The 121,896-nt window shown below is 40.8% G+C and overlaps 3 protein-coding genes and 1 non-coding gene across 6 annotated transcripts; 3 read left to right on the top strand and 1 right to left on the bottom strand.

Annotated features, from left to right (window-relative positions):
* The first annotated feature begins 5,370 nt into the window (after window positions 1-5,370).
* LOC127582842 (interferon alpha-21-like) lies at window positions 5,371-7,391 on the top strand. The gene is made up of 4 exons (XM_052038408.1): window positions 5,371-5,496; window positions 6,528-6,611; window positions 6,952-7,191; window positions 7,299-7,391. Exons 1-4 carry the CDS (start codon window positions 5,371-5,373, stop codon window positions 7,389-7,391), a joined length of 543 nt encoding a protein of 180 aa, XP_051894368.1.
* Window positions 7,392-13,179: 5,788 nt separating this feature from the next.
* On the bottom strand, window positions 13,180-14,834 carry LOC127582843 (interferon alpha-F-like). The gene is made up of 4 exons (XM_052038409.1): window positions 14,709-14,834; window positions 13,973-14,056; window positions 13,380-13,619; window positions 13,180-13,272 (listed from the first exon to the last, which is right to left on the bottom strand). The coding sequence occupies exons 1-4, from the start codon at window positions 14,832-14,834 to the stop codon at window positions 13,180-13,182; spliced, it is 543 nt and encodes a 180-aa protein (XP_051894369.1).
* Window positions 14,835-29,866: 15,032 nt separating this feature from the next.
* Window positions 29,867-29,969, top strand: LOC127583154 (U6 spliceosomal RNA). Its single transcript, XR_007958220.1, has one exon. It is a non-coding gene; the product is annotated as a U6 spliceosomal RNA (small nuclear RNA).
* Window positions 29,970-65,075: 35,106 nt separating this feature from the next.
* Window positions 65,076-119,278, top strand: plekhm1 (pleckstrin homology domain containing, family M (with RUN domain) member 1). Of its 3 annotated transcripts, none has more exons than XM_052038582.1 (12): window positions 65,076-65,255; window positions 79,697-79,776; window positions 82,302-82,546; window positions 85,380-86,027; window positions 94,121-94,643; window positions 96,465-96,690; window positions 99,419-100,345; window positions 108,692-108,837; window positions 109,475-109,668; window positions 111,945-112,008; window positions 113,303-113,460; window positions 117,669-119,276. In XM_052038582.1, the coding sequence occupies exons 2-12, from the start codon at window positions 79,723-79,725 to the stop codon at window positions 117,775-117,777; spliced, it is 3,294 nt and encodes a 1,097-aa protein (XP_051894542.1). In that variant the 5' UTR covers window positions 65,076-65,255; window positions 79,697-79,722; the 3' UTR covers window positions 117,778-119,276. The 3 variants fall into 3 exon arrangements, with proteins under 3 accessions (XP_051894542.1, XP_051894543.1, XP_051894544.1); XM_052038583.1 differs by having other exon boundaries at window positions 65,122-65,255; window positions 82,302-82,348; window positions 117,669-119,278; XM_052038584.1 differs by lacking the exon at window positions 99,419-100,345 and having other exon boundaries at window positions 65,122-65,255; window positions 117,669-119,277.
* Window positions 119,279-121,896: the final 2,618 nt, after the last annotated feature.

Below are 121,896 nucleotides of genomic sequence, written 5' to 3' on the forward strand. Positions count from 1 at the left end.
GGCTCAAGTGAAATAATATTTTTCCTTAAGTAGGAGGGAAAAGCAGTTGACAGTACACCAGATGTGGTCTCACTAGTGCCTTGTACAGCTGCAGTAAGACTTGCCTACTTTTATACTCCAACCCCCTTGAAATAAGGGACAACATTCCATTAACCTTCCCTAGTACCTACTGTCCTTGTGTGCTACCTTTCTGTGTTCATGCACAAGGATGCTAAAATCTTTTGACACTGCTGCTTTCTGCAGTTCTTATGAAATGCTCTAGTCTTTCGTTCCTCCAACCAAAATGAACAACTTTATATTTTCTAACTTCACATTCCATTAGCCAACCTTTTCCCCATTCACTTAATTAATCAAAATCCCTCTGTAAAATGTTTGCATCTTCCTTGTGACTTGCCTTTCCAGCTATTTTTGTGTTGATTGCAAATTTGGCTACTGTAGATTTGCTTCCTTCCTTCATGTCACTAATATATATTGTAAACACTGTGGTCTAAGTGGAGATCCATGTGAAACTCCACTGGTCACAAGTTGCCAAACTGAAAATGTCCCCTTATCCCTAACCAATCTTCCACCAATACCAATACTGTAAGCAGTTTTGGGCCCCATATCTAAGAAGGATGTGCTGGCATTGGAGAAGGTCCAGAGGAGGTTTACAAGAATGATCCTGGGAATGAAAGGGTTAATGTATGAGGAGCATTTGATGGCTCTGGGCCTGTACTCACTGGAGTTTAGAAGGATGACAGGGGATCTCACTGAAACCTACCAAATGTTGAAAGGCCTGGATAGTGTGGACATGGAGAGGATGTTTCCAGTAGTGGGAGAGTATAGGCAGAGGGCACAGACTCAGAATAGAAGAACGTCCCCTTAGAAAAGAGATGAGGAGGAATTTCTTTAGCCAGAGGGTGGTGAATCTGTGGAATTCATTGCCACAGACGGCTGTGGAAGCCAAGTCATTGGTTGTATTTAAAGGGGAGGTTAATAGGTTCTTGATTAGCAAGGGTGTCAAAAATTACGGGGAGGAGAATGGGGTTGAGAGGGAAAAATAAATCAGCCATGATCGAATGGCGGAGCAGGCATAAAGGGCTGAAAGGCCTCATTCTGTTCATGGTCTTATATCATCTTCAACATCATGGGCTCTTATTTGTGATATAACTTTTCATAAGACACCAAGTTGAATGCTTTCTAGAAGTCCAAATACAATATATTCTACTGTTTTCCCTCAATTCACTCTGGCTAAGACTTCCTCAAAAAAGATCTAATACATTTATTATACATGACTTTTCCTTCATTGTGCCATCCTGGCTTTGCATGATTAGATTACAATTTTCCAAATGTGCTGTATGACAATTGCATCACATATCAGAGATACACTATCACAATAATTACCATTATTCAAACTCTTAATTGGAAAGATTAGGTACAAGCACTCACAGCTTGCACAGTCTACTATTAGCAAGACATAAGGTGGTCATTCTCAGACTTGAGGCTGTCCTTTGTTCTCAGAGACCTGGGCTCAGGGTTCCTCCTTGCGAGTGTTGGACCTTGGTCCTTGTGTGTTCCCAGGTTCTCACGCTGTTCCTAGTTTTGGTAAGTAGCTAAACCCTATTTCCAGGAACCATCTCCTTCCTATTCCCTCTGTTCTCTTCCAATAAGACTGTTCGTTCCAGTCCATGTTCAACACATTTTGACCACCTTTGTCCCATTGCTTTATATCCCTCACATAACTGGCTAAGCTCCACTGAGGCAGCAAAAACTATTGCCATTTAGGATTACAAGACAATCAAGAAGTAAAGGAAGCCAGGTATAGACACAGCTGTTGAAGGATGAGGAAGAGTAACACACAAAATAAATCTGAAATGAAAACAGAAACTGCTGGAAATGCTCAGAACATCAATCATCATCATGGAGAGAAATGTGGTTTATGGTTTCAGGAATAGTTTTCAAAACCATTGTTCTTTAACTTCCTGTTCATATCAAAATGCATTTAAGTAATTTTCATTTTAATTCAGAGAAACAATGCACACACACACACACACACACACACACACACACACACACACACACACACACACACACACACACACAAACACACACACACAGATATATATATATATGAATTTTAACACATAGAGAAATAAAACATGAAATCGAAAAATATTACAGCACAGAAGCCGGTCATTGAGCTTGACATGCCTTTGAAAATGGTTTGCAGTACAGTGTAATTCCTCTCCCCAGGATTTCTCCATTAAATAGATTCCCATGAATTAGTTCTCTTCAAAGACATGTCTGTCTACAGGTTCCCATACTTCACAAAATTATAGAATCATAGAAAAATATAGGAGAGAAGGAGAACATTCCATTCATCATATTCATAATGGCTGAATCTCATTTCCCAGATCTTGGTCATAACCTTTTATATAAGAACATAAGGATCATAAGAAAGTAGGAGCAGGAGGTGGCCACTCATCCACTCACGTCTGCCCCACCATTCAATATGATCATATGATCATGGATTCAGGAATCATCTCCTCTTCTGTACCAGTTCCACATTGCCCTCAATTCCCTGATCTTTCAAAATAATCTACCTTCTCTTTAAGTTCACCCAGTGATATAACTTCCACAGCCCTCTGGAGTAGAAAATTCCGGAGATTCACCACCCTCCGTGAAAAGAAGTCCATACACATCTCACTGACAGCCCACTAATCTTATAATTGTGCACCCCCATGTCAGATTCTCCCACTGTAGAAACATCTTCACATCCACCCTGTCATGTCACCGAAGGATTTTATCTGTTTCAATAAGGCCACCCCTCATTCTTCTAAACTTCAAAGAATATAGATCTAATTTCTTTAGCTGCTCATGATAGGACAACCCTCTCATCCCAGGAGTTAACCTCGTGAATCCCTTTTGTAATGCCTCCAACAATATATTCTTTATTAAATAAGAGGACCAATACTGTCTACAGTATTCCAGGTGCAGCCTCACCAACACTCAGTACAATTGTAACAAAACTTCCCTATTTCTAAACGCCATCCCTCTTGTTATAAAGGCCAATATGTTAGTTGCTTTCCTAACTACTTTCTGTCCGTGCCTGCTAAGTTTTTGCGATTCATGCACAAGAGTACCTAAATACCTTTATACTTTGTTCATCTGCAGTCTTCCTCCATTTAGATAATAGTTTGACTTTGGGTTCATTTTACTGAAGAGCATGACCTCACCCTTTTCCATATTAAGCTCGATTTGTCAAGTTTTGGCCCACTCACTTAAGCTATCTATATCCCATTGCAGAGTCCTAATATCCTAATCATAACATTGTAAGTTATCGGTCTTCAACTTCATATCCAAGTAATTTTTAAAAGTGATGAGAATTACTGCATCTTTTAGTCTTCGAGGCATTGAGTTACTGACCCTTATGGTACTCCTCAACTCCTCTCCAATCTTTCCATCGTTACTTTAAATATATGGTTATTAATGTCTCTGTTATGGGAAAGAAGTCTTTCCTATCAACTGCATCAAGACTCCTCATAATTTTATAAGCTACAGTCAAATTTCTCCTCACTTTCCTAGTATCAAGGAAAACAACTCACAGAGTTATCCAAACTTTTCTTTATAGCTAACATTCTGGAGTCCTAGCATCACCCAGTTAATTACCTCCACTCCAGCTCTAATACATCTTTCTTGCAATGTAGAGATCAGAAATGTACACAGTACACGCGAAGTGATACATTATGGGAAGTTAAACTCGGGCAGGACTTACACAGTAAATGACAGGGCCCTGGGGACTGCTGTAGAACAGAAAGACTTCGGGTACAAGTGCATATTTCCCTGAATGTGGTGACACAGGGAGACAAAGAGGTGAAGAAGGTGCATGACATGCTTGCCTTCACTGAGTGCAACAGTCGGGACATCATGTTACAGCTGTATAGGACATTGGTGAGACTGTAGCTGGAATACTGAGGGCAGTTCTGGTGGCCATACCATGGGAAGGATGCGATTAAGCTAGACCAGGTACGGAAAAGATTCACAAGGATGTTGCCGGGACTGGAGGGCTTGAGTTATGAGGAGAGACAGGATAGGCTGGGACTGTTTTCCCTGGGGTAAAGGAGGCTGATGGGTGACCTTATGGAGGTTTATAAAATCATGAGCGGCATAGATAAGGTGGATGGATGCAATCTTTTCCCAGGGTACAGGAGTCAAAAACTAGAGGGCATCGGTTTATTGTGAGAGGGGAAAAATTTAAAGAGGACCAGAGAGGCAAGTTTTTCACACAAATGGTGATGAGAATATGGAAGGAGCTGCTAGAGGAGGTGGCGAGAGGTGGGTACTATTACAATATTTAAAAGACATTCAGACAGGTACATGGATAGGAAAACATTAGAGGGATCTGGGCCAAATGCAGGCAAATGGGACTAGCACAGGAACCACCTTGGTCAGCATGGACAAGTTGGGCCGAAGGGCCTGTGTTAATGCTGGTTAACTCCATGGCTATGACTCTACTGAGTCTGTGGTCTGATTAATAACTTAAGCAATTCCAGAACACTCTTGCCGCCTTTGTATTCCGTGGAACCAATAGCAACAGCTGCTGGAGGACCATGAACTTGGTGAAAGAAACGCTCTGGTCCACGGGAAACTCACTGAACTTCCTGTGTAAGGTGTGCCCAGCGCTGAATGCTGCAATCTAGCACCCACGAAGATCCAGGACTCTGCCCAGACTGATGTGCTGAAGTTGGGTACAACGACTCCATGGGGAGGGCCACAGTGTAAGACCCCAAGTGATTGCAGCCAATTGTGTGTTTGTAACGATGTATAGAACCAGTGCAAACACATTCCACCCAGCGAGGTCTCTGGACTGCAAGGTGATTATGGATTTTTTGTTGCCTTAGAGAGATGATACCTTAATAGTGTCAGAATACCAGAAGGAATTTCCTTCTGATTACAGCGCCAAGGTTTCCCACAAGAAAATAATTCATCATTTAAAGACGTTAAAAATACATAAAATGGAATTTTACCAATTGTTTTGTGAATCCCACCTTCCGAGGAACACCCCACTTGCTGAATGTCGGAAATATCTTTCTGGTTAGAGGCAATTTGCTCCTTGAGTGAAGCAGAAAGTGAAAGCTTTCATCTGTGGTCATCTTGGAACGAAATTAAAGATTCTCTCAAATTATTGCGGTCAGAAGCAATTGGATTTGTTTTTGGAACGTCAAAGGAATATCCTGATGTGCACCTTAAAATGGGTACATCACCTCGAGGAGGGACAATCGTTTCAGTCCAAGGGCAAAGCAGTTCAGGAGGATATTGTATTCCGACCTGACGCCCGATCCCGCCGCTGCCTAGGTTTCAGACCGCTGCCTTTCCCTGCACCGCTTGAACATGGTTTTACCGAACGCCTGGAGACGCTGCATTTTGCTCGTTTTGCTGCCGGGGATCCTGGCCCAGGGCTGCCGAGTTCAGCAGGAAGGTATTAATCAAGACGCTCAAAGAGTGCTGAATGAAATGGTGAGTGTATATGGAAATACCGGTGTGTATAAACTGAAGCACTGGTTTCCCTGTTAATCTTGTCGTTACTTTGCCGAGATTGAACGAGGTTTATTACAAAATTGCAATAACTGTTATGAAATATTTCCTTGATCGAATTCACATTGTAGGACTGAAGTTACCAAAGTATGAAACTAAACCGTGTAACGCTGTTGGAAAGAGAGACCGCTGGGAACACTCAGCAGGTCGGGCAGCATCTGAGGCGAGAGAAAATGAGTTAAGGTTGCAGTTCGAAGGCCTCTTCACAGAGCCGAGAAAAAGTTTGCAAATGAAGCGGGTTTTACGTTGCACAGAAAGGGGGTGGGGGCAAGCGATCAAAGGGGTGGAGGGCGCGGGCAGGAGCGACGATAGGGGTGAAGCCAGCTCAGGAAAGGGAGCAAAGGAGTGTCGGGAGGAGATGTAGATGGGAGGAGAAGAATAAAGTCTGAAACACAGAGAGAGGAAACACACAGTAGGCGAGTCCTGGTAATTGGAGAGACGGGTTGAATTCGATTTCGAGTCCTGAAGGCTCTGATGTACTGAGGGGGTGAATGAGCTTCGTGGGAACGGTGGAAGAGAACGAGAGGAGTGCAGTCAGAGCGGGAGGGAGGAGAGGGAAGAACGCCTCAGTTTACTTGGTGTCACCGTTGTCCACTGAACTGAAGTTTCAGGAGAGCGGTCACTCCCAACCGTGTTTCCTTTCTCCGGTGCAGGGGAGACCACACCGTGTGTACACGATGCAGAACACTAAACTGGTAAAAGTCCAATGCTGCTTCAGGCGCAATGAGAGTTTGGGTCTCTGGATGCCGGGAGTTGGGGGGGGGGGGGTGGTGGGGAGGGGGGGAGCGGGGGAGAGGGAGAAGGAGGGAAAGGACAGGTCCAATTTAAATCCTCCGTTAAATAAGTTGGTGCCAAAAAAGTCGTACAATGACAATCAATGTTTTAAAGAGGAAACATTCCTGAGAGTGTCAGCCATGTGTTCGAGCCGGATTTGACGCTCTGTCCTGTTGCAGGGAGGACCACTTACCCGGCAGTGCTCACTTGAAAAGCCGTCACTGGGAGCCAAGACACTGAACTTGTCCAAGCTCGTGGAAAGGGTGAGTGTGCACATTGTCAAATGGTTCTGCGGATGCTCTCAGCAGCAATAACTGTTCGGGAGACGTATCTGAAACTCATTTTAAAAGCGAATGTATTTTTTTCTTATAACGAACATCCCATTCACAAAGACAAAACTGTTGTTGGGATATCAGCGAAATTCAAAGTATGAGTTATCCCACGAGGAATGCGGTAAGAGCCGTTAGTTGCCAACGGCGACGAGCAGACAATGTTTAAAGACAACTTTTGCAAATGCGCATAACCTATTGATAACTATCAGATGTCGAGTAAACTGCAATATTTAACAATTTCCGCCCTATTGTCACTGTGTATTCCGTGCAGGGCCAGGAAAGGATCAGTGTTGTGTATCAGACGGTGCGTCAGATCAGCAAGATCTACAGCATGAACCTCGGCTCCGTCACATGGCCCCAGGACAAGTTGGAAAGCCTCAGGGTTCTCCTGGACGGGCAGCTCAGAGAGCTGCAAACATGTGGGCGGAAACCCGGCTCGGGGTCCCGGCCAAGGAAGAGCGCCGCAATTAAAAAATACTTCAGGGAACTCAGCAAGTTTCTTAAACGGAAGGTGGGAACGTTGACATTTTATTACCCAATAACTCAGGTGGAATTATTTCACCCAATCGAAATCTATTCATTCTCTGATGCATGTTCTTGAACATTTCTCTTTTTCAGGGATTCAGTGCCTGCGCCTGGGAAATAACCCGCGCTGAGACCAGGGCGTATTTTCAACAGTTCCCTCGCATAATGGCAGAAATCAGCGAGTGAAACTGAAGATGCTACAAATATATATTTAAAGAGATTTATGATTATTTATTTACAGTCGTTTAGATCAAAAGCAAATATATTTTATTACATTAATATTAATATGCCAAAATTATTTATTTTGATATGAGGATATTTACTGGAAGTCTTGAGCTTGTTATGTAGAGAATAAATGTCATTGTATAATTTGAGAGAATATTTATTTAAAACAGCTTTGTTCGAAATTGAAGCAGGGCAATAAATATTTTGCATTTGGACAACGTTTGAAACTGTCATTTTTAAAGAAAAATCCGCCTCTTGTGTCCGTTTGTGAGTGGTGAAATAAACAGTTTCCTGGCAGCTGAAGTTTTATCCCAAAGTGGGATTTTCTGAAATGCCGTCCTAATTACTTCCTCCGCTCCCTGAAACATCTACCTAACACCGCTTTGGTTTTTTTTGTGGTTACCTGAGCTAAAATCGCCCTTGTCAAATTGTGTTTGATGACGTTCCTGTTTAGGACCTGGATACTTGACCACTTTAACCATGCTGTATAAAAACATGTCTTTATTACAATGCATTTTTGTAAATGAGAATGAGCAGAGGTCCTGTGAATAAAGTCATACAATATTAAAGAGGGTGCAGTAGCAGATAGACCCGGGTTCGCAGAGGCGCCGTGAGATCTGTTGATCAAGCTGTTTCAAAAAAAACCCTACAAGATCCCGAGTCTTAAGAATGGGGAAATGGAGCTGATTTTCTTCAGGCAATTAAAGCCCCAGCTGGTGTCTGAGTGGACAAGATGTCATCAAAAGGTTAGATGGTTTAACCCAAGTTTTACACAAGGCAATAGGGTAACGGAGTTGCAGCTGCGCTGGGCTTGACTTCTGGAGCCTGCAACCTGCCTGTTCTCTCTCCATCAGGATGCTGCGCCGCGGACAGAGGAACGAGCATGACACGGCAGCTGGCTCAACCCACATGGTAACCAAAGAATGTGCTGACTGCAACATCGACGCTCCCAGCACCGTATGTGGCTTTATATGCGCTTTGTTCTTTTGCAAAAAAAAGAGCAGGATCTGTTTGACAGAAACCAGTTTATTCCCAAGAATTTCAAGCACTAGTTGGTTATGTGCGTCTGGAGATTATTGGGTACCTTCGAATGCGCGTTGAGCATCGAACCAACAAATATTTTGTTTGAAGGCCGCTGGCAGATTGGGGAAGATCAGGTTGGTACTGGATCCCAAGAGAAAATTTGTGGAATGCATATGAGATGATATTTTAGAGCAGCTTGTGGTCGAGCCCACTAGGGACAAGGCAGTTGTGGATTTGGTGTTGTGCAATGAACCAGATTTGATATGGGAGCTGAAGGTAAAGGAACCCTTAGGAGGCAGTGATCGTATAGTAGAATTCACCCTGCCATTTGAGGGAGTAGCTAAAATTGGATGTGTCAGTATTACAGTTGAGTAAAGGTAACTACAGAGGCATGAGAGAGGAGCTGGCCAAAGTTGATTGGAAGGGGACCCTGGCAGGGATGATGGCAGAGCAGCAATGGCAGGAGTTTCTGGGAGTAATTCGGAAGATGCAGGAGAAGTTCATCCCAAAGAAGTAGAAGCATTCTAAAGGGAGGATGAGGCAACCGTGGCTGACAAGGGAAGTCAAAGACAACGTAAAAGCAAGAGGGCTTATAGTATTGCAAAAATTAGTGGGAAGCTAGAGAATTGGGAAGCTTTTAAAAACCAACAGAAGGCAGCTAAAAAAGCAATAAGGGGTGAAAAGATGAAATATGAAGGTAAACTCGCCAACAATATGAGAGGATGCCAATTTTTTTCCCAAATATATAAAGAGTAAAAGAATGGCAAGAGTGGATATTGGACCACTGCAAAATGATGCTGGAGAGATAGTAATGGGGAACAAAGGAGTGGCAGACGAACTAAATAAGTATTTTGCACCAGTCTTCTCTGTGGAAGACACCAACATGCTGGAAATTTGAGAGTCAGGGGGCAGAAGTGAGTGTAGTGGCTATTACTAAGGAGAAGCTGCTTGGGAAGCTGAAAGGTCTGAAGGTAGATAAGTCACCTGGACCGGATGGACTACACCTTAGGGTTCTGGAAGAGGTAGCTGGAGAGATTGTGGAGGCATTATTTGTGATCTTTCAAGAATCACTAGAGTCAGGAATGGTTCTGGAGGACTGGAAAATCGCAAATATCACTCCAAAGAAGGGAGGGAGGCAAGACAGGAAATTTTAGGCCAGTCAGCCTGATTTCAGTGGTTGGTCAGATGTTAGAGTCCATTATTAAGGATGAAGTTTCAGGGTACTTGGAAGCACATGATAAAATAGGCCAAATTCAGCATGGTTTCCTTAAGGGGAAATCTTGCCTGACAACAAATCCATTGGAGTTCTTTGAGGAAGTAACAGGCAGGATAGACAAAGGAGAGTCAGTGGATGTTGTTTACTTGGATTTTCAGAAGGCCTTTGACAAGGTGCCACACAAGAAGCTGATAAACAAGGTCGGAGCCCATGGTATTACAGGAAAGGTACTAGCATGGATAGAAGATTGGCTGACTGGCAGAAGGCAAAGAGTTGGAATAAAGGGGGCCTTTTCTCATTTGTTGCCAGTGACTAGTGGTGTTCCACAGGAGACAGTGTTGGGTCCCCTACTTTTCACGTTATATGTTAATGGTCTGGATGATGGAATTGATGTCTTTGTGGCCATGTTTGTGGATGATACAAAGATAGGTGGAGAGGCAGGTAGTGTTGAGGAAGCAGGGAGTCTGCAGAATGATTTGGACAAGTTGGGAGAATGGGCAAAGAAGTGGCAGATGGAATATAGTGTAGGGAAGTGTACGGTCAGGCACTTTGGTAGGAAGAATAAAGGCGGAGACTATTTTCTAAATGGAGAGCAAATTCAGAAATTGGAGGTGCAAAGGGACTTGGGAGTCATAATGCAGGATTCCCAAAAAGGTTAACTTGCAGGTTGAGTTGGTAGTAAGGAAGGTAAATGCAATATTTGCTAACATTTTGAGAGAACGAGAATATAAAAGCAAGGATGTGATACTAAGGCTTTATAAGGCATTGGACAGACCACCTTTGGAGTATTGTGAGCAGTTTTGGGCCCCATATCCAGGGAAGGATGTGCTGACATTGGAGAGGGTCCAGAGGAGGTTTATAAGAATGATCCCAGGAATGAAAGGGTTAATGTATGAGGAGCGTTTCATGGCTCTGGGCTTGTACTCAGGAGAGTTTAGAAGAATGGGCGGGGGGGGGGGGGATCTTATTGAAACCTACCAAATATTGAAATGCCTGGATAGAGTGGACGTGGAGAGGATGTTTCCAGTAGTGGGAGAGTCTCCGACCAGAGGGCACAGCCTCAAAATAGAAGGACATCCCTTTAGGACAGAGATGAGGAGGAATTTCTTTAGCCAGAGGGTGGTGGATCTGTGGAATTTATTGTCACAGACAGCCGTGGAGGCCAAGTCATTGGGTATATTTAAAGCGGCGGTTGATAGGTTCTTGATTATTAAAGGTGTTAAAGGTTAAGGGAAGAAAGCAGGAGAATGGGGTTGAGAGGGAAAACTAAATCAGCCGTAATCGAATGTAGGAGCAGACTTGATGGGCCGAATGGTCTAAATCTGCTCCTATGTCTTGTGGTCTTAAGGTCAATTATTCCAAACCTTTGTAGCTTACTCGCCGTGCATCAGCTAGAATGTTATAGTCAAATCTGGCTACCTCAGCTTAAAAAAAACTATGTCAAAGCTTTGGAGAGAGTGCAGAGGGGTTTTACCAGGATCAAGGAGAAAGATTTACAGACATTTCAATAAAACAGATGCAATCAGCCTTTTCTTTGGGACGTTTAAGGGAAAACTGAATAGAATTGTTCAAAATTATGAAGACTTCCGGCAGAGAATATATCGGGAGATTTATTCTTCTGGCAAATGGAGTAACAACCCAAGGTCGAGGTTTAAAAGACAAAACATGGAAATTAAGAGCGAGAGTGGGTGACATAGCCCTCGCCCCGCTATCAGTTACCATCATGCTGATCCTCAACACCACGTTCTATTCCCTCCCCATACTCTTTGATGCCTATTTTGTCTAGAAGCCTTTCACCTTCATAACTATATTCAGCCACTTGCGGACCAGCACCTTGTCGGGTATCGAACTCTGCAGGTTTACCAAAACCTGGATAATAAAAAATGTCTCATTTCTAAATTATTTGCGCCATATGCTGTGAGTGGTCCATCATTATGACCCCTCCAATCTGGAGAAACATCGTCCCCTGCCCCTACTCTCTCACCCGGTCAGAATTTTGGGTATTATATATACAACGAGTAAATATGGGAGAAAAATCGACAGTTGAACGTACATCGAATAAAAAAACTTCCATAAACATGTACATATTCAAGCGTTTTAAAGGAATTTAAAGGTATTTTGTAGGCAAAACAAATAAGAGCGATGCGAGTTTTTCTCTGGCACAAAGACAGTTATTTAGAGTGCGCTCCCTGAATGAATGGTGGAATTAGATTCTATCGATTTTCTATTTCAAAGATATTTTTAAATCATAAAAATTGCAAATGTATATAGACTGAAAGTGGAAGGTTTGAAATGAACACAGTTGGGAATGAAGTTAAAGATTCCCTCAGAAAAAATTCGGTTGGAAACAAAGCTTTATTTTTCGTAACGTCAAAGGAATAAATTTGGTATCCACCCAAAAATACGAACATCTCTCCGGGAAAGAACAATGGTTGCGTAACCCCGCGCATAACCCGGTTCCTGACACATAGAGACTGTTGTTTCCCCGCCTTCCTTTTCAGAACAGCACAGTGTATATTAAACAATACGTGTTTCTTGGAGCCCCGATGTTGCAATCTGCACTCCCTCTGGCGAGGAAAGAGTTTGAGCCGGCTGTTGTCTCACACTCTCTCGTCTACAGACAGTACAGCCTCCTTCAGGGGAACGAACAGGCAGCTTGGAAGCTGATCTAACGCAAGTTTAACACAAGGCACGTCTTAAAATTCCTTTACCCAGCTGATATCTTGTGTTAAGCGTAGGATAAAGCAACACCTAATCGTCAGATCACATCTTGTCTACAGGAAGAAAAATGAGCCGCACTTCATCATCCTTAAGACTTTCATTTTAAACCGCTCCATCAACAGATCCTATCAACTTCAACAGTGCCTCTATCAACCCAGGAATCTATTTTCCTGTATCCCCTTTAATACTGTATGACTTTAATTACACGATCTTTGCTCATTCTCCTATACAAGACGCATCATAATAAAGACATGATTTTATGGAGCATATTCAATATGATAAAACATATTAGTCCTACACAGCGGCATCCTCAGATACAATTTGACAAGGGAAATGTTAGTTCAGGTAACTAAAAATTCTGTTAAAAATGGCGTTCTGTAGATTTCTTCAGGGAGGGGAGAAAGCGGAAGGTCGGAGATGTTCAAGATTGAATTCCAGAGAATCCCATTTCTTTGGGTGAAACTTCAACGACCACGTCTGCTCATTTCAGCATTTGCAAACCGACAAAAGACACAAAGAGTTTTCTAAAAGTGAAGACAATTTTATACGTGGTCCAAGTGCAAGATGTTTATTATTTCGTTTCAATTTTGAACAGACATCTTTTAAATAAATAGATTCTCCATTTATAAAATATTTATAAAATATCAAAACAAAATAAATATTTTCATTATAATTTAACATAGATAATAAATATTGTATTTCCTTTCATAATACAATAGTATAAAATATTTCTTTTTCAACAAATGAACAGTAAATCTCTTTAAATATTCCTCTGGAAACCCTTCAGTTTCACTCGCTGATTGCTGCCATTATGTGAGGGAACTGTCGAAAATACGCCTGGGTCTCAGCACGGGTTATTTCCCAGGCGCAGGCACTGAATCCCTGAAAAAGAGAAATGTTCAAGGTCATGCATCAAAAAATGAATAGACTTAGATTGGGTGAAATAATTCGACTTGAGTCATTAGGTAATAAAATATCAACGTTCCCACCTTCCGTTCAAGAAACTTGCTGAGTTCTGTGAAGTATTTTTCAATTGCGGAGCTTGTCCTTGGCTGGGACCCCGAGCCCCGTTTCCGCACACATGTTTCCAGCTCTCTGAGCTGCCCGTCCAGGAGAACCCTAAGGTTTTCCACCTTGTCCCGGGGCCAGGTGACGGAGCTCAGGTTCATGCTGTAGATCTCGCTGATATGATGCAACGTTTGATTGACAACACTGATCCTTTCCTGGCCCTGCACGGAATACACAGTGGCAACAGGGCAGAAGGGGTTAAATATTACAGTTAATTCAACATGTAATAGTCATCAAGAGATTATGCACATTTGCAAAGGTTGTCTTTAAAACCTTGTCTGTACGTCGCCGTTGGCAACTAGCGGCTCCTACCGCATTCCTCATACTTTGAATTTCGTAGAAATCCCAGCAACAGTTTTGTGGTTTTGTGAACAGGATCAAAGTAACGTGTTTGTATTTAAAAATATTTACATTCGCTTTTAAGATGTGCTTAAAATACGCACCCCCCCCCCAACATTATTGCTGCTGAGAGGATCCGCAGAGCCAGTTGACAATATGCAAAGTGCACACTCACCATTTTCACCAGCCTGTACAACTTCACTGTCACAACTCCCAGTGACCGTTTTTCAAGTGAGCACTGCTTCGAAAGTGGTCCTCCCTGCAACAAAACAGAATGTCAAATCCGGCCCCGACACGTGGCTGGCACTCTGAGGAATGTTACCTCTGAAAACATTGATTACCATTGAGCAATATTTTGGCTGCAACTTATCTGACTGACGATTTAACTGAATTGAACCCGCCCTTTTAACCTCCTCACACCGGGCCTCGAGACACCCAAACTCACAGCCTCTTCCTGTGCTTTATTCTTCTCCTTCCACCTACACCTCCTCCCGGCACTGCCTGAACTGTCGGCACCACTACCTGTGTCTCTGCTGCCCGCGCCCTGCACCCTCTTCATCGCTCCGCCCTTCCCCCTTTTTTTCCGCAACTTAAAACCTGCTTCAGTGCAAACTTTTCTCAGCTCTGAAGAGAGATCATAGAGCGGAAACATTAACTCAGTTTCTCTGGCCACAGATACTGCCCGACCTGCTGAGCGTTCCCAACGGTCTCTCTTTCCAACAACGCTACACGGTTTAGTTTCATACTTTGGTAACTTCAGTCCTACAATGTGAATTCGATCAAGGAAATATTTCATAACAGTTATTGCAATTTTGTAATAAACCTCGTTCAATCTCGGCAAAGTAACGACAAGATTAACAGGGAAACCAGTGCTTCAGTTTATACACACCAATATTTCCATATACACTCACCATTTCATTCAGCTCTCTTTGAGCGTCTTGATTAATATCTTCCTGCAGATTTCGGCAGCCCTGGGCCAGGATCCCCGGCAACAAAACGAGTAAAATGCAGGGTCTCCAGGCGTTCGGTAAAACCATGTTCAAGCGGTGCAGGGAAAGGCAGCGGTCTGAAATCTGGGCAGCGGCCGGATCGAGCGTCAGGTCGGAATACAATATCCTCCTGAACTGCTTTGCTCTTGGACTGAAACGATTGTCCCTCCTCGAGGTGATGTACCCATTTTAAGGTGCACATCGGGGTATTCCTTTGACGTTCCAAAAACAAATCGAATTGCTTTTGACCGCAGTAACTTGAGGGAGTCTTTAATTTCATTGTAAGATGACTTTCGCTTTCTCTTTAATTCAAGAAGCGAATTGCCTCCGACCAACGAGGATGGAAGATTTGTTTTTCCGATATTCAGCAGAGGGCAGTTAGTTCCCTGTATGTCACATGATGTTCTTCCGATGCTGGGACTCACAAACCCAGTAAATAAAATCCCATTTTATGTATTTTAATATCCTTAATTGTGGAATTATTTTAGTATGCGAAAGCGTGGTACTTCCCGAAGATCAGAATGGGATTTCTCCCGGTGTTCTGGCACTGTCTCATCCCACTGCAAAGCAACAACTAAATTCATCATCTCCCTGCAGTCCGGGGACGGCTCTGGGTGCGGAGCGACGGCATGATTCTCTTCATCGTACGGGTTCACAATTCGCTGCAATCACACCGGAGTGTTCCGAAGTTCGGGCAAATGCCAAATCAATGCAAGTTTTTTTTTCCATCTCCAAATAATCATTTGCAATAATTTAGACCTTAGCCACATAAATGCATCCGCAATTCATTGTTCCCTAATTGCCATAGATAAATGTAACACGGGTGTAGATACATACTTCTCTCCGCGCCCTTCAACACTGTTCCAAGACAAAGAGCAAGTGAGCAAAATATAGAACGTGGGGAAGTCAATAATGGACGGGGAAAAGAAATAAATCAGTCTAGCAAATGCGTTTTCTGAGACGAATGTTTCAAACTATGTCACAAACACAAGTTCTCATATGACTACTGGCGATGATGGAGGTCTATCTTAAACGTGGGCTGGAGCGTTAAATAAAATGGAAAGAAATAGAAGACAGATGAGAAACGGAATGCAAACTCAGTTTAGAATGAAACTAAATTAGTATTTGGTAACGTCAAAGAAACACAGAAAGTGTGCAAGAGAATAGGTCGGCGATTAACTTAAATGGAACAAAGAACTTCAAATAAAAAGGTTCTTCAAATTGAATGATTTGTAAATAACTTGTGTGTGAGGTTTGTGATGAAAAAATGGAGGCAGGTTTCACGCTTGAGGATATTACATTTATCTCCATCGAATGAACAAATCAAATTTACATCAGTGTAGCTGGATTTTTAAATGCATTATCCGCACCTATGTCTTGCACTGAGAGAACAAATGAAAAGTTCGTGAAATATGCACGACTTGGAAACCTAGAAAACAGTGAGCAGGATAACAGGAGATTTCAGCAGGTTGAAGATATGCTGATGAAATGAAGAGACTCAAAGAGCAGATCAAATGTAATGGAGATAAATATGAAGTGAAATAACGTGGAAGGACAAAACCCAAATGATTCGGTCTTGAGGGGATGTGGCGCGAGTGCAGAGGAGGCTCGCCAGCGATGAAGATTTACAGGTATTTCGTTAAAACAGAACCTACTAAGGAAGCTCCAATTGTACTAAATAAAATGGTGATGGTATTTCGAAAGACTGGAATAGCCAAATTACCATTGGGTTTTCAGTTACTTTTGCCATAGCTTTGCCGAGGTTGAATGAGATTTATTACAAAAGCTGCAATAACGAATATGACCTATTTCCCTGATAGAAACTTTCCACTCTTTGGATGTATTTCTCTCCCTAGAGATGCTGCCTGACCTGCTGAGTATTTGCAGCATTATCTGTTTTTATTTCGAATTTCCATCATCAGCAGTTATTTTGATGTCCAGTGACAGTCTCTCCAGTTGCAGGGAGGACCTATTGCACTGCATTACTAAGCTGAAAATTATGTGGAAGCCAAGACACCGAAATTGTTCGTTGAAAGTTGTGACGGTCCCAGGATCAATGACGATATGAGATATATATTCGGCTCATTTAAAAAAAACGAACGTTAATTATTTTAGTTACGAACGCGATACTTTATTAATTTTCATAAGGCTACAAGACTGTTGTTGGGATATCAGAGAACGTCCCAATTCTGCGCAGAATGTATTCACGTTCCTTCTGTTACAACGGCCATTTCTTTGCCTCCACAGTCACTGCTCGGCCGCTGAGTTCTTCCATAAGTTTGTTTAGTTTTGCTCCAGACTCCAGCATTTGCAGTCTCTTGTGTCTCTTTCTGCCATTTTGATTGAAGGAGTTGGTCTGCCAAAGCAAAACCACGAGGGACAAGGCAAGAACGATTAAGACCAACACCAATATTCAGTCAAGGTTTTAAAGACGACGTTTGCAAATGTGCATAATCTATTGATGGCAATTAGATTCGGAAATAATTCTTGACCATTCCCGCCGTTCCAATGGGACCAGATCCGCCCTATTGTCACTCGGTGTATTCTGTGCAGGGGCCAAGAGAGGATCAGTGTTGTCAGTCAAACGTTGCGTCACATCAGCAATATCTACAGCATGAACCTGAGCTCAGTCACATGGCCCCGGGACAAGGTGGAAACATTCAGGGTTCTCCAGAATGGGCAGCTCAGAGAGCTGGAAACATGGGAGAAAAACAGGCTCGGAGTCCCGGCCAAGGAGAAGCGCCGCAATTCAAACATACTGCAGGAAACTTGTTTCTCCAACGCAAGGCGGGACCTTTGACATTTTATTACCTCATGACTGGGGTAGAATTATTTCACTCAGTCGAAATCTACTCATTCTCTGATGCATGTTCCTGAACATTTCTCTTTTTCAGGGATTCAGTGCCTGCGCCTGGGAAATAACCCGCGCTGAGACCAGGGCGTGTTTTCAACAGTTCCCTCGCATAATGGCAGCAATCAGCGAGAGAAACGGAAGACGCTACAAATATGTATGTAAAGAGATTTGTGATCAATTATTCACATATTTTATATTGCATTTTAATATTATATTTTTATCATATTATCTTCATAAGAAAACTGGAACTTTGCTCATGGCAAAGCTGATATTAAGCAGCTTGTACCTGCCCCTCAGTTCAATTATACAAGTTAAAACACTGAGGGAAAACATACAGCCGACTCAAACACTTCCCCTGAAACAATCGAATGCAGGTTCCCGATCGGTTTTCCAGATTTTTTTAAAAATGTGGTTACAAAGATCTTTTAAAAAAAATAAATCTTGGTTATAACTATGAAAGGAGAAGCTTGGTTTATGATGGACAGAATTTCAGGTCTCATCAAATAATGAATTTGACAAGGAAGAACAGGTCAGGGGTTGTGTGATTCACTGCCTGATCCTGCAAACATTTTGAAGTGCGGAGATTGTTGGGAAGCATTGATTTTCCTGGATGAAGGTGACATCAAAAGTACTCTGAAGCTCGATAGTTTGGAAGGCAGAGCAGCCGACTTGATCGGCACCTTAGCCACCATCTTAAACATTCCTCCACCACAAGGCCACAATCGGTGCAGTTGTTCACGTAGGCTAATCTGACAGCATCTTGCAAATCACTATTTCTAACATCAAGGAGGAAAAGTCCTTCAGATGCATGGGAGGACCACCATTTGCATGTTTTCATCCAAGTCGCACACCATCCTGCCCTGAAAATATATCACTGTTCCTTCATTGTTGCTGGGTCTAAATCTTGGCACTCCATACCCAACACGTTGTGGGAGTACTTCCATCAGAAGGAATGCAGCAGCGTCTGGAGGGATGGATGCTGGGGAACAAAATCTGCCCTTTATTTTGCTGGCTCCTGACACCAACTTGCCGTTCCACCACTGTGGTTTAGCACCACTACAGTGGGAGCCAAGCAAGCTTAAGAAATGTGGTGGGAAATGCCACTGACCTCCTGAATGTTACAGTCTGGTACCTGTATCAGTCTAGAAACATCCTGCAGTATTTGCCCAGTGGGTGTGGAGACACACAAGAATCTAGTGCCATATCCTCCTTTGCAAGACCACCTGTATTGATTGTGACCCACAAATTGATAAATTGGTTCATTATTGCCACATGTACCAAGGGACAGTGAAAAAACTTTGTTTTGCATGCCATCCAGACAGATCATTTCAAAACATCAGTATGTTGAGGTAGTACAAGGGAAAACAGTGACAGAATGCATAATATAGTGTTATGGTTACAGAGAAAATGCAGTGCAGGCAGACAATAAGGTGCAAGGCCATAACAAGGTAGATTGTGAGGTCGAGAATCCACCTTAACGGACTAGGGGACTGTTCAATAGTCTTATAACAGCGAGATAGAAGCTGTCAAGTCTGGTGGTACTTGCTTTCAGGCTTTTATATCTTCTGTCCAGTGGGAGGGGGGGGGGGGAGGGAGTTGAAGACAGAATGCTTGGGGTGGGTGGGATTTTTGATTATGTTGGCTGTTTTACGGAGGCAGTGAGAAGTGTAGACAGAGTCCACGAACAAGAGGCTGGTTTCCATGATGTGCTCAGCTGTGTCCACAACTCTTTGCAGTTTCTTGTGGTCACGGGCAGAGCAGTTGCCATACATGTGGATGTGGATGGGATGCCTTCTATGGAGCATCCATAAAAATTGGTGACCGTCAACGGGGACATGCCAAATTTCTTTAGCCTCCAGAGGAAGTATAGGTGCTGGTGTGGTTTCTTAGCCATGGTGTCTACGTGGTTGGACCAGGACAGGCTATTGGTTATGTTCACTCTTAGGAACTTGAAGCAGGGTTAGAAGGATATGAACAAGTGCAGGCAAATGGGTCTAGCTGAGGAATGCACGTTGGTCAGTATGAATGAGTTAGGCTGAAGGACCAACTTCTGTGGTGTAGAACGGTATGACTCTTTGACTATGAATCAATCCCTGACCCATTATTGAACTGACTCACTGTGGCTGTTTTCAGTGGTGGGAAGTTTACTGTCACATAACTTGTGATAACACAACTTTATTTCTGTCCCGCTCAAAAGAGTGTCAATTTTCACACCTGGAGGAAACAGCTGGAACCATCACCTGCTGGGGTCTTCACATGCTGGCCCAGGCAAGTCCTTCCTCCAGGCAATTACCCCACTGACAAGAATGAACAGGTTTCTTTCAGGAACCCCGGGGTTTCCTCCCTCTGCTTGCAATCTTCTCTTCCCTCCATGGCAACTATGGTATGTGTTGCTGGTGTGTGGCTGATGTGAGAATTGTGCCTCTAAGGACTGGCACCCTTCCCAGATACACGTGCCACAAATTGTCAGAGGTGGTGTTAAAATGAGCCTGTTCCCATGAGGAAATACACAGGTCTCCTTTTAGCTCATGATTCTCGGTTCCTAACGGTTTTTGGCTTTGACTGATGGCGAGTTCCAAGTTCTAATTCCCTGCTGAAAGTATTTGTTAATAACTTTCAGTTATGGCTTCTGGTGTTTGACCTGCCACTCATGGAAACATTTTCTCTGCCTCGACACCATTAAATCATTTCATAATTTATTTTGTAAGGTCGCCCCTGGTCTGCATTTTTAAATAGCTCTGGCTTGCTCAATCTTTCTTGATATAAATTACCTGCTGAGTTTTCATTGTTACTAAAGTTATTCCAGTTTTTAATAGTATTCACATCAGACGAATGTTTCACTCAGTCCTTCACTCTTTGTTCCGTGGCAGAAAAGGATGCAGCTGTGTCCTGTTATCCAAATAACTGTCATTAACTCAGACGTGGTTCGTTAATGGTTGAAAGAAGCCAGCCACAATTTCCTGCCTTATTCCACGTTGAACCTACCATTACTGAAATTCTAGCACTGTTTGTTTTTTTACCGTAAGGCCTTCCAGTTTGTTCCATCGTTGTTGGACGCCTTTCCAATTTTCATATTTTGTTAATTATTACCATGGTTTACCGTGGCACCCACACTGCTTTTGTTTAGTAGAAGGCTTGGATTCCCATCTACCCGCCACATGGCCCTCCACTTTGTTTCTCCCTAACGGGGAAGAGGAACCCTGTTTCCACTGATTGACTTTGACCATTAACCTTGCGGAATACTGATGCAGGGTCGTGATCCGAAACATCGACTATCGCTTTGCCCCACAGATGCTGCCCGACCCGCTGAGTTCCTCCAGTAGTTTTTTTACACACCCTTTAGCACTTGGTTCATAGTACTTTCTACTCTTGGCTAATTTAACACTTTCACTTCAATAGAGTGACTCTCATTGAGACGGGCGGACAAACATTAACCCGTTTCTGATTGCTGACGAGGCTTCGTGCATTTCTTCACTTCAAAGCAGACTCATTCGCCAAGACAACCAGAACCTGAGGCCGAAAGCGACGTTGCCTGGAGCGTTTACCGGCATCGGTCAAGCTGCTTTTCTTGCCGATTACTTTCTGTGGGAAATTCCACCCATTTGTAAAGCGAAAGTGGCCAGAAAATCTCCATGTTAATCTGAATCTTACTTTTCAATTTCATAATAGAAACAGCAGAAAATTGACATTGGGCGTGGTCTGTACCTCACACCTCAGTCTTGTGTCTAACTGGCGGGCGTTCTTTGTCAGAAGATCCATTTTAAAAGGTAGGGGTGTGTTCACTCGCTGAGAGACATTACATTGCCTTTGTTGATTGTTAATGATTTTATCCTTCTGCTGTTTCAGACCAACACTTTCTTCTGCTCCTGGTGTTTGGGGATGTTGGATTGTGTTGGTCCTGCTACCCTGGGACCCCAAATTTTGGTTGCTTGAAGTTGCATAATCTACACATTCACAAGAAACGGATTCCCTTCATGCTGAATAAAATAGTGATCTCGATCCACTTCAACGGCAGGGTTTATGTGGGTGGAAAACTTGTTTTAACAGCACTCTCCCGTGCCACAGGGAGGTGGGATCTGATGTGACCATAGTGACAATAGGGCGGACATTCCAACAGCAGGTGTGCTATAGAATTATTTCCAAATCTATTATCAATAGATTATGCATATTTGCAAAAGTCGTCTTTAAAACCTTGACTGAACATTGCTGTTGGCGTTAATAGTTCTTGCCTTGTTCCTCGTTTGGAAACTGGTGCTTTTGCTTTCGCAGGCTAACTCCTTCTATCAAAATGGCAGAAAGAGACACAAGAGACTGCAGATGCTGGAATCTGGAGCAAAGCTAAACAAACTTCTGAAGGAACACCTTTAAAAGACTTCGTACCTAAGTATACACTCAGACCGGTAACTTCACGTTGTAAACTGGCCAGTCTTACAATGTATAAATAATATTGAATCAGATGCAATAACGTGAATAGTATCCAGTTTTCTTGCAAAGTAACTGTGTATACGTTATAAGACAAGGAAAGCATGCTGACTATCAGTGAAATATTGGCGCAAATCAGGAAGATGTTCAGGGAGAATCTGAGCACTACTGTGTTTCGCTGCCTGCCTGAAGCTAATCTGGTGGTTCACCTGGTGGAGCAAATGGTGGATGTAATTGGTTTATTATTGTCACGTGTACCCAGGTACGGTGATAAAACTTTGTTCTGCATGCCATCCATACAGATCATTTCACAACATCAGTGCATCGAGATATTACAATGGAAACACAATAACAGAATGCAGAATATAGTGTTACAGTTACAGCGAAAGTGAAATGCAGGTAGACATTACGTTGCTACGCCATGAATAGCGTGTATCAGGGAACCTGTGGTGAGCAGGGATATTCAAGAACATCGAGGGTTTAAAGAAGATTTTAGGGCTGGTGGTATGAGAATTCAGGTTTGATTGTTTTATCCTGAATGGAGTATTACATCAGGCAACCCACTGAACTGAAGAACTTGTAATTATCTCTGGTTAAGGACGAACGTAAACCATACATGTGGATCTGATATCTCTAGGCACAACTGCATTTATTAACTGTTGCCTGGCCTCCCATATCCTTTTTTTCCTGGACTCTTGAGGTCATCCAGTTCTGGAACCTCCCATCCAACATGACGAGGGGCTAACATTACTAGGACAGAACCAGTTCAAGAACTTGTATTGCAAGGGCAATTAGGGGTGGACAACATTTGCCGACCTTGCCACCATTTCCTGCAAGTTGTAAATGAGTAAAAGCATGCTGCTGCTCTTGTCCCGACTTTGATCCATTTATCCATCAAACCTATGCTTCCTGACTTTCTTTGGCTCCCGGTTAAATTGTGCTTATACTTTAAAATTTCATTGTTTCAACCCTCCCTATGATTGTTACCTTCTCCAGTCCTACAAGTTTCCAAAATATCCACATCCTTCCTATTCTGCCTCCTGCACCAATCGATGGTGGCCCTGGTTTCAACTCTTACAGTCATATACTGGAACTCCCTCTGTGAACCTCTCTGCCTCTTTGTCACTCTTTCCTCTTCTCGATATTTCTTCAACCTGTCCTCTTTGACCAAACTCTTGGTCATCTGTGATAATATCTCAGCATATGGGTTAATTTCAAAATTTGTTTGCCGTTACGATTATGAAACGCCCTGGGACATTTGATTACTTTAAAATATCTTTATAAATATAAGTTGTTTTTATTGCTCTAAGAACTGAAGGTAAAATCTGTAAGACCATTTAAATGATGTTACTATTGCATAATTGAAAGGAGTTCATCATGAAGAGACTTACATCTGCTGGGGGAAATTCATCCCTATACTCCTGAGAGAAAGCCACATTGTTACTTGTCAGTAACGTTTACTTCATTCTGGTTAAGCACATGTATCATCCAGATAATACATTTTGCCATTCTGTCTTTCTGATGTTCAATGGCTGTGTCTGGAAATTATCCTTGTTCTGATTAGATCCTGTATGCAGCAGACCTAGACCATAAAAGAAAACCTTGGGAAATGTAACTGAAATTCACAGGGAGATAATTTTAAACAGATTGTGTTCTAATTACTGGAAGATATTGACTAGTTTATATTCTACTTTAACATTTTCAATATATTTGCTGTTTAGCACATTTATGTTACTCTGAAATTGTGAAATTATCATGCAATAATTGTATTAAATTTATTTATTATGTCACTTTTTTCAATAATGTGCTGAGATTTTGCACAATGAGGACTATAAGCCTAAGGGGAATGTTGTACATATAGTTATATTTTCAATTTGTAATTCATCCAATCATCTCAGGTAAAGGGTAAAAGATTTAGAGGGGATCTGAGGCGGATCTTCTTCACCCAGAGAGTGGCAAGTACCTTGAATACACTGCCTGAGAGAGTGGGGGAAGCAGAGTCACTGACAGGACAAGTGTATAGACAAGTACTTGAATTGCCTGGGCATAGAAGGCTACAGGACAAGTGCTGTAGGTTCGGGTTAATATGAATGGGTGAGCATTGGTCAGTGTGGACATGGTGGGCCGAATGGCCTGTTCCCATGCTGTACATCTCTGAAATTGTCATTTGGTTTGATTACAAAAATAAATATTCAATATACTTAAATGTACTGTATCATCTAGAGTACTATTTTTTTTACTTTATAAGAACATTTCTGTTTGCTATTATTTGTTTATACATGAAACCAAACATGAAACAGAAATATTTTGGTTTTCAAATTAAACTGAAACAATCTACATTTTTCCAAATGCTTATTTTTTCCAATGCCTAATATTTTCAAAAACAGGCTATTTTATTATTACATTGCATTTTACAAGATCTTAACATTTTAAGGCATTGGTTCCTTGTTGGAAGTCAGGGTCCAGGAACTGGGCTCCTTATTTTCAGCAAAAAAAAACCTTCTGAATGGTTTGCAATATATACAAAGGAATAGTGGAGTGATAATTGTAAATGCAAGATTGTAAATTATTTCCTTGGGTTGTATATCTCAGAGGGGAGGAAAGACTCATATGCCTTTCATGAATTTCAAATGTTAAACCCAGGCATTAACTTGATTTATAAGATCAAAAGGTATCATTTGAAATAAAAGCAGATTAATTTACCTAGTTACATGCTCAAAATCTCTGCCTCAACCATAATCAAATTAGCAACCATTTAGAGACATAAGTCATTGAGTCATTAAGCATAGAAACAGGCCATTTGACCCACTATATCCAAGCTGACCAGTAGCTGTTCACCTGTATTGATGCCATCTCCTAGCATGGTCCATGGCCATCAATGCCTAGATGATTCAAATGCCTGTCTCAATCTATTACCCTTTTCACTAAATATATGTCTTCTAGTTTTATTCACTTCTGATAAGAGGAAAATATTCCTGCAGTCTACCATGTCTATACCCCTCATAATTTTATGAACCTCACTCATGTCCTCTCTTAACCTCTTCAGCTCCAGGGAAAATAGATCTAGCCTCTCCAGCCTCTTCTCATAAGTAAAACACTCCACCCCAGGCAACCTCCTGGTGAATCTCTTCTGCACCCTCTCCAGTGCTCTCATATTTGTCTTATAGTGTGGTGACCAGAAATGCACTCAGTACTCCAGCTGAGGTCTGACCAATGTTTTGTAAAGTTGGAGCATAACTGCCTTATTCGTGTATTCACTGTCTTGGTTAATGAAAGCCAGTATCCCACAGGCCTTCTTACCTATGTTATCTACATCTTTGAGGACCTTTGGATCCACACACCAAGGTCCTTCTGTTCCTCAGTACTCCCTAGAACCACTCATGGCATATGTTGTGACTTCATTAGTACTGCCAAAGAGCATGCAGATGCATTTCAAAATATATGAGTTTATGAGAGCAGAGACAGAATTGTGTTGTTATTCCACAGGGAACAATTGAAAAGTAAATTGTTAAAGAAAATGAACAAGTCTGAGGTAGTTCTTGAAGTCTGAACAAGTTCGAGAAGAATGCAAGATTTTGGCTGCATGCTTGAAGGACATCTTGCTGATGTCCAGAAGTGTAAACTCAATTAAAAACATAGGCAAAATATATTGTCCTACAGGGCACACTTCACAGTAAATTAAAAGGAGTAAATAGTCCAGGACAGGTAAATAGGTTACAAAAAGAGGGCAAAGATTAACAGGAGCACATGCTGTTTCAGCAGTCAGTTGTTGTGGGAGTAGTAAGTACTAATAAGAGGAACAATTACTGAAATGAAGTATCCAGTTACAACAGAGAATTCCAGGTTATGCAATGAGTTAGAAGAAACTTGGGAGCCTTGAGAATCTGTCTCCCAACCTGCAGGAGATTTTTGCCTTTCTCAGAAAATATGACCATGCATTCTAGCCTTCTTAAGCTCAAAAGGATGAAGAATTTTAAAATCCTCAGAGTGAAAAGAGAAATGGATCGAGGAGGCCTGACTGAGAGTATAGTAGATGCTGAAACCACCTTGTACTTTGTACAGAGCATTGGAATGAAGAGTATTGATTTTCACCAAGTCCGTGCAGTATCAACCTGACTCCCACAGAGAGCTCAGATGTTTTTTTACAAACTCCACAGCAGCTCGTGGCATACAAGGGGAGTGTGAAAACACCTTTGGTGTCAGAAACTTTAAGGTCCTTTTTTTGAATGGGCTCCATCTCCCTCGCACTGCACATTTCTATCACTAAAAACATGCCCTGGTTCGAAATATTCACCTGCACTAACCCTTCCTCAAAGCAAGTCTATGCCAGTATTCCCAGAGGAATACAGCAGTCACCTAGGCTCTGCTACTCAGACTGAGACCAGGATCATTTAAATGGAAACAATGAAAGTCTGCTGGAATCACACCAGTGAGTACACCAGAATAAGCAGGTGGGCAAACTACTGTGACAAAACATACCCCCCAAAAATAACAGAATATTTATATTTACCAAGATAATGGCTGGAATGTAAATGAAGCAAAAAGTGTAGGTGACATTACAGAATCATGTTTATCTGTTAGATACATGTCAGCAAGAATTGAGCGAAATAGGTTACTGCCACTTCCCAAGTTTCAGTCTCTAGTCTTACGGGTTACTGTTCATTCAGGTATTTGTGAGATTTAGCAAGGGTTTCTGCAACCTCCATGGTGAACTTCACACCCTACTATTTGGGTGACAAACATCTTTTCTCAACTGCCCTCTAATCTACCAAATAACACATCAATGTACCCTAGTTAATGAGCTCTCCACTAATGGGAATGAGTCCTCCTATTTGCTTGTATTGATCTTTCATAAGTTTATACATCTTCGTTATCATTTCCCTTGGTCTCTTTTGTCTGAATGAAAGCAACCCAGTTCCAGTCTGCCTCTCTTCATATCTTCAATTCTCCATCCCTAATAAATCTCCTTTGCACTCCCCCTCTAGTGCTAAGCCATCCTTCCTCTATTGTGGTGACCTGAACTTTACTCAGTAATCTAACTGTGGCCCTAGCCTGAAATCCCAGCCTTATTGCCTTGATCTTACACTGTGTGCTGACTGGCACATTCCAGACTGCAGGGGTACGTGCTGAGGGATGCACAGAAGCTTGGTGCAGCCAATGCTAAGGCTCTGTGTGGAAGGACCAGAGTGTGGGCTCCTTCCATTACTGCACATGGAGGGACTGAAACCCCTCAAACAATGAAAGGGTGTATCATCCCAGGAGGCCACATAAGTGGCAATGGTGCTAGGTTTTATTTTAAAATAAGTAAACACTACTGAATATAATGACCATTAATGTAAACGTTTTACACTATTTTTTTCTTTTGTATATATTTTTATTATGAATAAAATCTATTTTTGAAATTAAAAAATGTATCCATTAGGTGATAAAGGCAAGCATCCTTAACCATATCATCTACATGTCAAGCTACTGTCAGCGAAATGTAGAATCCGATACAAGATCCTTTTGCTCATCTATCGTGCTATTGAGTTTGCTGGCTTTTCATCTGAACCTGGAAGTTTATCCACTAGACTTTAACCAGGTCAAAAGTACACGAGTGAGGAAGAATAGAAGGAACAAACTATGCAGTTGGGTGAAATAAACTGGAGGAGATTCAACTGCATACCTTGGCACGGGCCTGACAACTGGTCTGTCTCCGTGCAGTGAATTCTATGCATTTCCGAGTAATTCCACTAGCGTGCATCCCCTCGGTGGCTTTTCAGAATCTGTTCCTGAATGACACCAATGTTCAAATCATTTCCCATGGCCTTGAGTATCAGTGCGTGGTAGCCCACAAGACCCACTGGCAAAAGCTTTACGGCCATTAACTAAAGCCTATACAGGTTTTACTTAATGCTATATATAGATATATATAGGCATATATACTAACCTAGATTATATTTTTCTAACATTGAAGGCCATTATTAATTTTCATTTCCTCTGACGTTTCCTTTTTGTCTCCAGTCAGCACAGTGACTTTGGCAAACATCCGACCGTTGTTGTTCGTTTTGCTGAACATCCCATTCATAAAATGTAAAATCTATCGATCTGATCGCCAGCTTTGTCGTTTGTACAGAGCGGCTTCATTGCTGGGGTCACCAGTAGACGTTTGTTTCGAGGAATCAAGCTTTGCAAATAAAGTTCAAACCAGACGGGTGAAGCCCTAGGATTCAACCCTGTTTTGTTTTAAGTGACTACCACATGGGTGTACTTGACTGACTCCAGAACCAATGGTTACATCTGGTCAGATTGAGGAGACGGGCGCCCTTTTCAACAAGGAGAAATTCAATGTGTGAATTGATGTTTTCTCGGAGTTTTTTGAAGAGATGCAATGGTTTGCGTCGAGCCTGACACTCAGCAGTCTGCATTTTTGTTTTGGATTTATTGTTACAGAAAGCACAAATTTCTCCGAATAAACGAGTGCAGTTTTTGATTTTGATTCGGACCCGGCAAGTTAATCCCCCAGTTCCAGGCTCCCTAGTTCGTCGGCGCGAATGCAGCCCTGCGGGCTCATTGCGACATCGTTGGTTACACTTCCCAAATTGTTCAATGCGGTGAATTCCTTGCAATTGAAAAGCGAAGGCAGCCAGAAAATCTCCGTGTTGATATGTCACTATTACGATCCAAAAGGCAAGTCGTTTATATTCGGCATGGCCTCTACACTAGACTTGGCCTTACAGACGTCTCTATCAGAAAATCCATTTTAAACAGGTAAGAGTTTGTTCCTTTGACAAGGGCCATTAAATTGTTGATCGACGACGTTGATTGTTACTGATTTTTTATCGCTCTGGCGTTTCAGACCGGCGCTTTCTTGTGCCTTCTTGAACATGGCTCTTTCTCGTCTTTGGGGATGTTGGATTGTGATGGTCCTGTTGCCCGTGACTCCGAGTCTGGGCTGTAAGCTCTATATTCTACACGAACACGAGCAACATATTCGGTGCACACTGGAGAAGATGGAGAGTTTGAAGTGATCTTGATTCATACCGTTTTCAGATTGACAAGCGGGGAATCCCAGGGATCAGTGTCGGGGCCTCAAGTACTGACAGCCTGTATTGATGACTTGGATGAAGGATTCACTTGTAGCCAAATTTTCTGATGGTACAAAGGCAAATGTGAAAACAAGCTATGAGGAGGGCACCAAGTCTGCATGTATGGAGGGATACAGATAGATTATGTGTGTGGGCATGAATATGACAGCTTGTTAGGAAGAAAAGCAGATTAGTGGCCTGAATCCTACTTGAGGCAGCGAGTACTTTGAGTAACCTCAGCGGCAGTTCCATGGTTGCACACTCCTGTTGTGGCCACTTGGCTCCCAGTAACCTTGAGGTCTCATTGTGCTGGTCATCTCATAAGGCTGGAATAGTTTGCAACTGGTAACAAGCCCACAACTGAAGGAGGCTGAGGCACTGACCTAGTGACTGAACCCGAGACAATGAACTGTTCTGATGAAACTTCTGACAGCTCATGTCAGGCTTATCCACCCTGCAGATATGGTAGCAATTTGCACAATGAATTAAAATCAAAAATCAAAATACACTAATCTACCATGAGTTAATTGAAAATAAATATTAATGGTATAATAGCTTGCCCTTCACGCCCCTTTTTAACGTAGCTTGGTGATCCCATTCACCAGTCATGGTCAGTGGAAAGCTAAAGGGCCAAGTACGGTAGATGTGGTGAGTTCCAGGATGGAGTTGGAGCTCAGGTGCTGAAATCCAGCATTATGATGAATAAAGTTTACTTTGGACTAAAAAAAGCTCCAGCATTGCTTTGGCAGCACATGTACTAAAACTGGAACGATACAGAGAAGATTAGCATGGCCCCTGCACAGGGATGACATGCAAATTCGTGAAGCATTCCAGCACCGGATGCTGCTGTACAGATAGAGCTCTGTGATCTGTAGCCTTAAGGAAGAAGACAATGAAGCACTCTGCTTCCAGCAGGCAGCGTGAGGGAAGGGTTCATCACCCTCTTCAACAAAGAGAAGAAAGAGTAGAACAAAATCAGAGATTAGTGACCCATCCCAAAGGTAAATGTGAATGACAAGATTCTGTCCAAGGCCTTTACCAAATGAGCGAAGTCTGCTCTGGGACACGTGGTCCACCCAGATGAGACCTGCACTGTACCTGGCAAGAAAATCTCTGTCAGCTTTGCGCTGCTCAGGAATATGATAGGCGACATGCAGGATGAGGGGTGGACACTTGTGTCTCAGCTTGGACCAGAAGAAGGCCTTTTGACAGAATATCACACATGATGATACATGCTCTCCAAAATGGGCTTTGGGCAGGAAAGCTGTATTTGGATATAACTACAGAGGCATCTGTGTTCTGTGTAAATTAACAGGCAGGAAATGGAAAACTTCCCCTAGTAAGGCAACTTAGAAAACTTCAGGAGTTAGGCAAGACTGCCCTCTGTCTTGTTTGTGCATTGCACTAAGCCTTTTGCTAAATGCATCAGGAAGGATCTCGGTATAAACGGGGTGACAATCCCAGGCAATGGGGACACTCAAGTCCATGCCTCCCTGTACACAGAATCGCAACAATACCGAGGCCATGTTCTTTGGCAAATGGTCCGAATGATCCTCTCTTCCCTTCACCATCAGGTCTAATTAACTGAAGGTGCTGGGAGCCTGAGCCATGGAGTAATACAGCACAGAAACAGACCCTTCAGCCCTGCACATCTCTACTGACCATCAACCACCCATTTACAATAATCCTACGTTAATCCTTTTTTTCATTCTTTCTACATCCTCATCAATTCCTCCCAGATTCTACTGCTCATCTACATGCTAGGGGCAATTTAAGCAGCCAATTAACCTCCCAACCCACAGGTCTTTGGGATGTGGGAGGAAACCAGACCACCTAGAGGAAACCCACATGGTCAGAGGGAGAACATGCAAACTCAACACAGACAGCAGGATTGAACCCTGTCTTTGATGCTGTGAGGCAGTGGCTCTACCAGCTGCACCATTGTGCCTTCCTGGTTCAGAGTAGCAGAGTATGGAGCAAGAATTGGTGAGAGTGAATTGCCAGGGTGAAACAGAAGTTGGGAATGTGGGAGCAGCACTCCCTCCATGGTGGTAAAGAACCTGGTTATCATGCATGAGGTGCTCTTGGTGTTGCTGTACATGGCGCAGGTGTTGTGGTCACCTGAACCATTTTCAATTTCGTCTGAAGATCCAAACTTGATCATGTTCCTGGGGATACACTGTACTAGTTTCCAGAGAATAGGGAAAAAAATCTACCCAATATAGCCCACATCCTGATGGCTGCACTTTTGTGTAGCTGCATCAAATTGTGCATAGAGCCAGAATATGCAAACGCCAAGTGTCACTGCATGCAGAGGTTCTACCTATCCATAGTGTTGCTAAGGCTTTTCTTGTGTGATACATTCCATTCAGTTGAAGCATGCTGCATCACTTCACCCTCTGTGGAAAAGTCCTTTGACCACAGGTTAATCAGGCATTGATCCACAGAGAATGTCCTAAAGGCCCTGCAGGATGATCCTAAGAGAAGGTTCCTTGAACAGACTGTCAAAGTTATTTGGCAGAATATCCCTTCACCAGAATTCTCTGGTGACTGCGGTGGGGATGTGACCATCATTTATGTCCTTGTTGAGGGTGTGTTTGTCAGGTAGTTCTGGAAAGGGATGCAGTGGTCTTTGTTGAGCTTTATCCTGAGTGGTTGTGTAACACAGGACTCTGTGCTTTAGGGATGCACACTGAGGTAAACATCACCTACAGATGGAAGATCATCAATTCACTGAAAACTGCACTTTGGTCTACCTGAAACTTATGGTCTTCCAGTGTAAGGAAGTGTACTGCTGACAGGCACATCCCAAGCTGCAGGAATACATGCTTAGGGATGCATTGAAGGTTGGCACAGCCACTCAGTGGGGCAAGACCACAGTCTAGGGCCCTGCTGCCATAGGACACTGAGTGGCTGGGCCCTGTGTAACAGCCTCTCAAATGTCTCACTGATGCAACATTTAAAGATGAAACATTGGTGGCGTTGAAATGTTGTGTGAATGTATTGAATTGCTTGGTACAGTGAATGAAGATAATGATATGCTGTGATGATATTATTCGATTTTTCTTAAGATTATGCAAATTTTTGGGAAAAAAGTTCTGTGCTGCCTGGCAAGCCCGTAAGTAATGAGGAGGGTGTGTGAGGAGGACACAGCCAGTTTTCACTTATAAACTGCTGGTCAAAATATTATTTGGCCCTCTGCTTAAATGAAGAGAGACTAAAGACCACTGCTTTACCAAGGGAGCTGGGTGTCCATTGTCAGATTATAATGAAATACGGAATATCAACATGCAAGTACAAGTTATAGGAAGGAAAGCTTAATGTTGGCCTTTATTCAAGGGGTTATCATTGAGTCATAGAGTCGTACAGCACAAAGTTGAGTGGCGAATAAGGCGAAGTTTAGTGTTTTATCCTCAGCAATTCCCTGCCCCCTTATCTGTCCGCTCATTCTCATTGGGAATTTACCCCTTCCTGCCTTTAAACCGTCTGCCATTCTCACCATTCTTGTAATTCTGTCCTACCGAGGTCTATGTTGATATTTATTTCTTTTTCTAATATTGATTTTTGCTTTACATCTTATTTTTTTCTATTTTGTTTATTTTCGATCAATTTTCGTATTCCAAATAATTCGATCACTGAGTGTTAAATATAGCCAAAATAATCTGCTCATTAAAAATACAATTTATCAATGTTATCTCTCGTATTGAACCCTGTATACAATGGGTGGAATGCACTCATGTATAGAGTCACTAACTATGGATAAGACTGTTTTCGTTCGTATTACTTCAAGAAACCAAGCATAGCAAACGGATTTCGGATCCCAGGAACAGACACGGTAAATAATCAGCACCGAGACTTGGAGATGTCATTTAAATAAACATGAACGGTTCTACACTAGTTTTTAGTCCAATATAGGATGTGCGTGCGGTTTTAACATATTCGAGGATATCGCTGTATTGATGGAGGTATGTGCATCCGAACATACAATGAATAAATCTGCTACTTTCGGTTATATCATGCTTTAAAACGAACGTTAAGAATTCAGCCATAAAATCATGTATGGCTGTTTTAACAATAAGGAATGTAACATTTTGATTGGTTTAATCTAAACCAAGAATAGAATCAAGTCTTTCTTCTACATGGGTAAGAATAGTAGTCATCCAAACAGTGGGAAATGGCAGAGGTTAGGAACCATGGCTCAGGGCTACAGAACTGTGCAGGGTTTCAAAGCAACACTGTCAGCTCTAAAACATTTAATTGTTTTAATAACTGCCTCCTACCGAAGTGAACAGTTTCTTTAAATATGCGGAGTATTCGGCACTGCGCACTTTGATGTATAATTCAATGCAGAGACAGCGTTGTCAAATGTATTAGGTATCATAGTATTTTGCCCCAATATCATTCTGACAAACTTTAATGAAGACAAAACAGAATTGTGGAAACGTGAACCGTGAAATAAAACTGTCTTGAGCCTTTCCAGCTAACAATTAATAAAAGAGGATAGACATCTGTACATGTTTTGAACGATTTACATTTTTGCATGATTGTAATGCATGTTGTGAAATATATATTGAGAATATTTCGGATTGGAATATGTGTGGCATTCAAATTGAAGGCAAAAACTAGATGTGTAAAACTTTCCAGAATTATTGGAGTAGAAAATGGATTTGATCCCTTCACATAAAATGGGATTCTTGAACCATGGTCCTTTGTAAGTAAACTCAGCTGTGCTTCAGTCTTTCACAATCCATCTTTGTTTTGCGTGTCATGTCTGGCCATTCAATATAGTTGTTTTGCTGTATTTACAGAGTTTTGATATATTTTGCATATTTGGTTAACTGCAAAAATGGCGCAATCTCTTGGACAAATTTCACATATGAAATAAATGCTAGGTTTTGATAAATTCTCTGCTAAACATAAGGAGGCATCACATGGAGTGGTCAGAACAAGCCCTGGCCACAAAAAGAGGAGAAACCAGAACCTTCTAAGTCCTGACCTTGATTTTGGGCTAGAACTAATCAAAGCATTAAAATACTGAATGCTTCTGAGATTCAAAGAAAATCAGAAATATTCATAAACCTTTAAAGTTTAGAAAATAAAGAAACTAAATAAATTTTTAAAAATCCCAAACCACTTGAAAACCAAACACTATTAAACACTTAAATACCTCACCCTATCACTGCAATTTTTGGATTACCAAGGATAGAGTCTGGCCATTTATCTGCTTCTGCTAACCGTATGATTTCCTTTGTTACATTAATGGCCAAACAATCCATTTTGCTTAAATGGAAGGATCCAATACCCCCTACTACTTTTCGATGGTTCTCTCAAACTATATCATTTTTAAATTTGGAAAAAATTAGGAGTGATACTGTTGATCCTTCGCTTAAATTTGAAGATATTTGGAGTCCATTTATTCAATATTTTCACATGATGTAGATCCCCTTTCAATAACTTTCCAACTTGGAGGAACGGACTTGACTCTGCTGAGAAATTTTAGCCCAGTTTTTTTTTCTTTTTTTTGTTGTTTGTTTTTTTAAATTTTTTTTGTTTAGTTTATACTGTTTACAATTTTTCTTATTGATTTGGGTTTTTTAAATTATATAATAAATCTTTTTCTTTCTTTTATATTATATTCATTTACTAAGAGATTGTTGGATCTACAGATCTTCTTTTATATTTTATTTCTCTTTATGATTATCTATGCTACGATTGTTATCCTGATCTCTTTGTATTACATGTATAAATATTGATGCTATATATCAATCTGTATTAATTTGAAAACTAATAAAAAAGATTGAAAAAGAAAGAAACACTTAAATATTTTGAAACACATTCAAAGTCTAAAAAGATCTGTTATCAATCCATTACAAATCTTTAAAAATATTCTGAGAAAGATTTACCTGTTGTGCTCCTTTCTTCAAATCAAGGGGACACAAAAGCAACTTCACCTCCTCCAAACCAGCTCAAGATTCTTCCCTGTGTCCATAACAAAAGTGGAAGAGAGTTTTCACTCCCATTCTGGACTCCAGTAGGAGTTTTCAGTGTCTGAGTTTGTTTTGGCTAAGTGTAAGGGACTAATATGAGGAATTATCAATGACCATATTATGTCTGCATCATTCAACCACTGCAAAAACAGAAAAAGGAAACCAAACAGACTGAATGTCATCCATCAATTCCTACTGCCTTCAGTGAAAATGGAACATTGCCACCCTGAGGAATTGAGGAGAACAACAATTAGGCCACTTGCTCAGGATTAATAAGAGAATCGAGACAATACATTCAACAACTTTCAATGAGAAGACTGCTAAAACCTCCTTGATTGTAGCTTGTCATTGTATTTACATAAACATCAAACAACTCAACTGGACCAGTTAAACACTGTAGCTACAAAAAGGCAGTGTTTCCTGCAGCAAGTGACTCACCCCCTGGTAGTCCAAAGGCTTTCCATCATCTACAAAGCACTTCAAGAGCTTCATCTATTGAGATAGCTGTGAAGTCAACCATTTTAGACCAAAGAAAAATAGATCTGAAATTGTGTAACTACTGTTAACTACTGTTTTGAGGACAAATCATCAAAGTGTCAGGTAAGAAAATATTCCGAAGCCTGCTGTTTATAGCTGGGGGGTTAGAATAAAATGTGGGATGGAATTTTCCATAGCTTTGAAGGACTCTGATAGAAAATTGGACATTTCTTTTAGGAAGTATATGTTGGCCCAGTTTACGAATGGCTTGAAATAAATCAAGTAAAAAAGGATTAAGCAACCCGCAGCTTTCAAATTTTCTCCAAGTATGGATCGTTTGACAAGTACTTTGTTCCTCACTCGTTCAATTCGCCAATGTTTTATTTTACTTTCTATCTAGTCCATCTATCTGTCCATCCATCCATCCATCCATTTATTCCTCCATATTTTGGGATTTGGTGAGAATTTATTGTTCATTCTGAATAAGGCAAGTTCATTCCTCGATAAGATAAGATATCTTTATTAGTCACATGTACATCGAAACACACAGTGAAATCCATCTTTTGCGTAGAGTGTTCTGGGGGCAGCCCACAAGTGTCATGCCAACATAGCATGCCCAAAACTTCCTAACCTGTACGTTTTTTGGAATGTGAGAGCACCTGGAGGAAACCCACGCAGACACGGGGAGAACGTAGAAACTCCTTGCTGACAGTGGCTGGAATTGAACCCAGGTCGCTGGCACTGTAATAGCGTTATGCTGATTGCTGCACTACAGTGCCTGCCTTACACTACTGTGCCTGCCCCTTGAGAAGGTGGCAGTGAGCTATCCTTTTGAACCAGTGGGGCCACAATGAGTCAACCAGAAGGGGTGAATCAGGAATTACACATAGGGTAGGCTAAGTAAGACGAGCAGGTTTCTTCTCCCAAAAAGCATTAGTAAATTTTGTATATTGTTTTACAACAATCTGATAGTTTTTGTGGTCATCATTATTAAGACTAGCTGTTTTATTTTAATTTCAGATTATTAACCAAATTTAAATTCCACAGCTGCAATGGGATTTGAACTGGGCTTTCTAGATTGTTTGTTCAGGCCTATGGGTTACTTGCCTGATAATTTAACCACAGTGCCACCAGTGTCCTTGAGTTTACAACAAGCCCATCAAGATTGCATCCCACAATGCAGGGATGGAAAGTATATGGTCTGTGGACTATATTGGCCTGGGTAAGTGCTTCTTTCTAGCTTGGTTGGAGACACCAACATGACCACAATGAATGGAGCCATAACTGGTACTAGTCATCTACGAGCAAGGTTCAGAGCTTGCTCTTCTGTAGGGTTGTGTTTGGTGTTAGTTAAACTTCAGCAGCAGCCCTGCGCAAACTTGGTGGTCTTCAGGTCTCCGAATTTGGGAAACATAGAACAGTACTGCACAGGAACAGGCCCTTCGGCCCACAATGTCTGCGCCAAACACAATGCCAAATTAAACTAATTCTCTTCTGCCTGTACGTGATCCATATCCCTTCATTCCCTGCACATTCATGTGTCTAAGGGCCTCTTAAGCACCACTATCCTTTCTGCTTCCACCACTCCCACCGCTAGCCCGTTCCAGACACCCACCACTCTCTGTGTAGAAAGCTTGCCCCCCATATCTCTTTTAAACTTTCCCCCCTCTCACCTTAAATGCATGTCCAAAACAGTGGATATTTTAAACTCCATTATAAGATCCTTGTGGGATCAAAACATAGATTTTTTATTGAATCTCCAATTCTGGTACAGCTTTAGAAATTGAAACTGTGCTCTAGAATACGTAAAAGCAGCAGTCATAGTGCACTGTATTTTACACAAGGAGAACTATTGCTTATTTTCAGAAAGCAAAAAAAAATCTGTTAATATGAAATGAAAACAGAAAATGCTGGAGACACTTAGCATATCAGGCAGCATCTGTGGAGAGAGAAATGGAATAAGATCCACTAAATCATAGTTAGGGTACATACACACAGTCTTTTTTCCATGGTTAAGTAATCAAGAACTAGAGGGCATAGGCTTAAGATGAGAATACAGAAATTTAACTTTTTCACCTAGAGGGTGGTCTGTTTATAGAACAAGCTGCCAGAGGAAGTGGTTGAGGCAGGAACATTAATAACATTTAAAAGGCACTTGAACAGGTACATGAATAGGAAAGGTTTAGAGGTATATGGACCAATCACAGGCAAATGGGACTCACTTAGATGGGCATCTTGGTTGGCATGGACCAGTTAGGCCAAAGGGCCTGTTTGACCCTGACTCTATGCCTCTAAATCAGAATTGGAAATGTTAAAAAAGCTCAAGTTTGTTTTAAATTAAAGCAAGGGGAAGGATTGAGAGAACAGGGAAAATGTCTATGATAGTGTGTGGACCAAGTTAACGCAGGTAACGAAAATACTGTTGCTGCTGTCGAAGAAGGGGTGATGAATGCTTTTGCAGTATTTTGGTTTTTATTGAAGTTACCAGTTTCTCGTGTGTGATTAAAATGTAAGATTTCAAGCAATGGCTTTTATACGTGATTCGGGTTTGTCTGTCTGAGCTTCCCCATAAACAGCCGCTGCAACGCAACGGCCAGGTCGCAGGGTTGATCCTGAACCGGATTTGTAGCTCAAAGTGTAGATGAATGACTCAAATAGCACAGCCTGCCAATCCGTTAACCTCGTCTGCAGACTCAGACTAAAACTGTCTACATCCCGTCAACGGCTCCAATAGTCCCGTTAGTCCTGTGGTTCGGGCGTGGGAATCAGGCAAGAGCTCCTCGATATTTCCATATCAGCTTATTCTCGGTACAGTATTGCGGTTGTCAGTTCACATGGACCTTACATTTATGTTATTATTTTGTCGAAAGGGAGTAGGCATCCTTTTGCTGGAACACTTAGGCTGCTGGAAATGGGACAACAGCGTGCCGTAGTGTACACAATCCACTCCCCCCTCCAATAAAGAGAATGGGAACTGGCAGCTCTCAGAATCCCACAGAGGAGGTACCCAGATTCACCAAGTGCCGTCCTCCATTGCATCCAGACGGCGCTGAGGAAGGAGCAGAGGTTCACCACCCTTTGATCATCACGCGTATCAGGTACTTTTATTTTCATGCGAAATTCAATGATTTTTTTTTCAGATGGGGCGACCAACAGCTGTGGAAGTCATAATCTTACTCAGCAGTTGGTTGCTTGATAATTTTGGTATATGTCTGGTTCACGAAACCTAAAATGGTTAGGTTTAACGATCGGGTACTTTCTACTTGTTGCAGAGCACTTCGGTTATTAGTTCATTGCATGAGGTAAGTTCACGGTACTTTTTCTCCTCGATATTATTTGATTGTCCCCCTAGATCTGAAAATGAATGTGGTTTATTTTTTTTTCACTGTTGGGATGTAAATATGTGGCAGTTACAACATGGTTTATTAGGGGACCAATACAATTTCGCAGCATCTTCGCACAACACCGAATTCGTCTCCAGCTGGTGAGATACTTCGGCGATTGTTGATTTGGTAAGTTGGTAGAACGTTGACCTTTTTCCGAAGCGAACATGAACCTTTTATTCACTGTGTTACTTCAGAGTGGCTGTGCTGTGGAAATGGCTTCTCCTTGCTCTCGGCAATTAGTCCTTCTGTTCGTCTTGTTGTGCGTGTCCTGGAGTGACAAGTTCAGGATGGACATGCACCGACGTCTCAACAGCGAAACCTTGCGAAAACTGGATTCAGTTGTGAGTTCCTAAGACAGAATGCAGTCTCGTTTACTCTATCAATGCAGCGTGTCATGGTATTAATGCGGATGCTCTTCCATTTAAGGGGGGCCGCTTCCCAGTTCATTGCAGATCGCAAAGGATGAAAACCAAAGCCCTCGACCTGACGGCTATTGCAGCCAATACAAAGGTAAAGTGGATGTAGGATTATGCATGATGTCATTTAACAGGATTTGGAAGGAAGCTGAATACAATGGTGTATGACTGCATAAGAAATAAGTTTAGTTTTTACATGCCTCGACGTGTCCCTGCTAATTAAACACATTTGAACTTTTTTTCAATGTTGTGAAGTAGGAAATGCAAATGCTGGTTTATTCTGGGCGAGACACTTGGGCAAACTTCTCTGCCCGACTCTTAAATAATAACCTGGTCCAGAGAAAGCAGGTCGTACCGACGTTGAACCTTTTTATCTTGAAAGGTGACAGGTCTGACAGTGGGTCACGAGGCAGGAGAACGGCAACGCGCAAATTTTTGGCTCAGAAGTGAGAATGTTACAATTGAGCCGCAGTTACAAACCTGTAGTACGTTTAATATAGAAAGGAATTGGAAGCCTTACACTGACAGTACACCAGAGGATGAGGTGATAGCTCTCAGCTTGCGGGTTTCCCGACATACTCAGACCGTGAGACCGACTCCCCGAAACATAAAAGTGTGGGTGGCACGCGTTTGCTTCGTGATAGCAGAAAGAGAAGTGAATCAAGGTTCAGGTTCCAAATGAAAGGACAAAGAATTTTCCCGGTCTATATGCAGGTGCAATGTCCCATCACACAGCGATCAGAACAGTTCTTCTTTCCTTGAGCTTGTAGACTATTTTTAAAAATTGTCTTGAAATTAAAGGTATAAATCAGGAAATACCTTTGCACAAAAATACTTTGCTACATTTCACTTAGTGGCTTATTAGCTTCACCATTCCTTGAGGGAGTTCACCTCACCATTCCTTATGGGGTGAACCAAACCTTCTCACTGCTTTCTGTACAAGGAAGTTCCTTTAGAATCTTCTGTTGAATTTCTTGGTGATTATCTTATATTATTCCTTTAGAATTCATTTAGAATTTTCTATTGAATTTCTTGGTGACTATCTATGTTCTGTTAATGATCTCTGTTCAATGACAAGAGGAGAGACTTCCCACAAGTCTCCCTTCACTCTGGCATTACCCTTCATCGTTGCTGTACAGATCGGTACTATGAGTTTGGGAGTAGTGCACACACCCGCTGATGTATAAAATGAGTCTATTTTCTTGGAGTTCGGAAGAATGAGGGGTGACCTTATGTAAACATATGAGATCCGAAGGATCAGAGATATTTCTCTTGTCGTATCCATCTTTTTCCAACCCTCCCTGCAACTCAACACTAACTTATATTTTTTTTCTCCTTCCCAGTTCTGATGAAGGTGTTTGACCCTGAAGAGTTAGCTCCGTTTCGTTTTCCACAGATGCTTCTGAGCGTTCCAGCATTTTCTGGTTTTATTTCAGTTTTCTAGCATTTTTTTTTCATTTTCGTTCACTGAAGTAAAAGAGGATGGAATGAGGGTTGAGGGATGAGGGAAGTTGATCGAGGAAGAGGGCTTGGCAACATTTGTGTGTGTGTGTGTGTGTGGGGGGGTTAGATTGCACCTATGTGTATACATCTGTAGAGTGTGTGTTTATATGTCCATCCATGAGTCCACATACTGTGCATGCTAAGTCTGTGCAGCAAAACCCAGTCTCCAGTCATCTTGGGCCCCATTACCATTGGATCAAGACCTCAATCTGTTGAGTCTGTGTAGTAGGTGGTGTGCATTGCCCCACTCATATTAAAAATAAATTGTGCAGATGGAAGTTTCACTCCTCAGAACTAATGTGGATGCATCCTGGGAACCAAAGAAGTGGGTAAAGTGAGGGTTTTTGTTCATGATCACCCATTTGATCAGGTCTATTCTGAATGAACAGTGGAGGGCACTGGTTGACCAGCAAATGCAGCAGTGTTAAAGTCCTGACATTTCAACCTGTCAGATGATCTGTAGGTCACCAAACGTGATTGCAACTTCAGAGCCAGGTTAGAGTAGCGACCAGCAAAGGCAGTTATTGGGAGAGGGAGGAGGGGTGGGGAGGGTGATGCTTGAGTTCTCTGTGTGACCTTGGTGATGAGGAAATGAACAGACTCTGCACATAATTGTTTCCTCCAATAGACTGTCTGGTCTGGTTGGATAATTGCAGTCAGTCACATGACTATTCTTTTCTGTAGCACTCAACATAACAATCATCCCTGTTTATCTTTCTCTCTCACTCTCTCTCTCTCTCTCACACACACACACACACACACACACACACACACACACACACACACACACAAACACCACTGTAATAGAGTTGGTGTGACCAAAGTCTTAACTGTGTTTTCCCTTGGATGTTAACCAACTGTTTTCTGCTTCACCAGGTTGCCCTTGGACTCTCTTACTTTGTAGTTCTTGGGGCAATTTACAGTGGCCAATTAACCATTTTTGGGATGTGGGAGGAAATTAGAGCACCCAGTGGGAAACTCCACAAGGTCATGGGAAGAATGTGGAATCTCCACACAAACAGTACCCAAGGTCAGGATCAAACCTAGGCTGCTGGAGCAGTACTTTCTGCTGCACCACTGTTCTATTTGTCTCACTTCTGGTGCACACATCTGTCTTGCTTTCCATGCTCTTGCCTTTGAGAACAATTTCTTTTAGAGGTTTGTCAGTAATGTCAGTTGAAAAATCAGGACTAGCAACAGTCTTGTTGGGTCCATTGTCACTTCTTTTTCATCAGATGAGGAACTCCAGCCTCACAGTGCTCATGTAAGGTCATAGATCATTGTCTTTGGCCTTCTCAAAAGATTGAAATTGGACAATTCTAAATCCTTTGTGTTTGCCCTCCTTTCTTGGTAAGTTTGACCCACAGATCCTTATTAATAATCTTTTAAAGGGATTACTTCAAGGCACAAAATGCCAGAATTTGAAGTATATTGTAAGAACATATTGCAAAATCAATTGTAGATTGTAGATAATTGTAGATAAAGAGGCAAGGTCTCCCCTGTTCATTCGAATGAGTTGTTGTATATTCAATGCATATATCAATCCCATAAGTAGCAACTGAAGAAGAAATATCAAGCTCTGTCCTCCTCCATGTTAATGTTAAGTGACTTTTGCTATGAAGTGACTTATGTGTATTTGGCTGAGTTGTGTTGTAATATTGAGAAAGTGAGATGAAGAGTCATGTTCCAGAATATCAGGCAAGATGAACATTAAGTTCAGTTTACCATGCCAGAGCAGCTAAACTCAGCATTCATAGTGCCTTCGAGGAATATTTCCATTTACTACTCCACCCACCTTTATAGAATCTCTGAGAGATGCTTAAATTTGAGGCTATTAATATTAAACTGTGGTTTCAGTTTGTACATCAAACCATGGGGCTGGGTTGAAACAAATTTCACATATCTCCTTAACAGCCAACAAAAAGCTAAACATTTTATCACTTCAGCTTGAGTTAATTTTAAACCATGGTCCTAAAAGCAAAAGAGCAGAATCTTTTCAAAGCAAACTACTTCTTTTATTTAATTCTAATGTTAAATCTGTTTGATGCTCCATTTTTTTGAAAAACAGAAGGTTTATGTTCTAAAGCACTTTCTACAACGTCAGGATGCTCTGAGACACTTTATAGCAAATGAAACATTTTCAAAGTGTAATCATTGTGGTAATAAAATGTAACCAACCACTTGCACAAAGGAAGCTCCCATAAATAGTAGTATAGTAATGATCAGATAGTAAACTTTGGGGTATGTATTGAGGGATAAATATTGACTTGGATACCAGAGATAACATCTTTACACTTCTTCAAAATAGTATCATAGGATCTTTTAGATCCACTTGAGAGAGCAGAGCGGTCCTCAGTGACTTAAATATCAGCCTGGATTTTGTACTTAACTCACTGGAATTAGACTTGAATATTGTACCTTCCAACTGTGCCAGAGGCTAATCCAGAATATAAATTATTCTGTGCCTGGACTTGGAAATTTACATTATGCATCATTGTTATGTTTTTCTGTTTAATGCAAAACATTACCTATTCTCACCATAGCACTTTTAAATGTATTCAGCATATAATCAGTATTGTAAATAAAGAAAAACTGAAGGGAACAGTTCTTCTGCAATTTGTTGAAATATGTGTGTGCAAATCTGCCTGAGTTGTGATGTCTCAGAATTAACACTTGATGTCAGAGTATTGTGAGAGGGAACTGCTTCAGGACAGTGGTGAAAGAAAATGAGGGAAGGAAATATTTTTAACATGGAGAAGAGTAAAGTGCAAAGGTTGGACTTACAGGGAAAATATTGGCAGTTGTACAATGAACTAGTTTACATTTCTCCACATTTGTGCCTCAGAGTTTGGGATTCCAGCAGAAATAGTGAAATCCCAAACCCACTAGCTACTCTTCACCAGCGATATCACAGTGCATGAACAGCAGCAATGGAATGCAGATGTGGCATTACTATAGCATATACACTGGAGAATCAGCTTGCATAACTTGTACTAGGTTATATGAGGCTCGGGAGCAGCAAGTGCAATCTCTCCTGGACAGGGATGAGAAGAAATGTTTTCATCCAGAAGATGGTGAGTCCTTGAAATTGATGATTCAAGGGCACTGTGCAGGTTCAGTTTTTGACTCCATTCAAGACAGAAATCGACAGATTTTTAGGTAATTAGGGAATCAAGGGATATGATATAAATACAGCATAGAAGTGTTGTGGTAAAAGATCAGCCATGATCTTAAGTGGCAGAGCAGACATGAGGGGCCAAATGTCCAACTCCTGCTTCTGTTCTTTGGGCCATAGAGTCATAGGCCAAAGAAACAGGGCCTTTGGCCCATCGTGTCCATGCCATCATTAAGCACACCCAACTATACTAATCTCATATATCAGTACTTGGATTTTTGGTAAACTTTTATCCAGCTTCTCCTTAATGTTTCTATGTTACTTGCCTCAGCTACTCCATGTGGTATTGAGATTCACATTCTCACAATTCCCCATATTGTGCGTTTTATACAGACGGGGGACAGAATTCTGATTGCCTATCAAGTACTGTGCCATATCAGCAACATTTACAGAACAAATGTCAGTTCCATTATCTGGAACGAGAATGAAATGGAATACTTTGAAACAGTTCTACATCAGCAGATTAGAGAACTAGGACATGATCTGAAAATGCGACAGTCAAAAAGGACCAGAAATATAAGAATTTCCAAATACTTTGCAAAAATGAGGAGGTTTTTGAAAAACAAGGTAGGCTGACATTTTTTCATATCTTTGATAAAAGGAATCACCCACTTAAAAAGTAACAAATCCATTAATCCTCTGTCAGTGGCCTATAAATTTTTTGATGTTAAATTTTGTTCTGTTTTCAGGAGTACAGTCAATGTGCCTGGGAACTGATCCGCGTTGAAACCCGAAAAACTATTGAAAATATCTTCAAATTACTGGAATAATTTACTAATGCAAACATTCTCAAAAATCCTTTTATTAATTTCCAAGATATTTAATTGGACAGTACAACTAGATTCACATATTTATTTACATTTTGCGAATCTGACGTGTCAGTGAAAGTGAAAGTGAAAGCAAACTGTTGTGGATGTTATAAAATCAAATTAAAAACTGTAAATACTGGATAGTGGATAATAGATAAGGCAGCATCTTCGGAGACCAGAAATAGAGTTGACATTTCAGGTTCAGGATCCAAAGAAAAGCCATCAAATTGAAACATTAATTTTAATTCTGTCTTCAGAAATGCTGTCTGACCTGCTGAATAGCTTCCAGCATCTTCTGGTTTTATTTATCTGAGAATGAGGTTTAGCATTAGGCATGCACTAATAAATGTTATAATCATTTATTTCTAGATATATTGGACATGTAATTCCATGATCTCAATCTCTAAAACAGTGGGGATGTGCTTGCTGGAAGTGCATTGTGAGAAGTTATGCTTGTATCTGTGATGATCTATCTTTTTATTTTATTCTTAAACAGATTGGAAAACAGGGGCTCCAAGCGAATACTTTTCTGCTGGTAGGAATATAGGGATAATGTGACACAGTGAAAAACTGAAACAGGGGGAGATGGGATGCGTTACCTCAGTGCCCCTACGTGCCTAATTGGTAATGATATTTTGTTGTGTGACCTATTGATGATTATGGAATATTGAGACCCAGCTCTAACAGACATAAATTCAAAAGCTAACATTAAGTTAAAGCACCCACACAATTTTGATGAGGATTGACAGCTTATTCCTAACTAGATAATGGACTTTCACGCAGAGGATACAATCATTGTCATATGTATAATTTTAGGCTGAGAAATTCCTTCCGGTATGAAACACTTTTGTGAGCTACATGAAGGAATTTGACTTGATTGCCAGTTGCAGTTTACCAATTCATATGCTTTGTGAAATTCATTATATTTGTTCGGAATGCTCCATATATGAGAAGTATCCATGCCACAAAACATCCGTACATATGCATTGATGTCAGTATGTGACATTTATTTTGATGTCATCCACTCAAAAATCTTTTGTACATGGGTCAAAGTTGAGTTTATTGTCCTATGCACAAGTACATGTATGCACAGGTGCAATGAATCACAGGCACATAACATTAGAGACACAACATTCACAAGAAAAAACATAAATTAAATATAAATTGTACAAAATTATACAAGAAAGAACATAATTAGAACAAAAAAAAGTCATTCATACAGAAACAGCTAATGCAACTTAACAGAGGCCATGTTAGCCTGGTTGATTGCCATGGGATCCAGTACATGAATCCTGCTTCAGAGCACCCTTACCCATCTTTCTCACCCACCCCAACTTATCTTCAGATGTCCTTCAGTACTGTAATAGTTGGCTTTCACCCAATTCCATCTCCCATCTCTCACAGAGAATTGTGTTCCCAAACTCACAATGCCCTGAGGTAACCCTTGTCCTGATTCCATCCCTTCCTAAAATGAGGCACAATATTTCCTCCCACCCCTTCCCCTCCACTCCATCTTGACCCCTCACTTGATTTTCCAATGCTAACCTCATAATAGCAGCATTAATGAATGAAAGGTTTTTGTGTGTGGTTTGGAACGGAAAGCCCAGGTTATTGTGCATAGCATCTTAGGTCTTGTGAGCAATAGAATATTGCTGCGGGCCTCCATGCATAAAACACAGGCACCTCAATATCTCCACCTCTCCCCATCCTATCCTCTCATCCCATTCATTGCCAGTTCAACATGTGCTTTAAGTACTGCCACAAACATTAGTCCTTAGGCAATAACATGGAAAAGTTTATTGAAACTGTTAATAACTAGGAGTATCTCTCTTAAGCCAAAACTTCTTGCATGTTAGCCAATAATAATGTTGGGTAATGCAAATCTGCTGCTCATTGAGAGTCCTTTCACTGCTATAAGGAGGATTTGTACAAATTCCCATCTCTGTTGTGAAGCTTCATACAATGGTCCTTTTTGTTGGAAAATCTTCACATATTTTCCAAATATTTCTATCACCACATTATTAAAACCAAATAATCAAAATCTAATCTTCATTGACAAAAGGCATGGCTCCTCTACATTGAGCATACATCAATAGAATTACTCATACAGTTCTAGGTTCAGTTCTAAAGCTCTTCCCAAAATGTTTTGAAGACGATTGCAGAATATGAACTTTCTGTAACTTTACCAGCACACTTTGATGAGAATGGATCTGAAAATCAGATGATAAAAAACAAAAAATGTTGGAAATAGTCAACAGGTCGCACAGCATCTGGTAATTGGTAATCGGTTTATTATTGTTAAATGTAACAAGATACAGTGAAAAACCTTGTTTCACGTGTCATTTAGACAGAGCATTCTAAACATAAGTACATCTAGGTAGTACAAAGGGAAAAGCAATAACAGAATGCAGAACATAGTGTTACAGCTACAGAGAAAGTGCAGTGCAGGTAGACAAATAAGGTGCAAGGGCTATGATGAGGTAGACTGAGAGTTCAAGAGTTCGTCTTTATTGTAAAAGAGGGCCATTCAAGAGTCATATAACAGCGGAGCAGAAGCTGTAGTTGTGGTGCATGTTTTCAAGCTTTTGTATTTTCTGCCCGATAGAAGGAGGAGAAGAGGGAATGTCCGGTGTGGGAAGGGTCTTTGATATGTTGGCTGCTTTCCCTGAGGCAGTGAGAAGTGTAGACAGAATCAGTGGAGGGGAGGTTGATTTTCATGATCGACTGGGCTGCATCCACAACTCTCCGCAGTTTCTTGTGGTCTTGGGCAGAGCAGTTGCCATACTAAGCTCTGATGCTGCCGGATAGGATGCTCCCGATGGTGCAGCTATAAAAATTGGTGAGGGTCATCGGGGACATGCCAAATTTCCTCACTCTTCTGAGGAAGTAGAGGTACTGGTGTGCTTTCTTGGCCGTAGTTTCTACATGGTTGGACTGGGACAAGTTATTGGCGGTACTTACGCTGAGGAACTTAAAGCTCTCAACCATCTCCACCTCACCACCATTGATACATACAGGGCCATGTATTCTGCCCCATTTCCTCAAGTCAATGACCAGCTTATTCATTTTGCTGACATTGAGGGAAAGGTTGTTGTCTTGACACCATGTCATTAGGCTCTCTATCTCCTTCCCGTACTCCGTCTTGTCATTATTTGAGATAGTGTCATCTGCAAACTTGAAGATGGAGTTAGAGCAGTATCTGGCCATGCATCTTGAGCGTACAGGAAGTAAAGTAAGGGGCTGAGAACGCAGCCTTTCAGAGCACCAGTATTGAGGATAATTGTGGCGGAGGTAGCTTATGCCTACTGAATGTGATCAGTTGGTCGGGAAGTCAAGGATCAAGACGCAGAGCAAGGTGCTGACTCCTAGGTCTAGGAGTTTGGAGATGAGTTCATTTGGAATCTATGGAGAGAGAGAGAGAGAGAGAGAGACCTTTCGTTAAAACTGATGTAGGTTAACTATATTTTTCTTTCTCCACAGATGCTGCCTAAACCATTGAGTATTTCCAGGATGTTTAATTCTTATTTCAGATTTCTGGCATCTGCAGTAGTTTATTTGAGAATTGGGAAAAGGGGGATGTGTACTTAATTCGCAGGGTTCAGTTTTTGGCAGGCCATTCTAATAAATAATGGTAATTTATTAGATTTCTGAGAATCACGAAGACTTGTGAAACTATGTTCCTGTCAAATGACAATCCATTGTAGGAGCAAGCCTTGGAAAGCTTACTTCCAACAGTTGTACCACTGCCACACTCTCAAATGGAAGAACCTTTAGATGAAATAATCTCATTTAATTTAATAACATTTTAATTATATTTAAACAAAATAATTTAATTATGTGTATAAGCTGTGCATATTTATATTTTAAGTGAGAATTCATACTTATTACAAAACTGAATACTGAGGAATTGCTTTTAAACATTTGCATAATATCTTATTTCAGAAGAATGGATGACCTTGTTGTACTGAAGACACTAAGTTGAATCAATGTACCCCTCCCCTACAAGCCCGTCCTGCAACCACCTCCTTTGAAATATTGGACAATGCTTTCTGTAAAATTGTATTTTCATCTAAGCCGTAAAATGTCAGAAACAAAATAAAGAATAAAGTTTCCTGCATAAATCTTGTGCATATAATGAGTATATTGGTATATTCCAGCATATTTCATGTATATCTAGTGATATGTATATTTCAATGTGTTCTTCTCTTGTATAACCTTCCCTCATTATTGTGAACATTTCTGAATGACATTGTGAAACCTCCTCCCCTGTACATGTTTTTAACAATGGCACAATGCTCTGGTGAATAGACACTGTGCAAAGCCATAAAAAAAAACAAATCCAATTCCTGCTAGGCTGCAGCAGGTAAAAGGATAGAATTGGCTTCTGCAGTGTGAGCAAGGCAGGAGAAATATCTGCAAAAGTTTCTATGGACTGATAATCCTCAGCAAGTGTAACTTGGAGGTTCACACCTGAGCAGGTCCACAACCATGGAATCCAGTGCTTGGAACTGCCTACATTTAGCTCCTTAGATCTTCCTCAGGTCCCCCCTACAACACTGAACCATAGCCTGATCATGACCCTGACCTGTACCTACTCACCCCTTGACACAACACTCAATGTGACTCCAGACCCCATTCGGCATGTCATCATGAACCACCTCCACAAATGCTCAGCCCATTTCCGGAAGTCCCAAGGCACTGTCCCTTCATTGACAATCTGCTACTTTCCTATCTGAATCTTTCTCTAGTGCAGTCTCATGAACTATGACCTACTTGGATTTCTGCAGAAGCTGCACTGTTGTGCTGTGAGTGTTTGAAAGGCAATGTTAAAAGTGCAAGACCTTGCTTTATGTACATGGAGTTTTACCTTTGCAGGTCATCAGTCAGAACATTTTTTTAGCTGCCACTGAAGAGTTTGCTGCACAGCCTATCCTGACCTGAAAGAGGTTCTAGGGCACTGTGCAGAGTTACATGTGTCTGATGGGTCTGATCTTCTCCTTCCAAGTACATTTTTCTTGTGCCTTGTGCTGAGTCGGTAACAAACATCATGGGTGATCACATTTGCAAAGAAAGATGTGCGTTTATGTTATAGCTTTCGTGACCTCATGGTGTCCCAGTATATCTCGGCCAATAAATTGCATATAATCAGTTTTGTGTGGGAGGAAATTCAGCAATCAATTTGTGCACAGCAAGCTGATAAAAGCAGCAATGAATTAAGTGAATTGATAATTAGCCATAGTGATGTTGGTTGATGTATAGACAATAACTTAGATACCAGGAAGAATTTCCCTGCTCCGTTTTGCATTGTCTGATAGGATCTTTCACATCAGAGTGTGGACTGCTAATGTCTCGGTTTACCACCTCATCTGAAAGTACGTCACTCCTTTAGTACTAGACTGAACTGTCATTTGAGGCCACATGGTTGTGTCTTGTGAGTTGGTCACTTCTGGATAAAGAGCAAGGATAAGTATCTGCTGACTATCTTTGTATCCTAGAGCTTGGCACCACATTACCCTTAGCTGTTTACTGCACTCAAGGTTAAAGCCTAAAGGATGTGGCTCACCATCTTCTGACCAGCCTCGGAGAAACTGTGCAGTAACCTCCTGTTAGTGGATACATGGTACAGGGGAGGCTTTAAGTGCTGGGCACCATCATTGGTTGTGACTTTAGCTTTACCTCAAGCTCTGAAATTCCATCCCTACTCTTCTCCAGCTACCTATTCTCCTTTAAGATACTCCAAAAATCTAACAAGCACTTGGTCTTCCTCCATAGCCTGTCAATTTACTCTATCATCTACCCAGTGCCAAGTTTAGTTTGATAGAGTTCCTCTGAAGCATCTTGGGACATTATTACATTAAAAATGCAAAAAAAAGTACAAGTTCTTGTCATTTTTGATGTAAGGAATAACCCTGGGGCATGAGGAAGCTATCCAAGATGAATGTATTCGTACAAGCAGATTAACTAGTGCTGTGGGGTTGGTTTGCATTGATTCATGACTGAGATGGAAGGAACACTTTCCTCTAAAACAAATCAGTCCTCCCATCAGTCTTTAATGTCTTGCCCATAGTCGACTATCAATCAATATTTTACCATTCCATACGAGATATAAGGTCACATCCCAGCAATTAAAGAATTCCAGATCAGAAACTTGTGTCAAGGAATAATTTTCATGTGAGTGCAAAGAACAGAAACATAGTACTCTAACAGCTTATAAGACACCCATGTGCATGATGTCCAACATGCACTCTTCTTCTTCCAGGAGCTCCAAAGTAAAGTAACCATATAACTTAAGCAGAGGTAGGTTTAGGCTGCTCGGATTCTTGTTGTGGTGGCTTGAGAGCTCAAACATAAGTACACGAGTAAATGTGCAGGGGCAGATTCATTCATTAAGACCCATCAAGCTTCAAGACAGCATGAAGGAACGGTGGTGGTGGAATCACGTTTGCTGAAAATGCTTTGATCAGAGTCTCTACTTCCATGGTTGTTGCCATAATCAATCTTCTGCCCTCCTTTTCCCTCCTATGTTCTTCCATGAAGGGATGCAACCATTACACGAGGTAATATCTGGAAAGATAGTATCTGAAAGGATGCAGGGAAAATGTAGTGAAATGAAGTAAGTATCCCATTTGAGATGTAGCATGGGTGCAGTGGCTTGTATGACTTTATATGCTGCAGTTTTTATGATTCACCAATGAGTGTGATGATTATGTTAGCCATAGGTGTTAAGAATGTTAAATGTTAAGTTAATCTATGAAGAGGAATCAGGGTCAACAATTACTTGCTGTGATGTTTCTTCTTGGAGCAGGTCCCATCCCAGCTGCAGAAATTTGAATGATAGACAGTTTCCTTTTCAGTTAAGATGCACTTCTGAGTCATCAGAAAGCCAAGTGTAATTTCTCTTGGCAGTTCCTCACAAGTGCTGTTAAATTCATAACAGAAGGCATGAAAATACTGATTGGTTGCAGCCAAGGTAGGGACGCCTGCACTTTCCCCACAGAAGAGGTTGAAAACAGACATTCAAATTGCGGCCTGGTCTTCTCACTCATCTCCTGAATACACACTGTTGGAACACTATCCACCAGCTATGCTTGAAACTGTGCTTAAGTTTGTTTTGTGTCTGATGACTAATCAGAAAAATGAGATTTCACTATTGCAAATGGTTAACAAAGTGACAATTTGAGTTTTGTAAATACATTGCTCATTTCTAAAATAATAACGTAAATGAAACCAGGTTTCAATGGACAGCATCTTATCTGTAAAATCCCTCATGCTCGATACAGAATCAAGTCATTGCTATTCACCAAAACTTATAGGGTACATAGCAATATTAGTTTCAAGTATTCAAACAAGAAAAGTTAGAAAGTCAGAAATTTCCCCCATTTATGCACAAATATTTCAATATCCAGATTCGTTCATTTTATAAGATCTGTGTATCAATGACAAGGCCATATTTATTGCCCTTTTCAGCAGAGAGCATGGGCACACTAAACCAAATTAGGGAGTATTCAGGAGTCAGTCACAGTGGTGGGATTGTATTCATACCAGGTAAGGATGGCAAAGTTCTTCCCCTGAAGCACGTTAGTGATCCAGATGAGGTTTTACAACAATCCAGAGGTGTTGTGCTCATCATTACAACTGATTAATTCTTTGGTTTTAATTCCAGATTACTAACAGGGACTTCAAATCAAATTGTTAGTGTAGATCTCTGGATTATTTGTCCAATACCACCATTATGTCCTTATATTTAGCTTAATGGTTCTCAAAACTGAGAGGTTTAGTTACTTTACATTGGTGTCTACAAATCTAAGAATTTCAAGTGTTTAGACTCATAGAATGATACCATGCATTATGGCACTTGTCCCAGCATACCCTTTGGTAAACCAAAGTAATTAAACTAACTTCCTTGCTCTTTTCCCATTGTCCTATAAGCTATTTCTCTTTAAGTTTTTTTTTGAAAGAGAATTCTCTTATGCATACTATTATTGAATTTTTCTCATACTCTTTCAGATCGTGCCTTCCAGAAGGCAATAACTTCATGTACAAAATGTTTCCTCATTGGTTCTCCATGTCCTCTGGATATTAACCTCTCAGCTACTGGAAACAGTTCCTCCTTTTTTGTTTCTCTTTATGAGTACTCAAGAAAAGTCAGAGACCTGAAAAATTAATTCTATTCCTCTTTTCACAGTTGCTGCCTGACCTGCTGATTATGTCCAGCATTTTCTATTTTTATTTCAGATATCCAGCATCTGCAGTATTTTGCTTTTGAATTTGTCCTTTATTATGCTGTTAAAAGGATTCATAATTTTGAACACCTCTATCAAATCTCTTCTTAACCTCTCTGCTTTAAGGAGAACTGCAACAGCTCCTTCTCAACCTCCACAAGGTTGAAGCTCTTCAGCTCTAGAACCATTCTAGAAAACTTATGTTTTACTCCACCCAAGACCTTGATGTCTTCCAAAGATGCAACACCCAGAACTGATTATGATATCTTATTTAAAGTTTAGCAAGTATTTCATAAATGTTGACTTGCATTTATTGAGCACCTGTCACTGCATCAAGTACTCTTGAACTGTAATAAAAACAGACAATGCTAGAAACACTCAGCAATTGGAGCAGAATTATAGGGAAGAGAAAAAGAGACAAAAAAAACATTTTTGAGTCAAGAACCTGCTTCTGAACTGGAAAAGTGAGTAAACAAGTTTGTTAAGTTGTGGAGAGGAGGAGGGGTGGAAAGAACGAAGGGAGTGGCTGTAATAGGGTGCAGACAAATGTTGTCAAGGTAACAGTTGCTTTAAAAACTGACAGCTGGAGACAGAATTAATAAAATTTCTCAGACTTCGAAGTTGTTTTCTTCACTGCTATTTGTAACATGTTTGTCTGAAGGAATGTCGAGCAGGTTGTGACTCACATCCGGAATATGGTGGTAGGGTGATGACAGTGAAGAGAGGGACGGTGGGTTGATCTTTGGTTGCCTTTGATTAGACTTCAGTGTGATCTGGAGCTGCCTTGCAGAGTTGGAACCAGCAGACAGGCAACAGCAGTTCCTAGGGAATGCCACTTGGAACTCGGGGTCTATAGACTAAAGAAAGCTTTCCTAACATGTCCAAGGAATCGTGTTTTATAAGGTTTGGGATGTTACATCAAGTGGTGGTGGACAGCTGCAGACTATAGAAAGGAAATCACTTGGCCGCTGGGCCCTGGCTCTGTCTCAATGTGAGGCATGTGGTGTGTGGGGTCAAAGTCAGCAGCTGCAAATGCTTGGAAATTTAAACAAAAAACCAGAGAAAATGTTGGAAATACTCCAATTAATCAGCACTAAGAGGGACAGACAAGTCAAGACAATTTTATTTTCATATGCACACATACGGTGAGGTGCAGGTGCAATGAAAAACTTGCATGCAGCGGCATCACACGCACGTAGGGTGAGACAACACGCAAAACATAAATTATACCAGACAGTGAAGAAAAAAAGATTGTGCAAAACAAGATATTAGAGTAAAATCAAAAATCAGAGATAACGCCATGGTAGTGCAAGAGGTGGTTTGTACTTCTTTTATACATCAGAAGAGCACGTGGCTTGTTTTTGCCAGATTGAATTGACGTTCTTCCACAATGGCACCAGGCAGAATAAACAGCAAAGGAAAAAGGCTGCTGGAGGAACTCAACAGGTAAAGGCAGAGTGAACAATTGTTCGAATTTGTGTGTCTTTCTGGTTCACCATAGATGCAGGCAATTGTACCCACATTACAATCCAACCCACCCCCAAATCTACTAGGAGTACTTGTCAACTGCACGGACTTTCACTCTATCATTATGAAACTGTGTGTAACCGCTGAATGAAATTATTGCAATGATGTTTTCCTCCTGTGGTAGACCATGCTTGCTGAAATGTTCAAACCTGGAAGCACGCTAAGTGGTGAATGCAAAAGGACATGTAGACACCTACTTCAAACTTGCTCCAACATCATGAGAAATTTGACCAAAAACCACCAACAGTCCTCCACTGAAAGTAACATAACCAACTGATGTGTGAACTGACAAGTCATCGGTATGCTGATGACACCCTTCAGATGTTCCAGTCGATTTGGATTCAGTGGACACTAAACAGGATGTCAAGGGGAATAGTTTGCACAATGTTGTGCGTCAGTGTAGTTTGGACCTGCAGGAGGAACAAGGCACACAGCTTTAAATCTCTTTCATATGATTCTGAGGAAGAGGAAGGTGATGAGTGCAGTCTACTAATGATCTTCTGACCCTGCTGTCTGTGATATGATGAAGGCAAGTTTTACTTGGATTGTGCTACTGTGGTAATGTCAGAAGAAAATGCAATGACCCTCCCCTACCCCATTCTCTGCCTTTAATGCTACAGACATGAAACAGGCTGCAAACAACCAACTACTTGCAACTTAAATCATGCAACTTAAGAAGTGAATGTTCATCTAGCTATATAGAATGGATATTGAATGTAAGTCTTCAAGCCTTGGTTACAAGGTGATGGTATCAATGGGCCATTCCAGGGTCATCCCTACTGCCATAACAACAGATGGTAAAGCTAGCTCCTATTGTCTAAATACATCAACATAAAACAAATGGCTACTTATCTCTGAGTTTATTAATTCAATTACTCAACCCAGATATGACATGTTTGATAGGGCAAGGATATATGTTTTGCTACAACATGGTTTATATCAGTGTATCAACATCACATCATAGAATACTTTCATATTTCTATCTACTATACAATAGAAGGCCATTTGGACGACAGAGTCTGTGCCAACTCTCAGACTATACCCATCAGTACCCTACCCCACATTTCCTTACAACCCATTCTCTCATTCCTAACTCCCCGGATTGTCCTGCCCCCCCCCACCTACATGAGGACAATTTACAGTGGCCAATTAACCTACCAGCACATCTTTGGGATGTGGCAGGAAACCGGAGAAGCTGGGGAAAGCCCAAGTGGTCACAGGGAGAACATGCAAACTCCTCACAGCCCGCACCTGAGGTCAGAATTGAACCCAGGTCGCTGAAACTGTGGGGCAGCAACTCTCCCTCATACCCTTCACTCTGAAAGTCCTATCAGAGATATCACAGAAATATATGAGCTTACAAATGTCAGCCCAAGATCGCATAACCAGACTGAATTCAGTGATGGCAGAATTGAGAGCTTTGGACATAATTCTTCCCACCGCCATCAGTTTTCTGAATGGTCCATGAAACAATGAACACTACCTCATTATTCCTTTTTTTTTGCACTATTTATTTATTTTGTAATTTATAGTAATTTTTATGTCTTTGCACTGTACTGCTGACGCAAAACAACAAATTTCACGTCATATAAGTCAGTGACAATAAGCCTGATTCTGATTCTGATTCTAATTCACAAAAGGGAAAGTCAGAGGAGGTGACTTCGTTACTTCAGATACAACAGCAAGAAGGGATAGATGTTCATATAGGTGTCGATGCAAGACAGAATGAAGGCAGTGCAAAAAGATGGAGAGCTTTACGAAGCAATCAAAGTGGAAATTGTTTCCAGCAATGTATCAAATACAATGTATCATTGTTAACTTCTGAAATAGACAATAAAGGTTGTTCGCTGTGTTAATTTTTTGTTAACAGTTGGTGTTTAGAAAATGTAATACAATATATTTATTGTTTTACATAGCTGTGAAGACACAATTGCACAACAGGATGTGATTATAAGATGTGTGTGTATATAAGGCTTTTCTGGAGAAGTAACATGCTGAACTTATCAAGGCCCAAGGGGAATACTTCAGAAATGTTCAATACAGTTAGGAGTGTAGAGTTCTGAAAACAGGAAGCATAAGAGACTAAATGAATCTGTAACTAATTAGTTGATGTCATAATTTCATATATGCATTTAGTTAACAGAAAGTATAATTTTGTATATCTAAATGTGGATGGTTTGCATGTTTTTTTGACTTGTTTTTCATCATAGTTTATGTTAGTATAAGAGTATCTTCAACACATTAGTGTACCATGTATAAATGTGATACAAGGTTATATTCAACACAAACAATACCTGAATTTTAACTGCCCTCAGTGAAGGATATGTTGTTGGTAGCTTTACCTCTGTTATTTTTCTTCAATGAGTTTACAGACCCTACACCTCATTATACTCACAATAGTACAGCTGGCGACCATCTATGGTTGTTCTGGAGGCTCCAGGAATAGAAGACTAATTTCCTAGATTCTGCTCCAAGCAATCAAGTAGAAGAATCTTGGAGCATTATTTTTAATTTTCTTTGAACTCTTTGATTTACTATTGCCCAGAAATATTGGAAATGGGGAAATCAGCTTGTTAACTTTGAACAACAGATAGAGATGAGTTGATAGCTTTGACTGGCAGTTTCTTTGAAAGTTTCAACCCCTAACTCCATCTCAGGCATCATGGTAATCTTTGTGTTATTAAGAACTTCATGTCATAAGTATGCATCCCTTACAGCTGACTGAAAAAAAAAGTCATTTACTGTCATTTCACTTTGGGTATGCTTACTAACATTGTGGATAACTAGTGTTACTCAGTTACATGTCTTGCATTATACCATTACAGAAACTATATACATTTGTAGTTTAGTGACTAGATCACAATAATTAATTTGCAGACTATAGTATGAAGTTGTCAAGTTAATTTACATGACATTGCCCAATGCATACAATGGAATGATTTATTTCCTAACTTTCACCCATCCTCTACTGAGAATACTAATTAATGTTATGGCTGCAGTTCAATGTGCCACCTCCTATCATGCAGTCTGTAGACAGGTCTGCAAAGATGTGTGTAATATACCTAAGTAGGTATCCAGGCTGTCTGGAAAGGACATAGCAATTTTGTGGCTCAAAACCCAGGGCTACAGTGTTTGCTTCTGATGTTTTCAAGCGGATATCTAAACTTGGCAGAGTTGGATTTTGTGGAATAGGTTAAATAAATTATTCTGATGCACATTTATTGTGATAATAGAGGCCCCTCAGGCAAGTTAAAGCAATTAAATTCAACTGGAATAAAAGATTAGAATCAAAATGATGACCATTAAATTGCTGGATTGTTACTGTTGAAAGGGATAACTACTCAGGGGCAGGACTTTGAGTCAGGATGCTAGACTATTAGTCTTGGGCATGGTGTTCAGGTCCCTGGAGAAACAAATTGAAAGTCTACTTCTGGTGTTCAGTCTTCCCAATAGCCAAGGCTGTAATAGGAAAGGTATTTGTACTGGATTCCACAGGATTGAACGCTAGACTCCTGTTTTTTATTAATGACTCAGACTTGAACGTAGGGGGCATAATTAATATATCTACAGAACATACAAAAATTGGCTGTGCAGTTTACAGTGGAAAAGGAAGCTGCAGACCGGAGGTGGACTGTTTATCTGGGCAGAAAAATGGCAAATGTAATTTGATCAGGAAGAGTTGAGTAATGCATTTGGGAGGGACAAACACCAAGGAAATATGGAATAAATGGAAGGATACTGAATAGTCTAAAGGAACAAAAGGACCATGGAGTGGCTGTCTAATGAGAACTTATGCTGATGTCAGGAGAAGCAGCGTCAAGCAGGAGCATATGATTTTGAACATGTGAGCTTGGAGGTTGGCAATAACCTGAGATGGATTTCCCACCTGGAAGGTTTCTGGAGAGACTACCAAAGAATTAACCTGGATGTTTTCCATTCACTCAAAAACATCTAAAGGGTCATGTCCACGTGGAAGATAGGACTGGTGGCTTGCACCTTTCCTAGAACTGTAATCAACACTCAATAAAAGACTGGAACCCTGTATGTCTTTCATTTGTGCCATTAATTTCTAGGATTCAATGGGTTCATGCATGCTGTGGACAATTGCAGAGGGAACGGAAGCGATAAGCTCAGGCACGAGTGGGATAAAAATGTCTTCTACCATGAATAGTGGAGCCAACTAAATGAAACATCATTTGTGGCTATCAGATGAGTCCATGCAGGATTTGGCCACACTCAATATATCTGAAGCCTTACTTAGGATTGCAAACACTCCAGACTTGGTCTTCTAGCACCACAATCTGCACAAAGTTCTCTCCAGTAAAGTGGTAGATTTACAGCTGTGCAATGAAAAAGGGCCCATCATGTGGCCTCATCTCCTGAAAGCCAAGTCTGCCCCTGCACAGGTAAAGATGGAGTCAGCTCTAGGGAGCCTTGAAAACAAAGAGAAGATCACAGCAGTTGGAGAGAGATCGTTGACCTGATAGGTAAATGCTGCAGATTTTGAAAAATGCTCTGACAATTCTTTTGCTGTTGTGGAAGGTGTATTCTTTATCAATATTTCCCAATCACACCACACTGTTACATCAGAGAGTATCACCCATACACCATTATGCAATCCCATTACGGTCCTTGGCTCCACACCAATGGATCTCCAGGCAACCTCTGTGCACACAACCAAGGTATGGATTGACCCATTTTCTGATTTTCTTCCACTTAAGAAAATATTGCATTCACAGGCTTCTCTCACCTAGTGGTCCATGCTATGGACTTCTCTTCAGATGGTCTCTCCTCAGACTCCACCTGCACAGTCACTGGGGTGTTGCCACCAACACCAGTGGACTGTCAGAGACATTGTATTGCTATGGTAATTGGTTTATTATTGTCACATGTACCGAGATACAGTGAAAAGCTTTTGTCTGCGTACCATCCGGACAGATCCTGCCATACATAAGTACATTGAGGTAGTAGAAAGAAAAACAGGGTACAGAATATAATGTTGAGAACAGTTAGAATATACGTAATGAGTCGCTCTGCTGAGGTCAGCTCGCAAAGAGTCACCACAATCCACTGCCAGAGAAACAAAAGACTGCAGATGCTGGAATCTAGATGAAAAACATGGCGATGCTGGATGCATCCGTGGAGAAAAGCAGGCGGTCAATGTTTCGGGTGAGGGCCCTTCTTCAGGACTGAAGATAAGAAAAGGGGGAGCCCAATATATAGGAGGGAGAAGCAGAGCAGTGATAGGTGGACAAAAGAGGGGAGGCGGGGTGGGCACAAGGTGGTGATAGGTAGACGCAGCTAAGAGATAGTGATAGGCAGGTGTGGGGGAGGAGGGGAGGGCAGATCCCCTGAGGGATGGGTCAAAGGTAAGGAGAGATGGAAAAAAAGGTAGAACAAAGGAAGCTAGGAAAGGGAAGAAGACACAGAGCGAGGAAGCTGTGTGAGCTTCCCTTTCCGAGCCTCTTTTTCTTCTACATTTTTTTTCCTCTTTCTCCTTACCTTTGATCCATCCCCCTGGGGATCTGCTCTCCCCTCCTCCCCTGCCTAACACCAGTTTACTCTGCCAAATAGAAAGTGCCTCAGATTTTCATGGTACCCATTCTATAACGGACCAATTTGCAGATTAAATATACACATTGACCATGACATCTTCAATTGATAAGGAGGATACTAATGTGAGTCAGTAGTTCCCTCTGCAGGTGAACAGTATGCTCCATTAACATACCTGACTCCATCCGTTCAATGGCACGAATATTGAGTTTTATAACTTTAGGTAACCCTCCCAACTGGTGGGTTGTTTTACCCACCCTCCCCCCCCTTCCAATCCTCCTCTGGTCCTCCCATTTTTGCCCCCTTTCCCTCATACCCCCATTTCCCCCCCCCCACCCCCAGCCCCTCATCCCCATCCCCCTCCTGGTTCTATCCACCCGCTACACACATGGTTCACCCACAGGACCCCCTGCCCACCTGCTTCTGGTCCCATCTGCCATTCACCTCGCCCCTAATGGTTCCCTTTCTCACCTCCTTTGTGAATAAACCGGATGGAAAAGGCCTTGCTATGTCTGTCCTGGAAACTACCCAGCATCAGAATAGCATTCAAGACAAAGCTTTGATGCAGATCTGTGCAGGTCCCTCAGGAAGGCAACTGCTGGTAAAAGTGGAAATTCCTGTTTGCCTCAAACTTAAGAGAATAAAAGATATAACAATCCCAATGGGGCACCTTCCTTGAACTGGAATTAGGGAGTGTAAGGATGGAGACACAAGAGACTGCAGATGCCAGAGTCCAGCACTGGGAACCCTTTGTGTTCCTGCTTGTCTCCCTCCAGCAGCTGTCTCCAACCATCACATGCCCCTTCCCCTCCCCTCACCTTGCTCCATCTGCCTCTTCATATTTTTCTCTCTTATCATTCACCTGCCACTGTCTCCCAACTCCACCCCCGCTCACCTCCCCTACCTGGCACCACCTGCCTGTCATCTTACACCCCTCCTCCGTCCGCCAATCACCTCGGAATCTTGTCTCACCACTCTCCTCCTTTATGCTGGCCATCTCACTTCTCCACTCTCAGTCCTGATACAGGGTTTCAATCCAAAATGTTGACAATTCCTTTCCTCCTACATATGCTGCTGACCCACTGAGTTCCTCCAGCAGATTGTTTGCTACTCCAGGTTCTGGCATCTGCAGTCTCTTGTGTCTCCATGCTTACACTCCCTAATTCCAGTTCAAGGAAGGTGCCCCATTGGGATTGTTATATCTTTTATTCTCTTAAGGTTGAGGCAAACAGGAATTTCCACTTTTACCAGCAGTTGCCTTCTTGAGGGACCTGCACAACTGTGCATAAAAGCTTTGTCTTGAATGCTATTCTGATGCTGGGTAGTTTCCAGGACAGACATAGCAAAGCCTTTTCCATCCAGTTTATTCACAATCTTCCCATCCCGGCACTCATGGACTACTGTATTTCTGCAGAAGGTACTCAAAATACCAACGTGACTGATCTGTGAAGACAAAGATCATGCTGCCATTATTATCTCTGTAGCCTTGCTCTCTGCTGACACCTCAGTGTTCTGTTCTTAGCAAAATATTTCATATTCGACAGCGCCCTTTCCACATTCATGGCGATTCTCCAAGCTCCGTTGAACATTAGTACTAGTGTGCCAAACATATTTCCTTGAATTATGTTGTTCACCAGCCTCACATCATAAGATCCCAAGCACCTGATCTAAATTAAAAGTTGCATCTTTCAGCCAGTGTCTTTAATCTGACAACATAATCACCCACTATTTCTTTGGTTCCTGGTTGTACATACAGAACGTGTAACTCTTGAGAACTTCTGAAGGGGCCGGATTAAAACGTCCTTTCGACATTCTTTCAACAACCTCATGTGGGACCTTGTGTAGTTTGTGCCACCAATAAACTCACTAATGTTTCTTATGTCTCCGGCCCTGCAATCACTAGGAGCTTAACCTTCCCCATTTCATGTCTGGCAATGTTTCTCTGTCCTGAGACCTCCCCCAGGACCTCAACTATTTAATTTGCTCCCAGGAACATCCCCATACATTGCATGTATTCAGCAGATGTACGGTATTGGTATTGGTTTTGGTTTATTATTGTCACTTGTACCAAGGTACAGTGAAAAACTTGTCTTGCATATTGTTTGTACAGATCAATTCATTAGTAAAGTTCATTAACATACCCAACTCCATGCCCTTCATACTTTTCCAGCTCATCAACATCTTCTCCACATCTATCATCTGCTTCCCTCGCTCGAGAACACCATTTTCCTTTCTCTTGTGTTCTTGATTGCTGTCTTGTTACTTCCCCAGCAGCTATATCCCATCCTTGTCACCAGTGTAGCATTCTGAGGGTCTTCTCCTTTGTTCTTTATCAAGGACAGTAAATAGGATGGAGTTTCTACCCAAATGTTCTTAGTCACAGTGAGCATCAGTCACATAACAGTAGTGGCTGATACAACATTGTAGTAGAAGTCTTATTGCACAGTACACAAACAGTATACCAGAGATTGCCCTTCTCAGTCTGCAAAGCAAAAACTGTAAACTAGATTAAACAGAGAAGTACTGCAAATACATTTTAGTATTTGAAGTCAGAATAAAATCCATGACAATGTTTGGAATTGACAGTCTTGAATGAAAATATCCTTTGGTACCTCAAATAACTTGTCTATCTACTGTGAAATAAAAGCAGAAAAATGCTGGAATCACTTGCAAATCAATCAGTATCTGTGGAAGATGAAACAGCAATAACATTTCAGGTTGCCGACTCTTTCTCAGAACTAGAAAGCAAGGAAAAAAGTTAGTTTCAAGCTGCAGAGAGGGTGGAGGAGGGCTGCATAGGACAAACGGAATATTTCTGATAGGCTGAATTGGTATTGGTAAATTGGTTTATTATTGTCACTTTGTACCGAGGTACAGTGAAAAACTTGTCTTACGTACCGTTCGTACAGATCAATTCATTACACAGTGCATTGAGGTAGTACAGGGTAAAAACAATAACAGAATACAGAGTAAAGTGTCACAGCTACAGGAAGTGCATTGTAGGTAGACAATAAGGTGCAAGATCAAACAAGGTAGATTGTGAGGTCAAGAGTCCATCTCATCGTATAAGGGAACCGTTCAATCATCTTATCACCATGGGATAGAAGCTGTCCTTGAGCCTGGTGGTACGTGCCCTCAGGCTCCTGTATCTTCTTCCTGATGGGAGAGGAGAGAAGAGTGAATGACTCAGGTGGGTGGGGTCTTTGATTATGCTGGCTGCTTCATCAAGGCAGCGAGAGGTATATGGAGGGGAGGCTGGTTTCTGTGATGTGCTGGGCTGTGTCCACAACTTTCTGCAGTTTCTTGTGGTCCTGGGCAGAGCAGTTGCCGTACCAAGCCGTGATGCATCCAGATAGGATGCTTCCTATGGTGCATCGATAGAAGTTGGTGAGCTTCAAAGGGGACATGCCAAATTTCTTTTGCCTCCTGAGGAAGTAGAGGTGCTGGTGAGCTTTCTTGGCTGTGGCGTCTACATGGTTGGACCAGGACAGGCTATTGGTGATGTTAACTCCTAGAAACTCGAAGCACTCAACCCTCTCGACCTCAGCACCATTGATGTAGTCAGGTGCATGTACACCGCCCCCTTTCCTGAAGTCAATGACGAGCTCTTTTGTTTTGCTGACATTGAGGGAAAGATTGTTGTCATGACACCATGTCACTAAGCTCTCTATCTCCTTCTTGTACTCCGACTCATTGTTATTTGAGATATGGCCTAATACGGTGGTATCATCTGGAGTTAGAGCAGAATCTGGCCATGCAGTCATCAGTATATAGGGAGTAAAGTAGAGGGCTGAGGACACAGTCTTGTGGGGCACCAGTGTTGAGAATAATCATACCGGAGGTATTGCTGCCTATCCTCACTGATTGCGATCTGTTGGTCAGAAAGTCAAGGATCCATTTGTAGAGGGAGGTGTTGAGTCCCAGATCTCGGAGTTTGGTGATGAGTTTGCTTGGAATTATAGTATTGAAGGGGGACCTGTAGTCAATAAACAATAGTCTAACGTAGGAGTCTTTACTGTCCAGATGCTCCAGAGATGTGTGTAGGGCCAAGGAGATGGCGTCTACTGTAGACCTGTTTTGACAGTAGGCGAATTGCAGTGGGTCGAGGTTGTCTGGGAAGCTGGAGTTAATGCATGCCATGACCAGCCTCTCAAAGCACTTCATGATGGTGGATGTCAGAGTCACAGGCCGGTAGTAATTAAGGCATGTTACCTTGTTTTTCTTCGGTACCGGGATGATAGTGGTTTTCTTAAGACAGGTGGGAACCTGAGGTTGAAGCAGGGAGAGGTTAAATATATCTGCAAATACTCCCGCCAGCTGATCAGCACAAGATCTGAGCAGGCGGCCAGGGACACCATCTGGGCCAGATGCTTTCCTCATGTTCACTCTCTGGGAGACTGATTTCATGTCCTCGACGGTGACCGCAGGTTCAGTTACATTGGAGGCTGTCAGGGTGGGTGGTCATAATCCACTCCCCTTCTGTTCAAAATACGCATAGAATGTGTTAAGCTCATCAAGAAGGGATGTGCTGTTGTTAACTATGCTGCCCGACTTCGTTTTGTAGCCCGTTATATCATGTATAATTATTGGGGGAAGTTAGAGAGAAAACATGAACAAAATAAAAGCTATGAAGTGCAGACAGTTAGAAGGGGAGAACGCAAGGCAATGTACGAGCTGCAAAATGCAGAACTGCAGGAGATGCTCAGCAGGTGAGGCTGTATGAAGGAGAGGGAAACGTTTAGGGGTGGATGGTCTGGCCGTTCTGACACAAATAGATGGAAGATAATAATAAAAAACAAGAAATCATTTTGTTTATTTTTATGTCAGATTTCCAGCATCTGCAATATTTTATTTCCCCATGTGAAGTATTGACAGTTGTCCGTCGCTAGATGGCGTCGGATCTGCGGGGAGCAGGCTGAACATGGAAGGGAATGCCGGGATACTGGAGGATCGTGTTGCCGCCGCGCGGGGTCCTGGGATACTGGCGGACTCGGTGGGAGGAGGCTGTTGATGTGGGGTCGGACCGGCCGACGGCGACGCCGGGTGTGGGAGTCTGTCTGCGACCGTGCGGGTAAGGAGGCGGCCGCGAGTGGAGGGAGGCTGGGATGCAGGCCGTCAGCGGGGCGAAGGGTGCGCAGGGGTAGGGGGCAGGGGTCTGTGGGTGGGGGCTGGGGGCAGGAGGTTGGGGGCAGGGGTCTGTGGGTGGGGACAGGGGGCTGGGGTCTGAGGGTGGGCACAGGGGGCTGTGGGTGGGGACGGGGCTGGAGGCAGGGGTCTGTGGGTGGGGACAGGGGGCAGGGAGGTGGGGACAGGGGTCTGGGGACAGACACAGGGGCTGTGGGGGTGTGAATCTCCTGCAGCCTGTCCTTAGGTGAGACCCCAAGTCCTTGTGTGTCATTGACTGCCTCCCTGGCACCTCTGGGAAGCAAGGCTGACACTGAACTGATTTTGGAGGAAAGGTAACAAAACTGGGGCCGAGTTTCCAGTGAGATGCAGGTCTGTAAATGAAACCTTGTCTGTATGGCAAATGCTTCCTTTTCTCACACTGAAATGTCCTTCTGTCAAATTATTCTGGTGTTTAGGGGTTTTAAATTTTTATGTGCTGTTTGGAAGTGACTTACTTTAAAAACAAAAGTCAACACTGATTTCAGATTTTAATCTTGGAACCGTGCTGTGATAAACAGGACATATTACATTCCAGGCAACGCTGCACTGTTGAAATTCTTGTTACTTCAACCCCTCTGGGCTTCACTTTTACTTTAACTCAGAGGTTGAGAAGACAGAACCATTTGACATGAGCTCCTTTTATTAAGCTGGCACTGTGTAAGGCTTAGGCTTGTGCAGGGTTCAGTATTTTTTTAGTAGGAACCTTCAGTTGCAGAGTTAGCTTATCTCAGAAGGACACCGTGATAAGAAGCTTCCATGATCTGCCTTTGTTAGGGAAAGCAAAAGTGAATTAGTTTGGCATGGGGTGCAGGGCCTGTTTCTGTCCTGTCATGTTGTAATGTCGTTCTTGCCAATTTTCTGTCTCCCACCTCAGTGGGAAATATTCTTGTATAGATATTGTGGGGGAACAAGTATGACACTTCCTGCAGTCAGATAACTCTCTGTTTAAGCTGATGATGGCTGACTAGACCAACTCCTGGAAAGATTCTGGTGGGTCTGTTTGTAGCAAATCGCCAGAGCTTGAGGAGAGCTGCTGATAGTTGCCCAGCAAAATGTCAAAGGGAAAATGTCAAAGGGAAAAAGTCAAATGTTTTTAATTAAATAGAAAAGCCTTGCCACACCATTCAGGGTTGAAGAGTTGATTGCTGATCATGGTCAATGGTGACAGAGCTTATCGTGAGAATGAGCTGTTTTGTTTTTAATCAGTCTTCCTGGGACACCATCACTTTCACTTTAAGTCATTTTAAATCTATCTACTTAACTCTTTAATCTATCTACTTAAATCTCTCTACTATATAAAATATAATTTGATAAATTAATCCACCACTCGATATGGGAATTTGTATTTCAGGACCAACTTGTTTGAGTTTCACATCCAGGTGATCTACAAAACCAGGCCAAAACACATTTAAATTTCAATGATGTTTCTCATGTAGCATCAACTGCAAAATAAATACACTTAACGTTTTAGATCATTTGAAAAGTGCTTCCTTTTCCCCTTGGTACTTTCAAAATTTTATTTTAATGTTAGGTTTCATCATTGTTTTAAGGTACAAATATGATTGATTTTGGCTTTTAATTTTTAAAAAAATAGCTCTTATTTTCTAATGTAGGCCAGCACTCTCACTGTATTTTGAAATTGTGTAAAAATTGCAGGTCTGGCTAAAATGTTTTTTGCTGGTTTAGCAACAGATCAATTGTGGAAGATGTTAGGACTGATGCAGGTCAATCTTGTGCCCATTATTCATTGTAAACAGGATGAGACTACTGTGGCATACGAGTTAACTCTGCAGAATACTCAATTTAAGTCTGTTGGAAATAGGGTTTTGTAATTGGTGGCCGAAAGAAAGAACATCATCGTAGATTGTGAATAAGGGATTTGAGAGAAGTAGGTGTTGGCACTGGTATTCATCCGTTTTGTATGAGCTAAGAATGATACACTATCAGAACAGCTCTTAAAGTCACATGACAAATATGACTAGTTGTTATAAACTATTCCAGTTCCTTCTTGTTCTTGACCACACTATAGCTGATTGACCACACCACCTTCAAACATCTTGTCATCATGCTCCAACTGGGAAAAGACTGCTCCTGGCATGTTCCATTCTTATCTATACCACCAGCGAACCACTTGCAATACCTCGCTAGCTCCTACTTATGTTTTTATTAATGGCTGCTCTTCTACTGAAGTGGCTCAAAGACCTGTTCTCGGCTTCTTCCTGCTGTCCATCTATGTGATGACTTTTGGCAAAAGTAGTTCAAAACCAAGTGCGTCTATTTCCACACGTGGACTGTTGACATTCATCTGAATCTCACCGTCACCTTTCTTCACTCATAGAACATGGAACAATTAGTTGAGGCATTGAGTTCAAGAGTCGGGAAGTTATGTTGCAGCTTTATAAAACACTGGTTAGGCTGCATCTGGAGTATTGCATTCACTTCTGGTCGACCCATTACAGAAAGGATGTGGAGGCTTTGGAGAGGGTGCAGTAAAGGTTTACCAGGATGCTGCCCAGATTAGAGGGCACATGCTAGATGGAGGGGTTGGACAAACTTGGGTTGTTTTCTCTGGAGCAACAGAGGCTGAGGGGAGACCTGATAGAAGTTTCTAAGATTATGAGAGGCACAGATAGAGTAGACACCCAGTATCTTTTTCCCAGGGTCAAAGTGTCTAATACTAGAGGACATGCATTTAAGGTGAGAAGGGCTGAGTTCAAAGGAGATGTGCGGGGCAAGTTTTTAACACAGAGTGGTGGGTGCCTGGATGTGCTGCGAGGGATGCAGGTGCAGGCAAATATGACAGAGGCTTTTAAGAGGCTCTTAGATAGGTATGTGAATGTGCAGAGAATGGAGGGATGTGGACATTGTGTAGGCAGAAGGGCTTAGTTCAGTTTGGCATTTAAGTACTAATTTAATTAGAATGGGCCGAAGGTCCTGTACCTGTGCTGTACTCTTCTCTGTTCTAACAATGCAGCATATGAACAGGCCTTTCAGAGCACGATGTTTGTGCTGACTGTAATGCCAATTTAAACTATTCCCATCTGTCTGCATATAGTCTGTATCACTCCATTCCCTACCTTTTCATGTGCCTGTCTAAATGCCTCTTAAATGTTGCTTTCTATCTGCTTGCACCACTTCCCCTGGCAGTGTGTTCCAGGCACAAACTCCTTCCTCCATGACTGTATATCATCTGACTATTTGCCCCATGATTAGAAATTTCTTGCAACTAAAAAAATAGGAAATGTGAACCCATTATCTCAAGTCCCCACCACAAAATTTGTACCCTGCCACTTGCTTCATTCCCATGATAGTGTGCAAGTCAGTACTAAATTTGTTGTCAAGATGAGTTTCCAGCCATATCAGTGTCATACCAAGACTGCCTGTTTTCACTGCGATTATTACATGGCTCTATCTGGTCCTGTGAGATACCTGTGCTTCTCTAATTCTTGCCTCTTGCTTGGCCTACTTTAAATCACTCTACCTATGGTGATCATATCTCCAATTTCCAATTTCTGGAATTTTCTCTCTAAATCTCTAGTTTTTTGTATTTTTTTTTGGAACCCCTTTGACCAAGGTTTTGGTCATCTGCCCTAACATCCTTGTGCGCCTTTGTGTCAAAATATGTCGGATATTGTCATGTGAAGAACTTTTGGTTACCTTAATTTAGTAAAGCTGCTAAATAAAGTGTTGTCATGCTTTGAGGTGCTGATAAGGAAGTGAGGACTGCAAATTTTTGAGTAGTCAGGCAACTTAAAGCTGTTCTAGTACTTGGGCTACCACTGCTTCCTATTTCAGGAGCATCATACCGGGAGGTCACTTTCCTGGGCATTATACAGATTGACAAATGTTTGCTGGGTTCTTATATCAAATTTGACAGGTACCAATTTGTTAAATTTTACTAAGACTGGTTCACTTCTCAATCCAATAGTATAATTGAAATACTTTTTTGCGGACCGTGATGCCATTGGTACTTCTGGACTAGTTTGTTTACCACCAACTGGGAGGGATTCATGCATATATAGTCAGTTATACTGGTATTCTGCAAAAATAACTAAGTGCATGGCCCTGACTGCCACACTACTAAAGGGTGCGGAATTCTCTTTAATATATTTTTTATCTTGTGGATATTGACTTATCCTTAATTTGCTTTAAAGTGGTTGTAACCATTTTCTTGACCTGCTGCAGTCCTCTGGTGAAGGCACTCTGACAATACTGTTTTTATGGGGATTTTCAGGATTTAAACCTAGTGAATATAAAGGAGTGGCAATGTATTTCCATGTCAGGCTTGTGTGCGACTTGGATAGAAACCTGCAGGCTATGCTCTTGTGGTGCTTTGTGGTAAGGGGCGTGGGGTTGGGAGGTGCTTTTGGAGCAGCCTAAATGGGTAAACTGTAATGTATGTTATAGATGGTGCACACTGCAGTTATAGTGCATCAGTGGTGGAGGAATGAATGTAAAGGGCGATGGATTGACTGCAAAATAAGTGGGGTAATTTGTTCTGGATGGTGTTGAGTTTCTCCTGTACTCTTGACGCAGCACTCATTCAGGCAAGCGGAGAGAGAATTTCATGATGCTCCTGAGTTGTGCCGTATTGGTGGTGGGAAGATGTCAGAAGATGAGTCACTGCCACAGGATATACAGCCTTTGACGTGCTCTGGCAGCCACAGCATTTCAGTGGTTGGTCCAGTTGAGTTTCTGGTCATATATACTTGATGTGGATAGGGGATCTGGTAATGGTAATACCATGCCTCTTGTTGGGGAAGGTTATTGGTTGGCACTTTTGAGGCAAGAGTATTACTTTTATTTATCAGCCAGTGCCTGCACATTATCTAGGTCTTGCTACATGCAAGCATGAGCTGTTTCATCAGCTGAGGAGGTGTGAATGTAATTGAGTGTAATGGAAGGTCATTGATGAAGCAGATGGTTGGGCCTAGGATACTGCCCTGAGTAACTCCTGCAGTGATGTCTAGGGACTGGGATGATTTAACCGCCACAGTCATCTTCTTTATGCAATGTATGACACTAGTCATTGAACTATTTTCCCTTAGAAGCCCAATGACTTTGTTTTACTTTGACCTCAATGTCACAATGTCAAATGCTACCTTGATGCCAAGGGCAGTCGATTTTACCTTGCCTTTAGACCAAGCCTGCAAATGAGATCCTGGTGAAATCTTTTCTGGGAAGTAGTGAGCAAGTTATTGGATAGCGATTCCTGCTTGACGGCACTGTTAGACATGCCTGGGAAATTTTTTCACTTTTGACAAAGTTGTGATGAAGGACTTTGGACCTTAAACATTAAACCTGTTTCTGTTTCCACTGCCACCTGACCTGAGCACCTTCCACAGGTGCTTGACCTGAGTGTTTCCAGCACTTTTTGTATTTATTTCAGATTTCCAGCACCTTCAGGTTTTTAAATTTTCAAAATATTGGGTGTATGACAGCATTGTAACTGTATTACAATAGGTTAGTTGGAGATGTGGCTAGTTTTGGAGTATTGTGGTTGTATCCTGGATCCTCAGCTATTTCTTGATACCATGCAGCAAATAGAGTGGGGGAAAGAATTGGCTTCTGTCATAGTGAGAATCTCAAGTAGAAGTTGATGGATCATTCACTGGCTAGAAATGATTGTGAGTGCTTTAGTGTTCTCAAAATTTGCATGCCAAGGTTTGCCATCTTTGAGGCTCAATGTTCTTTGACACTTCTCCCCCATTATGCACCATTATTGATGACTAATGTGGCAGAACTGCGGAACTTCGAACTGATCTGTAGGCTGTGAGATTGCTTAGCTTCATCTGTTGCATGCTGTTTTACCAGGGTTGTCTCAATCCAGTTATAATAAGCATTTTTAATTTCATGCTGCAATGATATAGCCTCCTTATGTTAAAGTGACCGAAGCCAGCTCCTTTATCCAGAATATAAATCTACAAAGGTGCCCGGTATAGAAATCCCTAATTGCCACTTAGTTGATTCTATTTGACTTGATCCCTGAAGAACTATATTGAGAATGCTGGGGATAAATACAATGGTTAAAGTGGCCATTCAAAGACTATTATGAATACCTGACTTTTGGACATCCCTATATTTGAACATATAAATCCCATAATATTAAATTCAGAAGTCTGATTATACATGTAAAGGTTCCTTCCTTCAAACAGAAGAATTAGTTTCTTCTCTCTCCACTTTGAGTAATTGTTCTTTCTTATCAGTCTTGGGTTTTGATGCTATTCATTAAAATACTGTGAAGATATGGTTGCCATATCAAGTGATTTATGGACAAAATCGACTTATGAACATCCATTCAGTACCCTGAGATGGCTTGTAATTGCCTGAGAAATAAGATGTGGATTTCCCCATTATAAATGATGACAAAATTTGCCTTTATATATTTTGTAAAGTACTCCATAATGATGCTGGCAGATAAAGCTGCAGTTCAAAAATAAACTTCCCACACACTTAAAATGATAGGAAGAAGACCATGCTGTGTCCCAGCAATTTTAGATGTGTTTTGCATTACTTCTGCATTGGGCATGGGGGTCATTTACAGCAGGGGCTTTGAGACTAGCATGTCTAGCATAGTGGAAAGAGCTTGTCTCTAAGGCTAGTATTACTATCTGGGAACTGAAAAACATTGGAGTATGCAATCAATAATGGAAGAACCTAGCATGTTGCTTGATTTAGTCAGCATTTCTGAAGTTCTGCCTAAGTAATTTGTGTTTCAAGCATGCTGGCAAATCAGATGACCCATGCTTCTACTGTGTCCCTGACAGCTTCAGTGTGGGCTTGTTTAAAAGCTTTCCATTATTGCCAACTGATTGAACAGAAGTAAATAACAGCACAAGACCATGAGTCACTTGATGTTACAGGAGTTCTTTTGTGTTCAGTGGCCTTATGTGAGAATATAATTTTGGAAGATAATATTGTTCAAGGATCATGCATAAAATAGTTGCAATATCCGGGTGGGATTTCTTTTGCTATAATAGTTAGCCTTAATTAAAAAAATATATATTATGTAATTTAACTATTGTATGAGCAATAGTGGATGTAAATGTTGATGAGAAAACCCCTAGTAGCACAGAGCATGTGGAGTATATTTAGATGCATTTCAAATATAAACAAATGTTGGAAGCAATCAGCAGGCTATGCAACATCCATGGGCAGAGCAACAGAGTCAACATCTCATGTATTGAATATATGCCTTTGCATTGGGGAGAAACCAAATGCAGAGTGAGTAACCACTTTTCAGAGCATATCCATCTCAATCAGCAAGGGTGACCCTGAGCTTCTTGTCAGCTGTCACTTCTTGGATCCACTTCCACTCTAACCTCTCTGTTTTCAATCTCCTAAATTGATTCAGCGATGCCCAAAGCGATCTTGAGCAGCAACTCATCTTCAATTTGAATTAATTTCTATTTCTCTCTTTTTTTTGTCTAACTGCCAGTTATTAAAGTAATTGTTAGCATGACAACTTCAGTCTTCACAGACAGTGCTTTTGTTGTCTCCATCTCTCCCCTTCACCGCAACTTAAACCTTGTTTGTTTTTTCATTTTCCAGTTTTGATGAAGAGTCCTTGACCTGAAAAGTTGACTCTGTTTCCTTATGGATGCAGCTTGACCTGATGAGTGTCTCCAGTGTTAGCAGTTTTAGATTTCTGCAGTTTTTTTTCATTCCAAATACATTTGGATTTTCCATATTTATTTTCCATTATTTTTCCATCCATTCCATTATTTTCCATATTTCCTAATGACATTTTGCCCATCAAGTGTATGCTGGTTCGTAGAGCAGCCCTATTCCTTCACAAGTTCACCCTACAAGTTTTCCATGTAACCTACTGTCCCTACATTCCCACCCCACCCCACCCATCTGTACACTAAGGCCATATGCAGTGGATAATTACCTACCTGCAGTACATTTTTGGGAAGTGGGAGGAAATCAGAGCACCTGGAGGGAACTTGTGCAGTCACAGGGAGAATGTGCAAACTTCATCCAGGATTGAGGCTGGGTTTCTGGAGTTGTGAGGAAGCAGTTCTATTAGCTGTGACAGTGCTGCCTCAAGACAATTTTGTGTCTGTTGCCCTGGCTGGAGGTGCTTTAATCCTGGGAGGAATTAGAAAGATTGTGACTTGATCATTAACACACTTCTACAAGAAAAGCTTTTAAATGTCTTTTCAGATTTGCTGCTAATTCTGATTCAAAGGTTATGAGTTTCTCAGATACGCATTCTGAAAGTGTTGTGACTTTTTCTCATCACGCACAGCCCTTTTGAGTAAATGTATCTTTTGAGGCACAACTTCAAGAAATATTGTGTTAGAATTTGCTCTCAAAAGAATCATGAGGCCAATGGCTTCTTGCGTTTAAAATTAACTAATTGTAGGCAAAGAGCAGATGAGAGGTTTAATGCAAAGAGCAAAATGTTGCAGTTTGTGTTCTGTCATTCTTTCCTTTCACTGTATGAGCATAATTAACTGACATCAAATGTCGTGAAGTTCCTATATTTGTGGATATGAAATAAACAATGAGCAGATACTTGTAGTTGGTAATTCTAAGCAAACATGCATTGTATTGAATTTAATTTATCATTATGATTGTTTTTGGAAATTCTCTATTATGGCTGGATTCCCATCCCTGCAGCTTTTGGAATTTTAGGGCAATTTAAAAAAAATGACAGATGTTAAATTCAATTTTTTGTTTCTTCCCTTTCTTTTTATTCTCTCAATATAGTCTTTATTGCCCCTTCACAATCTTTCCAATGTTTATTTCCCAATTAAATCTTTGCTTAAGGAAAGGTTTGTTGGTTTCTCTGTTAGCTAAGGTTCCAAGTATAAATGATAGCAGATACCATGTGATGTTCACCTATAGCAGATTCTTGCTAAATCTCAAACATTCTTTCAGTCTTGCTTGGTGTTCTGTCAGTTGCAGAAATGGCTGAATTCATTTGATGTTGAGTTAACTGCTCCATGAAGTACATTGCCTTTCTTGGCCTTTTGCCTATTTAAGACATTTTGTTCTTGATCTGTTTCTACAGAAGTGACCACTATTTTTCTTTTGAGGGTTGTGCTATATTATAACTTCACTCCATGTCAGTGTTGAAAAAAACATTGTGACCAGGCTGTTGTTTGTATCAGTGCTGAAGTATATTTTTAAGATGCTACCATACAACTTGCAGATATGCACGTTTGTGTTTGCTATGCAGAGCACAGCTATTAACATGTATGAACACAGCTTTAAAAAAAATTGCAATGATGTGTAACCTTTCATGACCTCTGGTCATCCAAAGATGCCAGTTAATTTTGGGCACTGTTTTAATGTTGGAAATGCAGCAGCGGATGTGCATGTTGCAAACTTGTGGTAGTTGTGTCCTTATTTTGTGCTGAAATACGTGGAATTGAAAGATTACCTTAATATAACAACTGACAGTAGGACACCGCACCCTTTTTCTCTATCCCTGAATGCCTTGAGGTGGAATTTGCATATATTCACAGTTATTCTGGGGATTAGTCTGCTCATGGTGCAAGAGGTGTGTTCAGTGATCAAATTACTCCTGTTTCTTACTGCTGTGGCTGTGAAGTCTTAAATGCTGCCATAAAGAATAGAATTTACAGCTTCTCCTTTGATCTAAAGGTAAGTTTAGCCTGAGCAAACAGTACTTGTTCTCTCCCCTCTCCTGTTTGTATCTGCATCAGCTGTGAGATACCAAATTTTAATGTGACAAAGTCCTAATTTTTTAATTTTAAATGGTAAACACAATTCTAGTAGTTAAGAGTCGGGTAGTTTATTTCGATTACATATTCACTATGAGGTACATGGTGGAGGAGAAAATAAAGATTTAGAAACTTTATGGCTTCCCACCACTTGTGATTCCATTGAAATCAGCTAAATTCATACTACCATGAAACACCTGGGTAAATAGACAACTCTTGCATGTTAGTATTTCTAAGAGGAAAGGATAAAACTTGGATAATACGCCTCTATTTTATGACAGTATTGCCACTATTATGGCCCTGTGGGCAATCAAATACTACAGGTGGTCAGATGGCTTCTTGTCATGCACTTCAGAGCTTTTGTATTCACAGAACCTTGTGGGTCTCAAAGCATATTTGGATACTACACTTGTGATCAGATTCTAGAACTGTGGAGTACAAACTTCTCTTACTGTTCAGCTTCTCAGCCCTGTTAAAGTGGGTTTTAGCCACTCTTGCTGCATGTGTTGCACCATATGACGTTCCACATTTTGATGACCTAATCATTGTAAGGAACAACAGACTTGAGGCAGTGGAAGTAAAACTTGCAGACCGCTTCGACAGAATATTCTCTGGTCTGTATTTTGCTGAGTCAGACATGTTGTCCATACTCTTACCTGAGGTACACCAAACTTACCCCTTGCATATGTGGATGGTTAATGTTCCAGGGTTTTGCTGTCTTAGAGAGGTAAAAGAGGGGGACGAGTTGCACTACTAATCAGAGACAATAGCACAGCTGCACTCAGAGGGGACGAAATGGAGGGCTCATCCACTGATGGGTGACCTCAACTTCCTGAATATAGACCGGGACGTACTTAGTGCAAGAGGGTTAGACAGGGTAGCATTTGTTAGGTACATTGAAGAGTTTGACTAAAAGAGGGCCCATACACCTTGTATTGGGAAACCAGCATGGCTAGGTCACTGACCTTTCAGTGGGGGAACTTTCAGGAAACAGTGATCACAGTGCCTTAAGTTTTAAGATATCTATGAATAAGGATAAGCATGGACCTTGTTGGAAAGTATTAAATTGGGGGAGAGCAAATTATGAGAGTATTAGGCGGGAGCTAGGGAGAGTTAATTGAGAACAGCTGTTTTTGGGCAAGTCCACATCTGACATGTGGCGGTTGTTTAAAGACCAACTGCACAGAGTACAGGAGCGGTATGTTCCAGTAAGAAGGAAGGACAGGGATGGCAGGGTAAGAGAATCTTGGATGACAAGAGAGGTTGTGAATTTAGTCAAAAAGAAGGAAGTATATGTGACCTTTAGGAAGTTAAAATCGAACAGGGCCCTTAAGGAACAGAAAGGAGCCAGAAGCCTGGAAACTATAGACCAGTGAGTCATAACCCTGGAAGCTGTAGACCCAGTGAGTCTCGCGTCAGTGTTAGGGAAGCTTTCGGAGAGGATTCTTAGGGATAGGATTAATAAGCATTTGGAAAACCATGGTCTAATTAGGGACAGCCAGCATGGCCTTGTGCAGGGCAAGTCATGCCTTACTAATGATTGAGTTTTTCGAGTAGGTGATGCAGGTGATCAATGAGGGTAGAGCTGTGGATGGTGTTGACATGGATTTTAGTGAGGCATTTGACAAGGTCGCTCATGGTAGGCTCATTCAGAAGATTAAGATATGTGGGATCCACAGTGACTTAGCTGTTTGGATTCAGAATTAGCTTGCCCATAGAAGATAGACGGTTGTGGTCGATGGGACTTAATCTGTTGGAGGTCCATGACTAGTGGTGTTCCGCAGGGCTGTGTCGTGGGACCTCTGCTGTTTGTGATATCTATAAATGACTTGGATGAAAACGTGGATGGGTGGGATAGTAAGTTCACAGACAATACAAAGATTGGTGGCATTGTAGTTAGTGTAGAACACTGCCAAAAGATACAATGGGACGGAGATTGCAGATAAGGGTGAAGAAATGGCACAGAGTTTAATCCGACCAAGTGTGAGGTGTTGCACTTTGGGAGATCAAATGTAATGTGACAGTATGCAGTTCATGGCAGGACCCCTAACAGTATTGATGTACAGATGGATCTCGGGGTCCAAGTCCGTAGCTCCCTGAAAGTGGCTGCACTTTGGTTGATAGGGTAGTAGAGAAGGCATATGGCATGCTTGCCTTCATTAGTCGAGACATTGTGTTCAAGAGTCAGGAAGTTATGTTGCAGCTTTATAAAACTCTGGTTAGGCCACATCTGGATTATTGCATTTAATTCTGGCCTCCCCATTATAGGAAGGATGTGGAGGCTTTGGAGAGCGTGCAGAAGAGGTTTACTAGGATGCTGCCCGGATTAGAGAGCATATGCTATAAGGAACGTTGGACAAACTTGGGTTGTTTTGGGTTGTGGCGGAGGCTGAGGGATAGAAGTTTATAAAAGTTATGAGAGGCATAGATAGACAGCCAGTATCTTTTTCCCAGGGTCGAAATGTCTAATACTAGAATGCATCATTTAAGGTGAGAGGGGGAAAGCTCAAAGGAGATGTATGGGGCAGGTTTTTCAACAGAGAGCAGTGGGTGCCTGGAATGTGCTGCCAGGGGTGTTAATGGCGGCAAATACAATAGAGGCATTTAAAAGGCTCTTAGATAAGCACATGAATGTGCAAAGAATGGAGGGGTATGGGCATTGTGTGGGCAGAAGGAATTAGTTTAGTTAGGCATTTAATTAATTCAGCACAACATCCTGGGCCAAAGGGCCTTGTTCCTGTTCTGAACTGTTCTATGTTCTAAGGGAATTAGGAGAGCCAATGGGGACCATGAAAAGTCCTTGGTGAGTAGGATTCAAGAGAAATCCAAGGCATTTTATATATGCATCAACAGCAGGAGGATAACTAGGGAGATGGTAGGACCTCTCAAGGATAAAGGAGGGAACATATGCTTGGAGGCGGAGGTTGTGGGCGAGGTCCTAAATGAGTACTTTGTGTTGGTAGTCACCAAGGAGAACGATGTGGAGGATAGTGAGCGTGCTAATACGCCAGGGCATTTTGAGATAAAGGGGTGGTGTTGGGTCTCTTGAAGAATGTTAAGGTGGACAAGTCCCCACGGCCTGATAGGATATACTCCAAGTTATTGAAAGAGGCAAGAGATGAGATTGCAGGGGTGGTGGTGGAGACAAATGCGATAAAGGTGTTTAAGAGGCTCTTTGGCACATTAGTATGCAGAGAATGGAGGGATACGAAGTATGTGCAGGCAAAAGGGATAAGTGTAATTCAGCATCATTAGCTTAATTAGTTCACACAACATCATGGGCAGAGGGCCTGTTCCTGTGCCATACTGTTCTATGTTCTAGCATGCATAATTTTAATCAAGAAGTCACAGGGTCTTTCTTTCCCTGAAGAAGAACTTGCTGGACTAAAGTCCCCTGGATCTGATGGCACAAAAGTCTTGCATGATGTAGTCAGGTTAGGTCGACGCCCTGCCCACAAAGCAGGGAGACCCTTTGTCAGATGCTAAAGCCACATTTCTATCTTTGCCGCCTTTGAAAGCTGTCAAGAATTTTCACCTCTGCTAATTAAAAAATTGGGAACTTGTAAAAGTGCTTTAAGGTGTTCATTATTTTAAAGTACTTTAAAAGTATGACTCCAAACACATTTTAAAATTGCAAAACTTTATCCTTGCCTTTCTTTATTGTAGCTGTAATAACCTGTGAATCACACACTAAGTCAAAACAAATTCTCCTGTGTAATTGATGGGAAATCTTAATAAGACTGGGTTTCATGCATGTAGCATATTTGCTGACACAAGGGTACAAGCTCTGATATTTTTTGACCATGTTCTAACCTCGTGTTTCTGCCTCCCAAACAATTAACCAGACCTCCTCAAGGTCAAAGTCAAGTTTATTGCCATATGCACAAGTACATGTGTGCACAGGAGCAGTGAAAAACTTACTTGCAGCAGCATCACAGGCGCATAGCGTCATATAAGCAGCATTCACAAGAAAAACATAATATAAGTTGTACACAACTTTTAGAAGAAAACACACAGCAAAAATAATAAAGTCCATCTTAATGTAAAGTGGTCATAGTGTTGCTACACTGTAGTGATTACAGTTTTACCTGTTGGTTCAAGAACCGAATGGTTGAAGGGAAGTAGCTGTTCTTGAACCTGGTGGTGTGGGACTTCCAGGTTTCTGTACCTCCTGCCTGATGGTAGCTGCCAAAAGATGGTATAGCCCAGATGATGGGGATCTTTGATGATCTGGTGTTCAATGCTTTTTTTTAGGCTGTATATAGCATTGGGTTCAGTCTAGTTTGAACAGTATTTGACTGGTAGGGTTTGATCCATCTCAGTTTTTGCTACGTTCATGATGAGCATAATTTGGCAAGTTTATTTGAAGTGTAAAACTTAAACTATAGTGTGAATGCTTGGTGCTTCAGATTACTAGAGTTGGATTCTGGAAATAGATGGTTTAATTATTTATATCTTGATCATCTTTGCTGACTTCTTGATTTTAGTTTGACAGTTTAGCATTCTATTGAAATTGGTGAATTGAGGTGAAATTTATAGTGAAACCCTAATTTTTCTTAATTACTTGTCACAATTAGTAAACTAAGTTGTTGGTCATTTCCATTCTTAATTCATTCTGTGATCCATTTCTTTATTCTTTTGTTTAAAGGTGTCATGTGAGTGAACCTGTACACAATGATTTCTACACACACATCCGAAAACTCAGTCACACCCAGAGAAGTTAAACAGGTAAGGGGAAGTAAATTATTAATGCGACTGATAAATAAGAGTACACTTCTGTTATGTATTGTTTCATTGGTAAAGGTCAGCATTGACAAGTTGAATAACTTGACCACCAAAATGATATGATTTGCAGAATATTTCTGGATTGAGTTGACCTGTTTTATCTTTTTTCTGTAGTTATGTCTAGCATAATTGTCTACCTGCTGTCACTTGGGTATGTACAATGTTCCCAAGTGACAGCAGGTGGCTATTTACATGTGTAATGTCTAGAATAGTCTAGTTCAGTTTGTGATAATGGCTGAAGAGAGGAATGGAATAAAGTTCAAAGTCTTCTGATGACAAAGACAGCAAACTGTAAAGTAAGTGATAAAGCATAAGATGGCTGAAGAAAGAAATATTGTGGCAGTGGGGGGCTGAGAAAATTCCCACGATTGCATAACTTTTCTGTCATGGTTCTGCTATCGTCGAGTCAGAGTCATACAGCGTTGAAACAGGTCCTTCAGCCCAACTCATCCATGGAACCAAGATGCCTTCCTAAGCTAGACCCATTTGACTGTACCTGTCCAAATCTCTTTCAAATGTTTTACCCGGCTCAACCACTTCCACTGGTAGCTTGTTCCATATACCCACCACCCTCCACGTGGAAATACTTGCCCCTCAGGTTCTGTTTAAATCTTTCCCCTCACCTTAAACTTATGACCTCTAGTTTTAGACTCCCCTACCCTGGGGGGATAAAAACTGTGACTACTCACCTTATCTAGTGCCCTCATGATTTTATAAACCTCTACAAGGTCACCCCTCAGCCTCCTTTGCTCTGGGGAAAGTAGTCCCAGCTATAGTCATAAGTCACAGAGCAATACAGCACGGATACAGGCCCAATGAGTCCATGCCGACTATGCACCCATCTAGTCCCAATTTCCTGTATTTGGCCCCTATCCCTCTAAGCCCTGCCCCTGCATTGTACCTATACACCTGCTTCTTAACTGATACTATTGTACCTGCCTCAACCACTTCTTCTGGCAGCTCATTCCATATACTCACCACCCTCAGCTTGAAAAAGTTGCTTCTCAGGTCGCTTTTAAATCTTTCCTCTCTCACCCTAAATCTATGCCCCCTAATTTTGGACTCCCCTATCCTGGGGAAAAGACTGCTACCGTTCACCTTATCTATGCCCCTTATAATTTTATAAACCTCAAAAAGGTCAGCCCTCACCCTCCTACGCTCCAAAGAATGAAGACTTAGCCTGGCCAACCTCTCCCTATAACTCAGGCCCACCAGTCCTGGCAACATTCTCGTAAATCTTTTCTACACTCTTTCCAGTTTAACCACATCTTTCCTATAACAGGGTGACAAAAACTGTACACAGTACTCTAAGTGTGGCCTTGCCAACAACTTGTACAACTGCAATATAATGTCCCAACTCTTATACTCAATGGCCTGACTGATGAAGACCAGCGTGCTAAATGCCTTTTTCACCACCCTGTCCACTTGTAATGCCGCTTTCAATGAATTATGCCCTTGTACTCTTAGATCCCTCTGTTCCATTACGCTTCCTAGTATCCTACCATTCATAGTATAAGTCCTATGCTGGTTTGACATTCCAAAATGTATCATCTCATTTATGCTTATCTGTATTGAAATCCATTTGCCACTCCTTAGTCCACATCTCAAACTGAGCAAGATCCCCTGTAATCTACGATAACCTTATTCACTTTCAATAACACCTCCTAATTTCATGTCATCCACAATCTTACTGTGCACTCGCATCCAAATAAGTTATATAAATAACGAATAACAAGTGTCCCAACACCGACCCCTGCGGAACACGACTAGTCACTGGCCTCCATTCCGAGAAACAACCTTCAACCACCACTCTCTGCCAGGGCCCCAGCAATTTCTTCCCTGGCATCCCACAATGTCCTCAGATACACTTGGTCAGGTGCTGGGGATTTATCCACCTTAAAGCACCTCAAGATTGCTAAGGCCTCCCCTTTCATAAAATCTTTGTTCCAGGACATCACTATTCTCTTCCCTGAATTCTCTTGCTTCCGTGATCTTCATGGTAAATACAGACAAAAAGTAGTCATTTAAGACCTCACCCTTATCCTGTAGTTTCACACTGATCCTTAAGGGGACCTATTCTTTCCCTAGTTACCCTTTTGCTCATTATATAGAATCTCTTGGGATTTCCTATACCTTATCTGCTTACAATATCTCATATCCCATTTTGCCCTCCTTGCTTCCTTCTTAAGTGTACCTCTACATCCTTTGTACTCAAGGGATTTGCTTGATCCTGGCTGCCTGTACCTGACATGTGCATGGTATATGGTCTGCAGTTTTATTTGGGAGGGGGTGCTATAATGATTTTGTGGAAATTGTTCTGCCATTTTGGGCAACATTTTTAAGGATGAGCTGTGAGTCAATAACCAATTGTGATGTTAGATTCATGGCTCTTTTGTTTTGTGTATGATTTTCTGAAATAGAATTAAGTAACTTTAAATGTAAGCAACGTTATTTGTTTGTGTTCTCAGCGGATAAAGAAGAAGCTGGCCCATTCCCTGAAGTGCTTACAGAAGCGGTATGTAAATTCGGACAGTGTTGTAACCAGTGATGACTGTGATGCAAATTTACTGTGCTGTGTCATGGAATCGATATTTGTGCATGGATTGAAATCGAAGCACATTAAAGCAAGTGGAGGAAACCGAGGGCGGAAAGGCAGTCGAGCTCCTCTTCCACAGCCTGTTTTTTGGACGCTGCTTAAAACGGTCACTCACCAGTAAGTTGGTGCAATTTTGTTGAACTAATTCATATTCCAGCATTACTCTAAATTGGATGTTAATTTCATATGAATTTTTGTACTTGTAAAGTATATTGGTCTAAAAACACTGATTATGTACAATTTTTCTTGATCCCTGGTTATGTAATGTTACTTCATTTTTATATTTTTAACCATCCTAATTTTGCACACAGTTAGTTTTAAAGATACGGTTAGGGATTAGAGCACAAAAGTGCTTTCTGGAAAGTGGATTTGCCTGTGATTTTTTTTTTAGCTGCTGAATTGTAATCAATAGAGCAGAGTTGGCTCAAGCCAATCATTTTCTGACAGTGGGGAAGTATAGGCCAAGCCAACAATTTAGACATTACGTGACTTGAATATGTGCAAAAATTTTTGTGCCTAATTGCTTTGACATCTTTTCTCCCTCACCATCATCATAAACAAATGTTTGCTTAAATACTCAGTAGAATGTTTTCTATAGAGACAGGTTCAGAAGCAGGGCAGCCTGATTATTGTTTTTGACAGCAGTTCCATTTGAAATCTGTAGGTGATTCATTCTGACGTGAATGTGACTTACGTGGATTTGAGATATGTCCCTAAGCTGTTACTAAAACAATTGTTTAATTCTGTAATCACTAACCTTGATGAGCCATGTAGTGCTTAATCAGTGCCTCATGTTACTTAAAGAACATTAGGAATGGCCTTAAGTACTAATATGCAAAAAAAAAGCATTAATAAGACTTTTTTTGGAAAACTCGTTGTAATATATGTCTTGTGTATGTAATGATTATAAAAAAAATTCCTTCACCACTTCAAATTTTTTTTGCTTAATGTTGTTAGCCGTAGAGGAGGTACTATATAGTGTTTATTGGTATAAATTTTACAGTTTAAAGCTTGCACACATTCCTGTTGGAAAGAGTTGCTGGAAAGTGATACCATTGTTAGCTTGAAGTGGGTGAACTTGCCAGAAACTTTGTTTGAGGGCATAACTTGAATTCTAAACAAAATCAATTTCTGTTGATGAATTATTGCAAAGGTTTACTGGATAAAATTGTTGTGTGGGAATTTTTTTTAAAAATGGGTTGGTTTCATGCAATATCTTTGCATCTTTGATGTCCTAAAGCGCTTTGTATCCAATGCATTCGATCTATTTCTGGCAGAAAGGAAAGACTAGCTAAGTTTCCTATTTCAGAAGATTAACCAAGGCCTGCTAATAAATTGCAATTGTGTGGCTTTCAAGTAATGGCAGACTGTGGTGCACTCTCTAATTATATAGTCCATTATGTCACACTGTTAGAACTGCTACAAGTAGTAGCTTTAGCATTTTCTTTTCGAGAAATGACATTTTCTTTTCGAGAAATGACATTTCCTTTGTTCTGTGAATAAAATGTGATAGATGTGGGATTGATGGTTTCCTCTTGCATCTTGTTAATATACCACCCACTAGTTTTGTGTACCATTTAATTTGGAACAATGGATAACTTCAGCTAGTTATATCAATTTGTTTGATTTAGTGTATTGTAGGGCAGACTATTCAAAATATTGTATACATAGTTCCAAATCTCATAACACGGAAGACAGCAGTAGCAAACAGTGCTTTTTCTTGCATATTATTTATAAATGCAAAAATTAGGAATCGCATTTGGCTTCAAAAGAGTGAAGCATAGAGCCATCTTTGCAACTTGGAGCTGTTAACCTTAAACCCAAAGGCTTCACAATTTTGTAGTCATAGATGCAGTACAGACACTTTTTTCGTACAATGTTGCACATTTGTGCTTTATGTCCATTCACTGCATAAAAATGCTGCATTTAATATTGGGGATTCATTGGAATGAGATCAAAAACTGTGGTCTGTGGTTGAGGTATAAAGATGGTGCCAGTATTTACAATGGGAATGTTGGACTGGGAATTGATAGCATTACATAATCCCTGGCTTACATCTGACCTAGCCATTAGCCTGCATTTACCTTGTGCAGATCCTGCATAGACAACTTCTTTGCAGAAGCCATCCCCATCCTAGGTTCTCCACATTGCAAATCCCAACATGAGAAGGAGCTGGAGCAAGTCCGGCCACAGAGATGGACATCAAGATCGGCAACCAGCTAAGACATGCTATTTTGCTCAGCCAGCTGTCAGTGCTTTGAAAAATATTGAATGTTTCTGAATGTCTTGGACTTTCAGAAGAATCCAAACCATTAACAATTAAGTTATTATTAACAAAACTAATTAAGTTTATGTTTTATAAAATCTAAATTTAAAACATTTAAGTAAATGTAAATAATTCAAGAAAGTATAAATAAATTCCCATCATCCCCACAGTCATTTCCATCCATTGAAATGAATCAAGTCATTGTTCTAGGCTAAGTCTAAACTGGTTCAGTAATTCAACAGCCCAGTGTAATTTCTGGGGATGTGTTGAGTTTATGCTCCACTTCTGGAATTTATGAAGAGTTAAATATTGGAGCATAATCAGCAAAATCCTCAAAGTTTATTAAAAGTACTAACACTTATTTTCAGCTGTTCCTTTCCCTTAAAGTCATAGACAATCTTTTGTGTGCATTCCTCACTAAGTCTTGGGGAATTCTCACAACTTGCTGGACTGGATAAGGAGTCCAACATATAAGGAAGTTCGGGACTTCTGAGTTGTGTACACTTGCATAGGAGTTCTGAATTTCCTGACATTTTGCAGGGAATTCCAGGTGTTACCTGGAAAATCTGAGCCATTGTTGTCAGGCAAGAGTGATGTTAGGATGACTTTTTTTTTACTCAAACTCAAAGTTTGTTTGAAATGATATTTCAAATACTGATTCTTTTTATTTAAAAAATCTTGCAGTGATGTTGTGGCAGAGCTGGAGCAGTTGAACTTTATTAACACTGATGTTGGACGGTGTCGAGCGTGGGTGAGACTTGCACTTAATGATGGCTTGATGGAGTGTTACTTAGTGTCCCTGCTTCGTGAGAAGGACAGCCTGTGTGACTTCTACCATCCGGTGGCCTTGCTTCTTGATTCAGAAGACAGTGAAGTCCTGCTGAGCTATCTGCAAGGTCTGTCATCTCTTTCATTTACTTTGTCTTATAAGTCAGCTGTGCTAAATGAATGGACTACCACTCCCCTCGCATTGGCCGGCTTATGCTCCGGACCTGAACTGCCAGAAGCTTCATCGCCAAACTTGTCTGAAGGAAGGAGGAAAGGTTCTTGGGATTCAACTTCTCAGTCATCTGGTTCTGATATAATTGAAGTGACTCATACCAGTTCCACAGCTATGCACAGTAGTAACCAGCTGGGTAAACTAAAACTTGCATCCTCTACGTTAAGTTTGGAAACAACTGGATCATCCCAGCTCTCTTCCAGCCTGAGTTCTGACAGTCTCCTTCAGTCAAATGGAATGAAGAGTCCTGACCAAACTACTGAGGAATTGTGGTCGTATGATACAGACAAAGGCATTGCAAGTGGTGAGAGCTCCAGCAAATCTCTACAAGTGTAAGTGTCACTCTTCTATATATCATTGCTGTAATTTGCACCATTTTATTTTCACATAAAATAAGTTAGATCGGCATTCAAAAAAGCTGGGAATGGGAGATCTAAAATAAAAACAGGAAATGCTGGAAATACTCAGCAGGTGGAACTGCATCTGTGGGAAGAGAAGCATAGTTAATGTTTTAGATCAAAGACCCTTCCAGCATTGATCTATCCAGTAAATACTTACAGTATTTCCAGAATGTTTGGTTTTTATTTTGGTTAAATTGACGTACTTTCATTATAATATTTGTCATAGAAATATTAAAATCTGAGAAATTCTTCACTGTATTCTATAAAAGTATAACTGTTTTTATGGACATTATCACAGTTTTTAAATAGTAAGTTGACATCCTTGTGCAATTTATCTTTTGGAAGTTAGATTTATTTTGGTCCGTATGGATTTTGGTTTAATATCTGTGATAGTTGATTTTGGGTGGTGGTTGTGTCAGTTGACAATTCAAAAGACATCAAATTCAAGTCTGAGGGTTATGTGATTTCATTGCCATATTTCCCATACGAATGTAGAAATAAAAGCTGAAAAAGGCCATAATATTCCCCTGAGCCTGCTCCACCATTCAATACAATCACGTCTAATTTTGTGCCTTGTCCACTTTGCTCATGAGTTCCCCATATTCTCTGATTCCCGTGGTGTCGAAAAATCAATCTCAGCCTCTGATTCTTAGTCAATGAGCAATGAGCATTCCGAACTCTGTGGTATAGAAAATTTCAAAGATTTTCAACCCTCAGTGTACAGACATTTCTTTTTATCTTGCTCTTTGCGCCTTATTCCTTATCCTGATATCATGCTCCACAGTTCTAGATCTGTAGCCAGAGGAAGCAGGTTCTTGGTATCTATCTTTTTGGTGTCTCAGGCAACTTTGTATGTAACATGTAATTATTTCCTACCTTGGGTTGTCAATGTATCTTTTTAGTTAAATATAAAAATCTGTGTAACTTAATGTTGACATAATTGAGTGTTTTCTTCTTCGTGAGATCTCGCTAGGATTCAGAATGGATAGAAACACATTTAACCTTTGAGAATTGCATATACTTTGAACTTTCTGTTTGGGAGACCATCATTTGGATATTCCATTACACGATATTGTAGACTTTTAATTTGTTTGAGAGTATGGATGAGAATCACAAGATTGTAAGTTATCTAACTTCTGATCAGTGTTTTTAAAAGTTCTTGAACAAGACAGTGGACTCTCCTGCTTTCTTGGTACAAACAAATATAACTTTGGAGTTCAGACTTTACTGTGTACAATGGAGCTCATTCCTTACACTCCGGCTTCTGGCATGATTCCAGTTCTCTTTTTAATAAAATGTTATGTAGATCTGTGGCAGCTTCTGAATGTGGTGATTTCACTTTGTAAATTGTGCTATTGAAAACCTAATTTCATTTCATGTGGATTCATGGGTATAACACATTCTCTTGTTATCCTTCTCTGGAACGCAGGATTGTCCTTTGTTGGTAAATTTGACCTATTTTCTTTGGACTTTAGCAGAATGAGAGGTGATCTCATTGAAATATATAAAATTATTGGTGGGCCTAACAGGAGATAATGAGAGGCTGTTGAATCAAGAGGTAGCTATAACCTAAGGATAAGCAGACACCATTTAGAAATCAGAAAATTTGTTTTGTAAACTTGCATTTTAGGAATTTTTCATCTTAGGGGCCGGTAAATGTTTGATCACTGAGTATTTGTGGATGCTGAGGGAATTGAGGTAGAAAATCAGTCTTGATCATGTTGATTTATGAACCAGTTAAAGGGCCTTTATGGTTGCCTCCTGTTTGTGTTTCTTGTTGTATGCCACAATTCATTCTGCTTCTATCTCGAACTCTATGCTCCTTGTATGTTGTGCAATGCTTTGACCGTAATTAATACCTAAATCAATGTTGATAAATCTCTCACATGTTGTTTCCTAAGAGTGGATTGGAGTCATAAAGATAGTTTGATGTATGCTTGTCTTCCCCTCATGCCAGTTTGCCTTGCAGTCAAGAAGGATTTTTAATCTGTTGGTGAAACTTTTGTTTAAAATAAGTAGAAACCATGTCCTTTAGGTTTGCTGCATAAATGTATTGCATTGTCCAGAAATGTGCTCTGCTAAGACTATTTGAGTTTGTCTAAGAGACAGAATAATTTCCATGTTGCAACTGGGTTAAACAAAGAATTATTCATTTTTCTGTCTATTTCTTAAAACAAGTCTTAACATGCAGACTACATATCAAGACAGCATAGGAAAGTTAATATAACATTACATGAACTTTGTTTAATGCACTCTTCAATAGTGATGATTGATCAGCAAAGTCCAAGTTCTCCAGCTTGATGTTTTAACTTACAGTCGCCCTTGCATTTGGACCAGCTTAGCCTGTTTTACCATTTATTTGGGTTTCAATCTGGTTCTAAAACATAAGCCTAGAAAGTAGACTCATCACTGCCTTTTTAATGTAAAAATTGTGCATTAATGCTGTTTAAGACATGTTTTAATTTGAGAGCAACCATTTCTAATGGAAGTCCTACCCGTTGGAAAGTTGGACCCAGGCACCTCTATGTGTAAATGAAAATCAAAATAAAACTGCTGGAAGCTGAAACAAAAACAGAAAATGCTGGAAAAACTCAGCAAATCAGACATCATCAATGGAAAGCAAAATAGTCTGTTGTCAGTGTTTCGGGTCTGTGACTCTTCATCAGAATCTCTGTGTGTAATTTACTTTAGTGCAGCTGCTGGTTATCCAGCATCATTTGCAGAAGTGGTGTTATCATCAGTGTGTACAATGCTCATCTTTGCTTTACTGAAAAAAAAATGGGAGCAATAATTTGTGATCTACAACCTTAATTTATAACTCGCAGTAAAACAGAGCAAACTTAACAGGACATCAGGTTATCATTTGGGCATGGACTCTGCCACAAACATTTTAACGTGCTGCACTATTATCCAGAGGCATCACTGACAAAGCTCCATATAATCTGTGTTTTTGCACCTCTGCAAGGTGCTGTAATCACTGGTCCCTTGTAGACTTGCACCTTGCATTGGTTAGCTCCATTCACAGCATGAGGGTTGTTGGGCATGTCCATGTGTGGAGTTGTCCGTATCTTTGACAGAACATTGGTTTCCTTTTCTTACTGGCCTCCCATTTTTCCTCACCTCCCAGAGCAGCCTCAACGCTACAGTACAGAGACTGCCTTAAAATTTATGCTTTAAAGTTCTGACTCGCCTCCCTGCAGTGTAAGCACAGGAGTATCTCATCTGCAAGTTGTGAAGGTGGTTTTAGTAAATCTGCAGATGATGTTAACAAATACATAAGGGTGAAAACTGCTCCAATGGTTTTTCAACTGGGATTTTCATCAATTATCCTTTTTCTTTTTTTGCAAGGTTGGCAATGCTGCTAAATGCAGTATCTATTTAGTACAGTTAAAAAGTGAACACTAATTTCCCAGCAAGAGACATTGTTTTCTGCTTTTCTTACTATCTTTATTCATGTTTTTCATAAAGTACCTTTTCCCCTCCTCTTTCCTTTTTCAAATAGTTAGGTTGTCATTGTACTGAAATACTGTAACAGTGCAGTTCTTTCTTATCATTTTGTTTCTTTCCTTTTTGTTGCTCTTCATCTATTTAGACTCAAGTTATTCACATCTCAAACATGTCCTTTACTGAAACATTCTTTTATTTTCCTCTCTCGATCTCTGTGCTACTTCTGCTTTATCAGTTTATTGCCAAACTTATTTTCCCTTAAGTGGAGTAAAAACGGAAGTAGATTGGAAAATCAGCCATGATCGTAATGACTGGCGTAACTGGATTAGGAGCTCGCCTGCTATTTGTTTTGAGGTATTTGAGGCCAGTCCTGAGGTACTGCAGACACGGTCTTCACTGAACAACAACTTGTGGAGAAACGCAGGCTGCAGCACCAACTGCTGTACATGGCCTTTTTTTGAACTTGCCTAGAGCTTTGGTTCTGTCAAGTGGGAGGACTGTGGAGCATGATCCTCAAATTCAGCAGAAATTTGTCTCCTTAAGTTTGTGACATAATAGCATGCAAGCCATGGCCCTAACTGGGTCCACAACAGAGCCAATCTACAAAGATTTGTATCAAGCAAAGCCGCTTTATTGTCCCAACACTCCATCGGTCTTTCTCACTACAGTGTTACAACTTGTTACCACCGAGTTCTTTGCTGGATTGGAGCTAATGTACAGGACTAAGGAGAAACTGTGTGGTATCTACATGCTGGAAGCAACCTCAACGGTTGAGCTAGAGTACACAGACAATGCCTGCATTTGTTCACATTCAGAGGCCGAGTTCCAAGTCATTCAACCTGCCTCTGATGTACAATGTCACCTTCCAACAACAAAGGTTCCTGCCAAAACCCTGGAAAATGTGGACCACTTCCTTTACTTCTGACACCACCTCTCTGTGAAGGTGATATTGGTAATAAAATTCACCATCGTCTTCAGTACACCAGCATAACTTTTGGTTGACTGAGGAACAAATTGTTTAAAAACTCAAGATCTCAAACTTGGCACAAGACTCCTAGAACCATAGAACACTACAGCACAGAAAACAGGCCATTCGGCCCTTCTAGTCTGTGCCGAAATTTTATACCGCTAGTCCTATTGACCTGCACCCAGTCCATAACCCTCCAGACCTCTCCCATCCATGTATCTATTGTTACGGACTACGTCCTTTATCTTCTATTGACGTAAGCACGCCCCACACACACACACACACACACACACACACACACACACACACACACACACACACACACACACACACTCTATCTTAAAGGGACATTCACTGAGTCCGTAACACTATCCAATTTATTCTTAAAACTTGAGAGTGAGCCCGCATTTACCACATCAGATGGCAGCTCATTCCACACTCCCACCACTCTCTGAGTGAAGAAGTTCCCGCTAATGTTCCCCCTAAACCTTTCCCCTTTCACCTTAAAGCTATGTCCTCTCGTACTTATCTCTCCTAATCTAGGTGGAAAGAGCCTACTCGCATTTACTCTGTCTGTTACTCATGGTGATTGTTCCCTCCTGTATGTGCATTTGAGGCGTGGAGTATCTATAGCAGGCACCTCAAGGCACTGGAAAGATACCTCTCACACTGTGTCTACAAAATCCTGCAAGGATAAATGAACCAACATCAGCTTACTTTCCCAGTACTGTAGCCCTAATTACGCTCATTGGGCTGGTCACAAGGTTCATGTGCCTGACACCAGATACCCAAAACAGACAATTCAATGGGCCTATTGTGTCTTTGCCAGCCCAAACACAGTTTTTGAGGCTGATTCTAACTCTCATTTCATAACCCTATATATTACATGTCATCAGAGTACTTTTTAAATATGGTGGCATTTCCTCCACCAGCACTCTTTCAGGTGATGATATTCAGATCCTCAGTTTAGGTGAAAGTGGTTCCTTTAAATAACGCCCCAATCTCTTTACCTCTTCCCTAAAATCTGCGTTCGGTAGGACTGACGTCTCCCCTTCCTCCATCTATGATGGCATTGAATTTCCATTGGTTGTGCAAAACTCCAATTCGGGATGTAATAAATGACAAGAGCATCATGACCACAGAACGCACCTTTTATTTGAGATGGGAACGAGGGACACAGCAGTAACATTGCTTAATGGCTGACACTGTAATACCCTTTTTTCTTAGTCTTCCTCTCCCCTCCACCCCCCCCCCCCCCACATCTATTGTGACAGAACTATACACAGTTCCAAAGGCACAGCCTAATTTATATAATTATTGCATGAGCGGTTATTTCTGTGCCTCACCCAACAAACACAACAAGTGCACATGCCTGACCTACCAGTTTGGGGAATCTGTGAGCACACTCCAGGAATCCTCTTGTTCCTTTACACTTCTCCTACATTTTAGTATGCATATGCCATTGCCTTGCTCTCCTCAAATACAATACCTCTAAAGTGAATTTAATTTGCAGTTTTGATGCCCATTTGTCTATTGATACCTTCCTGAAATTTAAAAGTTCTTCCTATCAACTACTCTGCTAATTTCAGTATCGTATAAAGTCATTAATTTAAGTCCAAGCAATTGATAAAATCTGTGCCTTGTAGAATCCCGATGCCCTTCCAGTCACTAAAAGACCTGTTGTTCTTTACCCCCTCTGTGTTCTCTATCAGGCCAATTTTGAATTCAATTTTCCACCCTTGCTTTGAACTCATGGGCTTTTATTTTTCTGATTCGTCTGCAATTGGGAATGGCTCTTCACAAAGATCTATATAAAATGTCCAAAGCTCATTAACCCTCTAAGTTATTTCCAATTTGACAAACATGACCTTTCTTTAACAAATCCATGCTCTTTACTTTGTTTTGCTCTCCTTTTATGTATTTATGAAATACCTCAGGGATTTTCTTGACTTCACCTGTCAGTATTTTTCATTCTCCTTACTTTGCTAATTTTCTACTGAACTTCATCCTGTACATTTAGACTGTTTGGTGTTGAGTTTTCAGTATCATTTATAAATTTTTTTAAACCATATCCTCCCCTTAACGCTTGTCAACATCCAAGAGGTCAAAAATGGTGAAAAGACTCTTGAATTCTGTGTCACTAACCCAGCCACCATCAATGCCTTCATGGGAGAATATTGGCCTGAGAGGCTGAATGTAGTCATAAATGAGATGATACACTTATAGTGGGCAAACAAAGCAAGGGAATAAACAAATGGAAGGGCAATGTAGAAACATTTCTTGAGTGCATGTCCATAGATCTCCTAAAGTAGCAGTACCCTAGTTACTAAAGGCAAATGAGACATTGGTTAGAATGGTACAAAACACTAGTCAGGTGGAAGATGGAATACTGTGCACATTAATAGAGGAAAGATGTGATTACACTTGAGGGTACAGAGGAGTTTGAGGCTGTTGCTAGCACTGGAACTTCAGATCGAGTAGGCCAGCGTTTATTTTCTTTGGAACATACGAGACTGAGGAAAGACAATTGAGATGTGTAAAATGATGAACGTGCTGGATAGTGGATAGGAAGGACCCATCTCCTTTAGCAATGACTTCAGTAAGCATCAAATTGAAAACATCAGTAAAACACGAGAAGAGGATTGAGGGGAAAAAATACTTTTACCCAGAGTGTCCATGATTGTGTGATCTACAAAACATTGCCTAAAAGTAGTTGAGGCAGAATTCCTCATTACTTTGAAAAAAAATACTTGGATAGGTGCTTGAAGCAACATCACCAACAAAGCTATGGATCAAGAGCTAGGATAGATACAGTATCTTTAGAGATTATATTGGAGAGATCATTTTCAGCTGGCATGAATATGGTAGCCATTTTCTGTTAAGTAATTTTCTATGATCATATGTGCTTCTGTTATTTTTATATGGTTCCCCTTGAACTTCCTAACTTAACATTTGCCCCATATTTGTGTGTGTGCCCTGGCTCTTGACCATCTGCTAACAGAATCTACTTCTCTGTACTTACCATCCTAAGTCCATCATCTTGCATAATGCTGTCAAATTTCCTTGGCCACCTTTGCTCTACAAAGAGGTACCCCAGCTTCTCAAGACTAACCTTATTGGATAAATATGCTCATAAATCTTTTCTGCACTTGTAGCATCATATTTCCTCGTGTGGTGAACAGAATTGGACACAGTACTCCCCTTGTGGTCTGATCAATGTTTTGTGAAAGTTCTACATTATCCGCTATCTAAGGAGTGAGCTCCAAAGTGCTTTTCACAGTTGACTTTTTAAAACAAAGCTCTGAAATCCATGCAGATGACAATGCATTGTGTGCATAGATGCCTGTGTGTTTTGAGGAACGAAAATTTTAGGAGAACTATTTTGTCTCTTTTGTGTTCTCTTTTACCCTTCTTTAAATTTTAAGCTTTCATTTTAAAGTGTATCTGAATGCATAAAAGGTATTAATTACTGATTGGAGAATAGATTCAGAATCTGATCTCTTCAGTTATGTCAAGCCATCTATCACACAGGGTTGTACAGTGCTGTTCATGTGGCTCCTTTTGCTTTGTTATTAAGTCATTTGACTGATTTTATTTTTTCTGTTTAAAGGACACCAGATGAACTTGGAGAGGACCAAACAACAGTTTCCTTGAATTGCAATGTTGCTGTTACTATATCACAGCCTGAGTTATCTCCACCACCTCCAGCAGATGATGTTCCATTGAATGTTCATTCAGCTGAATTGGTAGTTGACCAACATGCATGCAATGAGGAAACAAGTATAAGGACTACAGAAAGTCATTCACAAACTGAATGCCCATCCTCCACCCATGTTTCAGCCTTGTACCATCCAGTGACTTCTAATGGATCACAGCCTGAAGGTGACACTAAAACTGTCTCTCCTCTCAGTGATGAGATGCTAAACCCTATTCATTCTGAAAAGTTATCTGATATCAACTCCGAAAGAACTTTGCAATCTGCAGCATGCCAGCAACAGGAAGTAAAAATTGACCAAAGTGATTCTGAGGCTGTGGATCAAGTTTCTGTTGTGAGAGGAGCTGCTCTTGTGACAGGCAAAGAAGATACATTGAATGTTCCCAATAATCACTTGAATGAACCAGGAGATAATCAGGTGAGTCAATTTATTTACCATGTGCTGTAGTTCTGGCCTTTGTCCAATTTCATAATTGTATCCAGGCAAGGGAAAATGATCTGCCTAACTCTTTCAGAACATGTTTCTATTTATTTTCAACAGTTCAAATGTTGCAATGCAGCTGTCGACCTGCTATCGCACACCCCATTGATGGATATTCAACAATTGTACATTGAAAGGGCAGAGTTGATACCACAAAAGTTGGGGGTTGTAGTTTGCATCACCTTCTGGTTTGGAGTGGGGAGAATGATACTTATGCAGAAAATTGGAGTGGACGTTTCATTCCCCCCATAATCCAGTCCTTGGCATTTTACCAACTTGATCTACTTCAAATTTTGTAGTTAGTGCATCTTAGAAAATGGGAAGATGAAAAGATCAAGGACAGGACAAAGTATTCTCAAAATAATTGTTCTTTATATTTGTAAAGCTCAAAATGTAAGCCCAAAACTTGCTGAGATTGTCTCTCTTTAAGGTATTACTGTTGCCAAATCACCCCATCAACATTCTGGGGGTTTCTGTACACCAGAAATGGGACAAAGCGGCTTATTTGATTGGCACCCCAAGACCACACTGAACGTTAACTTCTTCCAGCACTATTGCGACATGGTTACCATGTGTACCATCGATCAAAAGCCACCTTGGTATTCCTCAAAGCTGCTTAGATGCCAGATCCCAAACCTGTGGCCTCTAGCATTCCGAAGGATAGGCATCAAGTTAGTGAGAATACCAGCATAGCACTATCTCCTGATAAGAGTGGGCCAGAATAACCCCATCCATAAAACAACTGGAAAAACTTGGAAACATGGCAGTGTCACACCCCACCTTTTGCCATCTGTCAAAACTGCCAACTATTTTGAATATCTGAACATTTTGAATTCCTTCTGAATACCCCTGACATTTGGAAGCATTCAAAAACTGTAAAAACATCACAAAAATCTTTGTTTTTAAAATATTAATAACTGAAGAACTCTTAAATGCTCTCAAACTTTTTTCCTTGCATCCATTTTTTCTAAATCTCAGATTTCTGACACCTACATCATATTATTTTCTAAGTGATTTTAATTACATTTTATAATTTATCTTAATATTTTTTGTCAATAAATAAAATGATTCTCCAGATTTTAACTAAACCATAAAATTGTCATCTTTTAAATGTCAGACTCCTTTGGAAAATGATCTGCGTGTCACGCAGGTGCCAATTTTAAATGTACCCTTAATACTTACACCAACAATGTCTTTTTCAGTACCTTTTATTTAAAACAAAGTTTTCTATGTTTATTGGAACATAGAACCATAAATTAAGTGGACAGAGACTTCTTGCGTTTGAAATTTTGGTCATTTTTTAAATTGAATGAGCATGGAGTTACTGTTTTATTGATATGGTCTGATTCATTTTGTTTTTCTGTCATTTCTGCACACCAATCTATCAGAGATTTTAAAATTTGATGTTCCTACTTATGCAACACATTGTTTAAAAATCCTTCCTTAATGCAGGATACAAACAGATTAAAGATGAACTTCGGTGAAAGGGAACATTCATTTAAAGCAGGATACTTTTAAAGTTTGCAATGACATGCTTGTTTCATCTTTTTGTAATTTTGATTATTTTTAACCTTTTTCAGACACATTGGTTGATTCCTTTCTACCTTTATAAGTGCATGTTTTTCACTTTGAAATGCATCTTGCAATTAGTTTGAAACTAGCGATATCAGCTTCAGTATTCAGTTTGTATTGAGTTATGCAAGTGCTCCTTACTTTTCACCTAACAATTCTTTGCAAACACAAACATGGCTCTTTCAGAAACGAAGTAGCTGGATATCAGATGATGACATCTGCAAACCATCTCCTCAAGAAGTGCTCCCACAAAGCACAGGGGAAAGTTCAACTGAATGTTCTGTCAACACAACGCCAATGAATGAAAATAGCACTTCAGTTACTGAAAATGGACCACCAGCTTCCAAGTTCTCACAGAGTAAATGTAGTCAAGAGGAAATGTCCTTTAAAGTGACCCATCGCCGAAAGGCAGGTAGGAATGATTTGGCAGAGAGATGGCAACCAGATAATATTAGATGTGACATTTTCATCACTTAATCCAATCTCTCCATTGTACATAGGCAAAAATAGTAGATTCCTTGCAATTTTTAAGCAACCAGAAATATTTCGTTCAGAGTCTGTGAGTGGACTAGCTACGCAGTCAGATGATGCAGGCTCTTGCACTAAAGGGGAAATATTTTAGTTACAAGGGCAGCTTGCATTGAAAATTCGAGAGCTAAATGTCAGATCTAGACACCTTGCTCGTTTGCACTCCTTTGCTCAATGAAGATAGCAAGAAATCTTGATTCTAGCACCAGTTAAGAAGGGGCCATTTGCTTGAAAGTGTTCTGGCCTCAAATTATCACTAGATTTTGTATTTCTGGTCTTTTGAGGAGCTGTAGCCACACCAACATGCTACCCTACTGCCAAAACAGTTTTCTTCATATAATCCAAGCTCTTCGTTTGCACTTGTGCCTTGTTTTGATATAATGTTTTTCTGTTTAACATATAGAAATATGAGGAAAAAGTGGCGCTGCTCTGCATAACACACAATCCCTCACTTAGTCACTTAGCAGGCACGGTAGTGTAGCAGTTAGCGTAACGCTTCACAGCGCCAGTGACCCGGGATCAAATCCGGCCACTGTTTGTAAGGAGTTTGTACGTTCTCCCCGTGTCTGCGTGGGTTTCCTCTGGGTGCTCCGGTTTCCTCCCACATTCCAAAGATGTCAGGTTAGGAAGTTGTGGGCATGCCGGAAGCGTGGCGACATTTGCAGGCTACCCCCAGAACACTCTATGCAAAGATCCATTTCACTGTGTGTTTTGATGTACATGTGACTAATAAAGATATCTTATCGATTTTAGGGGCACATACAGGACTACCTGATGGCTTTTGGTGATATCTAGCATAAAACTTGCAAGATTAAAGGAAGCTGCAGTGGTTAATCTCCATACTGTCAGCACTATCTTCAGACCTCAATCCAAACCAATGCCTTCTAAGGTTACAGTTCCTATTTTCTGGAGGAAAGAAAGCTAATATTGATATAAACCTTTTTGATCTCCTGCAGTTTGTTAAATGAGATTGGTTAGGGAATGAGTGTGACTGTGAGAAGTTCTTGGTATGAGTTGTTCCATCCTTTCCTAGAAGTATATATTCAAGTAAACTTGTCAAATCAGGTCCTGATGCAGGGTTTCGACCTTAAACATTAACAATTCCTTTCCTTCCACGGATGCTGGTTGACCTGCTGAATTCCTCCAGCAGGTTGTTTGTTGAGCAAGCAATGTAGATTAGGTGTGTCAGGTGCAATTGTAAAAATAGGCTGCTTTGGTTAAATACTCCATGCTTGCTACTGTTAAGTGGGGTAAGGTAGTAAACATCCATGACTGCACATTCAGATGAATGCACATTGGCTCTAGTTTTCACACAAAGGTGAAATTTTTAATTTTTTTAAGAATATTCTTTATCAATAGTCTTCACCAGGGTGAAGTGAAAATTGGTCTAGCAGTGATCCAGGTGTCCACATCTTGTGATCTTTCACATTGATCAGTCAAAAGCTTATGCCTAAATTGAATAACCACAAGACTCTTTTCAAACTTAACTAGGACAACTTTGGTTAATATCCTGGCTGAAGAATAAAAGCTGTGCACAGTTTTCTCTCCTTACTTTTGGGCTGCTTTATCTTTTATATTTCACATAAAGGAAACTGGTGTAATAATTATACATTTTAATTTTATTTATTAAATCTTTGAACTCACTGATATACACACTATCAACATCTTTACACCAAAATGTGTATGTTACAGAACATTAGCACTTGAAGTAAGCATCATGTCACGTCCTTTAATAATGATTTGAAAAGCATATGGCTTATGCCTTTTATAAATTTGTTCTTTCTGATTGAACAAGCTTCAAAGATGGCAGCAAGAATATTTTGGAGAATGCTTTTCTGTTTACTGTTGATCTGTTTGCAATTTCTGCACATTACAAATTTCCAGTAAATCAGTTTAGTATTGAGATCCAAATTCTTCCACCTTGCATTTGCTCTTGTGAAAAACAAAGAGTTCTACTTGTACATTGCTTTTCATGAGGTTTGGATATCCTAATATGCAGCTTGCAACATAATAAGCATAATGACCAATTTCCAGAAGAGCTATGTGGTGATAACCAGGTAATGTGTTCTAGAATTGGTTGAGGAATAAATATTGGCCAGAAAGCCAGAGAGATTCTCCCCTGCTCTGCTTCTGGTATAGGATCTTTTACAGCCCCAAGAAGATAGACTTAATATGAAAGATTGCAGCAACATTAGAGCATCATTCTAGGTTATCTGTGCACGTCTCTGGCATCTTTAATCCTTAATCTCATACTCAAGGTGAGAATCTCACCAATGATTTGCGTGTTTCCTTGCCATGCTATTTGTATCGACAGCCCTACACTACCTTCTAGGCTAGCAGGACTCATCAAGTCACAGCAAACCCCAATCCTATCCTCATTAAATGACACCAATGTACACACCCAGACTGATCCGAAGGCCTATTCTGCTCTCTGTTCTTAATACCATAACAATTTGTGAATATATTCACTGGATCCTTGGCAAAGATAAAATGGATTACTCTAGTTCTCAGAGTAGCCTTGTGGCATAATAGTTTTAGTTGTGTTGTCTTTATTTGTTACAGATTTGGGGGGGAGAAAGTACTTCATTCATTGACATCATATATTTTAACAGGTATTTCAAACCCTTTTCGTGGACTTCTGAAGTTGGGCAATTTAGAGAGGCGAGGCCACGTTGGTATTTGGAAAGAGTATTACTGTGAGTTATCACCTTTCGAGTTCCGTCTGTACCAGAGTGATGATGACCGCATTTGCTGCGAGAATTGCTCGTTACTAAGATGCGAATTAGTGGGACGTGCCCACAGTGATGGGAGATTTCATGTGGTTTTTGCTGGCAAGAAATTATACCTCCGAGCACCCTCTCGAGATGAAGCAGAAGACTGGATTGATCGAATTCGGGAAGCATTAGAACAATGTCGACCCCTCCAAGCTCCAAAACAAAAGTCATTGCATGTAGAGAGCTCAACGAATGAGAAGCCAGATTTTGTTTCTGAGACACGTACCCTTTACTCTGCTGATCAATTAAATCACAAGAAAGAAAATGGCTTCCAGCAAGATTTTAATTGGGTTTCTGAGGCAGAACCTCAATTAGATGCAATTAAAGAAACTGTACTGTACTTGTTAACAGGTAAAACATGGACTCGCTACATCTTCTCTTTGACATTAGAAGCACTGAAATATTTTCAACTCCAGGAACAGCAAAAAGTACTATGCAAAAGCTGTAAAATTGAGACCTTTAAGGATGTCATACCTGATACTGCATTGGGTGGTCCAGCAAACTTCAAATTAATTACATCTGAAGTCACACTGAGACTTCAGGCTGAAAGTGCTGCAGAGGCAAGATCGTGGCGTGAACTGATTCGAGCAGTTCTGTCATCTTTTTTAGAAGCAGAAGAAGATACCTTGGCAGAAAGTACAGCCTTCGAGAAGAAGGAGAGAAGACTTGTGGAGTTGGGCTTGGGGGAACACAAGAGTCTTCTGCAATACCTAACTGTTGTCCCCATTGAAAAAGGGTTGGACTTGCAGAAATTTCAATGTGCAGGTATGATAGTACAAGAACAAAGATGCTGGCATAAATCATATAACCCCATTAGCATGCTGCACCATTGAATAAGATCATGGTTCAGCTTGTATTTACAATTTATTTTCATTCTCTATCCATAACTTTTACCTTCTGTCAAAATCTACATGTCAGGTTAAAATGTAATTGATGCCTAAGCATTCACAGCCCCCTGGTGTAAAGAATGCCAAGTATATACAATCCTCTGAACAAAGATATTTTTCCTCATGTTGCTCCAATATGACTGAAGCCTTTTCCTGTTTCAATCCTCCAGCTCTAGGTTGTGCCTGAGGAAACAACCTCATGTAAATTCCTCTTGCAGTTACGTATGTTCCAATGAGATACATAATTCTAAGATGAACTGACGGGAGAGTTGAAAGGAAGTTTCCTCGAATGAGCAAAGACCAAACTTCTTCACTTCTCGCAGGACATCCCCCTTATCCTATGGTTCAATCCAGTGAATCAGTACTCCACAGCCTCCGAAGCAACTATCTTTCCTTGAGAATGGAGATCAAAGCTAAACGTAGAATTCCAGATATGGTTTACCAAAACCCTACTTAATTGCACTAAAGACTTCCTCACACTCGTACTCCAACTTTCTTGGAGTGATACTTCCTAATTGCTTTCTATGGACACACATTTACTTTCTATGTTCCATGAACTGGAGCCATGATTCTTCTGTTCATTAACACTTCACTGTTTCTTTAAAAAAAAACATTTTTCTGTATATTCCATCAAATAACCACTCATTTTCTCATGTTGTACTTCATTAGCACCAACTAGTCCATTTGCTTACCCTGCCAATATAACTTCACAGTTCATTTTGCCACTTAGCTTTGTATCATCAACACCCTTTGAGCTCTCTTTAAAGTAATCAATCCTGTATAGCTTGGGGGCCCATAACTTATTCTTATGGGTGCCCAATATTTAAAAACATTGATCTACAATTAAAATCTCAAAGGAGATGGACAATCTAAAGATGAGGGCCAAACCTTTTACATCCAGGACAGGGGTTCAGCCAGGTGTGAAGAATGGATGTCTTATTTATTACCTGTAAAAGTTCCATGTGAAATGGGTTTAGAGAATCCCGAGTCTGTTGCTCTTATCATGAAGCTCAAAATTACTTAATTATTGATTTTGGGGCATATGATCATTAGTAAAGGAAATTATAAACTGTCATTTTGGCACATAATGTGATGCTCATCTAACTTGGGATCATGGTAGAAAGAATTTTATGATCCATCCAACTGCCTTTATATACCTCCTGTGATTAGTGTTCAAATGCTGTGCCCTATTCTACAGTGTTTACATTCCTTATCTTGACAACCAGTTTTTCAAAGTCAGTTGGTACTTTTTACTTGCACAGGAAATAGGTTAGCGAAGATAATTTCAAATAGTGTGGGAATGAAGCAAAATATTCTAATGCTTATCAGGCCACATTCTTACAGCACTAATTCCTGTTATTAGTTATCTTAAATTTATGTTACACTATGTTTAAAGATATTTTTCCAAATACTACAGCTAACTGCAATATAACTGAGAATGGGTGATGTTAACAAATTTCATAACTTTTGAGCAAGCCTGCTCGTTTACATAAAACTTCCTAGTTTATTATTGCTGTGCAGTTCCACCCACAAGAAGCAAATGTGAGGTTATCTAAATCTATATTTATTGTGATAAATGGCTGTGTGCGATAGGATGAGAAGGAAAGAAATGAACGCCCTATGCAGTGAATTAAACAACATCCATGTATCTTTGTAATTGGTTGTTCAAATCTCCTTACCCTTTAAATACCCTTGCTAGTTCTGCATTTTCAATGCTTTTAATTCTTTCTCTGAAATAGCCCATCAACTAACATACCTTCAATGTTTGCTGTAAATTTTTGTATTTCTGGGATTCGGAAGCTACGGGGCCATACAGAATTTCTGTCTGCCTCATCTAGGGGAGACATAATCTGAAAATAAAATCCAGCAGAAACTACAGATATGAAATTAAACAGAAAATGTGAAAAATATTCAACTGGCCCAGCAGCATTTAAGAGAGAACAATTAACTTTCAAGACAGTGACTTTCCATCAGAATTATGAAAGATCTTCAACCTGAAATAATAACCCTGTTTCATTCTCCAGAGATGCTGCGTAGTGAAGAATTTCCACCAGTTTTTTCTATATTCCAGTGTAGCTATACCTCCCTATAGAAAAAAGTTTGTAATTTATATCAAGAGATCTTTGGTACAGGTTGAATGAAACTATAATGAAGTTTAATCAATTAAGACCAAACAATTTCCCATTGTTACTGGAAGCTTCCCACACTTGTGTAACTAATTTATTCACTAACATTGCTATTTAGAACCAAATGGAAAGAATCCTACTACTTCAGTGCTAGTTTTTCCTTCCAGGTTTCTTTGGGTTATCCAGCCCAGCTGAAATTGTCATGGTGGGTTTAATTAATACCAGGCTTTTGAGTTTGCACCATGGGGCCATTTATCCACAAAGAAGCCAGTTCCCTCTCAAATCTCCACTAACAAGGAGGGTGGGAGGTTAAGCAGAATGGTTGGATATTAACCTCCTGATAAATTTGAGCTTTGCTGGCTATCCTTTCGACTGAACGTTGAACTGACTTACCACAACATTTAGAACACAGAACGTTACAGCACAGTGCAGGCCCTTCGGCCCACGATGTTGTGCCGACATTTTATCCTGCTCTAATATCCATCTAACCCTTTCCTCCCACATAGTCCTCCATTTCTTTATCATTCGTATGCCTATCTAAGAGTCTCTTCAATGTCCCTAATGTATCTGCCTCCACCACCTCTGCCAGCATATCGTTCCACGCACCACCACTCTGTGTTTAAAAAAAAACTTACCTTTGACATCCCCCCATACCTTCCTGCAATCACCTTAAAATTATGCCCCCCTGTGTTAGCCATTTTTGCCCTGGGAAAAAGTCTCTAACTCTCCACTTGATCTATGCCTCATCATCTTGTACACCTCTATCAAGTCACCTCTCATCCTCCTCCTCTCCAATGAGAAAAGCCCTAGCTCGCCCAACCTGTCCTCATAAGACATGCTCTCCAATCCAGGCAGCATCCTGGTAAATCTCCTCTCCACCCTCTCTAAAGCTTCTACATCCTTCCTATAATGAGGCGACCAGAACTGAATACAATACCCCAAGTGTGGTCTAACCAGAGTTTTGTAGAGCTGCAATATTACCTCACGGCTCTTAAACTCAATACCCCGACTAATGAAGGCCAACACACCATACACCTTCTTAATAACCCTATCAACCTGCGCGGCAATATTGAGGGATCTATGGAGGTCGACCCCAAAATCCCTCTGTTCCTCCACACTGCTAAGGGTCCTGCCTTTAACCTTGTATTCTGCCTTCACATCTGATCTTCCAAAGTGTATCACTTCACACTTTTTTGGGTTGAACTCCATCTGCCACTTCTCAGCCCAGGTATGTATCCTATCAATGTCCTGTTGTAACCTACAGCAACCTTCTACACTATCCACAACACCACCAACCTTCGTTTCATCTGTAAACTTACTAACCTACCCTTCCACATCCTCATCCAAATCATTTATAAAAATCACAAAGAGCAGGGGTCCTAGAACAGATCTCTGTGGAACACCACTGGTCACTGACCTCCAGGCAGAATGTGCTCCATCTACAACCACCCTCTTTCTTCTGTGGCCGAGCCAATTCTGAATTCGCTCAGCCAAGTTTCCCTGGATCCCATGCCTCCTGTCTTTCTGAATGAGCCTTCCATGAGGGACCTTATCAAATGCCTTACTAAAATCCATGTACACCACATCCACTGCTCTACCTTCATCAATGTGCCTTGTCACATTCTCGAAGAATTCAATCAGGCTCATGAGGCATGACCTGCCCTTCACAAAGCCATGCTGACTGTCCCTAATCAGCCTATGCTTCTCCTAATGTCCATAAAGCCTGTCTCTAAGAATCTTCTTTAGTGATTTGCCCACCACTGAAGTAAGACTCACTGGCCTGTAATTCCCAGGGTTATCCCTGCTCCCTTTCTTGAACAAAGGAAAAACATTTGCCACCCTCCAATCATCTGGCACTACTCCTGTGGCCAGTGAGGACACAAAGATCATCGCCAAAGGCGCAGCAATCTCTTCCCTCGCTTCTGGTAATAACCTTGGATATATCCTGTCCTGCCCTAGTGATTTATCTATCCTAATGTTTTTCAGAAGTTCCAGCACAACCCCTTTCCTCACATTGACATGCCCTAGCAGAACAGCCTGTCGTATGCCATCCTCAGAAACATCAAGGTCTCTCTCACTGGTGAATACTGAAGCAAAGTATTCATTAAAGACCTCCCATACCTCTCTTGACCCCAGGCACATGTTTCCTCTTTTATCCCTGATTGGTCCTACCCTCACTAGTCATCCTCCTATTCTTCACATATGTGTAGAACACCTTGGAGTTTTCCTTAATCCTACTCGCCAAGGCCTTCTCATACCACCTTCTAGCTCTCCTAAGTCCATTCTTAACCTTCCTCCTGGCTACCTTGTAACTCTCCAGAGCCCTGTATGATCCTTGCTTTCTAAACCTTGGGTAAGCATCTTTCTTCCTCATGAGAAGATATTCTATGCATCTTGTCAACCATGGTTCCTTCACTCTACCATCCTTCCCCTGCCTCAATGGGACAAACCTATTCAGAACCCCATGCAAGTACTCCCTAAACAACCTCCACATTTCCATTGTGCACTTCCCCAAGAACATCTGTTCCCAATTTATGCTCCCAAATTCCTGCCTAGTAGCATCATAATTCCCCCTCCCCCAATTAAATACTTTCCAATATTGTCTGCTCCTATCCCCATCCAAGGCTATGGTAAAGGTCAAGGAGTTATGGTCACTGTCTCTAAAATGCTCTCGCACCGAGAGATCTGAAACCTGATCAGGATCATTGCCTAGTACCAGGTCCAGTATGGCCTCTCCTCTAGTCAGCCTGTCCACATACTGTGTCAGGAATCCTTCCTGGACACACCTAACAAATTCTGCCCCATCTGTCCCCTTTGCACTAAGGAGGTGCCAATCAATATTAGGGAAGTTGAAATCACCTGTGACAACATCCCTGTTATTTTTGCACCTTTCCAAAATCTGCCTCCCTAAGTGCTCCTCGCTGTCTCTGCTGCCACTGGGGGAGTCTGTAGAATACTCCCAATAGAGTGATCACTCCCTTCCTGTTTCTGACTTCCACCCACACTGACTCAGAGGATGATCCCTCAAGGACATTCTCCCTTTCTACAGCTGTGATATTGTCCCTGATCAGCAAAGCCACTCCCCCATCTCTTTTACCTCCGTCCCTGTCCCTTTTGAAACGTCTAAACCCCGGAATATCCAGCAGCCATTCCTGCCCTTGTGACAGCCAAGTCTCTGTAATGGCCACAATGTCATAGTTCCATGTACCCATGCTCTAAGTTCATCAGCCTTGTTCCTGATACTTATTGCATTAAAGTAGACACACCTCAGCCCATCTAACTGACTGCGTTTGCCCCTTCAACTGCCTATCCTTCCTCTCAGTCTTTCTACATGCTGCATCTACTTGTACACTAAATGAACCAACCTCTGACAAATCACTCTGGTTCCCATCCCCCATCAAACTAGTTTAAACCCTCCCCAACAGCTCTAGCAAACCTGCCCACAAGAATATTGGTCCCCCTCCGGTTCAGGTGTAATCCGTCCCTTTTGTACAGGTCGTACCTTCCCCAAAAGAGATCCCAATGATCCACAAATCTGAAACCCTGCCCCCTGCACCAAATTTAGCCACGCTTTCATGTGCCAAATCATCCTATTCTTACCCTTACTCGTGCGTGGCACAGCAGCAATCCAGAGATTACTACCCTTGAGGTCCTGCTTTTCAGCTTCCTACCTAGCTCCCTATATACCTCCTTCAGAACCTCATTTCTTTTCCTACCTACGTCATTGGTACCAATATGTGCCGCGACTTCTGGCTGTTCACCCTCCCCCTTCAGGATGCTGTGGACCCGATCCGAGACCTCCCTGACCTTGGCACCTGGGAGGCAACATACCATCCGGGAGTCTCTTTCACGTCCACAGAATCAACTGTCTGCCCCCCTTACTATTGAATCCCCTATCACTACTGCTCTCCTCTTCTCTCCCCTTCCCTTCTGCGTCACACAACCAGGTTCAATGCCAGAGACCTGGTCACTGCGGCTTTCCTCTGGTAGGTCATTGCCCCCGCCCCAAACAGTATCCAAAGCGGTATACCTGTTATTCTGGGGAATGACCACAGGGGTACTCTGCACTACCTGGCTATTCTCCTTCCTTCTCTTGACAATCACCCAACTACCTCCCTCCTGCCGCTTAGGACTGACTGCCTCCATGTAGCTCTTAGTCTGTAGCTAAGTAATTAGAATGCTAAAAACTCAGTTTCCATTCCAGCTGCCGATCACACAAGTCATGCTAATTCTGAGAAATACTCATTTGCTCACATTTTTGCTCACACTTATTTAAACTCAACAGGATCCCTGTGTCTAGGGTTACAATTTTCCACTCTTCTGGATGACAAGCAATGTGTGATCGCAAGTTATACTTCTGAAATCTCTTCGTGCCTACACTGTTCCCTATGAAGCTGATTCTGTCATTCTTTACATTCCAGCATAACTTAAACAGGGTCAGGTAACTTGTTTGTAGCAATCAGGTGCCATATAAGAATATAATTTTAAAAATCCATTTTGCTTTCAAAAATCCTTTTATTAATCTAAGAGTAATAACTTTCCTCTGTATACCTTTATGACAAAAAAATGTTTAATCTCGTGACCAGATTTCAAACTTATTATTAATTAACATTGATATACAATGGACAGTCTTAAACAAAATCAAATATCTCTTAAAAACATGCTAAGGTCCTTGTGGCAAAATACTAATTTTTAAAGACTCTGCAGATGAGTGGAGTTCACAGATCTAGAGCTGAGCTTGATTCTGGACTAATGTTTTTAGGCTTCTGCAAATGTTTTGAGGAGCTCTGGATGTGCTGAACATAATTTGGATTTAAAGTTCTGGGACTTCTACACCAGTTCCAAGCACCTGTAAAAGCAGTGTCTCTCAGGAGAGTTTTCATGTCATGGCACAGTTACACAAAAGTAGAGCTTCTGCCTAACCTGGATTGTTTTCTGACCTCTGGTGCTGTTAGTCTGGAGTTTGCATGTTTCCCTGTCACTGTGTGGGTTTTCTCTGGCTGCTCCAGATTCTTCGCACATACCAAAGATATCCAGGGTTGGTAGGTCTATTAGCCACTGTATGTTGCCTGTAGCTTGTAGGTGCGTGATAAGATCTGAGGGAGTTAATGGGAATGTGAAGAGGTTAAGAAATAGGTTCAGTATGGGATTGGTATAAATGGGTGTTTGATGGTTGGCATGGACCCGGTGGGTCAAAGGATCTGTTTCCATGCTATATGACTCGACGCATTTAAGCTCATGAGAAAGAGAATGCATAACCGTGGCTTCCTTATTCTGACTTTGCATACACACTCAAATTTATTTCTGCAAATAAAGATAAATTGCAAACACTGAAGAGTTCTAATTAAAAACATTCAGATGGGGAAGAGTACATATCTGCAAGAAAGACACCCCAAATGCTGTGAAATTAAGCAGGCTGCAATTGGAGCACGTGCTCCTTTTTTCTTCTCATTTTGATTTACATGTGCACAAGTAATCAGAGTGCCAAAACATGGGAACAGCTGAAACCTGCCTCTATACACGTCATTGAATTTGCAGCACAGCTTATAGGGTATCTGGACAAATTAGCCCATGTTGATGATATTCTACACAAACATCAGAACAACATTCCATTCCTTTGTAACATTTATCTTCAAATACATCTATACAATTCACTCCAACTACTTAATGTGATAGTGAGTTTCAAATTCTTTGCAACTTTGAGAAAGGAAGTTCTTCTGATTTATTTGTAACTTTCTTATTTTGATGGCCTTCTAGTTTTACTCATACCTTACAGTGGAAATATCTTTATCTACTCTGAAACTCTTCATAATTTTAATAACAAAAATAGATTAAACCTTGGCCATTAACTTTTCTCCCTTCGAGCCCATTCAGTCTTTCTTGATAGCTATTTTCTTGGTATTACTCTCTTCTTCCCCTGTGTCTTCTGTAATATCAGGGTCAAAATTGTGCACAGTACTGTTAAGTTTCATCCATGTTCTTAAATAAGTAATGGTTCAGTTATGTTATAGAATTGTAATCTGTTCTTCTATAACTTGAATTAATTATCATTTTAATGGGTTGAAAATATTAACTTCATTCTTTATTCTGTTCTTAAGGATGCTCCCAAAAAATAGGATTTTCATTTGGTAAACCCAAGGTTTGTGCCTATTCTGGCCTCTACTACTGTGAAATGTGTCATCAGGATACAGAGACTATTATCCCATCCAGAATGATCCATAACTGGGATCTGACAAAACAAGGGGTGAGTAACTGTTGTGTGTTCCAGTGTGCTCAATGCACATTGCTTTTTTTTTAGTTTTTATTTGTATATTACTGACCATTACATTCTGCCCCATTTCTGAATCAGCATGGATTTCTTGTAAATTTTCATGTGGTAAGTTCTCATTACTAAGCGAGTTATAATCTACAAAATGTGGTTCCAGATCAGAGCACATAAATAGGAAGCTGGGAAATGGGGAGACAAAGCCATTAGCCTAAGTTTTGCAGCAGCCAGGAGTTTGCAGCAACTGGGATGCTGTTTATTATCTACCACTAGCTGCTCTAATCTTGCAGTGATCGGATATTCCAAGAAAGACATCTCCACATAGTTGACAGTTCTAGTACCAGCAGTAGTAATATTTCCAATTCCACACTTAATTTCCTACCACCACACCCCCCCCCCAACCCAGTTATCAGCAGTGATTTTCCTGTCATAAGCAAAAAATCTAGGTAAAATATACTCCAATTAATATTACTTGGAGTTGCACAATTGTGGTGCTGCACACATTCTCTAAGAACCATTGTTATTGTAGAGGAAACTACTAGTTTAGAATAATAAGCAATAGTTAACAATGTCGTTTTCTATCCAAGTTGAATTTTTTCTGTATTTTTAAACAAAGGTTTCCAATGTGGCAGCAAAATTCCTGCAGCAGATCCAAAATGAACCATTCATTGATCTTGATGCGATAAATGGAAGTCTCTATCAGTATGTTGAACGCATGGCTCAGGCTCGTAAGAGTAGAGATCGTTTAAAGCTCTTGGAAGACTATCTCTTCACGTGTCGGAGCGGTGCAGTTCAGGACCTCTATAAAAGGTAATCTATCACAGCTTTTAGTTTTCATTTTGTTGGGTTTTTTTGCCTTTGAAGCCACTCTGAATGGTCCTTCCCTCACATGTCACTTTGGGAGCCACTTACCAATTAAACCATACAAGTTCAACTGTATTTCTTTGCTCATTAAAAAAGCTTGAATTTTATACATGGTATTTTATCCTTTGGTATATTATTTACCACTGCACTTTTCATTTTTGATTTTATTGAATCAAGATTGCTTGGAATTTTCTGGGAAATAAATGCTATTTATCTGACTTGGGTTATGTGTGTACTTGCATCAAACTGGATTTCAAGTAAGATGTGTTGCTGTGAGCTTGCAAAATCTCAGGTAATCTGCTGTCCAGTGGCTCAGCATCTGGTTCGCCAGATGTTTGCTACACTGATTTGAAATACAATGGGACCCAGGTTCCTGCACTCCCTGTCAACCCAGCAGGTTCAATGGAAAATTTATTATAATCCTGTGTAACATCTAAAAATAGTAAAATTAAAAGTTTAGAGTATTAATAGGAATAATATCCAAGGGTCCAAAATATGTGCCAGTTCAACACCACTAAAATCCCGGCCATAAAGGATTATTGGTTTACTGTACTCGGTGTTTAGAAGAGTATTGAACTGCATTGTGTTGTCAGAGATCCCGTCTTTGCATTATTCAAAAGTTAGCAGTGTCATTTTTCTGGGATCCTACTCAGCACTACCTTTGAAACAGTTTGATTGATTGTTAGTCCGATTACTATAAATGGGACCTGGCCCCATGCAAATTGGCTTTTGCACTTATTTATAAAGCAAAGTGACCAAACTACAAAATAAGTTTTCTCACGGGTATTCTTTAGGTAATCTTGCAGATGTTGTTTCTGTTCGTAGTGTTAAGGTACTCTGGGTTCACAAATATTTCTGATCTATTTAGTCTTTAAATCCTGCCTGTTTTGCAATTCTTGGCTAAGCACTCTATCTCCAATAGGAAAATGCCAAGGAAAGATTCCATGCCACTAGTACAATTCATTGCTGAAAAATCCTTTAAATTGTGGAATAGATGGGCATTATACGTTTTGTTTTTGAAACTCCCATACGCAAACATGGTACTCAGTTAACATATGTTAACAGTGAGAGGGCACTGTCCCTTTAAGAGCTTTGTGCCCTGTAAAGTGATAGAAATCCTACAACCCGATGGAGAACTATTATCAAGACTGTCATACCACACTTAAACGCTTAGATGAGTTGGAATGCCACTAGAAACAAATATATTGTTGTTGTTCCTTTTGAGGAATGATGGGGATTTAATCTGTGTTGAAAAAACTAGTGTGGATTGAATTACACCAGGAAATCTAATGAGGAATGTGGCTGAGTCCCCATAAAATGTAGAATGAGTTTAATACGCTGGTGTTGCTATGGTCATTTGGCAGAAAGTACAGATTGCACCATTTATGAGTATCATAGAGGCATAGAGAGTGACAGCACAGAAGCGGGCCTTCCAGTCCCATCAGTGCTAATCCTACATTAATTACCACTGTATCCATTTATGCTAATCCCACATTAATCCCATTTTAATTCTTCCCCGCATTCTAATTCCCTCTGGATTCTTCCGCTCACCCACACACACTAGTGTCAATTTACAATGGCCAATTAACCTACCAATCTTTCAACAAGAATGTCTTCTATCTTCTTTTCTCAGGGTCCAATGGAAGACCATGAGATTACTGTTGATGCCAAGTGCTGGCTATCTAATATAGCTATTTAAATTGCAAAACAAAATATCCAGACAGAAAAGGAGTAGTCTTAAAGTGCTTAATTCCCCCTGATCTGTTCTTTATAAGGCTTTGCTTTTAGTTATACCTTCTGATTTTCATCAGTATATATTTTTTATATTTGTTCATTTTGGAATTTGGATATTGCTGGCAAGGGCGGTATTTATTGTTCATCTTGTATTGCCTTTGTAAAGGTGGTGGGACTGCTTTCTTGAACCTCTGCTTGCCTACTGGTGAACCTACTCTCATATTGCTGTTGGGAAGGGAGCTCCAGGTTGATTTCGATCATGGATTTTTAAAAAAGCATTTGGTTTTTGTTCCATCTAGCATCTTTGCTATTGTAAGGGAAGTGTTAATTCTTTTCAAGTGTAAAACAAGTTTCATCCATCATTAGCTTTGCCCACTAATATAGTTCCATATTTGACTACAATTTTAAAGAAATAAGCTTTTCTTTGATTTCAAAAAAAAGACCCTTGTTAGCAGTATAAAACAATTAACATTGTTTATCTGTTTCAGGTTAGAACAGAAGAAGTATCTCCTGGAGTCAACCCATCTCTACAGTGTCTCCGATCTTCAACAGGTTAGAGGTTGAAATTTTTCAACTCCCTTATTTATAATTCTGCAATGTAAAACATGTGAGGCTTGTTCGTTATAACATTCATCTGATAAATTTTGGTTCATCAACATAAATCAATACACAGGTCTTACTAGTATTTGCAGCATAATATAGAGTGGTGAACCTGTAAAAGCCTGAAGGCATTTGAAATTCTCTGCATTACTGCCTAATAATATGTTACATTTATGACCTATGTGGTACCTGACAGCTGAATGTAATTTAAAATGAATGTGATTCAGTCACATCTGGGTGGCCTCTATTACAGTGCTGATTAAGAACTAAAGGTTTAATTAAGTCTCAAGGTTATTTGAGTCATTCAAGTTGGAAAGAAATTTGAATTGCAGTATTGTGGAAATGTTGTGTACTTTCTGTGGTTTAGGAAGATTACAAGTTGAATTCTTGAGTTTGGTTATTTCAGGAATTTTTACTTTACACTTGGTTTGAAATGATAAAATCAGTCAAGATTCCTATTGCTGATTGCTATTTAACAGTTCTGCTGAAAATGAAGATGGGTTAAACATGAGACCAACTTCAAATTTGCTGAAATACTCCCTGCCACGTGATAATCCGTCAAAACTCGTGGCCAAGAGCTACCTGGACGAGATAATGGGTTCACTAAAGAGCTATATATCATTGCAAAGTCTAGGGGATTCAGCAAAGAAAAAAATGTTGGCGGGCAAAAATATTGGAAAAATGTATACTAAATTTGGGACCATGTATTAAGGTTGTAGTAGGGAGAAAAGAGAGAGAAGGTACATGGTTCTCCTAGTTGTGTGACTTTAAGGTGCCACTTTTTAAGTCTTAACTACTGTACTGAATTGGAACACTTCTGTTTTAGAAAATGCAGCTATAAAAAGTGGTAAAGGGCAAAGAAATTGATTATAAAAGCTGATGTAAAACTGATAAATCTGATGAGGTGTTAAAGTGCACTGAGGTTAAAAGCAATGTAGTGCTAAAATAAAGGTTAAAGAGCGGTCTCATCTGGTTTTATCAAATCAACAAGAGAGAATATGATTCATTGGTGACCTCTGCCGTAAAGTGTAATTTTTAAAACTGTTAGAAATGCAGAAATCTTGCTGTAGCAGTCCATGCATCAACTTCAGCATTAATATTTTGCACATCAGTGTCCCTGTGGTATTTTTGAATCTGGACGTGCCATGAAGTGAAGTTGTTGACATATTTTGTGTGTCTATATTTATAAAAATATGTTTAGTGTTCTATTTAAGCAGTATCTCAAAGACTTTCCTTGATCTTGCAGATAGCCCGTGGAATATTCGAAGCATTTCTACAGCAGGCCATCCATTATGCCACCAATCACATCTATATGTGTGATCTTTGCACTCAGCGAGGCTTCATCTGCCAGATCTGCAATAATGATGACATCATCTTCCCTTTTGAATTTGAATCAACTACAAGGTACGCAGAAGAATACTTGGTGTTTTTGTATATAAACCCTTGTCTTCAGACTTTGTATAAAACCAATGAACAGTCGGAAAATTTCACAAGAAGTCTCAGCATAGATTGGCTATTGGAGTATTTGGAGAAACTACACAAGCTTCTAATTAGAAAAAGCAAGTTGATAAGCTTGCAAATAGAGGTTAATTTTCACTCTAGTACCTGATTTGCTATTGATTTTTATCTAATGCGGATCTGCTTTTTAGAGTAACTTGGTGAATAGTGTACTTGCTTTTGTTTATTTTATTTGAACTTGAAGTGCTGGTGATCAGCCCTAGCCCCCTCTGATGTTGCTGTTCGCCTGAATCATCTGAGTATAACCAGGGTGCATTTTTCCATAATGCCACGGATGCTGTTGGAAGTTGTGTTTTACATTGAATATGCACAGACTGTTAGAAGCAGTGTGAGTAATGTTGCAAGATTCATAAAGATGAAGTAAAAACAGAAAATGTTAGAAATGCTCGCCACGTCTGGCAACATTTGTGGAAAGAAATGGAGTTAACGTTTTGGGTTAAAGACTCTTCGTTAGAATTGGAGATGTGAGGAAACAAGTTAATTTCAATTTGTAAAGAGAGTGGGGAAGGATGAATAGGAAAAGGGGAATATCCTCTGATCGGGTGACACCAGGGTTAGCGATGGTGAAGCACTCTTTACGAAGCTGTCTGGTGGATAGATTAACGAGGGAAGTTAGAGAAAGAGAAAACAAAGACATGTAAAGGTTGTGATGTTCCCCTGAGTCACAGTCATACAGCAGCGAAACACACCCTTCAGCCCACTACATCCATGCTGAGCTTTTTGTCTATTGACTCTCATCCTATTTGCCCACATTAGGACCATATCCTTCTATGCCTTGCCTATTTAAGTGTCTGTCTAAATGGTTTTCACCTACATTTTGTTGCTGCCCAGACTATTTCTGTCTTCCTCATATTTGATGAAGGGTTCCCTGTCTGAAACATTAATTTCTCTTTCCACATATGCTGCCTGACCTGCTTAGGTTTTCCAGCATTTTCCACTTTGTTTTCTTTTCCCTATCCTATATGCATAATTCTAGCCTGCTGGGCAAGTCTCACCACCTTACCATTAGCGGCTCATCACTCAGGCCTTGCAGCTTAATGTGCTGATAACTGTCCACATTAAGCCATTTTGACTCATCCTATCACATACATTCTCTTTGTTCTACACATCCCTCCCCCACCTTCCCTCTAACCAAAAACCTACTTGCTTTTCTCTCTCTTTCCCAGTTCTGACAGAGTCACAGACCCAAAACATTGACTGACTGTTTCTCAGTTCACTGATGCCGGCTGAGTTTTCTTAGCATTTTCTGTTTCAGATTTGCAGCATTTGCAATTTAAAAAAAAAATTATCCACTGTGCTTGTCCCAACTGGTTAAAAGCTCTTTGAAATTGCATTCAGATCCAGTGAGATCCATGCTAACCAGGACTGAAACTGGCACAGTGAGGCCTGGAGCAGATCAGCAATGTTCATGTTGAATGATGGGGCAAGCTGGAGTCGCCTACTCATGTGCCTTGGTTTTATGTTCTCATTTTGTTCTCAAGACTGTACCGCAGTCTTCTACAGTGATGGTCCTGTGCCTACCTCTACTGTCCCGATGTTGAACATTGACAGACCTGTATCACCAGCACAGTCCTCTGCCTCAAACTGGGTACAGACCTAGATTTAGATACAGGCCTGGCATGACTCGTGAGTCTCTGGCTGTTGGGTGTCAGATCTCTGGTTCCAGGCCCAGTATTGGGACCAGATGACTGGGATAATGGGAAGAATTCAATCCTACCTTGAATCCTTGGCCACAGCTTGCAAAAGAACTCCTGGTCCATTGACAATGTCATGTGCCAATGTTGAACAATGGGAGGTGTTACAAAGCCCTCTCTTCACATTGAGGGTACCCTCTATATCAAAACTGATATAACCAAAGCATCAAAGAGGTGCCCTGGTATAGTCCTCACTCCAGCATTAGCATCAGGTTAAGAGACCAAGACTGGTTTCATCAGCAGTGTGAATAGCAGTACCAGTCATACATAAAGAATGAGGGACTAACCTGGTGAAGATATTACGCAGAACTACAGGCATGCTAGACAGGAAAACTACATGCTGATAATAGCTAAGGTCAAATTAGTTCTCTGCTGTTCTGCCACATCCAGTATGAATACTGGTGGATGATCAAATGATTGTGATCATTATGAAGTAGGAGGCTCCATGTATGTTTCCATTTTCAGTGATGGTGGACCCAACACTCTGCAAAAAAAAACAGATATGAAGGTTTGCTTGAAGTGTTGTGGATAATCCACCATGGCCTCCTGCTGAAGCTCTCGCTCTCAGGTTCTTCAGAAATGGCGTCAGCCAATCAGGTTCTTTTGGAAATGGCTTAGCATGTTGTAAACAGCAAAGGTTAAGCATCCTGGCTGTGGTGGAAATGACCCACTCTGGAGCTTGTTGCATGTCTGGTCAAGCTGTGCCAGTACACTGATATTTACCCAAACATTGGTCTTTAACCAACAATGTAGAAAATAAAGCAGGATAAATCTAATCTGACTAATTAGTGCCCCTTCAGTTTTCTCTTAATCTTTCGTTGCTGTGCTGATGATTTTGTTGAGAGTGCAGTCATGTGGCACGTATTCACCATTCAGTCATTCAATGAGTAGTTAAGACCATTGGCTGTACATTTCATTAGCCTTGATCAGGAAGTTGGGAGAGAGACTGTAAAGAAACCTTGATGCATTGAATGACTGCGGGACAGATTTGGATCTACAGTTCACAAACGTCAACTTCCCTCCAGCAAATCCTCAGCCTATCCTGCTGGGTGCTGATTCATTCCATGGCTCCCTCCAAGCCCCAGATTCCAACAAGTTCTGCATTTTGTTCAGGTTGATGTCTCCACTCGAGTAATCAACCCTCCCCTAATCCTGCTTGGAGCCAATCAAATACTGCTGTCCAGGCAAGGGAATAAGCCTATCCACAGTTGGCAGCAGAAAGGCACATGTTGATGACATTGGATCAAAATCCTAAAACTCCCCACGTAACACTGCTGTTGGGAGTACCTTGCATTATAAAGATTCAAGTTGTTACCTCATCACTACCACCTTCAGGACATTAGGAATGACTGATAAATGGTGGACTGTGAACAAAATCCCCATCTCATTAGTGAATAAAAAAACAGGATTATACTTATGTTTATTCAATCATGCCAGTTTATAGTGGTGGGTATTTTTATTTACCCTTTGAGAGCTGAAACCAGTCATTGATTTCTATCCGATCAATTGTCAGGCTGTTTTTGAAATACAAGTTGTCACTCAAGTCCAAAACTTTGTGATTTGTTCCACATACTTTCTTTTAAGTTTTACATTCTGTTGAATATTGATTCCACTTTAATCAAGATTCTTTTCAGTTATTTAATTGACAGCCCTGTTTGGTGATCTTCACTTTCTGGAGAGCTTTCTGAAATGCTTCTCCCTACTTCATTCAACTCGACTGCTTTCCCAGTTCTTTTTTCCCTGGTTGGGAATCACATTGCAACCCCATTGCCTATCAACTGTCCCTCAACCACTTCACAACCATCCAGCATTTACTAATGAGCATTGTAACTTCCTGACTGACTGCCTTTTATTACATTCCCTTTCTTGGGCTCCACCTTTTCTTGGAAGCCAATTATAGCCAGAGCATGTCAATATAAAAGTGAATTTTTATATTGAACATAGAAGAGGTAGCTTAGAAGATTTGAACACGAGAATTAGCAGCTGGAGTGGTCCATTCATTTCCTCAAACCTGCTCTGTTCTTCAAATAAAATGGCTATTCCTGTGACTTGTCAACTTTCCTGCTTTCTCCACATTTGTGTCCAACAAGTCTGTCTCTCTCAGCCTCTAATACACTCAACAACTGGGCATTCATGGCCGTCTGAGGCAGAAAACTCTACACATCTGCAACCTTCTAGGTAAAAGCAAATATTTCTTTACCTAAATCCTAAATAAATTTCAGTGTATGCAGGCAAGTTTTCCATCATGTCTCCAGGAATCTTCTCTCACTTCATTCTGCAGTTGTACTTAACAAAAACATTGATCTTCCAAAATAATCGAGGACAATAATTGCACTTCATTTCTGTGACTAATTGACAACCTAACAAATTATCTAATTTTTTTTTCCTTTTCCTACTCAGGTGCAAGAAGTGCAGGACTGTCTTCCATAAGGCTTGCAAGGCTGGTGTCCAATCATGTCCACGCTGTGTGCGCAAGCAAAAGTACCAGGAGTATAAAAGGGAGTATTAGCTGTTGGTCTGCATTGAGGCTCATGTGCATGGGAGTGAGGATGCAAGCTGTCTACCATATGCAGCCTTTTCCCTGAATTCCTGCAACTTCTGGACAACGTAAACGCTGAGTCAACACAAAATGAAATTTTCCGCAATTGATCCCACAGGCAGAAACTCCTCATCCACTTAGTTTTGAGAAACAGCAAATAGAAAAAGAATGCACCACTTTTCCTTTCCTTGGTGTAGATTCAGAATTTCATACACACCTACCAGGAAGATGTCTGCAGCTAGATTGCAAACTCACCGGTGCTGTTAAACAAGTTCATCTACGAAATTTCCTGCTTTTTTTTATGTAATGCTATATCATTTTTAAATGCATACTCCTTTACTCAAACACGTAAACTATAGCAGTTTGTGAAAGTATAAAATGTTCATTGCATGTACAGTAGATGTACTGTATTCATCAGCAGAATTAACTGTAAAGATTTGCTGGACCTTGCTTTAAACTGCACTTTCCAAACTAGTCCTTGTAAATAGACAAAATATTTAAATTTTCACCCATACAGCAGACTGTCCATTGCATTTTAACACTCATTCCAAAAGGGTGTAAGCACTTTCTTCTTTGTCTAATCTTGATAGTTTCATGGGTTTTTTTTGAGATTAATAGTAATATATAATCAATTTCTAAAGCAATTGGATTACTGATGTTTAACATATCATTCAGTAGCTGGATTCTTTTTAACACCATCTTATAAAACTTTCTATTTCAATCAGTATAACTTAAATCTATTCATGAAATTATGCGATTTTCCAGTGGGAATTTAGACGAATTTAGAAGGGAAATTGCTAAGGTGCTAAACTTTGTTAAAATAACTAGTAATACCAAGAGCATCCAAAATGAAAGTTTGTATAACTTGTATTTGTGCATTATCCTGCTTTTGTGTACAACATAATGCAGATCATTCCTTCCCAATTACAAACTTGCCATTGCTCATAAGTGTCATTAATTCCAATAGTTAAGATCTGGGCTCTGCACATGTTCAACAAAAAAATCTGAAAACAAACTTGCAGAGCTGCAGTATTAAGTGCCCACGTTCAAAAGTGCAACAAGTTTTTGGATGCCTCAATACTTCCCTGGGTTTATTACAGTTGATGTTACAAACCTGCAAAGCATTACTTGCTGCTTGTGGTCTTCCAACTGTAGCAGGGTTTAACAGCCATATAATAACTTTTGTACATTTTTTGTATATCAGCTTTTTTTGCATTATATACCTTATGATTTTCATTGGAATCAGATCATGACTAAATTTACTAAACACTGGCGCTATAGTCATTTCTATTTTCTTAAGAACAGAATGTTGTCAAAAGGTTTGATTTTTAAATGTGCAAATAAAGTTTGAGAGCCTTATTTAAATTCATAAGTACTTGAGTGTCTTGTCAGCAAAAGCTTTACTGAATGTTACACTTCTTAGTTTTTGGTGAAGAGTAAAACATGATTGGATTCCTGCTATTTGGGCTGCTTTAATCATCTCAAAGTTCATAAGCAAATATGTAGTTTCAACTCCCCCAGATGAAATTAATGAATGACAAAGGTTTGGAGTGGTTGATCTGTCTCTCACTTCTCCCCTAACCCTCTCTATTTGTTTTCTCTCTCCTGTTCTCATTCTTTCTCTCATCATCTCTTTCTCTCAACCCTGCTGCCCTCCCCCCCTCTCTTGCTAACATCCTCTCCCTTCTCTCTTTCTCTTTGGCACCTCACCCCCCCCCCCACCCCTAAAGTCATGTTTTAGCCATTTGCAGTCAAAGGGGGACACAGTATATGCCCTGTATTTTTGCCAGTTCTTGTTCCCCTTTTTCCGCTGGCCCTCTTACTCCTCGCTGAAATGAGCAGTTAGTTACATTTATTTCCAAATATGAACTGGACAAACTTGAGTCAATCTGTTTGGAGATTATTTAGAGAAACCAAGGACTGCAGGTGCTGGAATCTAGATGAAAAACACTACAATGCTGGAGGAACTCAGCAGACCAGGCAGCATCCGTGGAGAAAAGCAGGTGGTCAACGTTTCAGGACTGAAGATAGGAAAGGGGAAGCCCAATATATAGGAGGGAAAAGCAGAGCAGTGATAGGTGGACAAAAGAGGGAAGGCGGGATGGGCACAAGATGGTGATAGGTAGATGCAGGTAAGAGATAGTGATAGGCGGGAGACCAGATCCATTGGGGGATGAGAGAAAAGGCAGGGATAGAAAGGAGAGAGCAAAAAGGGGAGAAAAAAAGAGGCTAGGGAAGAGAAGAAGCGTGGTTGGGAGGGCGGTGGGGATTATTTAAAGTGGGAGAATTCAATGTTCATGCCGTTAGGCTGCAAGGTTCCACAAATAATGGTACAATGGCCTTTTGTACCTGTTTGAACAAAAGATGATTAACACTGTGCAGGAAATGTCAGCCTTCATAAACAACCCCAGGTTGTGCAATGATCAGTGTAGTCTGGGAGAGGGCACTGATGTTTGTTCGGTTATCCTTCCAGTGAATTTGGAGGATTTTGTGGTGACAGCTTTGATATTTTTCTAGTTGCTTTGAGGTCACTATAACCTTCAATGTCTGCCTTCACCAAGAGTTAGCTCCCAAGAAGTTGACCTCGTGGGGGGTGCCGTTGGGGGAGGCGGGGTGAAGGGAAGACCAACTCCAAAGGGATTCTTCTCCTGACAAAATGTTTGGAGCTCAGCCTTGTCATAACAAACACCTTGTTTTGTCAGGTGGTCAGGCAAAAGACATCATGGCAACACCACAAGTCTAAGAACTGTCACCTGTATGGTTACATCAACTTCCAAGCGAAGGATGACACAGATGTCAGCACCATCTCTGCCATGACTGGCACCACTGAATGGTGGGCTGACTGCCTCCTAATTTCATAAGTTCTGGGATCTTGGAAGATGTACAAAGGGATTTTATGAGTGTGTAGTCAGGGATTGCAGTTATGAGAAGAGATCAGTAAAGTTAAGACTTCTCCTTGGAAAAGGGGTATCTAACAATGCGAAGAGTGGTAATAAGATGACGACGACACAGGAAGTCTTCTTTCTTGTAAGTTAAAATTTATCCATGAAATTGGGTAGATGTTTGAAGATAAGGAACTTGCATGATCAGGCACAAAATGCGGGGTTCTCAACTGCTCCTTAAATGAGGAAGCAGGGGTAAGAGGGGGCAAATGGCTGCAGTCTGATTTTTATATTACAATAAGATATGGGGGGTGGGGGGGGAGTCAAAATGATTTACAAGAATGAACCTGAACTGAGAGATTATCAGGAAATATTAGACAAGAGTTGACCTCATAGAAAAAAGACTTTAAAATTATGGAGATTTTGGATAAATATGGAGAAAATGTGTTCAGATGAGGGGCTCTGAAGCCCAGACCCATAAATATAAGAAAGTAACTGAAGTCGAATAATGAATTAAAGAGCAATTTCTTTAGAATATGGGATGTGAAATTTATTATCACCAGGAGCAGTTGAGAGAAGCAATCTTTGTAAGGTGAGCTGGATGAATACATAAGGGGAACAGAGGAGAAGGATATACAGATAGGGTAAGATGAAGTTTGAAGGGGAAAGGTGAATGTAGAGCATAAATGCTGTGGCCAGTATTGGACCAAATGACCTTGGTCTGTTGGTGTATTTCTAGGAGCCAGGGCAGAGGAAGTGTTGATATTTTACAGAAACCCGAGGTGCTTTTGTATCTTTTCACAGTTTGAATAAAGTCGATCAAATTATTTTGTAATTGTGCTGTTTTTTTTGTACTTCAGCAGATGACTAACCGACAAACAGTTCCACCTGCTGCAATGATGCATCACATGATGTTGGATCAGAGGTTTGCCCAGTCACATTTTCCATCTTTTTAAAAGAACAAGTTCTCAGCCTCAATTCTGAATCACATTCAAGAAAGTGTGTATGTAGATGCAATGTTTAACTGTTGAGTCTGCATCAGAATCAATACATACTTTGAGGAGAGCTGTGTAACTGCTCCATTAGCAAAAAAAATATTTGCAGACTTGCTCAGGAAAAGTGTTCATGTGACAATGTCACACTTTCATAGTGGTTCCTTTGACTGAAGCTTGTGCTTTTCTGCAGATGTTTCTGTCCTCACTTGCAG

This window comes from Pristis pectinata, chromosome 25 (genome assembly GCF_009764475.1).
Source record: "Pristis pectinata isolate sPriPec2 chromosome 25, sPriPec2.1.pri, whole genome shotgun sequence".
NCBI lineage: Eukaryota > Metazoa > Chordata > Chondrichthyes > Rhinopristiformes > Pristidae > Pristis > Pristis pectinata.

Bases quoted from the DNA above. Each gene is read 5' to 3' on its own strand.
- LOC127582842 (XM_052038408.1), top strand. From the start codon at position 5,371: ATGGTTTTACCGAACGCCTGGAGACGCTGCATTTTGCTCGTTTTGCTG. The intron at 5,497-6,527 runs GTGAGTGTATAT...GTCCTGTTGCAG, and splicing joins AAAGAGTGCTGAATGAAATG to GGAGGACCACTTACCCGGCA. The intron at 7,192-7,298 runs GTGGGAACGTTG...TCTCTTTTTCAG, and splicing joins GCAAGTTTCTTAAACGGAAG to GGATTCAGTGCCTGCGCCTG.
- LOC127582843 (XM_052038409.1), bottom strand. From the start codon at position 14,834: ATGGTTTTACCGAACGCCTGGAGACCCTGCATTTTACTCGTTTTGTTG. The intron at 13,620-13,972 runs GTGAGTGTGCAC...TATTCCGTGCAG, and splicing joins TGTACAGGCTGGTGAAAATG to GGCCAGGAAAGGATCAGTGT. The intron at 13,273-13,379 runs GTGGGAACGTTG...TCTCTTTTTCAG, and splicing joins GCAAGTTTCTTGAACGGAAG to GGATTCAGTGCCTGCGCCTG.
- plekhm1 (XM_052038582.1), top strand. From the start codon at position 79,723: ATGATTTCTACACACACATCCGAAAACTCAGTCACACCCAGAGAAGTT. The intron at 94,644-96,464 runs GTGAGTCAATTT...TGGCTCTTTCAG, and splicing joins ATGAACCAGGAGATAATCAG to AAACGAAGTAGCTGGATATC. The intron at 96,691-99,418 runs GTAGGAATGATT...ATATTTTAACAG, and splicing joins GACCCATCGCCGAAAGGCAG to GTATTTCAAACCCTTTTCGT.